The sequence below is a fragment of the Salvelinus namaycush genome, chromosome 9 (genome assembly GCF_016432855.1).
Source record: "Salvelinus namaycush isolate Seneca chromosome 9, SaNama_1.0, whole genome shotgun sequence".
In the NCBI taxonomy this organism is placed as follows: domain Eukaryota; kingdom Metazoa; phylum Chordata; class Actinopteri; order Salmoniformes; family Salmonidae; genus Salvelinus; species Salvelinus namaycush.
In genome coordinates this window covers 14,223,093-14,367,271 of record NC_052315.1, presented here as the reverse complement: position 1 = coordinate 14,367,271, position 144,179 = coordinate 14,223,093, and the positions used below count along the sequence as shown (strand labels likewise).

The window sequence follows — 144,179 nt, the reverse complement described above, 5'->3', positions numbered from 1 at the left end:
CTTTGGTGTTTGTGGGTTCTTATTCTATGTTTAGTTGCCTGTCTGCACTATTTCATATAGCTTCACGTTTCATTCGTTTTGTTGTTTTGTTAGTTTGTTCAGTGTTCTTTCTTTAATAAAGAAGAATGTACGCATACCATGCTGCACCTTGGTCCGATTCATATGACGAACGTGACACCCCCGGGCTTCACGGTTGGGATGGTGTTCTTCGGCTTGCAAGCCTCCCCCTTTTTCCTCCAAACATAATGATGGTCATTATAGCCCAACAGTTCTATTTTTGTTTCATCAGACCAGAGGACATTTCTCCAAAAAGTATGATCTTTGTCCCCATGTGCAGTTGAAAACCGTAGTCTGGCTTTTTTATAGCGGTTTTGGAGCAGTGGTTTCTTCCTTGCTGAGCGACCTTTCAGGTTATGTCGATATAGGACTCGTTTTACTGTGGATATAGATACTTTTGTACCTGTTTCCTCTAGCATCTTCACAAGGGCCTTTGCTGTTGTTCTGGGATTGATTTGCACTTTTCGCACCAAAGTACGTTCATTTCTAGGAGACAGAACGTGTCTCCTTCCTGAGCGGTATGACGGCTGCGTGGTCCCATGGTGTTTATACTTGCGTACTATTGTTTGTACAGATGAACGTTGTACCTTCAGGCATTTGGAAATTGCTCCCAAGGATGAACCAGACTTGTTGAGGTCTACAATTATTTTTCTGAGGTCTTGGCTGATTTATTTTTATTTTCCCAGGATGTCAAGCAAAGAGGCACTGAGTTTGAAGGTAGGCCTTGAAATACATCCACAGGTACACCTCCAATTGACTCAAATTATGTCAATTAGCCTATCAGAAGCTTCTAAAGCCATGACCTTTTCTGGAATTTCATCATTTTCTGGAATTTTCCAAGCTGTTTAAAGGCACAGTCAACTTAGTGTATGTAAACTTCTGACCCACTGGAATTGTGATACAGTGAATTATAAGTGAAATAATCTGTCTGTAAACAATTGTTGGAAAAATTACTTGTGTCGTGCACAAAGTAGATGTCCTAACCAACTTGCCAAAACTATAGTTCTGACTTCAACTGTATACTGAGATCATGTGACAGATCATGTGACACTTACATTGCACACAGGTGGACTTTATTGAACTAATTATGTGACTTCTGAAGGTAATTGGTTGCACCAGATCGTATTTAGCGGCTTCATAGCAAAGGGGTTGAATACATATGCACTCACTATTTTTCAGTTCTTTATTTTTTATAATTTTTTGAAACAAGTACGTTTTTCCATTTCACTATTTTGTGTATGTTCATTACATGGAATCCAAATAAAAAAAAACATTTAAATTACAGATTGTAATGCAACAAAATAGGAAAAACACCAAGGAGGATGAATACTTTTGCAAGGCACTGTATAGGAATTTATCAAAATGCGATTTATTTTCTAAATCTTTGTGGGTGTGTGTAATCTGAAGGAAATATGTGTCTCTACATTTGGCTGGCAGGAGGTTAGGAACTGCAGCTCAGTTTCCACCTAATTTTGTGGGCAATGTGCACATAGCCTGTCTTCTCTTGTGAGCCAGGTCTGCCTATGGCGACCTTTCTCAATAGTAGGGCTATGCTCACAGAGTCTGTACATAGTCAAAGCTTTCCTTAATTTTGGGTCAGTCACAGTGGTCAGGTACTCTGCCACTGTACTCTCTGTTTTGGGACAAATAGCATTCTAGTTTGCTCAGTTTTTTTGTTAATTACTTGACCTATTGGAAATCATTATCTTTTTGTTTTCATGATTTAGTTGGCTCTAATTGTGTTGCATATATCTGTCTGCTTACGATTCACCTGAGCAGTGGCTTTGTGGTTTTATGGTGATGAGCAGTGGTGTAAAGTACTTAAGTAAAAATACTTTAAAGTACTACTTAAGTCGTTTTTTGGGGTATCTGTACTTGACTTTACTATTTATATTTGTGACAACTTTTACTTCACTACATTGCTAAAGAAAATAATGTACTTTTTACTCCTTACATTTTACCTGACACCCAAAAGTACTAGTTACATTTTGAATGCTTAGCAGGACAGGACAATTGTCTAATTCACTCACTTATCAAGAGAACTTTCCTGGTCATCCCTACTGCCTCTGATCTGACAGACACTAAACACAAATGCTTAGTTTGTAAATTATGTCTGCGTGTTGTTGTGTGCCCCTGGCTATCCGTAAATTTAAAAAAACAAGAAAATTGTGCTCTCTGGTTTGCTTAATATAAGGAATTTTAAATTATTTATACTTTTACTTTTGAAACTTAAGTATATTTTAGCGATTCCATTTATTTTTGATACTTAAGTACATTTAAAACCAAATACTTTTAGACTTTTACTTAAGTAGCATTTTACTGGGTGACTTTCAATTTTACTTGAGTAATTTTCTTTTCAGGTATCTTTACTTTTACTCAAGTATGACAATAGGGTAATTTTTCAGTGGTGATGAGTAAATGTAATTGTCTAGTAGTTTGTTGTTTAAAGGGACCTTTGCAGGAGATTTGTAAGGAGTAGAATGCAATGTTGTGGAGGTTGTTTACAAGCGTTTCTCTTTACAATAGACACAGAAAACCCCTGTTGAAAAACCGAACAGTGAATAAGCATTGAGCTTGTTTACCAGTAGTAGTTTCTCTGGCCTTGTGTTGGAAAGTTGTGTATTGGTTATCTGTCCTGGGGGAAACCAGTGCCTTTTACTACTTAACGTTGACACATCATTCCCCTGTGTACCTCTGAGCTCTGCTGACAACATTGAGGTAATTAGGATGATAATACGCTGTCTGAAGAACACACAAAGACACTGATGGATACAGTGTTTAGGACATGGGTGATGACACTTCGCCCATACTCACAGACATGTTAATAGGCACAACACCCACTACCATCAAAAACACACACACACGCACATGCACACATACATACACACGCGCACACACCTTTTGTTTGCAGTGACCCCTGTGTGGCCATCTACCCCTCCCCCTAGACCCATGTGGTGCCCCCCCATCCCCCTGTGTTTGTCACCTTTGGCCCATTCCAGACCGTACCAAATGGCTCGTTAGAGACAGGGCCAGCAGCTCTGGTGTCAGAGATTCAAAAGACCCATCTGTATGACATCACCTCTTCACTGACCATCACTTTCTAGGAACGTTCTCTTGAATGCGTAGAGCAATTGACTATGTGGAATTCTAATATTACTCTATTACACATGATTCAATAACAACACACAGTACTTCAACTGTTTAAGTGATTTACTGCTCAAAACAAAATCGTTAACGAACGAGTCATGTGTTGTACCAAAACAATGCTCCACCACTGTGTTTAAAGTCAACCGCCCACATATTAAACACAGTCCTGTGGTGTGAGATACAGAGAGGAAAGGAGAGATGGGTGTGGTGGTGACATGGCCACTGTAATAGCGAGTTCTGCCAAAACAAACTCACAAGAGAAAGCATCCTGTAGATGACACAGGAGATATCTGGATCTGCAACCGGGTGGGGACACGTTTATTCTGGCTCAACCGGTCTTTCTTTGTCACCTCCGACTGAGTCATGTCACCTTAGTTTTTGTGTGACATGACAGTTTGTCAATTATTGTTCATTATGCCTCATACCAGCCCAGCCAGCTACGCCTGTTTGATACCAATGTTTTGACCAAAACACACACACACACAAACACACACACGTCAATGGATTTTGTCAACATTCTATTTTTTATTTAACCTTTATTTAACTAGGCAAGTCAGTTAAGAACAAATTCTTACTTCCAATGATGGCCTACCAGAAGGCTAAAGGCCTCCTGTGGGGATGGGGGCTGGGATTAAAAATAAAAAATATATAAATAAAGGACAAAACACACATCACGACAGGAGAGACAAACACAACACTACATAAAGAGAGACATAAGACAACAACATAGCAAGGCAGCAACACATGACAACTCAGCATGGTAGCAACACAAGATGACAACAACATGGTAGCAACACAACATGGCAGCAGCCCAACATGGTACAAACATTCTGCCATTTCCTTGTTTAATGACTCTGTGACAAGTTTTGTGCCTCCAGCTAAGTGATAACCATCGCCACCTTAGGTATTGTTCAACAAAGTGCACTTTAAAAATCCAGCCCTGATGACTGCTTAAAGAATGATGTCATACCTATGACAACAGGTTGTGACAAGCCATAACACTGTTATAATGTGTTAGAGGAATACACTTGAACGCTTTAACATGAACATTTTCTACGTTTTCAATATGGTTTCATTGACTAAGTTAACCACTTACACAAGACTGACTATACAGTATGATGGGGACTGTAGTTCACTTCTGAAAAAACAATCCTTAATATTACATCTCCAGGTCATGTGTTATGACTGGTTTTGCCATGGCAGAGATTATATATTTCTTACGACAGTGTTATGACAACAGCTTTACAGGATACTAGAAATAACATTTAGGCGGAATTCCAGCCCACTGATTGGCTATATCATTAGATTGATTGGAGCATGGTGCTGGTTGAAGTTAACAACCCATAACGTTACAAGTTCAATTTCTATATGAGCCAAGTACAGTACATTAGATACATATTTAACGATAAGCTAATAGCTATTTTGGATAGAAGCATCTGCTACCTAACTATTGTTGCTGTGCTGTGGTCAGATCCGTATTGTGTCAGCGCTGGTATTTTAGCTGTTACATAACCGAGCAGCCCAAGCCAGCTCAGAAACATCCACCCACAAGGGATTAAAAGAGCTTTATAAATAGCATTTCTCCATTCCGGCCATTACCAACTTAACAACCCACATCTACAAGAGTAACAGTCAGTGAGGAGTCTCATCACATTATCACTCTCTCTATTGCTCTCTCTTTCTCTCTCTACGCTCTCTCTTTCTCTCTCTCTCTCTACGCTTTCTCTCTCTCTCTACGCTCTCTCTTTCTCTCTCTCTCTACGCTCTCTCTCTCTCTCTACGCTCTCTCGCTCTGCTCTCTCTCTCTCTATTGCTCTCTCTTTCTCTCTCTCTCTACGCTCTCTCTTTCTCTCTATATATGCTCTTTCTGTCTCTCTATACGCTCTCTCTTTCTCTCTCTCTCTCTACGCTCTCTCTTTCTCTCTCTCTATTGCTCTCTCTTTCTCTCTCTCTCTACGATCTCTCTGGACACCCCCCTTGTTGTCCCCATTATATCATTTCAACATTTGCCAATATAGGACAGCGTGTCCTAGCTGTTCATGTCTGACCTACAGCTGAGTGAGGGGAACATAGAGAGAGGCCTGCAAGGGAGAAGGGGGCTGATGTGTCGTGGATGATGAATGAGGAGCAGTGTCCTCAGGAAGCAGGGGATTACACACACCTCACACACACACGCCTCAGTCACACACACACACACACACACACACACACACGCCAGGCGGTCACAGCATGGGAATGGGAGAAAATAATTGCATCTCTTTGCACCTCTCATAACAGTTACAAATAGTAAACCTACTGTATAACACACTGATTGGATGCTCTAACATTGAAGAGATGCTTGACTAATGCACCTGCCAAGGATTGTTGGTTAAGCCAATGTGTGGTGTACCGTGCGGTGTACTGTATATTAAATCCCAGTGGTCTGTGTGAGCTAAAATCTGTTTTTAACTCTGGGTAAAACACAAGTCTTCAGGTGTCAGACGAGGTTGCACGTCTCAGGAGCATAGTTTGGCGAACCACCTCATCTAGCCAATGCCTCCATTTTACTACACTACCAGTCAAAAGTTTTTGAATACCTACTCATTCAAGGGTTTTTCTTTATTTTTACTATTTTCTACATTGTAGAATAATAGTGAACATTTACATTTTACATTTAAGTCATTTAGCAGACGCTCTTATCCAGAGCGACTTACAAATTGGTGCATTCACCTTAAGATATCCAGTGGAACAACCACTTTACAATAGTGCATCTAAATCTTTTAAGGAGGGGGGGGGGGGGGGGGGGTTAGAAGGATTACTTTATCCTATCCTAGGTATTCCTTAAAGAGGTGGGGTTTCAGGTGTCTCCGGAAGGTGGTGATTGACTCCGCTGACCTGGCGTCGTGAGGGAGTTTGTTCCACCATTGGGGTGCCAGAGCAGCGAACAGTTTTGACTGGGCTGAGCGGGAAGACATCACAACTATGAAATAACACATATGGAATCATGTAGTAACCAAAACAGTGTTAAACAAAACAAAATACATCAAGATGGCAAGATGCAGTAGATGGTATAGAGTACAGTATATACATATGAGAAGAGTAATGTAGGGTATGTAAACATATAAAAGTGGCATTGTTTAAAGTGGCTAGTGATACATTACATCAAGATGGCAAGATGCAGTAGATGGTATAGAGTACAGTATATACATATGAGATGAGTAATGTAGTAATGAGTAATGTAGTAATGTAAACATTATATGAAGTGGCATTGTTTAAAGTGGCTAGTGATACATTTATTACATCAATTTTTCCATTATTAAAGTGGCTGGAGTTGAGTCAGTATGTTGGCAGCAGCCACTCAATGTTAGTGATGGCTGTTTAACAGTCTGATGGCCTTGAGATAGAAGCTGTTTTTCAGTCTCTCGGTCCCTGCTTTGATGCACCTGTACTGACCTCGCCTTCTGGATGATAGCGGGGTGAACAGGCAGTGGCTCAGGTGGTTGTTGTCCTTGATGATCTTTTTGGCTTCCTGTGACATCGGGTGGTGTAGGTGTCCTGGAGGGCAGGTAGTTTGCCCCCAGTGATGCGTTGTGCAGACCTCACTACCCTCTGGAGAGCCTTACGGTTATTGGCGGAGCAGTTACCGTACCAGGCAGTGATACAGCCCGACAGGATGCTCTCGATTGTATATCTGTAAAAGTTTGTGAGTGTTTTTGGTGACAAGCCGAATGTCTTCACCCTCCTGAGGTGGAAGAGACGCTGCTGCGCCTTCTTCACCACGCTGTCTGTGTGGTTGGACCATTTCAGTTTGTCCGTGATGTGTACGCCGAGGAAGTTAATACTTTCTACCCTCTCCGCTACTGGCCCGTCGATGTGGATAGGGGGGTGCTCCCTCTGCTGTTTCCTGAAGTCCACGATCATCTCCTTTGTTTTGTTGACTTTGAGTGTGAGGTTATTTCCCTGACACCACAGGGCCCTCACCTCCTCCCTGTAGGCTGTCTCATCGTTGTTGGTAATCAAGCCTACCACTGTAGTGTCGTCTGCAAACTTGATGATTGAGTTGGAGGCGTGCATGGCCACGCAGTCGTGGGTGAACAGGGAGTACAGGAGAGGGCTGAGAACGCACCCTTGTGGGGCCCCAGTGTTGAGGATCAGCGGGGTGGAGATGTTGTTACCTACCATCACCACCTGGGGGCAGCCCGTCAGGAAGTCCAGGACCCAGTTGCACAGGGCGGGGTCGAGACCCAGGATCTCGAGCTTGATGACGAGTTTGGAGGGTACTATGGTGTTAAATGCTGAGCTGTAGTCGATGAACAGCATTCTCACACAGGTATTCCTTTTGTCCAGATGGGTTAGGGCAGTGTGCAGTGTGATTGCGATTGCGTCGTCTGTGGACCTATTGGGGCGGTAAGCAAATTGGAGTGGGTTTAGGATGTCAGGTGATATGGTCCTTGACTAGTCTCTCAAAGCACTTCATGATGACAGAAGTGAGTGCTACGGGGCGGTAGTCATTTAGCTCAGTTACCGTAGCTTTCTTGGGAACAGGAACAATGGTGGCCCTCTTGAAGCATGTGGGGACAGCAGACTGGGATAAGGATTGATTGAATATGTCCGTAAACACACCAGCCAGCTGGTCTGCGCATGCTCTGAGGACACGGCTGGGGATGCCGTCTGGGCCTGCAGCCTTGCGAGGGTTGACACGTTTAAATGTTTTGCTCACGTCGGCTGCAGTGAAGGAGAGCCCGCAGGTTTTGGTAGCGGGCCGTGTCAGTGGCACTGTATTGTCCTCAAAGCGAGCAAAGAAGTTGTTTAGTCTGTCTGGGAGCAAGACATCCTGGTCCGCGACAGGGGCTGGTTTTCCTTTTATAGTCCGTGATTGACTGTAGACCCTGCCACATACTTCTCGTGTCTGAGCAGTTGAATTGCGACTCTACTTTGTCTCTATACTGACGCTTAGCTTGTTTGATTGCCTTGCGGAGGGAATAGCTACACTGTTTGTATTCGGTCATGTTTCCGATCACCTTGCCCTGATTAAAATCAGTGGTTCGCGCTTTCAGTTTTGCGCGAATGCTGCCATCAATCAACGGTTTCTGGTTTGGGAATGTTTTAATAGACGATGTGGGTACGACATCGCCGATGCACTTACTAATAAACCCGCTCACCGAATCAGCGTATTCATCAATGTTGTTGTTCGCCGTAATGTGGAACATATCCCAGTCCACGTGATCGAAGCAATCTTGAAGCGTGGAATCCGATTGGTCGGACCAGCGTTGAACAGACCTGAGCGCGGGAGCTTCCTGTTTTAGTTTGTGTCTATAGGCTGGAAGCAACAAAATGGAGTCGTGGTCAGCTTTTCCGAAAGGAGGGCGGGGGAGGGCCTTATATGCGTCGCGGAAGTTAGAATAACAATGATCTAGGGTTTTGCCAACCCTGGTTGCGCAATCGATATGCTGATAGATTTTAGGGAGCCTTGTTTTCAGATTAGTCTTGTTAAAATCCCCAGCTACAATAAATGCATCCTCAGGATATGTGGTTTCCAGTTTACATAGAGTCAAATGAAGTTCGTTCAGGGCCATCGATGTGTCTGCTTGGGGGGATATATGCGGCTGTGATTATAATTGAAGAGAATTCTCCAGGTTGATAATGCGGTCGGCATTTGATTGTGAGGAATTCTAAGTCAGGTGAACAGAAGGACTTGAGTTCCGGTATGTTGTTATGATCACACCACGTCTCGTTAATCATAAGGCATACACCCCAGCTGTCACGAATCCCGCTTCCTGAGTCTGTTTTTGCCTGTGTTCTGTCCTGGAGTGTTTTTTTCCGGTGTCCTGGAACGCACCCTGTCTGGTTGCCGGGCGACGTAGCTGGTTGGGAGATCTCTGATTTACCGCACCTGTTTCCAATCCGCTATCTGCACACCTGGTCCTGATCATCACCCCTCCACTTCATAAGCACTGACCTGACATCCATTCCCTGCCGGATCGTTAGCCATGAACAGTATGTTGTGCCAGTGTATCAACCTCCAGTTTGATAGAGTTTGTTTTGTTGTTTTGTACGTTTTGCTTGCCTTGAACTCACCTCCGTTTTTTCTGTCTACAGTCATTCACCCGGAACACTCATCTCATCCCTACCTGGTCGTCGGTGACTTCAGTTACTTCATTGGATCTTCCTATTCAATCCCATCAACTCACCTCCGCTGCCCGCTCCATCACTTGGATTTTTCTATCACTACATTCAAACTTGTAAATAAATACTCACCTTCGTCTTACTCTCCTTGTCCTGGTCTGCTTCTGGGTTCAACTTTAGAAAACCGTGACAGAACGATCCGGCCAGGAATGAACCCAGCGGACCTGGAATCCGTTCGCCATGCCATTACCCATCAGGGGAATATATTGGGACAACACAGCACGGCGCTACAGGAGATAGCGAATTCAGTCCGGAACTTCTCTGCTAGCTTGACGAGTATCCAGGATCAGCTCAGTTTGCCGACGGATCCTCCACCACCTGTTTCACCCCTCTCACCTGCCGCTTCTGGAGCGGTTTCCTTCCGTGAGCCCAATGTACCGACGCCTGATAAGTACGAAGGGGATTTGGGAAGATGCCGTTCATTTCTTATGCAGTGTGGTTTAGTGTTTGATCTGCAGCCCCACTCTTACGCCACAGACAAGGCTAGGATAGCTTTTGTTATTGAACTGCTGCGTGGTAGAGCTTTGGAATGGGCTTCAGCTGTTTGGGAACAACAGGACACCTGCATGGCATCATACCAGGAGTTCACGGCAGAGATGAGAAAGCTTTTTGACCATCCAGTCCGAGGTAAGGACGCAGCTAAGCGTTTGTTCTCTCTTCGCCAAGGAGCTCGCTACGTGGCAGATTTTGTTATTGAGTTCCGGACATTGGCTGTGGAGAGTGGGTGGAATGAGGAGGCACTACAAGCGGCTTTTTACCAGGGGTTGTCGGAGCAACTCAAGGATGAGTTGATCTCCTATCCGGAGCCTTGTGACCTGGACAGTTTGGTCGCATTAGCTATTAGGGTGGATAACAGAGTTCGAGAGAGAAGGAGGGAGAAGCAGTGGGTCCCGTCCAATCAATCAGCTACTCGGTTACCATTCGGGTCAGGAGTCCTGCCGCCAGATCCTGAACCTATGCAAGTGGGGCGGCACGGGTTAACTAAGGATGAGCGCCAACGTAGATATGAGACCAACAGCTGCCTCTACTGTGGTAGCTCGGAACATTACATCTCCGTTTGTCCTCAGCGCCCGTTAAACTGCTCGGCTCGTTAAGTTTGGGAGGTTTGTTAGCGAGCCAGTTTCAACCTCTCAAGAGCCCTGTCAGACCTCATTTTCCTGCTACCCTCATAAATAAGAATCAGAGTTTAGCGATTAACGCTTTCATCGATTCAGGTGCCGATGACAGCTTCATTGATGCCGATTTAGTGGAACAGCTGGGGCTTTCCAAGGAGCAATTACCGGAAGCCATTGAAGCAACCACTCTGAACGGCAGTAGTCTGGCACGGATCACTATGAGGACTGAACCGGTTAAGATGTTGTTGTCGGGGAATCATTCAGAGGTTATTTCTTTTTTCATTTTGCCTTCCCCCCCATGTTCCTCTGGTTCTTGGATACCCGTGGCTAAGAGAACACAATCCCTCGTTCGATTGGGTGACTGGAAAGGTAACTAGTTGGAGCATTGAGTGCCATGCTAACTGCCTCAGGACTGCCTGTTCTCCGGCTGTCCCCAGTCGGGTCAGTGAGTCTGCTCCTCCTGATTTGTCCCTGGTTCCTGAAACATATCACGAGTTGGGTGAGGTGTTCAGTAAGCAGAAGGCTCAGTTACTTCCTCCCCACCGACCTTATGATTGTACAATTAATCTGTTCCCTGGAGCTGCCTTTCCCAAGGGACGGTTATACAGTATCTCTCGACCTGAGCGGGAAGCCCTGGAGACCTACATAAAGGAGTCTCTTGCTGCAGGTCTCATTCGTCCCTCGTCATCACCCCTGGGAGCTGGATTTTTTTTTGTGAGTGAGAAGGATGGCTCTCTTCGACCGTGTATTGATTATCGGGGGTTGAATGATATTACGGTCAAGAACAAGTACCCCCTGCCCTTGATGAGCTCCGCTTTCGACTCTTTACAGGGTGCTACTGTGTTTACGAAGCTTGATCTACGCAATGCGTATCATCTGGTTCGGATCAAAGAGGGGGACGAGTGGTTGACTGGGTTCAATACACCTATGGGACATTTCGAGTACCAGGTGATGCCGTTTGGACTTTCCAACGCTCCAGCAGTGTTCCAAAGTTTGGTGAATGACGTGCTGAGGGATATGATCGGTCTGTTTGTGTTCGTTTACCTGGATGACATCCTTATTTTCTCCAAGGAGCTTTCCAGCCACATCCAGCATGTTAAGCAGGTCCTGCAGCGGTTATTGGAGAACCGCCTGTTCGTGAAGGCTGAAAAGTGTGATTTTCACGCCCACACTACGTCCTTCCTCGGGTACATCATCTCCAGGGGAGAGATCAAGATGGACCAAGAGAAGGTTCGGGCGGTTCGGGATTGGGCCCAGCCCGGTACGAGATTGCAGCTCCAGAGATTCCTGGGGTTTGCGAACTTCTATCGGAGGTTTATCCGTGATTACAGCCGGGTGGCCGCCCCTTTAACTGCTCTGACGTCTTGCACTAGAACTTTCTGTTGGACTCCTGAGGCAGACCGAGCATTTCTGAACTTGAAGAGCCGATTCACCAACGCCCCGATTCTCTCTCAACCTGACACTTCCCGTCAGTTTGTTGTTGAGGTGGACGCGTCTGATGTGGGGGTGGGCGCCATCCTGTCCCAGCGTAGCTCTACTGACGGTAAACTCCATCCTTGCGCCTTCTACTCTTGTCGTCTTTCACCAGCTGAGAGAAACTACGATGTGGGTAACCGGGAGCTTCTCGCTGTGAAGCTTGCCTTGGAGGAGTGGCGTCACTGGTTGGAGGGAGCGGAGCAACCGTTTGTGGTCTGGACTGACCACAAGAATCTGGCTTACGTGCAATCGGCTAAACGTCTCAACTCCCGTCAGGCCAGGTGGGCTTTGTTTTTTGGACGTTTCAATTTTTCCCTGACGTTCCGACCTGGGTCGAAGAACGGCAAGGCGGACGCCTTGTCCCGGATGTTCTCCAAGACGGAGGAGTGTGGGGCCAAGACTGAGACGATTCTTCCCCAGAACTTTGTCGTGGGAGCCGTTACATGGAGGATTGAGGAGGATGTGATGGCGGCCCTTCGGACGCAGCCCGGCCCCGGTAACGGTCCACCCGGTCGGTTGTTCGTGCCTGAGTCGGTCCGTTCTGATGTCCTTCAGTGGTCCCACGCCAGCAAGATAGCTTGTCACCCTGGCGTTGCCCGGACTATGGCGCTACTGCGCAGACGTTTTTGGTGGCCTGCCATGGGAGAAGATACCCGGAGGTTTGTTGCCGCTTGTCCTGTTTGTGCGCAGAATAAGAGTACCAATCGGCCCAGCTCTGGGCTTCTTCACCCCCTACCTATTCCCCGGCGACCTTGGTCGCATCTGGCCCTGGACTTTGTCACGGGGTTGCCCTCTTCTGGTGGGAACACGGTCATTCTGACCATTGTGGACAGATTCAGCAAGTTCGCTCACTTTGTCCCCATCTCCAAGCTTCCATCTGCCACTGAGACGTCCGAGATCCTTGTTAGGGAGGTTTTCAGGGTCCACGGATTGCCCAGTGACATTGTTTCTGACCGTGGTCCTCAGTTTACCTCTGCTGTCTGGAGATCCTTCTGTTTGGCCATTGGAGCTACAGTCAGTCTCACATCGGGTTTTCACCCCCAATCTAATGGTCAGGCGGAGAGAGCCAACCAGAAGATGGAGTCCACGCTGCGCTGTCTTGTCTCCTCTGATCCCACCTCTTGGTCCTCTCAGTTACCCTGGGTCGAGTATGCCCATAATACTCTCCCTTCATCTACCACTGGGATGTCTCCCTTCCAGTGCCTGTATGGTTACCAACCTCCCTTGTTTTCTTCTCAGGAGAGGGATCTCTCGGTTCCCTCTGTCCAGGCCCACATTCGTCGTTGCCACCGGACCTGGCATCGGGCCAGGAAGGCCCTCCTTAGAGTTTCTGACCGGTATCAGATCCAGGCGAATCGTCGCCGTATTCCTGCCCCCGCTTATATCGTCAGAGATAAGGTTTGGTTGGCTACACGGGATCTTCCTCTACGGACTGAGTCGAGGAAACTGTCACAGAAGTTCATTGGTCCGTTTGTGGTGGAGAGAATCATTAATCCTGTTGTGGTTCGACTCAAGTTGCCTGCAACGCTTAGAGTACACCCCACCTTTCATGTCTCCTGCCTCAAGCCGGTTCTCCTCAGTCCTCTGTTGCCCCCTCCTCCTCGTCCTCCTCCTCCTCGGATGATCGGAGGTGGTCCTGTCTACACGGTGCGCCGCATCATGGACTCCAGACGGCGGGGTAGAGGGTTCCAGTATCTCGTGGATTGGGAAGGATATGGTCCAGAGGAGAGGAGTTGGATTCCTCGGCGTCAGATCCTTGATGCTGACCTGCTTCGTGACTTCTACCGCCTCCACCCTGGCGCTCCGGGTAGTACGCCTGGTGGCGTTCGTCGGAGGGGGGGTACTGTCACGAATCCCGCTTCCTGAGTCTGTTTTTGCCTGTGTTCTGTCCTGGAGTGTTTTTTCCGGTGTCCTGGAACGCACCCTGTCTGGTTGCCGGGCGACGTAGCTGGTTGGGAGATCTCTGATTTACCGCACCTGTTTCCAATCCGCTATCTGCACACCTGGTCCTGATCATCACCCCTCCACTTCATAAGCACTGACCTGACATCCATTCCCTGCCGGATCGTTAGCCATGAACAGTATGTTGTGCCAGTGTATCAACCTCCAGTTTGATAGAGTTTGTTTTGTTGTTTTGTACGTTTTGCTTGCCTTGAACTCACCTCCGTTTTTTCTGTCTACAGTCATTCACCCGGAACACTCATCTCATCCCTACCTGGTCGTCGGTGACTTCAGTTACTTCATTGGATCTTCCTATTCAATCCCATCAACTCACCTCCGCTGCCCGCTCCATCACTTGGATTTTTCTATCACTACATTCAAACTTGTAAATAAATACTCAACTTCGTCTTACTGTCCTTGTCCTGGTCTGCTTCTGGGTTCAACTTTAGAAAACCGTGACACCAGCCCTTCGTCTTACCAGAAAGATGCTTGTTTCTGTCAGCGCGATGCGTGAAGAAACCAGCTGGCTGTACCGACTCCGATAGCGTGTCTCGAGTGAGCCATGTTTCCGTGAAACAAAGAACGTTACAGTCTCTGATGTCTCTCTGGAAGGCTACCCTTGCACGGATTTCGTCTACCTTGTTGTCAAGAGACTGGACATTGGCGAGTAGTATACTCTGGAGCGGTGCGCGATGTGCCCGTCTACGGAGCCTGACCAGAAGACCGCTCCGTCTGCCCCTTCTACGGCATCGTTGTTTTGGGTCGCCGACTGGGATCCGATCCATTGTCCTGGGTGGTGGGCAAAACAGAGGATCCGCTTCGGGAAAGTCGTATTCCTGGTCGTAACGTTGGTGAGTTGACGTTGCTCTTATATCCAATAGTTCCTCCCGACTGTATGTAATAAAACCTAAGATTACCTGGGGTAACAATGTAAGAAATAACACATAACAAAACAAAATAATGCATAGTTTCCTAGGAATGGAAGCGAGGCGGCCATCTCTGTCGGCGCTGGAAGTGTTATACAGAAGATAGCCCTATTTGGTAAATGACCAAGTCCATATTAAGGCAAGAACAGTTCAAATAAGCAAAGAGAAACGACAGTCCATCATTACTTTAAGACGTGAAGGTCAGTCAATACGGAAACTTTCAAGAACTTTGAACGTTTCTTCAAGTGCAGTCGCAAAAACCATCAACCACTATGATGAAATTGGCTCTCATGTGGACCGTCACAGGAATGGAAGACCCAGAATTACCTCTGCTGCAGAGGATAAGTTCATTAGAGTTACCAGCCTCAGAAATTGCAGCCCAAATAAATGCTTCACAGAGTTCAAGTAACTGATACATCTCAACATCAACTGTTCAAAGGAGACTGTGTGAATCAGGCCTTCATGGTTGAATTGCTGCAAAGAAACCACTACTAAAGGACACCAATAAGAAGAAGAGACTTGCTTGAGCCTAGAAAAACAAGTAATGGACATTAGACCGGTGGAATTTTTTTCTTCGGTCTGGAGTCCAAATGTGAGATTTTTGGTTCCAACCGCCGTGTCTTTGTGAGACACGGTGTGGGTGAATGGATGATCTCTGCATGTGTATTTCCCACCGTAAAGTATGGAGGAGGAGGTGTTATGGTGTGAGGGTGCTTTGCTGGTGACTCTGTCTGTGATTTATTTCGTATTCAAGGCACACTTAACCATTATGGCTACCACAGCATTCTGCAGCGATACGCCATCCCATCTGGTTTGGCCTTAGTGGGACTATCATTTGTTTTTCAACAGGACTATGACCCAACACACCTCCAGGCTGTGGAGGGCTATTTGACCAAGAAGGAGAGTGATGGAGTGCTGCATCAGATGACCTGGCCTCCACAAACAGTTATTTTCATCAAGCCTACCAGCGGTTTTCCCCTTGCGCCTGTCTGTTTCTAGTTCCTGTTTTCTAGTTTTCCCGGTTTTGACCATTCTGCCTGCCCTGAGCCTGCCTGCCTGCCGTCCTGTACCTTGTCCCACCACACTGGATTATTGACCTCTGCCTGCCCTGATCCTGAGACTGCCTGCCGTTCTGCACCTTTTGGACTCTGATCTGGATTACTGACTTCTGCCTGCCCTTGATCTGTCATTTTGCCTGCCCCCTGTTCTAGTAATAAACTTTTGTTACTTTGACACTGTCTGCATCTGTGTCTTCCCTAAAACGTGATAATATGTGTTATTTCATAGTTTTGATGTCTTCACTATTATTGTACAATGTAGTAAATATTAAAAATAAAGAAAAATCATTGAATGAGTAGGTGTTCTAAAACTTTAGACTGGTAGTGTATGTGTTTTGACAATGACAGTTTACAATCTAAGGTAACGCCAAGTAATTTAGTCTCCTCAACTTGTCCAATAGCCACACCATTCATTACCAGATTCCGCTGAGGTCTAGAAGTTAGGGAAGGATTTGTACCAAATTCAGTACAATGCTCTTAGTTTTAGAGATGTTCAGGACCAGTTTATTATTGGCCACCCATTCTAAAACTCACTGCAACTCTTTAAGGGTTTCAGTAACTTCACTAGCTGTGGTTGCTGATGGTGTATGTGGTTGAATCATCAGCATACATGGACACACATGCTTTGTTTAATGCCAGTGGCATTGGTAAAAATATAAAAGAGTAGAGGGCCTAGAGAGCTGTCCTGCGATCCACCACACTTTACATGTTTGACATTAGAAAAGCTTCCATTAAAGAAAACCCTCTAAGTTCTATTAGATAGCTCTGAATCCATGATGTGGTAGAGGATGAAAAGCCACAACAGATAAGTTTTCTCAACAAAAGGTTATGGTCAATAATATCAAAGGCTGCACTGAAATCTAACAGTACAGCTCCCACAATCTTCTTATCAATTTGTTTCAAGCAATCAACAGTAATTTGTGTCAGTCCAGTACAGTGCATTCGGAAAGCATTCAGAACCCTTGACTTTTCCCACATTTTGTTACATTACAGCCTTATTCTGAGGAGTTGCTTCCGTCTGGCCACTCTACCATAAAGGCCTGATTGGTGAAGATTGTTGTCCTTCTGGAAGGTTCTCCCATCTCCACAGAGGAACTCTGGAACTCTGTCGGAGTGACCATCGGGTTCTTGGTCACCTCCCTGACCAAGGACCTTCTCCCCCGATTGCTCAGTTTGGCTGGGCGACCAGCTCTAGGAAGTGTCTTGGTGGTTCCAAACTTCTTCAATTTAAGGATGATGGAGGCCACTGTGTTCTTGGGGCCCTTCAATGCTGCAGAAATTTTTTGGTACCCTTCCCCAGATCTGTGCCTCGACACAATCCTGCCTCGGAACTCTACGGACAATTCCTTTGACCTCACGGCTTGGTTTTTGCTCTGACATGCACTGTCAACTGTGGGACCTTATATAGACAGGTGTGGGCTTTTCCAAATCATGTCCAATCAATTGAATTTACCACCGGTGGACTCCAATCAAGTTGTAGAAACATCTCAAGGATGATCAATGGAAACAGGATCCACCTGAGCTCAATTTCGAGTCTCATAGCTAAGGGTCTGAATACTTATGTAAATAAGGTACTTCTGTTTTTTATTTTTAATAAATGTGAAAAAAATTCTATAAACCAGTTTTTGCTTTGTCATTATGGGGTATTGTGTGTAGATTGATGAGGAAAACCAAATTATTGAATACATTTTAGAATAACGTAACAGAATGTGGAAAAAGTCAAGGGGTCTGAATATTTTCCAAAGGCACTGTACATGTTGAGTGCCTTTCTCTATAAGCATGCTGAAAGCCTGTTGTTAATTTGTTTACAGAGAAATAGCATTGTATTTGGTCAACAAAAAAAATCCAACAGTATACTAAGAGCTGGCAGGTCTGCTGTTAGAACTAGTAAAGGCCGCTCTTAAGTTCAGGCCTAAGGACAAAAACTTTCCCCTAGGCTCAGATGAAAGATTTGACCAATAGGAGTGGCTATAGAGTCAGTTACCATCCTCAGTAACTTTCCATCTAAGTTGTCAATGCCAGGAGATTTGTCATTATTGATTGATATCAATAATCGATTTACATATGAAGTGGTTAAAACAGTATGTAAACATGATTAAATTGACCAGTGTTCCATTATTAAAGCAGCCTCTAAGGCATGGTCACCAACCGGTCGATCTCCAAGCCATTCCTAGCCATTCAGCGGCCCTAGCGCTGTTGACAGTAGGTGCACTTGATTCAGCGGCCCTAGCGCTGTTGACAGTAGGTGCACTTGATTCAGCGGCCCTAGCGCTGTTGACGGTAGGTGCACTTGATTCAGCAGCCATAGCACTGTTGACGGTAGGTGCACTTGATTTAGCAGCCCTAGTGCTGTTGATGGTAGTTGCACTTGATTTAGCGGCCCTAGCACTGTTGATGGTAGGTGCACTTGATTCAGCGGCCCTAGCACTGTTGACAGTAGGTGCACTTGATTCAGCAGCTCTAGCGCTGGAAGGGGTTTATACAGAAATGTTTGGTGATCGTGATCGACTGGTTGGTGACCAATGCCTTATATGAACTGCAACTCAGTAAAATCTTTGAAATTGTTATGTTTATATTTTTGTTCAGTATGTTAATGAACTGAGACTACCTCTACACACACACACACACACACACACACACACACACACACACACACACACACACACACACACACACACACACACACACACACACACACACACACACATCAAAATAAAACAGATTGTCATGTTTTGTCTTTTGATTATCATGTCTTGTCCCTGTGCTTCCCTTCCATTTGTCTCCCTCTGCTGGTCTTAGTAGGTTCTTTCCCTCTCTCTTCCCCTCCCTCTCTTCCTCTCTCGCTCTCTCTCTATCGTTCCGTTCCTGCTCCCAGCTGTTCCTCATTCTCCTAACTACCTCATTTAATCTTTCACACCTGTCCCCTATTTTGCCCTCTGATTAGAGTTCCTATTTCTCCCTCTGTTTTCCGCTTCTGTCCTTGTCGGATCTTTGTTTGATGTTTGCTGTTCCGTGTCCTGGTTCCGCCCTGTCGTGTTTTTGCCTTCATCAGATGCTGCGTGTGAGCAGGCGTCCTGGTTCCGCCCTGTCGTGTTTTTGCCTTCATCAGATGCTGCGTGTGAGCAGGTGTCATCTAAGATATATCCAGGAGTACCGTTTTGTTTAAGTTTGGAATAAAGACTCTGTTTTTGTTAAGTCGCTTTTGGGTCCTCATTCATCTGCATAACAGAAAGATCCGACCAGTATGGACCCAGCGACTACGGATTCTCGCTACACTGCCATCGAGATCCAGGGAGCAATGCTCGGCAGACACGAGCAGGAATTGTCTGCTGCTCGTCATGCCGTTGAGACCCTGGCCGCTCAGGTTTCCAACCTCTCAGGACAGTTTCAGAGTCTTCGTCTCGTGCCACCTGTTACTTCCTGGTCTTCCGAGTCTTCGGAACCTAGGGTTAATAACCCACCATGTTACTCTGGGCAACCCACTGAGTGCCGCTCCTTTCTGACCCAGTGTGATATTGTGTTTTCTCTCCAGCCCAACACATACTCACGAGAGAGAGCTCGGATCGCCTACGTCATATCACTCCTTACTGGTCGGGCTCGGGAGTGGGGCACAGCTATCTGGGAGGCAAGGGCTGAGTGTACTAACGATTATCAGAGCTTTAAAGAGGAGATGATACGGGTTTTTGATCGTTCAGTTTTTGGGAAGGAGGCTTCCAGGGTCCTGGCTTCCCTATGTCAAGGTGATCGATCCATAACGGATTACTCTATAGAGTTTCGCACTCTTGCTGCATCCAGTGACTGGAACGAGCCGGCGTTGCTCGCTCGTTTTCTGGAGGGACTTCACGCTGAGGTTAAGGATGAGATTCTCTCCCGGGAGGTTCCTTCCAGCGTGGACTCTTTGATTGCACTCGCCATCCGCATAGAACGACGGGTAGATCTTCGTCACCGAGCTCGTGGAAGAGAGCTCGCGTTAACGGTGTTTCCCCTCTCCGCATCTCAACCATCTTCTCCCATCAGCTCAGAGACTGAGCCCATGCAGCTGGGAGGTATTCGCATCTCGACTAAGGAGAGGGAACGGAGAATCACCAACCGCCTTTGTCTCTATTGCGGTTCTGCTGGACATTTTGTCATGTCATGTCCAGTAAAAGGCCAGAGCTCATCAGTAAGCGGAGGGCTACTGGTGAGCGCTACTACTCAGGTCTCTCCATCAAGATCCTGTACTACCTTGTCGGTCCATCTACGCTGGACCGGTTCGGCTGCTTCCTGCAGTGCCTTGATAGACTCTGGGGCTGAGGGTTGTTTTATGGACGAAGCATGGGCTCGGAAACATGACATTCCTCTCAGACAGTTAGGGAAGCCCACGCCCATGTTCGCCTTAGATGGTAGTCTTCTCCCCAGTATCAGATGTGAGACACTACCTTTAACCCTCACAGTATCTGGTAACCACAGTGAGACCATTTCCTTTTTGATTTTTCGTTCACCTTTTACACCTGTTGTTTTGGGTCATCCCTGGCTAGTATGTCATAATCCTTCTATTAATTGGTCTAGTAATTCTATCCTATCCTGGAACGTTTCTTGTCATGTGAAGTGTTTAATGTCTGCTATCCCTCCTGTGTCTTCTGTCCCCTCTACTCAGGAGGAACCTGGTGACTTGACAGGAGTGCCGGAGGAATATCATGATCTGCGCACGGTCTTCAGTCGGTCCAGAGCCAGCTCCCTTCCTCCTCACCGGTCGTATGATTGTTGTATTGATCTCCTTCCGGGGACCACTCCCCCTCGGGGTAGACTTTACTCTCTGTCGGCTCCCGAACGTAAGGCTCTCGAGGATTATCTGTCTGTTTCTCTCAACGCCGGTACCGTGGTGCCTTCTTCCTCTCCCGCCGGAGCGGGGTTTTTCTTTGTTAAGAAGAAGGACGGTACTCTGCGCCCCTGTGTGGATTATCGAGGGCTGAATGACATAACGGTTAAGAATCGTTATCCGCTTCCCCTTATGTCGTCAGCCTTCGAGATGCTGCAGGGAGCCAGGTTCTTTACTAAGTTGGACCTTCGTAACGCTTACCATCTCGTACGCATCAGAGAGGGGGACGAGTGGAAAACGGCGTTTAACACTCCGTTAGGGCATTTTGAATACCGGGTTCTGCCGTTCGGTCTCTCTAATGCTCCAGCGGTCTTTCAGGCATTAGTCAATGATGTACTGAGAGACATGCTGAACATCTTTGTTTTCGTTTACCTTGACGATATCCTGATTTTTTCACCGTCACTCGAGATTCATGTTCAGCACGTTCGACGTGTACTCCAGCGCCTTTTAGAGAATTGTCTCTACGTGAAGGCTGAGAAGTGCGCCTTTCATGTCTCCTCTGTCACTTTTCTTGGTTCTGTTATTTCCGCTGAAGGCATTCAGATGGATCCCGCTAAGGTCCAGGCTGTCAGCGATTGGCCCGTCCCTAAGTCACGTGTCGAGTTGCAGCGCTTTCTCGGTTTCGCTAATTTCTATCGGCGTTTCATTCGTAATTTCGGTCAAGTGGCTGCCCCTCTCACAGCTCTGACTTCTGTCAAGACTTGCTTTAAGTGGTCCGGTTCCGCCCAGGGAGCTTTTGATCTCCTCAAGAAGCGTTTTACATCCGCTCCTATCCTTGTTACTCCTGACGTCACTAAACAATTTATTGTCGAGGTTGATGCTTCAGAGGTGGGCGTGGGAGCCATTCTGTCCCAGCGCTTCCAGTCTGACGATAAGGTTCATCCTTGCGCTTACTTTTCTCATCGCCTGTCGCCATCGGAACGCAACTATGATGTGGGTAACCGCGAACTGCTCGCTATCCGCTTAGCCATAGGCGAATGGCGACAGTGGTTGGAGGGGGCGACCGTTCCTTTTGTCGTTTGGACTGACCATAAGAACCTTGAGTACATCCGTTCTGCCAAACGACTTAATGCACGTCAAGCTCGTTGGGCGTTGTTTTTCGCTCGTTTCGAGTTCGTGATTTCCTATCGCCCGGGGAATAAGAACACCAAGCCTGATGCCTTATCCCGTCTCTTTAGTTCTTCTGTGGTTTCTACCGACCCCGAGGGGATTCTCCCTGAAGGGCGTGTTGTCGGGTTGACTGTCTGGGGAATTGAGAGACAGGTAAAGCAAGCGCTCACTCACACTGCGTCGCCGCGCGCTTGTCCTAGTAACCTTCTGTTTGTTCCTGTCCCTACTCGTCTGGCTGTTCTTCAGTGGGCTCATTCTGCCAAGTTAGCTGGCCACCCCGGTGTTCGGGGTACGCTTGCTTCTATTCGCCAGCGGTTTTGGTGGCCTACTCAGGAGCGGGACACGCGCCGTTTCGTGGCTGCTTGTTCGGACTGCGCGCAGACTAAGTCAGGTAACTCTCCTCCTGCCGGTCGTCTCAGACCGCTTCCCATTCCTTCTCGACCATGGTCTCACATCGCCTTAGACTTTATTACCGGTCTGCCTTCGTCTGCGGGGAAGACTGTGATTCTTACGGTTATCGATAGGTTCTCTAAGGCGGCACATTTCATTCCCCTCGCTAAGCTTCCTTCCGCTAAGGAGACGGCACAAATCATCATTGAGAATGTGTTCAGAATTCATGGCCTCCCGTTAGACGCCGTTTCAGACAGAGGTCCGCAATTCACGTCACAGTTTTGGAGGGAGTTCTGTCGTTTGATCGGTGCTTCCGTCAGTCTCTCTTCCGGGTTTCATCCCCAGTCTAACGGTCAAGCAGAAAGGGCCAATCAGTCGATTGGTCGCATTTTACGCAGCCTTTCGTTTCGAAACCCTGCGTCTTGGGCAGAACAGCTCCCCTGGGCTGAGTACGCTCACAACTCGCTTCCTTCGTCTGCTACAGGGCTATCTCCGTTTCAGAGTAGTCTTGGTTACCAGCCTCCTCTGTTCTCGTCCCAGCTCGCCGAGTCCAGCGTTCCCTCCGCTCAGGCTTTTGTCCAACGTTGTGAGCGCACTTGGAGGAGGGTCAGGTCTGCACTTTGCCGTTACAGGGCGCAGACTGTGAGAGCCGCCAATAAACGTAGGATTAAGAGTCCTAGGTATTGTCGCGGTCAGAGAGTGTGGCTTTCCACTCGTAACCTTCCCCTTACGACAGCTTCTCGCAAGTTGACTCCGCGGTTCATTGGTCCGTTCCGTGTCTCTCAGGTCGTCAATCCTGTCGCTGTGCGACTGCTTCTTCCGCGACATCTTCGTCGCGTCCACCCTGTCTTCCATGTCTCTTGTGTCAAGCCTTTTCTTCGCGCTCCCGTTCGTCTTCCCTCCCCCCCTCCCGTCCTTGTCGAGGGCGCACCTATTTACAAGGTACGGAAGATCATGGACATGCGTTCTCGGGGACGTGGTCACCAGTACTTAGTGGATTGGGAGGGTTACGGTCCTGAGGAGAGGAGTTGGGTTCCATCTCGGGACGTGCTGGACCGTTCGTTGATTAATGATTTCCTCCGTTGCCGCCAGGGTTCCTCCTCGAGTGCGCCAGGAGGCGCTCGGTGAGTGGGGGGGTACTGTCATGTTTTGTCTTTTGATTATCATGTCTTGTCCCTGTGCTTCCCTTCCATTTGTCTCCCTCTGCTGGTCTTAGTAGGTTCTTTCCCTCTCTCTTCCCCTCCCTCTCTTCCTCTCTCGCTCTCTCTCTATCGTTCCGTTCCTGCTCCCAGCTGTTCCTCATTCTCCTAACTACCTCATTTAATCTTTCACACCTGTCCCCTATTTTGCCCTCTGATTAGAGTTCCTATTTCTCCCTCTGTTTTCCGCTTCTGTCCTTGTCGGATCTTTGTTTGATGTTTGCTGTTCCGTGTCCTGGTTCCGCCCTGTCGTGTTTTTGCCTTCATCAGATGCTGCGTGTGAGCAGGCGTCCTGGTTCCGCCCTGTCGTGTTTTTGCCTTCATCAGATGCTGCGTGTGAGCAGGTGTCATCTAAGATATATCCAGGAGTACCGTTTTGTTTAAGTTTGGAATAAAGACTCTGTTTTTGTTAAGTCGCTTTTGGGTCCTCATTCATCTGCATAACACAGATAAACACTCCAGAGAGTCTCCAGAGAATTGTTTGTCTCTCACTTGCTGATACTTACACAAACACGTGTGCGCACAAAAACACAGACTGACTGAGCAGGACAAATGCAAGATGACATCTACACCCAAGGAGGAGTGGCCATGCATGTACACTGCTGGAGGTGCTATAGTCACACACATATACGCACACACATACTGCACACAAACACAAAGCCATCAAAACAACATAGATAAACACTCCTCCAGCACGTTCACGTCTGCATTCACTCACGCATGCTCAGACCCACTGGCATGATGCATAAACAACACAATACACACATACATCCAGGAAAGACTCGGCTGTTGATGTCAAATCAAGCCACGGCCCACCCCCCTTCCCCTCATCACCTCCCCTTTCCCTCTGTCTGCCCAGATTCACTGAAGTCATGCTGAGATGACATCTGTCACCCTACACACACAAACACACACACACCATCCCCTTTGTTCTCCCTCATGCTAAGATCCACCTCTTATTGTTCATTGAGAATATCCTCTTCTCACAATATATACCATTTGCTCTGGTCTTCCTATCTATCTATCCAGAATGTCATTTTTTCACAGCTCATATTTAATGACTGGTGTCAAAAAAACAAATGATTTATTCACGTGGACACATTTGTTGTGTTATGTATTAAACCAATATAGGTTCTAGTGTACAGTGCCTAGTGAAAGTCTACACTTCCTTAGCAGTTTTCATGTTTTGATGCCTTAAAATTTGATCTAAAAATGTATTAATTAGAATTTATATTTCTTGCGAGGTAGACAACCTACTCCACATTTCCTAAATTAAAGAAAGATTATAGAACATTTTCAAGATGAGTACTAAATAAAAAAATGAACATGTATTGATTTGAGTATGTCTTCACACCCCAGATTTTAATACTTGGTGGAAGCACCTTTGGAAGCCATTACAGCTCGAAACATTTTGAATAAGTTTCTACCAACTTTGCACAACTCTTTGAGCAACATAGATCTGTTGTTTTTGTCAAAATGCTCAAGCTCAGTAAATTTGGTTGGGGGTCATTGATGGACAGCAATATTCAACCCTTGTCTTTGATTTTCAAGCACATTTAAGTCAGGACTGACACTGGACCTTTCAGGAGCAATCAACACCTACTTTTTACCTGGGATTTGCTCCTTTCATATTTATTTTGATCCTAACAAACTCCCAAGTCCCTGCCGTGACAAGTGTATTTTCAAGTATTGTGGTGGCAGCATCATGTTATGGGTATGCTTGTCTCGGCAGGGGAGTTTGTTAGGATCAAAATAAATATGAAAGGAGCAAAGCCCATTTAAAAAGTAGGAGGAAAACCTGCCTCAGTCTTCTGAAAACCCTGGGATAGAGTTTTATTTTTCAGAGGGACAATTACAAAATGTTTAATACCAAAGGAACGCCAGAATTGCTTTCCAAGAGGTGTTGAGTATTCCTGAGTGGTCCAGCCTCAGTCCTGACTTAAATGTGCTTTAAAATGTGATACTAATATTGCAGTCCATCATTGACTCCCAACCAAATGTACTGAGCTTGAGCAATTATTACAAAAACAATTGATTGATGTTGGCCTAAGAGTTAGTAGAATATATCCTAAATGATTCACAGCTGTAATGGCTGCCAACGTTGCTTCCACCATGCATTAACTCTGGGCTGTGAAGGCAAGCAATCAACACATCTTCTTTTTATTCAGTTGGAAAATGTTCTATCATTTACTTTCACTTTGAAAACTGGAGTAGATTGTGTTGATTGTTAGGACAAATATAAAATGTATTCCCTTTAGTGATATATTTTTAAGGGAGCAAAATGTGAAGACTGTGCAAGGGGTGTGTAGACTTTCACTAGCGACTCTATATCATGGTAATAATGCTAGTGTAGCACAACAGTACACTCCCCGACTTCGCCATGAACCCACAAAACCTAAGCATTTGTAGCTAGGAAGTGAGGTCTCAGGAAAGCAATGTCACTGTGTGATGCTATACTAGGTCGTAGCTTGGTATTGGTGGGGTATCTCAGAGTGTCTGGGATGTTATACTCGTTATGACTAGCTACCATCAGACCACAACACTAGTCCACTGGGTCATGGACGGGATTAGTCAGTTGATTGATCTGTTCTGGATCAGTCAGAGAGTTGCATCTCTGATGTAAAGCCTTCCTATCTGGGCTCACTTAGTGGTCTGTCTGAGATCCTGTCACTATGAACAGCTTCCTGATTTAGCTCCTGCATGGATTTCTCCTCCTTCCTTGTCCCGCCCCCATCCCTCTCTCTCTTCCTTTCTATCTGTCTGTCCCACTTTCTCCCTTTACTCAGTACTTTGTTAAAGCACCTTTGGCAGTGATTACAGCCTTGAGTCTTCTTGGGTATGATGCTACAAGCTTGGCACACATGTATTTGGAGAATTTTTCCCATTCGTCTCTGCAGAGCCTCTCAAGCTCAAATCAAATGAAATTGTATTTAAAAATAAAAAAATATATTTCACCTTTATTTAACCAGGTAGGCTAGTTGAGAACAAGTTCTCATTTACAACTACGACCTGGCCAAGAGAAAGCAAAGCAGTTCGACACATACAACAACACAGAGTTACACATGGAATAAACAAACATACAGTCAATAATACAGTGTTGGTCACATACACATGGTTATCAGATTGTAGTGAGTGTAGAGAAATGCTTGTGCTTCTATCTCTGACAGTGCAGCAATATCTAACATGTGATCTAACAATTCCATAACAAATACCTAATACACACAAATCTAAATAAAGGAATGGAATAAGAATATATACATATAAATATATGGATGAGCAATGACAGAACGGCATAGGCAAGATGCAATAGATGGTATAGAATACAGTGTTTACTGTACATATGAGATGAGTAATGCAAGATATGCAAACATTATTAAAGTGACAGTATTAAAGTCACTAGTGATCCATTTATTAAAGTGGCCAATGATTTCAAGTCTGTATTTAGGCAGCAGCCTCTCTGTGTTAGTGATGGCTGTTTAACTGTCTGATAGCCTTGAGATAGAAGCTGTTTTTTAGTCTCCCGGTCCCAGCTTTGATGCACCTGTACTGACCTCGCCTTCTGGATGGTAGCGGGGTGAACAGGCAGTGGCTCATGTGGTTGTTGTCCTTGATGATATTTTTGGCCTTCCTGTGACATCGGGTGGTGTAGGTGTCCTGGAGGGCAGGTAGTTTGCCCCCGGTGATGCGTTGTGCAGACCGCACCACCCTCTGGTGAGCCTTGCGGTTGCCGTACTGCCAAAATATTATTTCTCGCTTATATAAAAGTTCAGTTGCGAAGATATCCAAAACCGTATCGCAAGTGTGGAGCTTTTGCGTTTCAGAGCATCAGGACTAAACAAGAGCATCGGAATTGTAGTTCACATGGTACAGCCCGACAGGATGCTTTCAATTGTGCATCTGTGAAAGTTTGTGAGGGTTTTAGGTGACAAGCAAAATTTCTGCAGCCTCCTTTGGTTGAAGAGGTGCTGTTGCGCCTTCTTCACCACACTGTCTGTGCTGGTGGACCATTTCAGTTGATGTGTAAGCTCTGTCGGGTTGGATGGGGAGCGTTGCTGCACAGCTATTTTCAGGTCTCTCCGGAGATGTTCGATTGGGTTCAAGTCCGGGCTCTAGCTGGGCAACTCAATGACATTCAGAGACTTGTCCCGAAGCCACTCCTGCGTTGTCTTGGCTGTGTGCTTAGGGTCATTGTCCTGTTCGAAGGTGAACCTTTGCCCCAGTCTGAGGTCCTGAGTGCTCTGGAGCAGGTTTTCATCAAGGATCTCTCTGTGCTTTGCTCCGTTCATCTTTCCTTCGATCCTGACTAGTCTCCCACTCCCTGCCGCTGAAAAACGTCCCCACAGCATGATGCTGCCACCAACATGCTTCACCGTAGGGATGGTGCCAGGTTTCCTCCAGGCGTGACGCTTGGCATTCAGACCAGAGAATCTTGTTTCTCATGGTCTGAGAGTCCTTTAGGTGCCTTTTGGTATACTCCAAGCGGACTGTCATGTGCCTTTCACTGAGGAATGTTTTCCGTCTGGCCACTCTACCACAAAGGCCTGATTGGTGGAGTGCTGCAAAGATGGTTGTCCTTCTGGAAGGTTCTCCCATCTCCACAGAGGAACTCTGGAGCTTTGTCAGAGTGACCAACGGGTTTTTGGTCACCTCCCTGACCAAGGCCCTTCTCCCCCAATTGCTCAGTTTGGCCGGGCGGCCAGCTCTAGGAAGAGTCTTGGTGGTTCCAAATAAGAATGATGGAGGCCACTGTGTTCTTGGGTACCTTCAATGCTGCAGAATTGTTTTGGTACCCTTCCCCAGATCTGTGCCTCGACACAATCCTGTCTCGGAGGTCTATGGACAATTCCTTCGACATCATGGCTTGGTTTTGCTCTGACATGCACTGTCAACTGTGGGACCTTAAATAGACAGGTGTGCCTTTCCAAATCATGTCCAATCAATTGAATCAATTGAATGAAAGTGGACATCTGGATGATCAATGAAAACATGATGCACCTGAGCTCGATTTCGAGTCTCATAGCAAAGGGTCGGAATACTTATGTAAATAAGGTATTTCTGTTTTTTATTTGTAATACATTTGCAATTATTTCTAAAAACCTATTTTCACTTTGTCATTATGGGGTATTGTGTGTAGATTAAGAAGGGAAAACATTGATTTAATCCATTTTAGAATAAGTGTGTGTGTGTGTGTGTGTGTGTGTGTGTGTGTGTGTGTGTGTGTGTGTGTGTGTGTGTGTGTGAGACAGACAGACAGACAGACAGACAGACAGACAGACAGACAGACAGACAGACAGACAGACAGACAGACAGACAGACAGACATGTAATGTAATGTAATGTAATGTAATGTAATACAGTTGGGTGTTTATTGACAGTTTGGACGAGACAGTTAAAAGGGTGGTTCCCCCTGAGATAAGTGTGTGTGTGTGTGTGTGTGTGTGTGTGTGTGTGTGTGTGTGTGTGTGTGTGTGTGTGTGTGTGTGTGTGTGTGTGTGTGTGTGTGTGTGTTGGAACATTGCTGCGGGGACTTGCTTCCATTCAGCCACAAGAGCATTAGTGAGGTCAGGCACGGATGTTGGGCGATTAGGCCTGGCTCGCAGTCAACGTTCCAATTCATCACAAAGGTGTTCGATGGAGTTCAGGTCAGGGCTCTGTGCAAGCCAGCCAAGTTCTTCCACACCGATCTCCACAAACCATTTCTGTATGGACCTCGCTTTGTGCATGTGGGCATTGTCATGCTGAAACAGGAAAGGGCCTTTCCCAAACTGTTGCCACAAAGTTGGAAGCACAGAATCCTCTAGAATGTCATTGTATGCTGTAGTTAAGATTTCCCTTCACTGGAACTAAGGGGCCAGAACCATGAAAAACAGCCCCAGACCATTATACTTCCTCCACCAAACTTGTCAGTTGGCACTATGCATTGGGGCAGGTAGCGTTCCCCTGGCATCCGCCAATCCCAGATTTGTCCGTCGGACTGCCAGATGGTGAAGCATGATTCATCACTCCAGAAAACGCGTTTCCACTGTTCCAGAGTCGTATGAGGGTGAGCTTCACACAACTCCAGCCGACGCTTGGCATTGCATATGGCGATCTTAGGCTTTTGTGTGGCTGCTCGACCATGGAAACCCATTTCATGAAGCTCCAGACGAACAATTCTTGTGCTGACGTTGCTTCCAGGGGTAGTTTGGATTTCGGTACGCGCTTCAGCACTTGGTAGTCCCGTTCTGTGAGCTTGTGTGGCCTTCCACTTCCCGGCTGAGCCGTTGTTGCTCCTATATGTTTCTACTTCATAATAACAGCACTTACAGTTGACCGGGGCAGCTCTAGCAGGGCAGAAATTTGACAAACTGACTTGTTGAATTGGTGGCATCCTATGATGGTGCTGCGTTGAAAGTCACTAAGCTCTTCAGTAAGGCCATTCTACTGCCATTGTTTGTCTATGTTGATTGCATGGCTGTGTGCTCAATTTTACACACCTGTCAGCAACGGGTGTGGTTGAAATAGACGATCCCATCAATTTGAAGGGGCGTCCACATACTTTTGTATATATAGTGTTGGTGTAGTGTTGTTAATTGATATGTGTTAATGCAGGACTCATCTGTGAAAGAGACCTTGGTCTCAGCATGACTCCCTGCTTAAATAAAGGTTCAATCAAAAAAACATACATCATACTGAATGTCATGGTTATCTACCACTCTCTCTCTCTCAGACACACACACACACACACACACACACACACACACACACACACACACACACACACACACACACACACACACACACACACACACACACACACACACACACACACACACACACACACACACACACACACACACACACACACACACACACACACACACTCTCTCTAATGTAATCTGTTTTGACAAATACCGCCATGAATAGGGACAACAACAGCCGTAGTTCAGCAGAGTGAGTTGTTAGGGATTTGGAGGTACAGACAGAGCTGTACTGTATCTTAGAAGGTGTTGCTGTTTAATGATTTAAACGAGGCCAGAACAGTCGTATTCCAGTAATATTCACTAATCTCCATATGGCATGTAGGCACAGGACCAGAACCAGGGCAGGGCTAGCATTACATCACTGTTGCTAAGTGCCATCTCACTGCTTTGTTTTTGTGTTTTGGCAAAGAGAGAGGAGCTAAACTGAAGAACAATGTGGGCTTCTAGAGCAGGCTGGACAATGACTGAAGACGGAATGTTTGATATAGAGTCAATGTGTATATTTTAGCATTATTTAGTAAGACACATTATTTTTACTGCATTGACAATGTGTGTCATACTTCTCTTATATAAATGACACAAATGATGTGTGTGTGTGCGCGCTTGCATATGCACGAGTGTGCATGCATGCGTCAAACTCCTCTCATATAATAAATGACACAAATTATTTTTGCAGACGGAAAAACACTTCTGAATGTGTGAGCGGTAGAGAGGTATGTACAGCATTTGAAAAGTGACCACCTCTGTTGACAGGACAGCTGCTGCCATTCGTTACTAGGCCACTCTGTTCTCCCTTCCTCCCGCTCGCGGCTTGTTATGTCTCCTTAGCAACACTACAGCTCTAAAACACTTAATTCACCACGCTACAAACAGCCGGGCCAACCTTGAATGATCCCCCCTCTGTTTTAACACAGCGACTTGGATCCTCTCGCAGGAAACCGGTTGCTATTGTTCCTCATCATGATAGCAAGACACGAGACAGATAGTAAAACCTTATGTAACCTTTGACCCCAATCGGTAGCTTGGACTTTAGATGCGGGAATAGCGCATGGGAATGACACACCCTCTCTGACCTCTGCCTCTCGCTCCAAAGGTCAACTATGTCATCTCGACAGGGGATCTGTGTTGAGTCACAGAGAATGTACACCAACAATGTGAAGCAATCCAGTACAAGACTGATGCTATAACTAGAGATGATAAGGCTACTGTACAAAGCAGGCTTGTTACGATAATGGATAGTTTGGATAATGCTGCAAGACACGTCATTATTGCTTAATACATCTTCATAAGCAGTACATAAACAGTACATAAGCAATACAGAAGCAGTACACAAGCAGTACAAAAATAAGTTCATAAGCAATACATAAATACTCATATACATTCTTATATCAACAATCACTGTTCTTCCAATGTGAAACTGATAAGGCTTTTTTTTTTTTTGTCATCTCTAATGTGTTCTTTTATGTTTGGGAATATTTTATTTACCAAATAAATAATGACTCGAATAAGTAATAACTATCCAGGGACCAAAAATAAATATTAAGTAAATGAATAAGTAAATAATGAGTATAAATCGATCCAGAAAGGTGGAGATTCACAGAGAGGGATTGTCCCAGTCATAGAAACAGAATATCACTCCAGTTCTGTGGTCTTAGACGGTCCTCCACTAGATGGTCCTCCACTTTCACCACTAGCATCTGGCATCCAAAGCCGGGTCCAAAATGGCCAGAAGGCAAACGTTCTACTACTGTGGCAGCAGGTAGCTTAGCGGTTAGAGCGTATCCTATGTATGTGACAACAAAACTTCAAGTTCTTTTTTTTTACTAACCTTTCAACCACCCAAATATTGCAGGCTTGTGATATCTGTCTGTCTGTTTGAGTGTTTATGTTGCTGATGTATACTGTATCTTATCACGGTTCATAAACTTTAAGTGATGCTGCACTTTCATTAGCTAAATTTATGTTTATGTATGTTAAGTCAGTTAGGGAGCAAATGTGTGTCCAAACAAAGACAAAAAGTTGTTGTTTCTATTTGAGGAGCAATCTCTGTGAACCCAGTCTGGGAATGCCGAGGGCCGGGTCTGTCTGACCTGCCAGTTGTTTCTACACCTCCATGAGGACAGATCTGATTATCCTGACAACCCACATATCCACACTCCCACCCCCCAAAAAAAGAAAATGTAGGGTCTCTCGTTTGTCTCCATCTGTCATGTCCATGCTCTCTCCCTCTTCTCTTTCTCTTTTTCTCTTTATTTTTGTCTGTCTCTGAACATGTCGCTGCTTGTGGAGAAAGCGGGGCCAGACACGGACTTGAGGAGTTCCTCTTTAACAGGAAACCTGAGACGCTAACCTCCTCCCCTGAGACCGCTGTAGACAGAGAACAGAACATGCAGCCAAGACACTGTACTTAGGGCTGGCCATGAATGAGTGCGTTTCATGGGCTTTTCATGGGGGTTAGACAGGTTTGGAATGTGTTTGTGTGTTTTCGTTCAAAAGGAACTCTTCGCCTTGGCTTTCTTCACACCATATGGGTGTTTGTGACATCAATGTCTGTGTGTATATATACTGTATGTATTTATATATCAACAACACACACATATATTTGGTTGTATCTATTCATGAGGACATCCTGCAGCCTGCCAGCCAACCAACACCCCCTCCCACCACCCCTCTCTTCTTTCCCCTCTCCCTCTGACTGCCGCCGATTCAGGAAGCCCAACCCTGACACTGATCCCACACTGGCATTTTTCCCAGGATACCCCTCCCCCGTCACCGATCACATTTTTACCCCACCCTGACACCCCCCTCCCATACCCTCTCCTCCACCAGTTCCCAAGATAAACAAAGACCTCAGTTTGTCTGGCCTCTAATGGGGGTCAGATAGCCGTGAATGGAGGGGCCAAATTGAGGAGGCTCTTTCTCTTCTTTTATAACAAAAGGAGGAACGGCAGAGTTGTCTTTGTGATGGCCCAAAGGGGGGTGGATGCCTGGCTTTATTGTATACCTGCCAGCTTTGTCTGACTTCTACTATTTGACTTTTAATACCTAGTAAAAATCTCAGAGATTATGTTGGTACTAAATGTGAGATCATTAACATGCTATAGGCTGATACAATACAGATCAACTGTAAACAGAGATAAGATTGTGGTTGTATTTGGAGTAACTGGTTTATTGCTGGTATTTCTAGAACTCTTCAGCTTGTGGTAGAGTATTCTCAGAATGCTGTGTTGGTTGTGTTTTGGAAAGCTTTGATAGGGTTTTGCCCATTCCAGCACACACAGCACTGTTTCAATTGGACAATGACACCATTGAGCTTTGATAAGAAGAGGAATTTCTTCTTCTATGTGTGTGTGTGTGTGTGTGTCAATCTCAAGGGTGTGTGTTGGAACAAGATGCATGAAGATAATGGCGCCGGAGGAGATGGCTGCCGTTTTACAATCTCCTAACCAATTGTGCTATTGTGTGTTTTTTTCGCGTTATTTGTAACTTATTTTGTACATAATGTTTCTGCCACCGTGTGTTATGACCGAAAAGAGCTTCTGGATTTCAGGACAGCAATTACTCACCCTGTACTGGAGGAATACTTTTTCTTCAATGAGTCGGATGGGAAGGATTTACTTCAGACGCCTGACAAGGCCCTCATCCTCATCATTCGCAGGAGAAAGAGACAGAGATATCGGGGACCAAGATCGGGGTGCCTTGAAAGGATTAGACGCCGAGCGAGTAATCTCCCTTTACTATTGGTCCTATTAGCCAACGTACAATCAATGGAAAATAAAATAGACAAACAATGATCACATATATCCTACCAATGGGAAATTAAAATGAATTATGTTTCACCGAGTCCTGGCTGAACAACGACATGAATAACATACAGCTGGAGGGTTTTACGCTTTTTCGGCAGGATAGAACAGCAGCCTCTGGTAAGACAAGGGGTGGTGGTCTATGTATATTTGTAAACAACAGCTGGTACAGAAAATCTAAGGAAGTCTCAAGGTTTTGCTCGCCTGAGGTAGAGTATCTCATGATAAGCTGTAGACCACACTATTTACCAAGAGCGTTTTCATCTATATTCTTCGTAGCTGTCTATTTACCACCACAAACCGATGCTGGCACCAAGACCATACTCAACAAGCTGTATATGGCCATAAGCAAACAGGAAAACGCTCATCCAGAGGCGGCGCTCCTAGTGGCCGGGGAGTTTAATGCAGGGAAACTGAAATCCGTTTTACCTCATTTCTATCAGCATGTTAAATGTGCAACCAGAGGGAAAATAAACTCTAGACCACCTTTACTCTACACACAGAGACGAGTACAAAGCTCTCCCTCGCCCTCCATTTGGCAAATCTGACCATAATTATATCCTCCTGATTCCTGCTTACAAGCAAAAACTAAAGCAGGAAGCACCAGTAACTCGGTCAATAAGAAAGAGGTCAGATGAAGCAGATGCTAAGCTACAGGAGTGTTTTGCTAGCACAAACTGGAATATGTTCCGGGATTCTTCCGATGGCATTGAGGAGTACACCACATCAGTCACTGGCTTCATCAATAAGTGCTTCGATGACGTCGACCCCACAGTGACCATAGGTACATACCCCAACCAGAAGCCATGGATTACAGGAAATATCGAAGAACCATCAAACAGGCAAAGCGTCAATACAGAACTAAGATTGAATCTTACTACACCTGCTCCGACGCTCGTCGGATGTTGCAGGGCTTGCAAACTATTACAGACTACAAAGGGAAGCACAGCCACGAGCTGCCCAGTGACACGAGCCTACCAGACGAGCTAAATTACTTCTATGCAAGTAACACTGAAACATGCATGAGAGCATCAGCTGTTCCAGAAGACTGTGTGATCACGCTCTCCGTAGCCGATGTGAGTAAGACCTTTAAACAGGTCAACATCCACAAGGCCGCAGGGCCAGACGGATTACCAGGACGTGTGCTCTGAGTACGCGCTGACCAACTGGCAAGTGTCTTCACTGACATTTTCAACCTGTCCCTGACTGAGTCTGTAATACCAACACATTTCAAGCAGACCACCATAGTCCCTGTGCCCAAGAACACTAAGGTAACCTGCCTAAATGACCATGTATGTAGCCATGAAGTGCTTTGAAAGGCTGGTCATGGCACACATCAACACCATTATCCCAGAAACCCTAGACCCACTCCAATTTGCATATCGCCCCAACAGATCTACAGATGATGTAATCTCTATTGCACTCATCACTGCCCTTTCCCACCTAGACAAAAGGAACACCTATGTGAGAATGCTATTCATTGACTACAGCTCAGCATTCAACACCATAGTGCCCTCAGAGCTCATCACTAAGCTAAGGACCTCCCTCTGCAACTAGATCCTGGATTTCCTGACGGGCCGCCCCCAGGTGGTAAGGGAAGGTAACGACACATCCGCCACGCTGATCCTCAACACGGGGGCCCCTCAGGGGTGCGTGCTCAGTCCCTCCTGTACTCCCTGTTCACTCATGACTGCATGGCCAGGCACGACTCCAACACCATCATCAAGTTCGCCGATGACACAAAAGTGGTAGGCCTGATCACCGATAACGATGAGACAGCCTATAGGGAGGAGGTCAGAGACCTGGCCATGTGGTGCCAGGACAACAACCTCTCCCTCCACGTGATCAAGACAAAGGAGATGATTGTGGACTACAGGAAAAGGATGACCGAGCACGCACCCATTCTCATCACCAGGGCTGTAGTGGAGCAGGTTGAGAGCTTCAAGTTCCTTGGTGTCCACATCACCAACAAACTATCATGGTCCAAACACACTAAGACAGTCGTGAAGAGGGCACGACAAAACCTATTCCCCCTCAGGAGACTGAAAAGATTCAGCATAGGTCCTCAGATCCTCAAAAGGTTCTACAGCTGCACCATCGAGAGCATCCTGACCAGTTGCATCACCGCCTGGTATGGCAACTGCTCGGCCTCCGACCGCAAGGCACTACAGAGGGTAGTGCGTACGGCCCAGTACATCCCTGGGGCCAAGCTTCCTGCCATCCAGGACCTCTTTGCCAGGCGGTGTTAGAGGAAGGGCCTAAAAATTGTCAAAGACTCCAGCCACACTAGTCATAGACTGTTCTCTCTGCTAGCGCATGACAAGCGGTACCAGAGCGCCAAGTCTAAGCCAACAGGCTTCTTAACAGCTTCTACCCCCAAACCATAAGACTCCCGAACAGCTAATCAAAGAGCTACTCAGACCCCTCTTTTACGCTGCTACTACTTTCTGTTTATTATCTATGCATAGTCACTTTAACTCTACCCACATGTACATATTACCTCAATTACCTCGACTAACCGGTGCCCCCGCACATTGACTCTGTACCGGTATCCCCTGTATATTGCCTCGCTATTGATATTTTACTGCTGCTGTTTAATTATTTGTTACTTTTATTTGTTATTTTCTATTACTTAACACTTGTTTTTCTTAAAACTTCTTAAAGCATTTTGTTGTATTCGGCACCTGTTGTATTCGGCGCATGTGACAAATAAAATTTGATTTGATTTGAGTATCAGGTGAGCTTTTAATTTGTCAAACACAGTGAATGCAGCGAACTTAGTAAACAAGGAAATATAGTTATTTGCAAATAACCATTAAGGTTGAAATAAACATGCAGGCAGTTTGATAAATGGATTCTTGGCCATTGTATTTTGACTTTGTTAAGAAGAGATATTCATCTTGCTGAGAGAATCTAGACTCTGGAGTTTGTTGGCTTTCCTCATTTCCTGATGACAAAGGGTTTATTGTAGCAGAACTTGCCTGGACATGTTTCAGGGCAGGTGATTGGCTGTTTGGCTGATGCTCTGAAGAGGTTTCAAATGAACTAGAGAGAAGAAGACACAGAGGGACTGTGACCTCTAACCCAACATGTCAGGGGTCAAAGCCCATCGATCTTCACATGCTATTCCTACTCGACTGTATGTTGTAGCCTGCAGATATTTGGTTACTTTGCAGTCAGGATAAAATGTTTTATTATTTGTGTGTTTGTATTGTGTTTGCGAGACATTCTACTTCACTGTTGGAGCTAGTAAAATGAGCATTTCGCTGCACCTGCTATAACGCCTACAAATCTGTCTTTACGACCAGTAAACTTTGATTTTATATGTGTGTATTTCTGTTACAAAGCCTTTGTAAAAGGAGGTAGCTATTACAGTACCAAATATGTTCCTAAATAATATGTAGGCTATTCTCATTGTAAGAATGTAGAAGGACCAGGGTAAAGTTTGTGGCGTTCTTTTTCACCAGCCCTCTCGTTGGCACTGGGCCTACTGTGGCATTAGCTCAGTATCTCAATAAATGCTTTTAATCAAACCAACATTTCCCTTAAATTCCTCAAGTTTAGCCTGTACATTACAATCTCTCTCTCTCACACACACACACACACACACACACACACACACACACACACACACACACACACACACACACACACACACACACACACACACACACACACACACACACACACACACACACACACACACTCAGCAGGAAAGTGTTTCGCAACTCACTTCTCTCCTCTCTCCCTTTCACTCCCTCTGTCTTTTTCCAGGAATCTGGTATTCTGGAAGTGGGGCCAATGAGTTTAAGAGTGTGATGGGTCGGACAGCTGCATGCGTTTAGCTTGGAAGGAGCCAGGCATGTACTCACATGTATGCAGCCATTCCTCTCTCTGTCCCAATTCAGGGAGTGGAGAGAGGATGAGTGCTTAGTAATCACAACACATGCAGATTAGTCATGAAACATAAACAGAAAAGAAAATCATTCCCACACCTGTAGAGATCCTTCATGCCTACTCGATCGCTCCGTCTCTCTTTCACGCATGCAAACACTTGCACTACTTTTCCTGAGAAAAAGGTGATGCAAATTACAATACTGTACTAACCCTTTTCAAATTTCTACCATCTTATTAAGCCAATGTAATCAAGCCAATGTATGCCCATGGCAAATAAACTACACATTTATGAAATAATCTTCATTCCGGTGTTCTTCAAGTCTTGCCCTGTGGATCCACAGGGTGTGCAAGCTTTTGTTCCAGCCCAGCACTAATAAGACACCTAATTCAACTGATCAAGGGCTTGATGATTTGTTGAGTCCGGTGTGGTACAGTAGCAATGGGCTTGAACAAAACCCCTGCACATCCCAGTACAATGCTCTCCGCCTCCCTTTCTCTCTCTGTTTGTGTTCTGCTGCATGCATGGCCAGCTGACTGGTAAGAGCCCTTGTCCTGGGACCGCCCTGTGTTAGCCTGCCTAGCCGAGATCCTTCTGCTGGATCTCCAGGGAGCGCCAGCTATTAATACCCAGTGTCCGTGTGAAAGAATGTGGACACAGGAGGTTAAATCTCACTTAAGCCCACGCTGCATTGGATCAATTTGGTGTTGGAAATATAACAATAATTATATTATTATTGATAAATGTATTGGATTGTTGAGGGAGCTAGCATATAGGCACTTTGCTGCACCTTTTATACCTGCTGGAAACTGTGTGACAAATAGATTTTTATTTGAAATATGTTTGGTTATCCTTGTAGTATCCAGAACACGCCTGCACCCTGTTCCTTAATAGTACCATGTTTTATTCATTGAGATGTTACAGGGATATAAGGGTTTTATCCTTTAATACCCACCATGTTGCACATTCATTTTAGACTGAGTCTATGGTCACGCCCCCAAGTGTACAGTACTGTCGTGAGTTTATGAAAACAGTTCTCCTGTAGGTTTGTTGAGTTGACATCTGGGCTTCCCTGTGGAAAGAATTTGAGCTAATCACTTTTATTTTATTTAACCTTTATTTAACTAGGCAAGTCAGTTAAGAACAAATTCTTATTTACAATGACAGCCTACCCCGGCCAAACCCTCCCCTAACCTTGACGACGCTGGGCCAATTGTGCACCGCCCTATGGGGCTCTCGAACACGGCCAGTTGTGATACAGTCCGGGATCAAACCACGTGTCTGTAGTGACGTCTCCAGCAGTGCGATGCAGTGCCGTAGAGCACTGCACCACTCGGTCCCACCAAATATTACCTCACTTACATTGAAGTGTAAAATTAAGTGTTCAAGTTGAACAAGCAGTGGTGTGGTTTAGATGGTTCAAGTTGGTAAGAGAATAGTTTAGGTAACGCTACAATTGACTCCTGGCCACATATAATTTAGGTTAAAAGCACAGCTATTAGTTTACCTACACGTTGAACAGCACAAGCCAGGATAAGCTTTAAGAGGCTAGAGTAGAAACTTGACACTGCATAGCAGACATGCCTGTAGACACAATGCAAATGGATTACAGCGTAGAGTAAAAACGTCTTTGATGCCCGACATCATTCTGGAATACTTTTCTGTATCTTGACAAATAGTTTGGCTCTCCCTGCTGAGCTATAAAAGTGATGTTGAGATGTTGCAAAATGATTGGACCAGACTAGAGGAACAGTGCTGGTTATATCACCGACATCAGGTCTTCTGTACACATCCACATGATGCTTAGCAACAGCTGCTCTATCAAGGTCAAAACATTATTTTGTCTCTAGCAACACCACTATAATCATTGTAAGAATGGGCACAATGGAGCCAGAGCATCTAAAAGCTGTAAGCCTAAATTTACTGATGATCAGTAGTTGGGCTTATTTAACCATGTTGAACTTGCTTTGAGAAATACATCAAATCTCTTTAATGGCAATGTATGGTTAAATGACTGGAATTGTTTGGTTAATTTTATATTACTTGAAGGGTCACAATACACCTGCATATGATAATGTATCATAAATAGGGTGAAGTTGTCTACAGTACAAATGGTATCCTACTGCTCACATTTGGCCACCAACCTATACTAGGTGACACGACACTGTCCATGTAGCAACACTTGCTGCATTATGTACAAACCAACCCCCATGAAAAGAGCACAGAAAAGTGAATTGTTAGACAATGTTTTAATACGTGAGCATCACGCAATTATCATAATCCATGGCAGATTATGAAAATACATAGATTGAGTAGGACATTGGAAAACAGTATTTACAGGCACACTATTACAAATGTACAAGTCTTTATAAAACAAAGACACTGTAGTGACCAGCAAATTCACAACAGATTGCGTCAGCATCGAGTCACATTCAGTCCCATATTATCCACGCTAAAAGGGATAACGTATCAATTGATCAAATGTAACATGGCGCTTTTGGTACGTTACAATGTACACGACTTGTGTAGAAGAAGCACGTTGACTATCAAGAGCCCATCGTTAACATAAAGCACCTCTCGAACATTCTTTCAAGAGACGTCCCATGTAAATAGCTACTACAGTAGGCCTACTTTCATTATGATGTTTGGGGAACTCCAATTTTACTAGGTACTCAGTCCACCACGTGTTTGTGGGGGTAGTTGGTGGAACTTTGCTTCATGTTCCAGCTTTATTAATATCCCCAAGAGGTCAAAACCACAGTTTCAACGTTTAAAAAGCGACAATTGCAGTACTCCAAGGGTTGAGGTTTTTTAACATTTGATCACAACAAATTTGTCCTGAGTCACTGTCCTCTGCCTCGGAATCGGGCTGCGCTCCGTCTTCACTACTCAAGAGTCCAGAAAAACTGGAACCGAATATTGTTATCAAACTCGAGACATTGCTGGTGTCCATTTCTTCGGTTTCCGCTTTCTTTTCGTCGTTTTTAGAAATTAGAGTTGGGGACATTACTTTCGTTCTTTTCGGCAGGGAGTCTGTGAGTTCAGAGTCGTCGGCACTCCGTTTCCTGTTAGTGCAAGTATGGGGCACTATGGGCTCGTGCGAATTTTCCTCCACTGATTCACTGTCCGTCTGGCAGTCGTTCGGCGTCTCTGTGGCCTGTTTTGGATTACTCGGAGGGGGACCACTAATACAGTTGGATGAGATAGTAGTAACAACATTGGAGACCTCACATGTAGGACTAGCCTCTGGGCTCTCTGGTGTTTTCAGTTCGCTGCATCCTGAATCCAAAACTCCATTTTCGGCGTGATCTTGCTCACCTCTCGCTTCAGATTCAACGTCCAGTGCCGCGTGGGATTCGACCACAATGCTGGGCTCCTGCTTGTCCACGGCCACTTCACTTTGCCCGTCTGATTCAGGCAGGCTCTCTGTCGAACCGGGGACCAATCTGTCTTGTTCTGAGTCCATGTACTCTCCCTCACACCACTCTCTTGCTTGCTGAGCACTCAGGCATATCCCGCCGTAGTAGTCACGAAGGTATACTTGCCGGGCACTCCGTAGAACCAGGGAGACCAGAAGATTTTTGTGTAGTTTGATCCCACCACGTTGAACTCTGGAGTTGTAAATCTTCCCCAGTGAAATACTCATAATCCGATGCGCCTCAACTTTATACTCCATGATTAAACACTGAGGTTGTTAAGCAAAAGCACCAAGTCTCTCGTGTTTCAGTTCTTGTGGAAACACAAATGGTTAAAAGTAGCCTAATCCTCAAATCCCCAACGGAGTTGTTTGTCCTATAACGTAGCGACTAATTGCTTCCAAATGGTACTGAATTCTCAACAGTGACGTAACTACTTGTTTGTTTTAGAAACATACATTTGATAAACGCAAGATGTGCTTCATCGTTTCTATGTGCAGAAGCCAATGAGTGTATGGGTCTAAGAAATTAAAGGGTAACCCTAATCAACAGCTGAACATTGAGAAGAATGGAACTGTTTCTAGTTGTAACACTACTTTATACCCTAACGTAATAACCACGCCATCCAATGAAAACACATGTCGTCTTTACCATCCCTACGAATTCCGCCCCGCCAAATTCATATGGACCAATGGGCGTGCTCTAAAAAGAGAAATATAATTTGAATACACACGTGGGAGAGTGATTTAAAGACATAAGCACACGTTTAAAACACTGGTGGGAATTGCTATCTAAAAAAAGAAGTGCAGATAAACTATAGCTTATTATACTGTAGGCTACTCATGTACATTTCACAATAAGAATGCGTGTATTGTATAATTACATTAAAAAATATATATGCTATCGATTAATATAGGTTATTTTACCCTAGTCCTAAATGTTTCCAGTTATCATACCATTAACACCAGAAATAAGTTTAGATTTCCCCTCACTGTATTCTCTCCAACCAAAATGTTAGTCGAGTCTTTTAGCGAGAACAAAAACACTAATCCACACAGTTGTTTTCTGTTCTAATGCCCATTTCAGAGTATGTATATTTTATTTTGATGGCTGACTTCCTGGGCTGATGTAATGCTTGGACTTTTTTTCAGCCAGGTCACATGATGCTTTTGTGCTGCGTCTTGGCAATGGCTTAACGCTATAGAATGGAACCGTTAGAAGGGGGAGGGGTAGTGGTGTTTTGTTTCATGAGACTGTTAGGTATGTGGGATGAGGGGCGTAGTGACGCCTCAGGCGCTGAGATGCAGTGCCTTAGACCGCTGCGCCCCTCGGGAGCCCTTCTTGAGCCTATAGCTCAGTAAAAATGTGATGATTTGTCAAGTCATTGTGTGGGTCATAATTTGCATGATGTTTGTGTAAAAAAAAAAAATGCATGCCCCTGGGCTACTTTAAAGAAGGATTTCCCATTTTGGCATGTTGAATAATTATCTAATTGATGAATGATTGTTTATTTGTATTAATGCTTTTTAATCACAAATATTGAACACAAAGGCCCCCTTTCAGACTGTGCTCGAGTTTGAGATCGACTACTGCAGTCAGTAAACTGACTGATCCTCAAATGATAATGAGCCAAATTCCCAACCTGGCCCTTTTCAAGCATGGCCACCTAATCATCCCACTGATTCCCAATTGGCATATATCACTCCTCACCTCTCTATTTTGTGATTTAGGTCACATACACGTGTTCAGCAGATTTTATTGGGAGTGTAGCGAAATGCTTGTGCTTCTAGTTCCGACAGTGCAGCAATATCTAACAAGTAATATCTAACAATTTCACAACAAATACCTAATACACGCAAATCTAAGTAAAGGAATGGAATAAGAATATATACATATATGGAAGAGCAATTTCAGAGCAGCATAGACTAGGATGCAATATATAGTATAAAATAGAATACAGTATATACATATGAGAGGAGTAATGCAAGATATGTAAACATTATTAAAGTGACTAGTGTTCCATTTATAAAAGTGGCCAATGATTTCAAGTCTGTATGTAGGCAGCAGCCTCTCTGTGCTAGTGATGGATATTTTACAGTCTGATAGCCTTGAGATAGAAGCTGTTTTTCAGTCTCTCGGTCTTAGCTTTGATGCACCTGTACTGACCTCGCCTTTTGGATGATGGCGGGGTGAACAGGTTGTTTTCCTTGATGATCTTTTTGGCTTTCCTGTGACATCGGGTGCTGTCGGTGTCCTGGAGGGCAGGTAGTTTGACCCCGGTGATGCGTTGTGCAGACCGCACCATCCTCTGGAGAGCCCTGCGGTTGTGCGTGGTGCAGTTTCCTTACCAGGCGGTGATACAGACCGTCAGGATGCTCTCAATAGTGCACCTGTAAAAGTTTGTGAGGATTTTAGGTTGCGCCTTCTTCACCACACTGTCTGTGTGGGTGGACCATTTCAGTTTGTCAGTGATATGTACGCCGAGGAACTTGTTGACGTTGAGTGAGAGGTTATTTTCCAGACACCACACCCCCAGAGCCCTCACCTCCTCCCTGTAGGCTGTCTCGTCATTGTTGGTAATCAAGCCTATTACTGTTGTGTCATCTGCAAACTTGGTGGTTGAGTTGGAGGTGTGCATGGCCACGCAGTCATGGGTGAACAGGGAGTACAGGAGTGGGCTGAGCACGCACCCTTGTGGGGCCCCACTGTTGAGGATCACCGAAGTGGAGATGATGTTTCCTACCGTCACCACCTGGGGGTGGCCCCTCAGGTAATCCAGGACCCAATTGCACAGGGCGGGGTTCAGACCCAGGGCCTTGAGCTTAATGATGAGCTTGGAAGGTACTATGGTGTTGAATACTGAGCTATAGTCAATGAACAGCATTCTTACATAGGTATTCCTCTTGTCCAGATGGGATAGGGCAGTGTGCAGTGTAATGGCGATTGCATCGGCTGTGGACCTATATGGGCGGTAAGCAAATTGAAATGGGTCTAGGGTGACAGGTAAGGTGGGGGTGATATGATCCTTAACTAGTCTCTCAAAGCACTTCATGATGACAGAAGTGAGTGCTACGGGGCGATAGTCATTTAGTTCACTTACCTTTGCATTCTTGGGTACAGGAACAATGGTGGCCATCTTGAAGCATGTGGGGACGGCAGACTGGAATAGGGAGATATTGAATATGTTTTACTCACGTCCTCCACGGAGAAGGAGAGCCCACAGTCCTTGGAAGCTGGCCGCGTCAGTGGCACTGTGTTATCCTCAAAGCAGTCAAAGAACGTGTTAAGATCAGTTAGTCTGGAGTCGCAAACTGCAGTAGTTGATCTCAAAGACACCGAATGAGCAAAATAATGCTCTCAGTCAAACACTTCCCTTAACATAGTGGATCCAATCAGTAACCACACAGGTGTGGCTGAAGCAGTTGTCGGGGTTTAAGTTCTAAAAACAGTCAGTGACAAACCATTACCTGCGGTCCCCATGGTGTGTTTGGGGGACCACCATACTGGCTTGTAAAGCAGTGACCAACCTCCCCAAATCAACATGTTGAATTTATCTGCAGTGATTCCTTTCCGCCTTGAGCCAATTAGAAAACAAATGTTGTTAGTAAATGAGGGGTGAATCTAAATGTTTCTTGCATCCTCTATCACCTCATTTTCAAATAGTTTTCTTGTAGAAGTTCTGAGAGGAATCTGAGACCTCCTCCAATGCGTTTTAATAAGGAGATGGGGAAAGAGGACAGGAGGAATTAAGAAAATAAAGGAGGTGCACCCATTCCCAAGATGATGACTAAAAACCTGGGTTCCTATAGAGCCCCACAGTGGAGGTGTCATAATACCCATAAAACCTAGCAGTCAAAATGGTTCCAATAGTTTTTCCACCATTCATTTCTCAGAGGGGATTTTAGAAACACTCACAATAATGTCTGTGTTTCGTGTAGGCTTACCATGGTGTGACGTTTTAATAAACATGTAAATCTCTCTCGGACAAGAGGACTTTTGTTTGTTTTTGCTGTTCTCCAAATGACATTTTAGAGTTTTTTAGTTGTGTAGAAGTACAGTAAACTGGTGGGTGTATTTCTACCCAACCCACTTTGCCATACCTTAGGTTTAGCTGAACTGACGCCATTGTTCCCCACCCCACCCGCGAATAAAACGCAGCCCTCCCAGCCCAAACTACTTCCCGCAACTATGGATTGTATGATTTCATGAGTTGAGAAATGGATTGATGTTATATCATAATGTGACCATCAAGGCAAAACCCAAGCCAAAATGTTGGATTGAAACAATCATCTAAATGTCCGTACAGCCTCTTTATGTGCAGGTGAAGCAGTTGTAGCTAGAGAAGTTATATGGGTTCAGTGCCTTGCTCAAGTGCACGTCTGAAGATATACTGAACACAAAACACAACATGCAACAATTTCAAAGATTTTACTGAGTTACAGTTCATATAAAGAAATCCGTCAATTGAAATAAATAAATTAGGCCATAATCTACGGATTTCACATGAATGGGCAAGGGTGCAGCCATGGGTGGGCCTGGGAGGGCATAGGCCCACCCACTGGGGAGCCAGGCCCAGCCAATCAGAATTAGTTTTTCCCCACAAAAGGGTTTTTATCACAGACAGAAATAGTCCTCAGCACTCCCTCAGACGATCCCACAGGTGAAGAAGCCAGATGTGGAGGTCCTAGGCTGGCGTGGTCTTGGGCTGGCAACAGCTCTTTTGGACATTGCTGCAGTCAGCATGCCAATTGCACAATCCCTCAAAACTTGAGACATCTGTGATATTGTGTTGTGTGACAAAACTGCACATTTTGGAGTGGCCTTTTATTGTCCCCAGGAGAAATGCTCACTAACAGGGATGTAAACAAATTTGTGCTCAAAATTTGAGAGAAATAAGCTTTTTGTGTGTATGGAACATTTCTGGCATCTTTTATTTCAGCCCATGAAACATGGGACCAACACTTTACATGTTGCGTTTATATTTTTGTTCAGTATAGCACCTTTTAGTTACCAGTGCCCCGCCAGATAATCCCATTACCTGGGATACGAACCAGTGACCCTCCAGTTGATGGCCTTCTACCTGCTGAAGGTTGTTTCTTATCTAGGCCTACGTGTAACGACTGATGATTAGATAGCTTTAAAGATAAATACTTCTGGTTGTTCACTTTGCATATCTAAATATTTCAGAAACCAGTCACCAAATAATACACTGACCTTCGAACCGGAAGCAAATTTGTGGGGTCATGGACGCTTTGAAACGTTTTCTGTCGCATGCACGCATGTAAACAGAACCTCTTGTTTTGTTGGTGTAAGACAATCAACAGGTCATGCATGCCTCTCAAGGGGGTACGAATTTGAAACATTAGTATTGCAGTAAATTATTGAGCAAAAATGTCTATGGAAGATCCGTTTTTCGTCGTCAAATGGTAAATAGCTAAGCCAGCTTCAACGTTATATTGTATTCCATCAAGCCTGACTTTAGCAGGGATGGCTAACGCTAGCTAACTAGCTTGTAACAAATGGGATTTGTTGATGCTATCCGTCTAGGAAATTGCATTCGTATTTGACAGCCAATTTCACAATGATGAGAGGCATACGATAGCATTTTGTGGCATTTGTCTAAACCGTTTGGATATACAGCTAGCATTATAGCTATAGCTAGCATGTTTAGCTAACTCGCTGTCGCAGTAAACAACGTTTAGCTTGTTAGCTACTGTACAATGTATGATTTGTTAAAGACAGAAATATCAGTAGCTGTATTAATGATGTTGTATGTGTGGTTATGTTAATATGCCACTGTGACTGTAATGTTATGTCTTGCCAGCTACCTTTGATATACACAGTATTGCATTTCTATGTGATTTAACTAGATATATAGATACATGTACTTTATTATTGACTCTCCTAATCTCCAGTGAGGTCCAGAAGGCGGTGAACACTGCCCAAGGTCTGTACCAGAGATGGAGCGAGCTGCTACAGGATCCTAGTGGTACTTCCAAGGAGGAGGTGGACTGGACCACCAATGAGTTGAGAAACAGTCTGCGGTCCATCGAATGGGACCTGGAGGATCTCGATGAGACCATCAATATCCTTCCAACATAAAATGTAAATTAGTATAACTTGCACATATATTGGTTTATCAAAACAAATACAGTACTTCCTCCAATTGTAGTAGAGTTCAGTCTTCATAGAGAATCACATGTAATGGATTGTCATGTCTTTGGTGCATGTTAGTGTTGAATAGGCTATTCCTTAACAGTGAATGCAAGTATTGTTGAATCAAACCCTAAGAAGTTCAATCTGGATGCAGTGGAGCTGACCAAACGGAAAGGCTTCATCACAAGCACTAGACAAACTGTTAAGGTGAGTCAGGCCTGAGGCACACGGGCTAGGAAGGAATCCGGTTGAACTTGAAGTAATCATCACACACAAATATGACTGCAAGCAGCAGTAACACTTAGAATAACAGGGTTCCTGCACCTTCTGTGCTAAAGGTAAAAATAAAAAAACACCCCTAATTAGAGTTGTTGTGTTTTGTAATAGCCATTACGATATGATGGCCGGTGCATGGTGTATGCCTTTATTACATTTGTATTAATTTCTTTGCTGTTTTCTATTTCAGGAAATGAAAGACCACATGTCCAGTCCAACGGCCTTAGCCATGTCAGACAAGAAAAATAGACAGGTGTGTGTAGCTCTGAATAACTATTGGACTAAGATCTTACTGAACTATTTGCATGTAATGGTGCAGTATGATGGAATGCACTTGTCAAACATGTAGCACATTTTAAAGCAGCAGGTTGCTTACGGCTTTGTCAGATCGTGAACACTGCAAACATCCTCCATTAAAATTGGTCAGAGAATAAGTGCCATTTGTATTGGCTGGATCCTTGCACAGAAGACTCCTCCTCACCATTGTAGTTGAGCGACCATACTTCAGCAGATCTCATGTGTAATAATGTCTACTCTACTTCTCCACCAGGCTTTGTTAGGGAACAGTGGGTCTCAAGGCCCAATCTGGCAACCAGGACCCGACAAATACACCCGTCTGGACCAAGAGCTACGTACGGCCAACTCGATGTTCATTGATGAGCAGCAAACCCAGCAGCAGGTATAGTTAATAGAAATGTCTCACTCATTCTTATGATTTTGATATCGACTATTGCTGATTGCTGTACTTACTATGTGCTGGATTTTACATTTTTTTTGTCAAAGGAATCATTTTTCCTGGTGGTAGAAGCTGTTAGGGAGCCTTTTGGACCTAGACTTGGTGCTCCGGTACCGCTTGCCGTGCGGTAGCAGAGAGAACACTCTATGATTTGGGTGTCTGGAGTGTTAGAAACAATTTTTTGGGCCTTCCTCTGCCAACGCCTATTTATATAGGTCCTGGATGGCAGGAAGCTGCACTACCCTTTGTAGCGCCTTACGGTCAGATGCCGAGTACTTGCCATACCAGGCAGTGATGCAACTGGTCAGGATGCTCTCTAAGGTGCAGCTGTAGAACTTTGAGGATCTGGGGACTCATGCCAAATCTTTTCAGTCTCCTGAGGGGGAAAAGGTGTTGTCGTGTTCTCTTCACGACTGTCTTGGTGTGTTTGGACCATAATAGTTTGTTGGTGATGTGAACACCAAGGAACTTGAAACTCTCGACCCGCTCCACTACAGCCCCCTCAATGTTAATGGGGGTCTGTTTCGGACCTCCTTTTCCTGTTGTCCACGATCAGCTCCTTTGTCTTGCTCACATTGAGGGAGAGGTTGTTGTCCTGGCACCTCTGACCTCCTCCCTATAGACTGTTATCTTTGTCGGTGATCAGGTCTACCACTGTTGTCGTCAGCAAACTTAATGATGGTGACATAAGACATCGGCATTGACCTGTGTGTGTTTACATGTGTGTGTGTTCCTGCGTGTGTGTTTGCCTGCGTGCGTGTGTATGTGTGTGTGTCAGCTCATGGCAGAGCAGCAGGATGACCAGCTGGAGCTGGTGTCTGGGACCATCGGGGTGCTGAAGAACATGTCTGAGAGGATTGGTATGGAGCTGGATGAACAGACCGTGTACGTACACAGCCACAGCAACAATAATCAATAACAAGGTTTCAGGTCTGCAAAGATAATCAGGTGCTGTATGTATCAAGCGTGTCTGACTAGGAGTGCTGATTTAAAGATGGAATTCACAGTAGGGGAAACGGAGTCACTGTCCGCCCCTCCGCCGTTGTTTTGATTTTTTTTTATTGACGAATCATGGGTGAGGAGCGTTGCGCAACATGGTAAAAAATGTCAGTCCATTTTCTGCTGTTCTATCGTGGTGCAGTGATGTCTGAGGGAATACACAGTTTGCTTGTTTGCAATAACTTTATTTGTTGTAATATCGCAAATGGACGTGGTAGTTTCACCATTAAGGAGTCCATCTTTAAGATCAGTTTTGACTTTTAGATTATCATGAATAATATTATATGCAGAGGGGGGACCTGATCCTAGATCAGCACTCCTACTCTGAGACGTTTTGTCAATACTGGTATATATCTTTCCTGGTATCTACAATGCAGCATCTCTTCCCTCTTGCAGGATGCTGGATGACTTCTCCAATGAGATGGAAGGTACCCACTCCAGACTAGACAATGTCATGAAGAAGCTGGCCAAGGTCTCCAACATGACCACCGGTGAGTAATACAACAGTCTCTTTATTCACTACTTTCTACCTTGAGGAAGAATACACTTCAAAGTTCAGGAGCCATCTCCACTACCGCAAATGATCAAAGTCTGCAACTTACAGAGGTGACCGAGGTGGCAGTATGGTATTATTGTCGATGTCTTTTGATGTTCTTTAATATGTCCAGGTCACTGATGTATGGATGGTCATTAACGATGATATATGCTTTACTTGAGAGTGGAGGCTTCCTGTTGAAGGGAACGTCTGTGCCAGACGACCTGGAGTCATAAAGGGTCACGGCTGGAGAGGAAGGAAAAGTACCCCCCCACACCCCATCAAATGGTGGCACCTCCTTATAAGGAAACACCCTCAGGAAGCTTTCAACAGGAAGAACTCGGGAGACAGGGAGTCAAATGAAATCTGGCCCTTTTTTTGTCAGGATATCCTGCCGGTACTTTCCCCCCAGCCCCTAGACAATGTGCCTGCCGGTACTTTCCCCCCCGGCCCCTAGACAATGTTCTTAGGGTTTTATATTGTATTATTTCCCTGCTATTTTTTTCCCCCTTTGCAACATGCCACTCCAGTTGCAACTTTAAAGTATGATTGTTTCAGGTTGAAAGACACGATAGCCTTCATAGAACATAAATTCCTCACAATTGTATGTATTTGGACCTTTCATGCGTTAACATGTCTGAAATCATTTTGTAGTATTTTTATTTATTTTTTTACAAAAAAAAACTGCAGATCAATTGCTTCTCCCGTTGTTTGATACAGTTCACCCTCCTCCTCTCTCTTTTTCTCTCTTCCCTTCTCTTGCAGACCGCCGACAGTGGTGTGCTATCGGCATTCTACTGGCCATTCTGTTTGTGGTCGTCATGCTCCTCTTCATCCTATGATGACCGTCCACCACCACAACAACACCCCTGTCTCCTTTTCACCATAGGGATGGACTTTACTTGGGGCTTGGGAAAACATCAAGGTTTCCATTGACATAGTCATTTCCCTATCTACCCCAACCCTCTTTACTACATACTGCTGAATATACAGCGATTCTTCTGTAGCTGGTGCAAGTTTCCTCTCAAGCAACATTCTCAGTCGTCATTTTAGCACTAAACTTAAACCTTCCTTGGCATCTCTATGTAGGATTTGGCCCTATGTGAATACTAGGCCTCAAAATATTTTCCGGAAACCCATTTGAGGTAAACCAGGGTGTAACCAGGGTCGTTGCATACTCCTTGTGACATTTTAGTGTTAATATTCAGAGTATAATGTATGAGATGACTCCACTCCGCTTATCTAATCATTAGTGTTTTTATTGAAAGGGGCTTGTCTATCGTTTCTCGCTGGAAAAACCCCTACGGCTACCTGATGCACTGTTGGCATAAAACGTTTATATGTATATATTAAACTGTATATATAATCTTAATTGAAACAAAACACTGGAGTTCCCTAACAAGGAAAATAATATATATTGCTAAGCGGGTATACATATCACTAACCACACTAAAATGGTTCAACTAAATGTGTTATTATATATATATTTTTCTTAATCTATGTTCTTTCCTTTTGTACTATATGTATTTTGGGGTGTTGGCTTATACACGATCAACAGGTGTTTAACACTCGCCTGCAAGATCAAGTCGCTGCCAGCAATACTGAACGTAGTGGAGCATGTCCATAGACATCTGGAACAGGGCTCAATCCTGAATTTATGTGTCTAATGTGAGTAGTCTTATGTTGTACGTAAAGTGGCATGATCTAGAAGTCCTTCGCCCACATGTCTATATGTTTGGTATCTTTCAGTCCGACAACATTTCACCATGAGGGCCATTCTAAAGACTTCAATACATGCTTATGAACAGTGTGTGACACACCCCCAGGTGTACTTGAAGCTAGCATGTCAACAGACCTAAGGTTGTTTATCTCAGCGACTAAGGGTCATGCATTTGTTTTGGAATGTGGTTTTTACAAGGCCCTAATACCAAAGGCTTGTGTTTTTTTTTTCGCTAATTGAGAAGCCTGACCTGTGTTGTGGTTAATCAGTGTTACAGGAACCCTGTTGTAATAAGGATTAATGGGGGAAATCGTCTGACTGTCATGCCTGGGTCGTATTCATTAGGGCACAACATTTTGCAACAGAAAAGTAATGTTTAATTTCAGTCAGCTTTCTTCTGTTTGGTGCTTAATGAATACAGCCCTGGTAGTTGCGATAAGACAGAGAACAGAGATCTGCATAGCCAGTGCTGTCTGCTGATACTGTAGTAGGCTGATGCTGTATGTTATGCTAGGGCTGGAAACTTCATTTTGATCTTGCTTCCCTGTACCTCGCCCCTACCTTGGGTTCCAGGATAAGTTGTAAATTGAGGGTTGAATGAATCTGCTCTCAGTGTGTTCCTATACAGTTCAAGGAGAATGATACTGTTATGTTAGTTATCGTGGAAACCTGGTAACAGTTTGATTTGAATAGGCCTCAATTCATTTGAGGACTTGATATGAATGTAATACATTAATTGACTGTATTTTAGGTTGTACCACCTCAATCCACAAGTGACAGTAAATCAAGACAGTCAAATAATGCAATACACCAGAATGATAAGGGTCATGTGATGGTACTACTATATGAAATATAATGGACACTAGTGATCAAATCTGAGTTCTGACAACACTCCACTATCTTCTTTCAAAGGTTTTATGAAGTTAGAAAGAAATATTGTATGTCAATTGTTTTTATTTGTTTATTTATTATTTCATGACGGTTAGTTAACACACGTTTACTGTAATAGGAATACAGTATTGCATTTATAGTGTATATGACATCATTAGGTAGAAAACATTTACTAACATTTCTTTGTTTACTTTTTCTTTTTCAAATGGTCTCTTTTAAGCGTCCACACATTTTCAGCGGTGTTATATCTGGTAGAAAGGGTGTAACTTGGTTGAAAATATTGGCATTTATTTCAGATTATGGATATTTTGAAAGCATGACAATGACCCAGGCAGTGATGTACCATCTCAAAATCACTTGTCGGTCACAATTTTGAATTTGTTGAAGTTGCAAGTAATTGTGATGCTGTATTACGATACAAAGTACCCTTAGTATTAAATACTGTACTTAATGCACAACAAAGTCACTGGTGATAGGTGGATGAGACCTATTTGGTATATGTGATAATAAATAGTACTGTTTGTGGAGAATGGGTACAGTCCATGACATTGGAAGTCATGATTAGTGTTTGATTGGGTGAAACAACTGTGTTCCCAGAGAGGAGGAGGCGAAGCGAGAGGTTTCACTCGCCAAAATCTGATTTAAGCTTGTCGCCCGCCTTTGGGACAACGACTGCCATTTTTAGGGCAGAGACATAAGCATGATCTCGTCATCATATACAGATCTTTGGTGTTCCTCTTACTTGTTTGTGTAGTCATGCGTCTGGAGTGTATGAAAATGCTTTTTACCCTTGAACTTTGACCTCATGTCATCGTATCATGGCTGTGCGTCTGTCCTGAAAATAAAACAGCTAGCAGGATGCTGCGAAGATTCACTATGTTTCAGCTCATTTCAATAACATATGAATGATGTGCTCAATTTGCCTGATTCTCTTGTGTTTTCAGAAGGGTCTACAGCTCTTGATGTAAACCAATACTAGCCGCAGATCTAGGATCAGAATACCCTTCTCTGTTCCTATCCATGTAGAGGGAGGATCAGTTATCTGACCCTGTATTATTGGTTATGGGCACCTTGTTCCTACTCAGGGTTGTTATTCTTCCTGATTAGTCAAATCCTCATTTCTAGATGTTCTACGGTGTACTGATCACGAGCCTCGTCCATTTGGCTCCATGGAATTGTCCTAGGATGTACAATGAGTGTACAAAACATTACACATGCTCTTTCCATGACATAGACTGACCAGGTGAAAGCAGTGATCCATTATTGATGTCACCTGTTATATCCATATCAGTGTAGATGAAGGGGAGGAGACTGGTTAAAAATATATTTTTAAGCCCTGAGACATGGATTGTGTATTTGTGCCATTCAGAGGGTGAATGGACAATACAAAAGAGTGCCTTTTGAACAGGATGTTGTAGTAGGGGCCAGGTGCATCGGTTTGAGTGTGTCAAGACCTGCAACGCTGCTGGGTTTTTCACGCTTAACAGGGGGTGTGACTCATTTTTAGGAAGGTATTCCTAATGTTTTGTACACTCATTGGATGTTGGGAAGGTTCTAAGAGGAAAAGGGGAGACCGCGTTAATGTCAGCTGGGCCGGTGGTGGCAGTTTCAGACGTCATCTATTGATCCAGACAACCAGAAGGGAGCAGAGCACTTCTTATTGAACATCACTGAGCAGTGGTTGAACCCAGGCCACTTGACAGGTGGCCCTCTCCTCTCATGTTTCCCCTCCCTCCCGCCCACGTTTTTCCTTTGTCCGGAGAGGAAATTATTAGTCATCCACACCTGGGTACCCCACTCACACACAGCGCTCACCCCTGAATACAGCACTCTGTATCTGTGGAAAGACAATGGTTTACAGGAAGCCAGAGAAGTATAACATAACGCTGACACTAAGTTTGTCCCCCTGACATTGTCTGATAGCAATGACAGTGTTATTTTTACCACTAGATTGCAGCTTGTACCACTAAGGGCAAAGAGCTTCCTAGGATCCAGGAAGAGATGGAGACTGCTATGAGGGGATGTTTGGATGGCACTGATATAATGTGCAAATCTCCATATAAAAGAAGAGAGAAATTACTGTATGCGTGCGTGTGCGTTCATATGTGCCTGGTCCAGAAGGTTGGTGGAATTGGGGAGGATGGACTGGTGGTAATGGCTGGAGCTGAGTAAGTGGAATGGTATCAAACACATGGTTCCAGGTGTTTGATTCCATTTGCTCCGTTCTAGCCAATATTATGAGTTTTCCTCTCCTCAGTAGCCTCCTGTGGTGCCTGGCTGTGTGTACATGTGTTTGTGTGTGTGCAGGAGCACCCGGCTAGGGGGTTGGTGGTGTACTTGGTGGGGCGCAGGTGCATGTGGCAGGTTCCCAGCTCCCCTCTTGTTCCACAAAATATGTATAGAGGGGCCAGCTAAGCACACGCCCCCATAGAGAGGAGAGGAAGGAGGGGGTTCAGCCAGCCCCTCTAGACAGCTGGTGTCAGTAGCTTTGCAATGCATGGTGGGGGTGAAGTGTTTGGGGCTCAGACATTGTGAGTATTGGTATACAAGAGAAGGACAGTGGAAGTGATTCCTTTGCTGAATTCTAAATGGACAGTGAGTCACAAAAGTGTATCCATTCATCTATTTGATCTACTTCGATTGTTCTCCACCAAATCATCTGCCTGAGACAACTCTATAGTTAAAGAGGTCTTGCCATCATGTTACCAGGGGGATATGGGGGGGAAGGATATTGATCACACTCCCCCGTCGGTCTCCCCTCCTCCCTTTCTCCAGACCACCTGAGGCCCTGGCTTGTCAACTCTACACAACGGTCTCTTCTTCCCAAATTCATCCTTCTTTCACCTCTATTGCTGAAAGTCAGAGGCCATTGACTCAAGTGGTGAAAGATGACCCCATACAGCTGGTTGACATCGGTAGATACTGTGTAGATGCTTCTTGTTATTGAAGTGAAGCTGACAATTTGCATTGAGGAGGACACAATCAGTGTGTATAATTTGAATAATGGAGAGGACAATATTGAATGAGAAACAATTCTAATGCAAGGTATGAAAGAACGAGTAGTACACAATCTGTTTTATTTGGACCATAGATATAAATAAAACAAAATACATATTGCGTGACAGTGTATGCTATAGCGTCTGTTCTTTGTCCACTTTTAATACTGGTGAAGCCGTCAAATGACTCTTCACATGTCGATACTTTCAGTGCTTTCCTGTCGTCAGTCACCCATGTAATGACCTCTAGTACCGTGTATTTACCGTTGAAATGTCAAAATAATTGACTATGCATTTCCAATGGGTCTGTCTGACATTGACATCAACTTCTCTGATCTCGTTTCTCATCGTTGTCTCTACAACCCAATGGTTTGACATTATGGTTTTCAAATGCCTTTCTTCAGACAATCAACCAGACACTTAGGCAGTTATTGCTTTGTGTACAGTGCATTATTGTAATAACATTAACAAATCAGCAGCATTGGAAAGGACTTTGTACATTGACAGATTAGCCCAGAATTCAGAACCAAGACCGACAACCAGGAATAACCTAATAAATGAGAGATGATTAGATAGCCTGGTCTCACATCAGATGTGACAATGACCATAAGAGTTGGCAAGACAGCATAAACAGATCTGGGCCAGGCTAAGATAAGAGGGGTTCAGTCACTGTGAGTACCTTTCTGAACAATAGAGGAACTTAATCCTATTTGGGTACAGCACATTTATATGGCAAATGTCAACTAATGATGATTCTTTGTTTGGCAAATAGACAAGCAAAGAAGAAAGTGGAGGATCCTTCAGTACAATCAAGTTGGCATGGATATAGAGTGTTGTTAATCCATGTGGATTGAGGAAGAACGTCAAACAAAATGGAAGAGTTCGAGGCTATGGGTGTGGGTTTTGTAGCGATGTTCGATAAGAACAGTCTAGGATAGAACACACGAGTTCAAAGAATTAGTAACACAATGAAATATTGTCATTTTCAAGTTTGTTATTACTATTGCAATTGACAAAATGTAGTTGAACCTGGGTCTGTAGTGACGCCTCGTGCCTTAGATCCGACAGACCATTTCTGTATGGACCTTGCTTTGTGCATAGGGGCATTGTCATGCTGAAACAGGAAAGGGCCTTCCCCAAACTGCTGCAAAGTTGGAAGCACAGAATCGTCTAGAATGTAATTGTATGCTATAGCGTTAAGATTTCCCTTCACTGGAACTAAGGGGCCTAGCCCAAACCATGAAAAACAGCCCCAGACCATTATTCCTCCTCCACCAAACTTTACATTTGGCACTATACATTGGGGCAGGTAGCATTCTCCTGCCATTGACCAAACCCAGAATCGTCCGTCGGACTGCCAGATGGCGAAGCGTGATTCATCACTCCAGAGAACGCGTTTCCACTGCTTCAGAGTCCAATGGCGGCGAGCTTTACACCACTCCAGCTGACGCTTGGCATTGTGCATGGTGATCTTAGGCACGTGTGCGTGCGGCTGCTTGGCCATGGAAACCCATTTCATGAAGGTCCCGACGAGCAGTTCTTGTCCTGATGTTGCTTCCAGAGGCAGTTTGGAACTCGGTACTGTGTGTTGCAAAGGAGGACAGACGATTTTTACACGCTATGCTCTTCAGCACTCAAGGGTCTCATTCTGTGAGCTTGTGTGGACTACCACTTTGCGGCTGAGCCATTGTTGATCCTAGACGTTTCCACTTCACACAGCACTTACAGTCGACCGGGGCAGCTCTAGCTGGGCAGAAATTTGATGTACTGACTTGTTGGAAAAGTGGCATCCTATGACGGTGCCACGTTGAAAGTCACTGAGCTCTTCAATAAGGCCATTCTACTGCCAATGTTTGTCTATGGCGATTGATTGGCTATGTGCTCGATTTTATACACCTATCAGCGATGGGTGTGGCTGAAATAGCCGAATCCACTAATTTTAAGGGGTATCCACATACTTTTGTATACAGTATATGGTGTACTTCTTTATCCCCTTAGTGCTTCAGTTCATATCCAGTACTATTTTTATGACTAGTCCAAGTCCAAAACTCTTATTTTTCGGTTATGATGCTCTCCTACAGTTCCATTCACTCCATGAGGCTGGCTGAGCAAAATTAGCATCTTGGACTCGGAGACTGCCCAGTGTCTTCTCTAACAACTGTGAGGTTTGCTTCAATCGTATCACTTTTGAGATGCTTCATGTTTCTAACCCATACATTTATTATCTCAATTCCAGGTCTGGTTTCTGACTAAACCAATTACCACAATAAAAATAGGATTTAATTGCATAAAGATGACCTCAGTCAAGATGCATAGAATGGAGGAGATTGGTGTGAGGTATTTAACAGAGAATCTCCTACCATACTGTATTGTTGCTGTGTGAGCAGCTGAAAGCTTTGTGCATTACCTGTAATGATAATGTGTATTTTGGCACTGCTGGTTATGTTTTCAACAGGGAAAGTAAGGAGCATCTAAAGCCAAAGATCTCAAGGAAAAGTATATAACAGGACATGAGGAAATGTGAGACAGCTTCTGCTCTAATAGCAACTCCATCTGAACCATCTAGAAAAATGACCCAATCGTGTCAAACATCTTGACGTGTCTTCAGAAGAATAACGCAACATTTCTGAGAGAAGACACTACGGTCAAAGCAAGCGGCCATAGACATATTCACAGTCATTGAGCCGGTCTCACTCACTGTCCCTCTGTCATACCCCAAACACCCCAGGTTTCCATTGTGTTTGTGGTTGCTGTGGTGTCTGGTTGCCATTACATTGCGGGTTTCCATGGCATTGCATGGTGACCGGCGATCCTCAGGTTGTGTAGCGAGGAGGGGGGAGCCTCCTGTGTCGGAGCACGCGGACAGAGGCTATGTTCTCCTGGGTCATGAGGCGTGTCACCAGGTCCAGACTGAGGCCGGCCACCTTCTCGCCGTTCACCTCCAGCAGCTCGTCTCCCACCCCCAGCACCCCCCCGTACATCTTCACTGTGCTGCTGTCGCCCATCTCTTCAACATACACACCTACAGAACAAACAGAATAACGTACTGGTAGGGTCACACATACACACTTATTTTATAACACACATCTACAGGCAAATGTATGCATGCTACTGATAGCACCGGGTACATACGAGGAGTATTATTACACCTGATAATTACACACCAACACCTACAGGACAGACTGTAGGGGAGGGGAGTATTATTACACCTGATAATTACACACCAACACCTACAGGACAGACTGTAGGGGAGGGGAGTACTATTACACCTGATAATTACACACCAACACCTACAGGACAGACTGTAGGGGAGGGGAGTATTATTACACCTGATAATTACACACCAACACCTACAGGACAGACTGTAGGGGAGGGGAGTATTATTACACCTGATAATTACACACCAACACCTACAGGACAGACTGTAGGGGAGGGGCACACACACACAACTAATATAAAACATACAACCTTAGGTAATATGTTGCTCTCCTGTATCCTAACACACACACACACACCTACAGGACACATATATTACTAAACACACACGGAATACAACACTAAACACACATCCAACTGCAGGACACGAGTGAAGTAAGTTAACAATAAAATATTCACACCTTGAGCACACAGAATTGGAACATTCTAATGAACAGGACATCATTACACAACACTAGATTAGAAAGACAACCAAAACAACAAGTCCCCAATCTGGCCCCAGACGGCTCTGGGTTAGAGCAGGATAGGCCATCTAGGACCAACCCGAGGCTTTTGGCCCCAGTCTAAGTCATGGAAACACTAGACTTTAGGCCCAAGTACCGGTGTAAATGGATGCAGTGTAAAAGGCTGAGTCGGGTCGTCCTTTGCCCCGGGAGATGAGGAAGCCGAAGGGTCCTTTGGGAGGTCTGCTGAGCTCCAGCAGGAGGGTACCGTCAGGGAAGGCCTGGGCCACCCTGCCTACCGAGCGCACCCCACTGGGGCTGCCCACATCCTCCACACTCAGAACCATCTGGAGGCCCTTACTGGAGAGAGACAGAACAGCAGCTTTGAGGTGACATATATGGGGTGCTGTAGCATGCTATATTTAAAAAATATATATATGTATATATATATATATGAATTCCGTGCCACATAATGCAAACATTGAAATCTTTGACACAGGCTCGGATACATCCATGTAGAGTTTACAGGATACACGCTGCAATCTATCCTCCCAGGTGATTTCCTGAACAACGTTTTGACTCCCAGGTCTTCATCAAGTCCCATTACTTTTTGCTGGTTCTTTTTACTGGAACTCTTTGACCTAAGATCACCTGTACGATACTTGTGGACGAGCGTAGGTAATCCTGTTGTATAGAGTATCATATTCAGTACGGCCAATAGGGTTTCAATCAATATATACTGGGCACACCCTTGTGGAATCAATGTTGTTTCAATTAAATTACGTTGAATTGACGTTGTTGCCCAGTGGGGATATTTTGACCCATTTCTACATGACGTTGATGTCGATTAAGGCAGCCCCTCTCACCTCTCTGATTCAGAGGGGCTGGGTTAAATGCCATTAGACACACTTCAGTTGAATGCATTCAGTTGTATAACTGACTAGGTATCCCCCTTTCCCTTTCATACCATAGCAAACATGCAATTTGATTTCAGTAATAAGCCATGAAGGTGATTGGAGAGACAAATGATGGCCTGCTGCCTTGTGCCATTTCCAGTTTTATAATGTAAATAATGAAGTCATTGAATGGAGATGGTCTGCTTCCTATATTAAGGTCTCTATGGCAGAACCCCCCATAGAAAGCCATGTAGCGCGGCCCATATATAGCGCGGCTGTGTCATACTCCTAGCCTATCAGGTTTCTGCCTCTCCACGAAGTTGAGTTAAGTGCAAGGCTGAAATGTCCTCCTCTCTGGTCTCTAGTGTGTCAGCAGCTGGGACACACACACACACACACACACACGTACATGTACAGGCACACACACACATTGCATTGTTGGGTTTTGAATTTGCAAGAAAAGCATTTCACTGTAGTTGTGCATGTGACTTTAAAATTTTAAACACACACTCATGTACAGACACACACACACACGCGCGCGCACTTGACGGACACGCACACTAATAAACAAACACACACTCACTAACACAGGCAGTGTCAACAACATCACCAAACAGTCAATGTTCAATTTCATCACTGCTCCAAGCCACCTTCCCAAATCCAACATAAGATGTTGCAATAGTCTTCGAATTCCATGTCTTTCTTCGGCAGCACCACTGCACTCAATCTATTTTTATCTGTCCACTCCGAACACCCCGTCAGACCCAGTGAATGGAAACTATTCGGATGGACGACACACACGGTAGCCATCCATGCATACCAGAGATTCCCGGGAGCCTTGAACACATGCCATCCGTGTAACATCCTGTCAGGAAGGATCCATGTTGACTTCATTCATAATGTTTTGACATGAGGTGCCACTTTAGAGAAGATCAATGTGCAAGCTTTGCATTGTGACAGATTGGATGTTAGATTAACTGTTATTACTGCAACAGTTGCCTATTTTTATGTTGCTGATGTCATAGTTCTAATGTGTGTGTGTTTGTTATACCCAGTGATGTGTATTCATGGATCCCAAGGGAAGCCAGGCTTCCCCCAAAATTCGACCAATAAATAAATTAACATTGCCATAGCATTTGATTGATTGATGCCAGCAAGCATTTGGCCTCCCTTGATAATTTTTGGGTAAAATAATTAGCTGAGCTCAACTGTGGGTTGTCCAGGTGCAGCAAAACACCCGCCAAGGGAGGCCAGTTTGGATTTGGCTTCAGACAAATCAAATCACTTCCTTTGCAAAATGTAATATTCAGAAAAACGTGTCCGTTTGTCTGCTTGTGTTGATGTCCTGCAGTAGCTAGCTTGCTAAATTGGCCTCAGTCTCAGACGATCCCGCAGGTGAAGAAGCAGGATGTGGAGGACCTGGGCTGGCGTGGTTACACATGGTCTGCAGTTGTGAGTCCAGTTGGAAGTACTGCCAAATTCTCTAAAACGAAGTTGCACCTGTGTAATGATCATGTTGTTTAATCAGCTTCTTGATATGTCACACCTGTCAGGTGGATGGATTATTTGGCAAAGGAGAAATGCTCACAAAACTTTGTGGACAAAATTTGAGATAAATAAGCTTTTTGTGCATATGGAACATTTCTAGGATCTTTTATTTTAGCTCATGAAACATGGGACCAACACTTTACAATTTTGCATTTATATTTTTGTTCAGTATAATTCTCTGTACAGGCCAATGATTATGACGCCGATTCTGATCTAACCATAAATTAATAATTTGTGCCACTGGCCTGAGATGACTGAATTTCAATATGTAGCCTAGCTAACATAACTGGTTCATTGTTGCCCATGCGAGGAAGGCAGGCTAGCACGCATTTTAGCTAGGTAGCCTATGAGAACAAAACTTAAAGTGTACTGTATGACAGGGCCATAGACCGTTTTGCCAACATGAAAGAGAGGAGGATGCCATTGGCGTTCAACTAGTCTACAAGTAGGGTGAGTCAAAAAAAAATGTTTTACTTGCGCGCGCAAGCACACACACATCAGTACCATTGATAGCCACATAATATATAGCAACACTGATTGGACAGAATTTTTTTGGAACAGTACCTTTGAGTTTGCTTACCAGTGTTTTAAACTAAGCATATATAGCCTTGTTAATTTGATGTTTAAAATGTCTAAGTGTAAATTGTGCTGGAATAGTGGAGGCAGTGCTCCTGTTGTCTTTGTGCTGACTTCAAATCAAATAGCTCTGTGGTTCTAAATCAGTAGTTGTTTAGTAAACTGTCGAAAACATTCACTTGCGTGACCATGCTGCATGTGATATGTTTGTCTGCAATATTTGCTTTGTGGACTTCACTGGACAGATGTTTCTTTACGGTTGTGTGATGAAACAAACGTATGTGTAGTTGAATTTCTTCCACCACTGTGTGACTGTTGTCTTTTTGTTGTCACGGCCTTATGTACATCACGGTGGAGTTTGAACAAATGGGTTATAGAGTAAACAATGCAATTATCACAACATAGGTTGTAATTAAGCAATAAGGCCCGAGGAGGTGTGGTATATGGCCAATATACCACAAACCCCTGAGGTGCCTTATTGCTATTATAAACTGGTTACCAACGTAATTAGAACAGTAGAAATAAATGCTTTGTCATACCCATGGTATATCACGGCTGTCAGCCAATCAGATTTCAGGGCTCGAACCCTCAGTGATGTTACTGACGCACTGTACTGGTTATACCTGAGAGCAGGGCTGCTGGGCTGATCTCCAGGTGTGTATGCACTGGAGCCATCTCCCTTCTTCTTGGAGGACTGTACATTCTGGACTGATGACGATTTCCTCAGCTGCTTAAAGGGTGACCCCTGGAGATGAGAAATGAACATGACAGCAGCCCTATGCGACCTTCCATAATATGCATTTGGATTCATTTTAAGATGGTGTTACTTTTTTCAAGGTATCAGCAAATACCTTGACCAAATAGGCACTTTACAGGATAGTTATGAGGAAAAATATTAAAATTTCTAGTACACGGTCACAACAATGTTCAAACTAACTGAGATCTCAGTATCCTTATGGATTAAACAGTTTGACAAACATAAAGCAGAACCTCTCAGACTACAATCAAGGTTAGAATCGCTGTAATTCCCTATAATTCAAAAGATATATCTCCTCTCACCATGCGTAGGGACTGGAGCGACAGGGCTTTCCTCAGTTGGCTGGGTTCTGGGCGTGCAGGACTGGGGTTAGAGCTGGAGCTGGGGCCAGGAAAGGCGAGGTGACACTTGGCATTCAGGCCAAAGAGTTCAATCCTGGATTCATCAGACCAGAGAATCGTGTTTCTCATGGTCTGAGAGTCTTTGCGTGCCTTTTGGAAAACTCCAAGCGGGCTGTCATGAGCCTTTTACTGTGGAGTGACTTCCGTCTGGCCACTCTACCATAAAGGCCTGATTGGTAGAGTGCTGCAAAGATGGTTGTCCTTCTGGAAGGTTCTCCCATTTCCACAGAGGAACTCTGGAGCTCTGTCAGAGTCACCATCGGGTTCTTGGTCACCTCCCTGACCAAGGCCCTTCTCACCCGATTGCTCAGTTTGGCCGGGCGGCCTGCTCTAGGAAGAGTCTTGGTGGTTCCAAACTTCTTCCATTTAATAATGATGGAGGCCACTGTGTTCTTGGGGACCTTCAATGCGGCAGAAATGTGTTGGTACCCTTCCCCAGATCTGTGCCTTGACACAATCCTGTCTCGTAGCTCTACGGACAATTCCTTTGACTTCATGGCTTGGTTTTTGCTCTGACAGGCACTGTCAACTGTGGGACCTTATATAGACAGGTGTGTGCCTTTCGGAATCATGTCCAATCAATCAAATTTACTACAGGTGGACTCTAAATCAAGTTGTGGAAACATCTCAAGGATGATCAATGGAAACAGGATGCACCTGAGCTCAATCTCGAGTCTCATAGCAAAGGTTCTGAATACATATGTAAATAAGGTATTTCTGTTTTTTATTTGCAATAAATTGGCAAAAAAAATCTAAAAACCTGTTTTGGCGTTTTCATTATGGGGTATTGTGTGTAGATTTTTACTGATTTAATCAATTTTAGAATAACTGTAATGTAACAAAATGTGGGAAAAGTCAAGGGGTTTGAATACTTTCCGAAGGCACTGTACACGTAGTTAACCATTTGTTTCCACTTTGTTCAGTCATGTTACCTCATTGACTAGTTAGTTAACTGGTAACTTTGCCATTTTATCCAAATATTTGGGGGCGCAGAAAGAAAGGAAAAGGGATAGCTTCTTCAGGAGATCTATGATCATAGCAATGAATGAATGAATGAATGAATGACAAATCTCTTGCATGTCATCATCACAAACCTGATGTTTTTAAAGAGACAGTGTACAAATGTCAACATAATGTATCCCCACTAGGAAAATAGTGCTTTATACACAATGTAGAGACCTAATAATCCACAAATGACATTGTAATTTCAATGACAGGTATTCATATCAACATGTTAGCTTTTATAATAAACAAATGTGTTACATATTAGTTTCTAGTACACAACATGCTTCTAAAGTAGCTAGACTTCATATAGGCTGTATCTCAATTCATTTTTTTAAAATCGTATTTTCTGGTGCTCCTAAATTTCATGTGGTGCTCCTAACTTTTAACATTTTGTTCACCAGTGCTACCAAATGCTTTTTTTAAAATTTAGAGCCCTGTATGGTCAACTCTGCAAATTGTGCTTTGTTCCAGCCACACCTACCGTAATTCACCTAATCAAGGTACTGTGATGAGCAGGCCTGGAGCGCTTTCATGCCAAATTCTGCCATATACAAACAGTAATATTAGAGACTCAGCGATGAGAATTGCTCTAGCTCCGCTCCTAACCCTCAATTTAACCTTGACCTGAAATAACTAAATATGTAAAAAGATTGCTAAATCCCACCAAGCCTATCAGAGGGCAAGGAAGGTAATCCTTTACAATCAACATAAAGCTTCAGGTCAGTTTAGAATTAAGCATAAGAGTGTGGTGTAGGGAGGGATTTACCAGTACTCACTGAGCTGGACTAGTGCTTTCCTCCCTCTGATGCTCTGCTCTCATTGGCCCCATGACCAGTCCATCACACCCAGAGTGGTATGGGGGAGGGGGTATGATGTTGGCTCCTCCCAGAGAGAGCTCTCCCATCCATGGATGTTGCAGCTCCACTTCTAGAGGGGAGGGAGGGATGTTTACAAGGTGAAGAATCTGTAACTTTCATATTTTTTTTATGAAAAGCAGGAATGAGTAAGAGCCTTGTTAGACTGACATTTGCATGTGGTATGATATATTTTTGTAGAATATTGTTTGTGAGATGTGAATTTCTTGCTACATATTTGCTACATATTTTTCTGGGGGGGATTGTTGAGTATTTATCATGCATAGACACAGCGAGAGACATAAAGAGAGTCAGAGGGGAGAGAGACAGAGAGAAATAGATGGCGAGAGAGAGAAGGCGTCCGCATGCTTCCCAGCAGAACTAGTTCAGAAGAGTTTGTGCATATATTATGATGACATTTCCTTAGTTTTGGTCTTCACTAAGGGGTTTTCCGGCTGTTCGGGTAAACACTTCGTCAACAATGGGGATTCTTCATTCAACGAGAAACAACTCGTTTTCATGTACATTTTTTAATTGAGAAATACTGCACCAAATAGAGAGAGAGAGTGAGAACAATCAGATGCTTCACATATCTAATCAACCAGGCTGTGGAATCGGGTGGAACAGGCCTTGGTAGGACTACAAGGCTGGGGTTGGTGGATGTGCTGACTACAAAATCCCTGCTGGGACCTGGGTGCAGCACACACAAGCACACCCCACACATGCGCATGCATGCAGTCACACGCACGTATGCACAAGCGAACACATGCACACACAGAAGCATATGCACACACGCACAGATGCACTCTCGGATACACACACACACCCCTTCACAGTCACTGAGCTGACACCTCACTGACATCAGCAGCATGGACTTGACCACCCATGAGGCAGTGCATTTACCAATGGCTACTTGGGGACTGAAAACACATTTAATTGTGTCCTTTAAAGTATATATTTTGACTAATGAGACTCCATTGTTAGAATTCAGTTACAGTAATCCACCTAACCCTGTTTGTAACAACCTCTAATCGTTATCTTTAACACATCACCTTTAACAATTATACTTAAAGGTTGTCTGATGGTAGGGATCTTGGACTACATGAAAAGGAGGGCCGAGCACTTCGACAGGGCTGTAGTGGAGCAGGAGTCCACCTGTGGTAAATTCAGTTGATTGGACATGATTCCGAAAGGCACACACCTGTCTATATAAGGCCCCACAGTTGACAGTGCATGTCAGAGCAAAAACCAAGCCATGAAGTCAAAGGAATTGTCCGCAGAGCTCAGAGACAGGATTTGGTCGAGGCACAGATCTGGGGAAAGGTATCAAAAAATGTCTGCCGCATTGAAGGTCCCCAAGAACACAGTGGCCTCCATTCTTAAATGAAAGAAGTTTGATACCACCAAGACTCTTCCTAGAGCTGGCCGCCCGGCCAAACTGAGCAGCCAGGGGAGAAAGGGCGGCAGGTAGCTTAGTGGTTGGAGTGTTGGACTAGTAACCAGAAGGTTGCAAGATCGAATCCCAGAGCTGACAAGGTAAAAATCTGTTGTTCTGCCCCTGAACAAGGCAGTTAACCCACTGTTCCTAGGCCGTTGTTTAAAATAAGAATTTGTTCTTAACTGACTTGCCTAGTTAAACGTTTAAAAAAGGGCCTTGGTCAGAGAGGTGACCAAGAACCCGATGGTCACTCTGACAGAGCTCCAGAGATCCTCTGTGACGATGGGAGAACCTTTCTGAAGGACAACCATCTCTCCAGCACTCCACCAATATGCCTTTATGGTAGAGTGGCCAGAGGGAAGACACTCCTCAGTAAAAGGCACATGACAGCCCACTTGGAGTTTGCCAAAAGGCACCTAAAGGACTCTCAGACCATGAGAAACACGATTCTCTGGTCTGATGAATCCAAGAATGAAGTCTTTGGCCTGGATGCCAAGTGTCACATCTGGAGGAAACCTAGCACCATCCCTACGGTGAAGCGTGGTGGCAGCATCATGCTGTGGGGATGTTTTTCAGTGGCAGGGACTAGGAGACTATTCAGGATCGAGGCAAAGATGAACGGAGAAAAGTACAGAGAGATTCTTGATGAAAACCTGCTTCAGAGCACTCAGGACCTCAGACTGGGGCAAAGGTTTACCTTCCAACAGGACAACGACCCTAAGCACACAGCCAAGTCAACGCAGGAGTGGCTTCGGGACAAGTCTCTGAATGTCCTTGAGTGGCTCAGCCAGAGCCCGGACTTGAACCCAATCGAACATCTCTGGAGAGACCTGAAAATAGCTGTGCAACGCCGCTACCCATCCAACCTGACAGAGCTTGAGAGGATCTGCAGAGAAGAATGGGAGAAACTCCCCAAATACAGGTGTGCCAAGCTTGTAGCGTCATACCCAAGAAGACTCGAGGCTGTAATCGCTGTCAAAGGTGCTTCAACAAAGTACTGAGTAAAGGGCCTGAATACTTATGTAAATGTGATATGTTTTTTTATTTCTAATAAATGTGCCAACATTTCTGTTTTTGCTTTGCTATTATAGGGTATTGTGTGTAGATTTATGCAAAAAAAAAAAAAACCTAGCAATTTTACAGTAAGTCTGTAACCTAAAAGAATTTGGAAAAAGTCAATGGGTCTGAATTCCTTCCGAATGCACTGTATTACCTCAATTATCTCAACTAGCCTGTACCCCTGCACAATGACTCTGTACCGGTTCCTCCTGTATATAGCCTCGTAATTTAAATTTTGTGTTACTTTTTTTATATATCTTTTTTAACTTTAGTTTTTTACTTTTATTTTTTACCTCCTTTTCTCCCCAATTTCGTGGTATCCAATTGTTAGTAATTACTATCTTGTCTCATCGCTACAACTCCCGTACGGGCTCAGGAGAGACGAAGGTCGAAAGCCATGCGTCCTCCGAAACACAACCCAACCAAGCCGCACTGCTTCTTAACACAGCGCGCCTCCAACCCGGAAGCCAGCCGCACCAATGTGTAGGAAACACCGTGCACCTGGCTACCTTGGTTAGCACGCACTGCGCCCGGCCCGCCACAGGAGTCGCTGGTGCGCGATGAGACAAGGATATCCCTACCGGCCAAACCCTCCCTAACCCGGACGACGCTAGGCCAATTGTGCGTCGCCCCACGGACCTCCCGGTCGCGGCCGGCTGCAACAGAGCCTGGGCGCGAACCCAGAGTCTCTGGCGGCACAGCTAGCGCTGCGATGCAGTGCCCTAGACCACTGCGCCACCCGGGAGGCCTTTACTTGAGTTTTTCAAGTAAATATTCTTAACTCTTATTTTTCTTAACAGCATTGTAGGTTAAGGGCTTGTACTGTTGTATTCGGCACATGTGACAAATAAAATGTGACAAAGTAAATTCACTGGATTTGCATTCACCTCCTTTGCTCTCAACAAGGCATTTATCATCACCACCCATTGATATGCAGATGATGCTGTTACCTTTGCCCTCTGCCATTCAGATTTTTACATTTTATTTCACCTTTATTTAACCAGGTAGGCTAGTTGAGAACAAGTTCTCATTTACAACTGCGACCTGGCCAAGATAAAGCAAAGCAGTTTGACACATACAACAACACAGAGTTACACATGGAATAAACAAACATACAGTCAATAATACAGTAGAAAAAGTCTATATACAGTGTGTGCAAATGAGGTAGGATAAGGGAGGTAAGGCAATAAATAGGCCATGGTGGCGAAGTAATTACATTATAGCAATTAAACACTGGAATGGTAGATGTGCAGAAGATGAATGTGCAAGTAGAGATACTGGGGTGCAAAGGAGCAAGATAGATAAATAAATACAGTATGGGGATGAGGTAGTTGGATGGGCTATTTACAGATGGGCTATGTACAGGTGCAGTGATCTGTGAGCTGCTCTGACGGCTGGTGCTTAAAGCTAGTGAGGGAGATATGAGTCTCCAGCTTCAGTGATTTTTGCAGTTCGTTCCAGTCATTGGCAGCAGAGAACTGGAAGGAAAGGCGGCCAAAGGAAGAATTGGCTTTGGGGGTGACCAGTGAGATATACCTGCTGGAGCGCGTGCTACGGGTGGGTGCTGCTATGGTGACCAGTGAGCTGAGATAAGGCAGGGCTTTACCTAGCAGAGACTTGTAGATGACCTGGAGCCAGTGGGTTTGGTGGCAAGTATGAAGCGAGGGCCAGCCAACGAGAGCATACAGCTCGCAGTGGTGGGTAGTATATGGGGCTTTGGTGACAAAACAGATGGCACTGTGATAGACTGCATCCAATTTGTTCAGTAGAGTGTTGGAGGCTATTTTGTAAATGACATCGCCGAAGTCGAGGATCGGTAGGATGGTCAGTTTCACGAGGGTATGTTTGGCAGCATGAGTGAAGGATGCTTTGTTGCAAAATAGGAGGCTGATTCTAGATTTAATTTTGAATTGGAGATGCTTAATGTGAGTCTGGAAGGAGAGTTTACAGTCTAGCCAGACACCTAGGTATTTGTAGTTGTCCACATATTCTAAGTCAGAACCGTCCAGAGTAGTGATGCTGGACGGGCGGGCAGGTGTGGGCAGCGATCGGGTTGAATAGCATGCATTTAGTTTTACTTGCATTTAAGAGCAGTTGGAGGCCACGGAAGGAGAGTTGTATGGCATTGAAGCTTGTCTGGAGGTTAGTTAACACAGTGTCCAAAGAAGGGCCAGAGGTATACAAAATGGTGTCGTCTGCGTAGAGGTGGATCAGAGAATCACCAGCAGCAAGAGCGACATCATTGATATATACAGAGAAGAGAGTCGCCCTGAGAATTGAACCCTCTGGCACCCCCATAGAGACTGCCAGAGGTCCGGACAACAGGCCCCCCGATTTGACACACTGAACTCTATCAGAGAAGTAGTTGGTGAACCAGGCGAGGCAATCATTTGAGAAACCAAGGCCGTTAAGTTTGCCGATAAGAATGTGGTGATTGACAGAGTCGAAAGCCTTGGTCAGGTCAATGAATATGGCTGCACAGTAATGTATCTTATCGATGGCGGTTATGATATCATTTAGGACCTTGAGCATGGCTGAGGTGCACCCATGATCAGCACTGAAACCAGATTGCATGGCGGAGAAGGCACGGTGGGATTCGAAATGGTCGGTAATCTGTTTGCTGTCTGTTTGTTGTTGGCTTTCGAAGACCTTAGAAAGGCAGGGTAGGATAGATATAGGTCTATAGCAGTTTGGGTCTAGAGTGTCTCCCCCTTTGAAGAGGGGGATGACCGCGGCAGCTTTCCAATATTTGGGAATCTCAGACAATAAGAAAGGGAGGTTGAACAGACTGGTAATAGGGCTTGCAACAATTTCGGCAGATCATTTTTAGAAAGAGAGGGTCCAGATTGTCTAGCCCGGCTGATTTGTAGGGGTCCAGATTTTGCAGCTCTTTCAGAACATCAGATATCTGGATTTGGGTCAAGGAGAAATGGGGGAGGCTTGGGCGAGTTGCTGAGGGGGGTGCAGGGCTGTTGATCGGGGTAGGGGTAGCCAGGTGGAAAGCATGGCCAGCCGTAGAAAAATGCTTTATTGAAATTCTCGATTATAGTGGATTTATCGGTGGTGACAGTGTTTCCTAGCCTCAGTGCAGTGGGCAGCTGGGAGAAGGTGCTCTTATTCTCCATGGACTTTACAGTGTCCCAGAACTTTTTTGAGTCTGTGCTACAGGATGAACATTTTGGCTTGAAAAAGCTAGCCTTAGCTTTCCTAACTGCCTGTGTATATTGGTTCCTAACTTCCCTGAAAAGTTGCAGATGAGCTGTGAAGAGCAGCAACACTTATTTTTCTTACCAATCCACTGTCCCACAGCACACAAATTAGTGTGCCATTCTTGTGCCATAAGAAGCTGCCCTCGAGGCAGCGTCCTCGCTCGATCACTATTCCAGTTCCTGGATCAGTGTCCATCCGCCCGTTGACATAGGAAGAGAGGTTGGGCTTGGATATGAGCAGACCCTGGGCCCTCCTCCACTGACGGAGCCTCACCAAGTAGCGCACCTCCGCATCGTTCTCTGATTCGTCCTCGAAGCGGACCCGTGTCGGCGATTGGCTGGGGCGCCGGCGGGGGCCGCAGCCCGAGTCGCCACTGGAGGAGTTACTGAGATTTCCTGACAATGAGGTAACGGCGGCAACTATCGCCGATGACACACCTCCCTTCCCCACCAGAGGAGCCCGGTGAACGGGAGCTCCAGCATTGGACAGCTGCTCCCTGTAGATGGACACACACAGAAAGACAGAAACCCCATAAAGAAACATCCAGCATTTTTCCTCCTAACAGAGATTGGTTACATGGCTGTGGGATTCTTCTCCGTGTTCTGGCACGTGTGTATCCCAGCCTCTACATTCCTAACATGCTCAGCTCTTGCTAAGGGGAATGTCATCCCCAGTACAGCCGTCCTCTCTGTCTGTATCCCATCATCTAGCCTATTTTATGACTTTTCTATTTTACTGATGAAATAAACACATTCATGACTATCTAGAGTGGTGTGAGTGTATTAAATAAGCAATCTATTGTTCCTAATACAACTTGATCTTTAAATGTATTTACATTTTATTTTCATGATCCTTTTTACAATGACTGAACAGAAAACTTCTAGTGGGTGAGAGGCTATATTATTGCACTGTACTGGTAGGGAACAGCAACCTGCATGGCTGGCTAAAATAGCTCCCCAGAGAAGAGGGGAGTGATGTACTGTTCTTGCCTTGCATGTGCTCCTCCTTTTATACCCTTGGGAATGTGTGTGTGTGTGTGTGGGGGGGGGGGGGGGGGGGTTGGGGGGGTAGCTGGCAAATATGACAGGTGCAGTGAAGCAGTACGAAGAATCAGTCTTATCAAGCATCAAATCACAACCAGGAAGCTCCCTCCAAACCCAGATATATTTCCAAATTAAATCAGACCCAACATTGTAAATACAAAATGAATTGTTCTTACATAACACAATCCAATGCATAAACACACTCACATCAATCCAAATGGATTTCATTTAGAAGGATTTTGATAATAGTTGGCTGTCATTGCAGGGGCCATTATTACAATTTTATATCACATCACCTACTGGTTGGTCGGTATCCAAAACTTCCCATGTCACGCCCTGACCTGAGATATCTCTGTTTTCTTTATATTTTGGTTAGGCCAGGGTGTGACTAGGGTGGGTACGTTAGTTGTTTTGTATTGTCTAGGGTTTTTTGTAAGTCTAGAGTTTTGTTGGTTTTGTTGGTCTAGGTATTTGTATGTCTATGGTGGCCTGATATGGTTCCCAATCAGAGGCAGCTGTTTATCGTTGTCTCTGATTGGGGATCATATTTAGGTAGCCATTTTCCTTTTGGTGTTCGTGGGTTCTTGTTCTATGTTTAGTTGCCTGTCTGCACTACTCATATTAGCTTCACGGTTCATTTTGTTTGTTTGTTCAGTGTTCGTTCTTATAAATAAGAAGAATGTACGCTTACCACGCTGCGCCTTGGTCTCCTCCTTACAACGGCCGTGACATCCCATCCAATCAGTCTAATCTGGAGTGGATGTTGACACTGTCTGGTAATTGACAACTGTATGTGTGGGAACATCCCACCTTGATCAGAATGAATATATCCCTCTAGTGGTGTGGGGGCTGTGCTTTGGCAAAGTGGGTGGGGTTATATCCTGCCTGTTTGGCCCTGTCCGGGGGTATCATCGGATGAGGCCACAGTGTCTCCTGACCCCTCCTGTCTCAGCCTCCAGCATTTATGCTGCAGTAGTTTGTGTCGGGGGGCTAGGGTCAGTCTGTTATATCTGGAGTACTTCTCCTGTCTTATCCGGTGTCCTGTGTGAATTTAAGTATGCTCTCTCTAATTTTCTCTTTCTCTCTTTCTTTCTTTCTCTCGGAGGACCTGAGCCCTAGGACCATGCCTCAGGACTACCTGGCATGATGACTCCTTGCTGTCCCTAGTCCACCTGGCCGTGCTGCTGCTCCAGTTTCAACTGTTCTGCCTGCGGCTATGGAACACTGACCTGTTCACCGGACGTGCTACCTGTCCCAGACCTGCTGTTTTCAACTCTCTAGAGACAGCAGGAGTGGTAGAGATCCTCTTAATGATCGGCTATGAAAAGCCAACTGACATTTACTCCTGAGGTGCTGACTTGTTGCATCCTCGACAACTACTGTGATTATTATTATTTGACCATGCTGGTCATTTATGAACATTTGAACATCTTGGCCATGTTCTGTTATAATCTCTACCCGGCACAGCCAGAAGAGGACTGGCCACCCCTTATAGCCTGGTTCCTCTCTAGGTTTCTTCCTAGGTTTTGGCCTTTCTAGGGAGTTTTTCCTGTCCACCGTGCTTCTACACCTGCATTGCTTGCTGTTTGGGGTTTTAGGCTGGGTTTCTGTTCAGCACTTTGAGATGTCAGCTGATGTAAGAAGGGCTATATAAATACATTTGATTTGATATGCTGAGGTAATCAGTAATCTGCTCCAGGACCACAGATGATATTAGGATTAAGATCGGGGAGGTGTTGTAGTTGTATAATTACAGCTGGATTGTGTAACGTGTATGTTGGAAATAGCCGTGAGAGAGAGAGAGAGAGCACCTGACATAGCAACCAAGGTAGCCCAATGGGCCATCATGTATAAGCCAATGCTTTACATTAAGTTACCTAATACTAAACTCAGCAAAGAAATAAATGTCCTTTCACTGTCAACTGTGTTTATTTTCAGCAAACTTAACATGTGTAAATATTTGTATGAACATAACAAGATTCAACAACTGAGACATAAACTGAACAAGTTCCAAAGACATGTGACTAATAGACATGGAATAATGTGTCCCTGAACAAATGGGGGGTCAAAATCAAAAGTAACAGTCAGTATCTGGTGTGGTCACCAGCTGCATTAAGTACTGCAGTGCATCTCCTCCTCATGGACTGCATCAGATTTACCAGTTCTTGCTGTGAGATGTTACCCCACTCTTCCACCAAGACACCTGCAAGTTCCCGGACATTTCTGGGGGGAATGGCCCTAGCCCTCACCCTTGAATCCAACAGGTCCCAGATGTGCTCAATGGGATTGAGATCCGGGCTCTTGGCTGGCCATGGCAGAACACTGACATTCCTGTCCTGCAGGAAATCATGCACAGAACGAGCAGTATAGCTGGTGGCATTGTCATGCTGGAAGGTCATGTCAGGATGAGCCTGCAGGAAGGGTGCCACATGAGGGAGGATGTCTTCCCTGTAACGCACAGAGTTGAGATTGCCTGCAATGACAACAAGCTCAGTCCGATGATGCTGTGACACACCGCCCCAGACCATGACGGACCCCCCACCTCCAAATCGATCTCACTCCAGAGTACAGGCCTCGGGGTAACGCTCATTCCTTCGACGATAAACGCGAATCCGACCATCACCCCTGGTGAGACAAAACCGTGACTCGTCAGGGAAGAGCACTTTTTGCCAGTCCTGTCTGGTCCAGCGACGGTGGGTGTGTGCCCATAGGCGACGTTGTTGCCAGTGATGTCTGGTGAGGACCTGCCTTACAACAGGCCTACAAGCCCTCAGTCCAGCCTCTCTCAGCTTATTGCGGACAGTCTGATCACTGATGGAGGGATTGTGCATTCCTGGTGTAACTTGGGCAGTTGTTGTTGCCATCCTGTACCTGTCCCGCAGGTGTGATGTTCTGATGTACCGATCCTGTGCAGGTGTTGTTACACATGGACTGCCACTGCGAGGACGATCAGCTGTCCGTCCTGTCTCCCTGTAGCGCTGTCTTAAGCATCTCACAGTACAGACATTGCAATTTATTTCCCTGTCCACATCTGCAGTCCTCATGCCTCCTTGCAGCATGCTTAAGGCACATTCACGCAGATGAGCAGGGACCCTGGGCATCTTTCTTTTGGTGTTTTCCAGAGTCAGTAGAAAGGCCTCTTTAGTGTCATAAGTTTTCATGACTGTGACCTTAATTGCCTACCGTCTGTAAGCTGTTAATGTCTTAACGACCGTTCCACAGGTGCATGTTCATTACTTGTTTATGGTTCATTTAACAAGCATGGGAAACAGTGTTTAGACCCTTTACAATGAAGATCTGTGAAGTTATTTGGATTTTTACGAATTATCTTTTTGAAAGACAGGGTCCTGAAAAAGGGACATTTCTTTTTTTTGCTGAGTATAACTATGTACTCAGCTGTACATGGTCACTGCAGATAAGCGACATTAGCGACATATTGTATAGTTAGTGTAGTTACTAGTTAGTTAAATGTAAATATCAGCATGTCACATTACTACATAATGTAGTATCTGTGTAACACACTTTAAAGCGCAGGTGTCAAACTCATTCCACGGAGGGCCGAGTGTCTGCTGGTTTTTGCTCCTCCTTTGTACTTGATTGATGAATTAAGGTCTAATTAGTAAGGAGCTCCTCACGTCTGGTTGTCTAGGGCTTAATTTAAAAGGAAAAAACAAAAACCTGCAGCCCCCCATGGAATGAGTTTAAAGCAGAGGTGTCAAAGTGTGACCCATAATAGATATCTGCGACATACCAGGCATTTAAAAACGACTAAAGTGCACTATAAACAGAACACAGATGAACTATACATTTTAAAGCAGTACATCAAATATATATATATATATATATATACAGTTGAAGTCAGAAGTTTACATACACTTAGGTTGGAGTCACTAGTTTTTCAACAACTCCACAAATTTCTTGTTAACAAACTATAGTTTTGGGAAGTCGGTTTGGACGTCTACTTTTTGCATGACTGTCACGCCCTTACCATAGAGAGCCTTTTATTCTCTATGTTGGTTAGGTCAGGGTGTGACTAGGGTGGGTTATCTAGGTTGTTTTATGTCTATGTTGGCATGGTATGGTTCATATATAGGCAGCCATTTCCCCACTGGTTTTTTGTGGGATCTTGTTTGGAGTTCGTGCATGTTGCACCTCTTATGTTACGGTTCGTTGTTTGTTTATTTTTTTGTTTTGTAAGTTTCACGAAATAAAGATGTGGAACTCAGAGCACGCTGCGCCTTGGTCCGTCTCTACACACAGCCGTGACAGAAGATCCCACCACAACAGGACCAAGCAGCGTGCCCAGGAGGAGAGGGTAACATGGACTTGAGGAGATTCTGGATGGAAAGGGATCCTGGACTTGGGAGGAAATCCTGGCAGGACAGGATCGCCTTCCTTGGCAGGAGTCACAGCAGACGCAAGGAGAGAAGGGAGAACAGTGACGACGCCGGGGTTCGCGGCCACAAGTAAAGCCCAAAAGACAGCCCAAATTTTTTGGGGGGGCACACGGGGTGGTCGGCGGAGCCGAGGAATGAGTCAGAGACCGTCAGGGAGTCGAAGGAGGAACTCAACGAAAGATTCCGGAGAGAGGTGATGGCGATGAGAGTGCTGCAGAGCTGGCGTGCTGAGGAGCATGACACCAGTCCGGTGTCATCTGCACCAGTTTCACACATCTGGCCTCCAGTGCGCCTCCCCAGTCCGGTACGTCCTGTGTCTCCTCCACGCACTCGCCCTGTAGTTTTGTAACTTTTGTTATTGACCAAATACTTATTTTGCACCATAATTTGCAAATAAATTCATTAAAAATCCTACAATGTGATTTTCTGGATTTTTCTTTCTCATTTTGTCTGTCATAGTTGAAGTGTACCTATGATGAAAATTACAGGCCTCTCTCATCTTTTTAAGTGTGAGAACTTGCACAATTGGTGGCTGACTAAATACTTTTTTGCCCCACTGTATATATATATCTTAGTATTACAGTGAAACAAGCACGACAAGAGAGCACTGCCTGTTGCAGTTATCTACACTGGACACTGTCAGTAAACAGAAAAGAGAGAGCTGCAGCACATTTTAACCAGCCTAACACAATACAGCCCTTCCGGTCTGTCCAGCACAAACACCTCTAGAATCAGGAAAGGGTACAGAAAAGGGAGAGAGAAGAGGAGAGAAAAACAGTTTATTGTTTGGTCTTGTTTGGTTGGTCATGGTGCTACAGGTGTCTGCTACAGCTAAGCTCGGTAGGTAAACACACACACACACTGACGACAAGGTCTGTGTATGCAAATGAGATTTGGAGTGTGTGTGTTTCAATTTGCTTTTACTGTGTGTGTGTGTGTGTGTGTGTGTGTGTGTGTGTGTGTGTGTGTGTGTGTGTGTGTGTGTGTGTGTGTGTGTGTGTGTGTGTGTGTGTGTGAATGAGTATACAGTATGTGACTGAAGAAGTCCCTTTGCTTATATACGTCTCTGTGCATGGGCTTTAACAGACGCAAACATTTTACAAACACCAAAAACACAGTTACCCACAGTGCTCAGGGCTTTAACGACTAACCACACATAGCTGCCCATTTAGTTCCACAACGACACCTGCTTAACAGGCACTCAATGGGGGAACAAATCAATGAGTGTGTTTCTTCTTTCTACGATAAGCTGTTGTACCGAGATTCCCTCCTCTTATGTTGAGACTGACTCAGACGAGTGAATGACCTAGACAGAGAAGTGAGCGATATAACCGTAATCCTCTCTGTTGATGACAGTGGAGCTTTTAGTAACAGCTGTTGTAAACACTGTGACCCTGTCACTCTTTGCAGCTTGGGGCTCTAACAGGGAGAGGTACAAGAGCAAAGCAGTAGAGTTATAGGTGTTGGTAGTGTCATTAAAGCTATGTAGATGTATCAGGATGAAAATACTTAGGCTGGGATTTTGCGTAACATCTTAACCAAAAAATAAGCAAAAAGACGTCTCAACAAACATAATTTAGTTGGTAAAGATCAGATTATGTATGTTTTACAGTCAGGAAATGTTAATACTATTTTAAGTGAAGTAATTTCACATGGGTCACAAGTACACACTTTACATCATTAGAAATGAATAAAAGAATGTAGGGAAAGAGGAAGATGGAGCACTGACTGTGTTGATGGCCAGTACTGACAGTTCGTTTCTTAGAGCAACAGAAGACCCAGTTGACTCAAACTGGAAATACGTTTATGATACATCTGTCTGTGGTCAACCCTCCCCTGGCCCCTGGAGAGCTCCTGGGTGCTCAGGTTTTGCTCCAGTCCTACTCGAACACAAATCATGTCTTTTAGAGCAGGGCTAGAGCAAAAGCCTGCATTCCTGGAAGCAATACGTGAGGTTCTACTGTACCTTCGGCTGTGCTCGCTGTCTTGTAGGGAGATGCCTAAGTCCCAGTCACTGTCATGCAGGGTAATGAAATCTGTGGACAGAAATGAAAACTGTAACTAAGCAGGTTGAAGTAGAATTTTTCTCCAATATTGAAATGCGTCCGTCTCTGTTTCTCTAGAAATTACAACACAAAAAGCACAAATCAAATCCAATTTTTCCGGTCGCATACACATGTTTAGCCGATGTTATTACGTGTGTAGCGAAATACTTGTGCAGAGTTGCAAAGAAAAAGCCATATCTCGGGCTGGCCAATGAAAATAAAAGATTAAGATGGGCAAAAGAACACAGACACTGGACAGAGAAACTCTGCCTAGGAGGCCAGCATCCCGGAGTTGCCTCTTCACTGTTGACGTTGAGACTGGTGTTTTTGCGGGTACTATTTGCTGCCAGTTGAGGACTTGTGAGGCATCTGTTTCTCAAACAAGACACCCTAATGTACTTGTCCTCTTGCTCAGTTGTGCACTGGGACCTCCCACTCCTCTTTCTATTCTGGTTAGAGCCCGTTTGTGCTGTTCTGTGAAGGGAGTAGTACACAGCGTTGTACGAGATCTTCAGTTTCTCATAGAATAGCCTTCATTTCTCAGAACAAGAATAGACTGACGAGTTTAAGAAGAAAGTTCTTCGTTTCTGGCCATTTTGAGCCTGTAATCGAACCCATAAATGCTGACGCTCCAGGTACTCAACTAGTCTAAAGAAGGCCAGTTTTATTGCTTCCTTAATCAGAACAACAGTTTTCAGCTGTGCTAACATAATTGCAAAAGGGTTTTCTAATGATGAATTAGCCTTTTAAAATGATAAACTTGGATTAGCTAACACAACATGCCATTGGAACACAGGAGTGATGGTTGCTAATAATGGGACTCTACACCTATGTAGATATTCCATTAGCCGTTAGCAGCTACAATAGTCATTTACAACATTAACAATGTCTACACTGTATTTCTGATCAATTTGTTGTTATTTTAATGGACAATTTTTTTTTTTTCTTTCAAAAACAAGGATATTGCTAAGTGACCCCAAACTTTTGAACGGTAGTGTGTATGTATGTATGTATGTATGTATGTATGTATGTATGTATGTATGTATGTATGTATGTATGTATGTACACATACACACACACACACACACACACACACACACACACACACACACACACACACACACACACACACACACACACACACACACACACACACACACACACACACACACACACACACACAGTACCAGTCAAAAGTTTGGACACCTACTCATTTAAGGGTTTTTTGTATTTTCAAAACTATAAAATAACACATATGGAATCACGTAGTAACCAAAAAAGTGTTAAACAAATCCAAATATATTTTAGATTCTTCAAAGCAGCCACCCTTTGCCTTGACAGCTTAGCACAGTCTTGGCAGAAATGTTTTGGTACCTTTCCCCAGATCTGTGCCTCGATCCTGTCTCGGAGCTTTAAGGACAATTCCTTCAACTCATGGCTTGGTTTTTGCTCTGACATGCACTGTCAACTGTGGGACCTTATATAGACAGGTGTGTGCCTTTCCAAATCATGTCCAATCAATTGAATTTACCACAGGTAAAGTCAAGTTGTAGAAACATCTAACATCTCAAGTATGATCAATGGAAACAGGATGAATACTTTCCGAATGCACTGTATGGAAGAACCGTATTAAGTTTATCCCATTTGTTTACTTATCACTTTGTCTATAAAAAGCATGATTCATTTAGCATGAGAATATTTGAGGCCATGAAAGTGAGGGACAGAGCAACCCACAGGCGGAAGAAAACTTCTGTTTGTGAGACGGTCACAATTAGAGGGGCATTACGATCATTAAACATCTGGTCAACAGTCAGAAATAGACTATTATCGCCCTCCCTCCCACCTTCTCCTTGCTATTTTTTTTTAAATCTCTACATTCCGTTGTAATTTATTACCTTTATCACATTACATTGATTGTTTATAAAGGTCCAATGCAGCCTTTTCATCTCAATATCAAATCATTTCTGGTTAACAATTAAGTACCTTACTGTGATTCTTTTTTATAAAAATTGTCAAAAATAAACAAAAATAGATTCCTAGCAAAGAGCAATTTCTCAAGCCAGAATTTTGCTTGGACTGTCTGGGAGTGGTCTGAGTGGGGAGGGGAAAACTGAAAACTAGCAGTTATTAGCAGAGATATTTGATCTATTAACTAATTTACTGCCTAGTGATGTTACTAGGCAGGCCAAAACTCCATCCCACCAAAACAGGCTGAATTTTCAGGCAGTCTTTTCAAACAGCTCTTACATTACAGGGTTATTATCATCATTTTCACAACTTCACAGTATTATTCCAACCTCATAGTGTGGGAAATCATGTTTTATTCCAGCCTCATCAAAATGGCGGTGTCTGTTGCAAGAATATCACTGTGGTGGAAATATACTCTCCACTTGACTGCAAATAGATCAGGTCTGTCTCAGATAAATTCCTTACATCACTGAGGGTAAAAAAAAATCCTTACTGTCTAGACTCTGTCTCTACTCACTGTAATCTCACTAATGTTATCTGAAGGTATGCTAAACAAGGCTAACGCATTTGCTAACATTCGATAATATAATCCAAGGTTTTGATAATGTTAGTCTGAAAAGATAGTGTGCTGAACTTGAAAATAGCAGTACAGTGTGCTACTGTGTTTTTGGGGGAGAAACTCATTCAACAATATATATTTTTTGTTTATTAGTGGGTGGAATATGGTGGAGAATACAGGCTCAGCATCTTTAGCTCTTTACTGTACCTCTTCCATTGCATGGGGTCACCTCTGCCTTCTGCTCTCTCTCCAGGTTTTCTTTGGACCCTGGCTCCGGTCCCTGGCTCTTATTCAGCATCTGCTTGAGGAGGCCCCGGTTCATCTCCACCCTCTCTGCCAGAGATATGGAGATCCGGTTGCTGCACACACTCTCCAGGCTGTTGGCCCTCCACAGGCCAAACGTTTCCCCCTGGGACCCCAGCTTGCCCATACACCGCCTCAGACCCTCCAGGCTGTCCCTGCGTAGCAGCTCCCTGCCCACCCTGCTGTGCCCCTTGGCCTTCCTCTGCTGGCCCCAGGGTTTAGCCACGTTAGCGGCACTAACGTTATCCTCCAGGGGACTAGCGTTGGCGCTAACGACAGAGAGGTTCTCTCGGCTGGAGCCCTCGCCCAGGCCGCGTGGGAGTGCTAGCAGGCTGAAGTCCAACCCAGCCATCCCTGCCCCCTCTATCAGGCTGTCAGGCACAACTGGTGAGAACGTGTAACCCTGGGACTCTGCATCGTCATCGCTACTGCTGGAGCCCCAGCTCACAAGCGAGGGACTGAATAGGGAGGAAGGCACAGGGGAGGCCTTCTTATCCATGTCAGCCTTGAAGGCTGTCTTGTTGCGCTCAGACAGGGCCTTGACCTTGGATTTCACGGGCGACACGGCTGATCCCGGGGGCCCGGGTTGCTGCTGGAGCAGGAGCTGGCTGAGGGGGTATGGGGAGGACGAGGTGGGTCTGGGGCTGGAGGAGGGTTGGTCGTCTTCTGTACCAGGGTGGAGGGTCTGGGGCTCGGCCCTCTGTGGCACACGAGGCATGGGGAGAAAGGAGTCTGCCGAGGCTACTTTCTCCATGTCCACATCACACAGTCAGGGGAGCATTAGCGCTATGGAGGAAAGAGAAGAGAAAGACACAAGCTTTTTTTTAGGGTAGGTAGCCTAGCGGTTGGAGCGTTGGGCCAGTAACCGAAAGACTGCACGTTCTAATACCCGAGCCGACAAGATTAAAAATCTGTCGATGTGCCCTTGAGCAAGGCACTTAATCCTAATTAGCTCCAGGGGTGCCATAGTACTATGCCTGACCCTGTAAAACAACACATTTCACTTTACCTATCCGGTGTATCTGACAATTAAAGCTTTTTTTATGTGAGATGTTGATTCAAAAGAGAGAACAATGTTTTTAATTTTAAGTTCACCGTTTTTGGAACTACAGCCTTTCAAATCTGTACTTTGATATGATAAATAACTATTAAATCAAACTACAATCCACAAAGGGCTTCAACCTGAGATAAACCTATTTGTCCCTGAATAGAAGAGAGAAACACAAAGGAAGTCTCTTTCCCCTGTCTTTGTATGAAGTTTGTAAAAGGCCATGTGCAGTCAAAAATGTGATTTTGCTGTGTTTTATATACATTTCCAGACAAATTTTGATAATGCCTTTTTTATGTCAGAGCTGTTTAAAAAGCCTGTTTTGGTGGTTTTGGCCTGCCTAGTAACATCACCAGGTGGTCAATTAGTTAATAGACCAATAAGAAAGAGTTTCAAACCTCTCTGCCAGATAGTTTTCAGTTTTCTGCTCCCCACTCAGACCACTCCCAGACAGTCCTAGCAAAATTCTTGCTTGAGAAATAACTCTTCCCTAAGAAGCCATTTCGTTTTCTTTTTGACCATTTTAATTGAAAGTACTAGAAATGATTTTATCTTGAGATTAAAAACTGCTGCATTGGACCTTTAAGAGAGACCTGGCCTTTGTTAAGGAACATGGTGGGCAGAAGTACAACATTGCCTGGCAGCTAATTACTATGGCAACCCTCTCTGATATTCACTCCACTTTGAGGACACCACTTCGTCGCCAAGGGTAACATGACGGCGGCGATAAATGATGTCACAAACAGACCAGCTCAAAAGATAACTAGCAGACCAGTTTTAAGAACACTACATTAACAGTATGAATTGTGACCATTCCAGAGACTGTGGAAACAGGTTTTAGGTTAAAAGGAATCTAATAGACCACTGTATCCTATTATATTGCATTGAAATTAATTGTGTAGCACAAGCTATAGAAAACTATGGAAAAACATTTGTATGTCACCCCTTTCCAAAACATATTGCCACATATTTGTCTTATCTCGAGAAGTATTCAGATCTATTGGCATTCGCAGCTTGCTTTTCTCACTCACTATGCAGCCGCAAATCCACAGAAGACCTCTAATTCTGCTGGCTAAATAGGCTAAATGGCATTAGATATACATCAACAAACCTAAAATATAAATCCTATTATTACTGGTTAGAGGTTAACAGGGTTGCAACCACTACATTTGAATAATTTTCTGCAGTAAATTTAGAGAATATTTTATGAAACACTAGGCAGGCTTTCGCAACTGTATGAAGAAAAGAGCAGAATGGTTGCCAGAGTCATCCTCATGTGTTCTGATTAATATAGTGTTTGTTGCTATGTTACCTTTCAATAACTACTCAGATTTTTACTCTGACCATAATTGACTTGCTACTCATCATACCCATATTCAACTACCTATCTCTATGAACATAGGCCTACTGTGCACATGAGTGTTTCTTAATGTTAGCGAGCGGAATTAATGTAATACCACAGGAGGCTGGTGAGGGGAGGACGGCTGATAATAATGTCTGGAATGGGGTGAATGGAATGGTATCAAATACATGGAACCATGCGTTTAATGTGCTTGATACCATTCCATTGATTCAATTCCTGCCATTACTAGACACCAAATTAAGGTGTCACCAGCTGCACGTGTGAAATACTACATACCATCGTCACCAAACAAACCCCAACACAGTTCTGTGTTTCTGAAGACACATCCCCTGCAAACACTGACAGCTCAGTAGAGTGCATGCTCACATGAGAGAAAAACACAGTCTTGTTCTCTGATAAACGAGTGTACAAAACATTAGGAACACCTTCCTAATATTGAGTTGCACCTCAGAAAAAGCCTAAATTCATCAGGGTATGGACTCTACAAGGCGTTGAAAGCGTTCCACATGGATGCTGACCCATGTTAACTCCAATGCTTACCACAGATGTGTTAAATTAACTGTTGAGCGTGAAAAACCCTCCAGTGTTGCAATTCTTGACACAGTCAAACCGGTGTGCCTGGCACATACTACTATACCCCGTTCAAAGGCAGTGGTGGAAAAAGTACTCAATTGTCATACTTGAGTAAAAGTAAAGATACCTTTACAGAAAATGACTCAAGTGAAAGTCACCCAGAAGAATACTACTTGAGTAAAAGTCTAAAAGTATTTAGTTTTAAATATACTTACAGTTGAAGTTGGAAGTTTACATACACTTAGGTTGAAGTCATTAAAACAAATTTTTCAACCACTCCACAAATTTCTTGTTAACAAACTATAGTTTTGGCAAGTCAGGTAGGACATCTACTTTGTGCACGACACAAGTAATTTTTCCAACAATTGTTTACAGACAGATTATTTCACTTATAATTCACTGTATCACAATTCCAGTGGGTCAGAAGTTTACATACACTAAGTTGACTGTGCCTTTAAACAGCTTGGAAAATTCCATAAAATTATGTCATGGCTTTAGAAGCTTCTAATAGGCTAATTGACATAATTTGAGTCTTTTGTAGGTGTACCTGTGGATGTATTTCAAGGCCTAACTTCAAACCCAGTGCCTCTTTGCTTGACATCATGGGAAAATCAAAAGAAATCAGCCAAGATCTCAGAAAAAAATTGTAGCCCTCCACAAGTCTGGTTCATCCTTGGGAGCAATTTAAAAACATCTGAAGGTACCACGTTCATCTGTACAAACAATAGTACGCAAGTATAAACACCATGGGACCACGCAGCCGTCATACCGCTCATGAAGGAGACGCGTTCTGTCTCCTAGAGATGAATGTACTTTGGTGCAAAAAGTGCAAATCAATCCCAGAACAACAGCAAAGGACCTTGTGAAGATGCTGGAGGAAACAGGAACAATAGTATCTATATCCACTGTAAAACGAGTCCTATATCGACATAACCTGAAAGGCCGCTCAGCAAGGAAGAAGCCACTGCTCCAAAACCGCTATAAAAAAGCCAGACTACGGTTTGAAACTGCACATGGAGAAATGTCCTCTGGTCTGATGAAACAAAAATAGAACAGTTTGGCCATAATGACCATGTTTATGTTTAGAGGAAAAGGGGGAGGCTTGTAAGCCGAAGAAAACCATCCCAACCGTGAAGCACGGGGGTGGCAGCATCATGTTGTGGGCGTGCTTTCCTGCAGGAGGGACTGGTGCACTTCACAAAATAGATGGCTTCATGAGGAAGAAAAATTATGTTTATAAATTGAAGCAACATCTCAAGACATCAGTCAGGAAGTTAAAGCTTGGTTGCAAATGGGTCTTCCAAATGGACAATGACCCCAAGCATACTTCCAAAAGTTGTGGAAAAATGGCTTAAGGACAACAAAGTCAAGGTATTGGAGTGACCATCACAAAGCCCTGACCTCAATCCCATAGAACATTTGTTGGCAGAACTGAAAAAGCATGTGCGAGCAAGGAGACCTGCAAACCTGACTCAGTTACACCAGCTCTGTCAGGAGGAATGGGCCAAAATTCACCCAACTTGTGGAAGCTTGTGGAAGACTACCCGAAACGTTTGACCCAAGTTAACCAATTTAAAGGCAATGCTACCAAATATTAATTGAGTGTATGTAAACTTCCTACCCACTGGGAATGTGATGAAAGAACTGCAAGCTGAAATAAATAATTCTCTCTACTATTATTCTGACATTTCACATTCTTAAAATAAAGTGGTGATCCTAACTGACCTAAGACAGGGAATTTTTACAAGGATTAAATGTCAGGAGTTTTGAAAAACTGAGTTTTAAAGTATTTGGCTAAGGTGTATGTAAACTTCTGACTTCAACTGTAAGTATCAAAGTAAATGTAATTGCAACAATATGCTTAAGTATCAAATGTAAAAGTATGAATAATTTCATATTGCTTATAATAAGCAAATCGGACAGCACATTTTTTTCAATGTACGGATAGCCAGGGGCACACTACAAAACGCAGCCATCATTTACAAACGAAGCATTTGTGTTTCGTGAGTCCTCCAGATCAGAGGCAGTAGGGATTACCAGGGATGTTCTCTTGAATAGTGAGTTAATTGGACCGTTATCCTGTCCTGCTAAGTATTGAAAATATAACGAGTACTTTTGCGTGTCAGGGAAAATGTAAAGAGTAAAAAGTACATCATTTTCTTTCAGAATGTAGTAAAGTAACAGTAAAAGTTGTCCAAAATATAAATAAAGTACAGATAACGAAAAAAAACTACTTAAGTAGTACTTTAAAGTATTTTTACTTAAGTACTTTACACCCCTGTTCAAAGGTACTTCCATACCCCATTCAAAGGCCCATCCACCCTCTGCATTTAACAAGTCAATAAGGGATCATAGCTTTCACCTGGGTTCTAATTTGATATAATTACTGTGTGTGCTTAATATGCAGGGCTCCCTGACAAGTTAACACAACCCACAGGCCTCAACTGTGAGCTGTCAAGTACCCTCAGTACCCTCTACTTAGCCACACAAAGCATTACTGTAGCGTACAGTACAACCCCACCAGGCAAGATGGAACATTGTATTTGCTGTGTCACTTGAACATGACCTACCATCATAAGTCACAGACACAGCTTTGATGGGAATGTGTTAATGTGTCTGCCTCAAGTCAGACCAGGGCCCATATTCATAAAGTGTCTCAGAGTGCTGTTCTAGGATCAGTTTTCCCCTTTAGATCACAGAGAATAATATTACAGGGTGGAACCTAGTGCTAGATCAGCATTCCTACTCAGAGACGCTTTATGTAGTGGCACCGTAGGGTTTTTTAATCATCATAGATTTTGTCAGGAATGCAGCTGCTATCTCCAAATTCCAGGGAGCAACTGTGAGACACAGAGAGCATGTTAGAGGTTATAAGCTGCACTTCCACTGCACTTATGTTGAAATGCAAAGCATTTTTCTTTTTTTTTACATTTGTCATATAGCAGACACTCTTATCCAGAGCAATTTACAGTAGATTTTCTCATACTGGTCCCTCGCCCCGTGGGAATCAAACCCACAACCTTGGCGTTGCAAGCGCCATGCACTACCAACTGACCCACACGGGACGTCAAGGTCTACTTATGAGACCAAGCGAGAGAAGGAAAACAATTACTTCTGCAAGACTGGGTTTCTACTATAAGAAACTGTCTTATTCTACCATAATTTATCATCATTTCCTCTCATGGTCCCATCTCTACTGAATTGCCAGGTTTCTAGTACACATGCAAATACGGTGGCCACAAAGGCTGTGAGAGATTTTGGCCTCTCCTGTCTGTATTTGAACTCAGACCAGAGATGACACCACAGATGCTGTGATCACAGCTACATTGAATGCTAGATCCAATTGTATTACAAATAATGACATATAGTTGATGTCTTCCTTCTTTAAGTAATAGTTTGAGCTTATAGTCTCACTGACAGAATAAAGAGGGAAAAGTTATGAGGTCTTACCTCTCCCACTTCCATTGGGGTTTGGAGACTGAGGTAGCTCTTCCTCTGGTCTCCTCTCTCAAATCCCATCGTAAATTCTGTGAAATCTCAGCCAATGCATTTTCACTGTTATTTAAGCGGCGCCTTCTATTTTGAAACAACCTTCCCCTTTCCCTCCCTCGCTCTCTCTCCCTCCAGCTGTGTTGGGGCAGTTCAAGTGTGGTGCTCATCTTCACTGAGCACTCTGGGATTTTCACCAACCTTCTCCTCCCCTCAACAGCCCCTGCTGCCAACTATCTAGCTCCTCTCTCCTCCTTCCTCTGTGAAACCATCTACAGCAAGCAGTGGGCAGCAACAAACTGTAAAAGGTGATCAACATGTGTGGAAACCTCAGGGTTGCTTGGGAAGACAGTCTTGAGCAGCTGGTAGAGGACTGGCCACAGAAGTTCTTACTGGAACGCCAAGGACAGCTCTATTGGTGGAGGGGCTGAAACACTGCCCACTGTAGGTGGAGTCTCATAACTTCACCCTTGAATTTGAGAGAGAGGTGGAGAAAAAAAAGTATCAAAGGAATCTTAAATGCAGAGAGCAGAGGAAGTGCACAAGTCTCCAGGCTCATATTCCGGTTCCTGCTGCCTCGGAATTTCCTTTGTTGATTCTCAATTTGGACTCGGCTCATTCGTCACTTCATATGTTAATGATTGTCAGATAACAATAATAACCCTTACATTTGAATTAATCTTACATTTACATTTACATTTAAGTCATTTAGCAGACGCTCTTATCCAGAGCGACTTACAAATTGGTGCATTCACCTTATGATATCCAGTGGAACAGCCACTTTACAATAGTGCATCTAAATCTTTTAAGGGGGGGGGGGGGGGGGGTTAGAAGGATTACTTTATCCTATCCTAGGTATTCCTTAAAGAAGGGGGGTTTCAGGTGTCTCCGGAAGGTGGTGATTGACTCCGCTGACCTGGCGTCGTGAGGGAGTTTGTTCCACCATTGGGGTGCCAGAGCAGCGAACAGTTTTGACTGGGCTGAGCGGGAACTGTACTTCCTCAGAGGTAGGGAGGCGAGCTGGCCAGAGGTGGATGAACGCAGTGCCCTTATTTGGGTGTAGGGCCTGATCAGAGCCTGAAGGTACGGAGGTGCCGTTCCCCTCACAGCTCCGTAGGCAAGCACCATGGTCTTGTAGCGGATGCGAGCTTCAACTGGAAGCCAGTGGAGAGAGCGGAGGAGCGGGGTGACGTGAGAGAACTTGGGAAGGTTGAACACCAGACGGGCTGCGGCGTTCTGGATGAGTTGTAGGGGTTTAATGGCACAGGCAGGGAGCCCAGCCAACAGCGAGTTGCAGTAATCCAGACGGGAGATGACAAGTGCCTGGATTAGGACCTGCGCCGCTTCCTGTGTGAGGCAGGGTCGTACTCTGCGAATGTTGTAGAGCATGAACCTACAGGAACGGGCCACCGCCTTGATGTTAGTTGAGAACGACAGGGTGTTGTCCAGGATCACGCCAAGGTTCTTAGCGCTCTGGGAGGAGGACACAATGGAGTTGTCAACCGTGATGGAGAGATCATGGAACGGGCAGTCCTTCCCCGGGAGGAAGAGCAGCTCCGTCTTGCCGAGGTTCAGCTTGAGGTGGTGATCCGTCATCCACACTGACATGTCTGCCAGACATGCAGAGATGCGATTCGCCACCTGGTTATCAGAAGGGGGAAAGGAGAAGATTAATTGTGTGTCGTCTGCATAGCAATGATAGGAGAGACCATGTGAGGTTATGACAGAGCCAAGTGACTTGGTGTATAGCGAGAATAGGAGAGGGCCTAGAACAGAGCCCTGGGGGACACCAGTGGTGAGAGCACGTGGTGCGGAGACAGATTCTCGCCACGCCACCTGGTAGGAGCGACCTGTCAGGTAGGACGCAATCCAAGCGTGGGCCGCGCCGGAGATGCCCAACTCGGAGAGGGTGGAGAGGAGGATCTGATGGTTCACAGTATCAAAGGCAGCCGATAGGTCTAGAAGGATGAGAGCAGAGGAGAGAGAGTTAGCTTTAGCAGTGCGGAGCGCCTCCGTGACACAGAGAAGAGCAGTCTCAGTTGAATGACTAGTCTTGAAACCTGACTGATTTGGATCAAGAAGGTCATTCTGAGAGAGATAGCAGGAGAGCTGGCCAAGGACGGCACGTTCAAGAGTTTTGGAGAGAAAAGAAAGAAGGGATACTGGTCTGTAGTTGTTGACATCGGAGGGATCGAGTGTAGGTTTTTTCAGAAGGGGTGCAACTCTCGCTCTCTTGAAGACGGAAGGGACGTAGCCAGCGGTCAAGGATGAGTTGATGAGCGAGGTGAGGTAAGGGAGAAGGTCTCCGGAAATGGTCTGGAGAAGAGAGGAGGGGATAGGGTCAAGCGGGCAGGTTGTTGGGCGGCCGGCCGTCACAAGACGCGAGATTTCATCTGGGGAGAGAGGGGAGAAAGAGGTCAAAGCACAGGGTAGGGCAGTGTGAGCAGAACCAGCGGTGTCGTTTGACTTAGCAAACGAGGATCGGATGTCGTCGACCTTCTTTTCAAAATGGTTGACGAAGTCATCCGCAGAGAGGGAGGAGGGGGGGGGGGGGGGAGGAGGATTCAGGAGGGAGGAGAAGGTGGCAAAGAGCTTCCTAGGGTTAGAGGCAGATGCTTGGAATTTAGAGTGGTAGAAAGTGGCTTTAGCAGCAGAGACAGAAGAGGAAAATGTAGAGAGGAGGGAGTGAAAGGATGCCAGGTCCGCATGGAGGCGAGTTCTCCTCCATTTCCGCTCGGCTGCCCGGAGCCCTGTTCTGTGAGTTCGCAATGAGTCGTCGAGCCACGGAGCAGGAGGGGAGGACCGAGCCGGCCTGGAGGATAGGGGACATAGAGAGTCAAAGGATGCAGAAAGGGAGGAGAGGAGGGTTGAGGAGGCAGAATCAGGAGATAGGTTGGAGAAGGTTTGAGCAGAGGGAAGAGATGATAGGATGGAAGAGGAGAGAGTAGCGGGGGAGAGAGAGCGAAGGTTGGGACGGCGCGATACCATCCGAGTAGGGGCAGAGTGGGAAGTGTTGGATGAGAGCGAGAGGGAAAAGGATACAAGGTAGTGGTCGGAGACTTGGAGGGGAGTTGCAATGAGATTAGTGGAAGAACAGCATCTAGTAAAGATGAGGTCAAGCGTATTGCCTGCCTTGTGAGTAGGGGGGGGAGGTGAGAGGGTGAGGTCAAAAGAGGAGAGGAGTGGAAAGAAGGAGGCAGAGAGGAATGAGTCAAAGGTAGACGTGGGGAGGTTAAAGTCACCCAGAACTGTGAGAGGTGAGCCATCCTCAGGGAAGGAACTTATCAAGGCGTCAAGCTCATTGATGAACTCTCCAAGGGAACCTGGAGGGCGATAAATGATAAGGATGTTAAGCTTGAAAGGGCTGGTAACTGTGACAGCATGGAATTCAAAGGAGGCGATAGACAGATGGGTCAGGGGAGAAAGAGAGAATGTCCACTTGGGAGAGATGAGGATCCCAGTGCCACCACCCCGCTGACCAGAAGCTCTCTCTTTAAATGTGCAAAAAGTTTCACTAGTTACGAACTGCGTTCTCATATTTATTTATTTTTCAGGGAGAAATTTTGGATCCCCAAAGTCTCCAAGGCCTGTTTTGAAACAGGGCCAAAGTAATAGGGAAAATTGGGTAAAAGATTGAACTTTATGCACTGCCAGATCCAAATACACAGACCTGAGTTAAAAGTAAAGCTTGGGAAACTGAGGAATCTATCACAAACTCACAGCCTTATGAAAAAAATTCTCTCCTTACCCCAAATCAATTCTGCCCCTATTTTCCGAGCTGAAATGTGAGTTGCTCAATTCATCCTTTCCTTCTTCGAACAAGACCTCTATTGTACTCTAACTCCTATTTGTAACATATGACCACCAGGATTCTAGACCAGGACTATGTCACATTAGCATTAGACCAATGCCCATCTCCACTTTGGGATAAAGCCGACATCTGTGTCTGGTGTTTGTTCACATTCTGTCAGTCTGAGTACCAGACTGGTAGTGTAATGGTGACTCTAATTATTTTTTGAAAAGTAGACAGGGTTCTCTGAGTAACGCAGGACTATGACCTAATTTCTGCCAGTGGGCTGCTGAAGCAATAGTCCAATAGTATGTGTAGCCAGAGAGAAAGTAGTCGACAGCATATTAAGCTTTAACGTTGAAACAGTACTCTTCAGATTGTGGGGTTTGCAAAAAAAGCTGAATTCCAGTGCCTTCATGAGAGGATTAAAAAGCCTTGCTGTATGTATCTGACAGCCTTAGAAGGACTATGGGAGAAGACGATCGAGGATGCGGTGAAATCTGCACTTTTCACCAAGCTTGAAGTTGTGCTTTCCCTTGAACACAGATTTAGGAACAGTTTACATTGTCGCAATCCTAACCACCACTATTGAGGGATAAATGCAAACCTGACCTCAAGTCAGTGACTCTTCCATCATAGAGTCTGATGTTCTGGATCCCAATCATCATATACAAGACTCATTGAGCAACCTAGACCAAACGCTGGGCATATACATCGTGTTTCCCCTGGGTTTTTTGCAGTAGAGGTGGCAAAGGTAGCGTGGTGGGGTGCATTGCTACTAGCGTTAGTGCAATGACATGCTAGCTGTTCCAATAGACTTTCAGTCATTGAGCCAACAGCTATCCATTGAAAGTAACGTTTTGCCGTTAAATTACATCATATTTCTTGCTGCGGTGGCAATAATTTAGCAGCGGTGAGACACCTCTGCTAAATTAATATAGGGGAAACACTGTACATAACATCAGATACTTTTGTATAGATAGTGTATGTGGACACCCCTTCAAATTAGCGGATTCGGCTATTTCAGCCACACTCGTTGCTGACAGGTGTATAAAATCGAGCACACAGCCATGCAATCCCCACAGACAGACATTGGCAGTAGAATGGCCTTACTGAAGAGCTCAGGGACTTTCAACGTGATACCATCATAGGATGCCACCTTTCCAACAAGTCAGTTTCTCAAATGTCTGCCCTGCTGGATCTGCTCCTCTCATTGTAAGTGCTGTTATTGTGAAATTGAAAAGTCTAGGAGTAACGAAGGCTCAGCCGCGAAGTGGTAGGCCACACAATCTCACAGAATGGGATGGCAGAGTGTGTCTGTCCTCCCTCTGTCCTTGGTTGCAACACTCACTACCAAGTTCCAAACTGCCTCTGGAAGCAACATCAGCTGTTCGTTGGGAACTTCATGAAATGGGTTTCCATGGCCGAGCAGCCGCACACAAGCCTAAGATCACCTAGCGCAATGCCAAGCGTTGGCTTGAGTGGTGTAAAGCTTTCCGCCATTGGACTCTGGAGCAGTGGAAACGCGTTTTCTGGATTGATGAATCACGCTTCACCATCTGTCAGTCCGACGGACGTATCTGGGTTTGGCAGATGCCAGGAAAACACTGCCTGTCCAAATGCATTGTGCCAACTGTAAAGTTTGGTGGAGGAGGAATAATGGTCTGGGGCGGTTTTTCATGGTTCGGGCTAGGCCCCTTAGTTACAGTGAAGGGAAATCTTAACGCTACAGCATGCAATGACATTCTAGACCCATTGCTGATCCCACCTGATGTTTGGGTGCACAGGGGAGCGGATTACTTACTACCAATACAGTGGTAGGCTAAATTCTGTCAATATTATGTTGCTCTTTTCTGAAATGGCATATCATCATGTTGGAAAAGCCCTTCTATGACTTGTAATATCTAGAAATTAAAAGTAACTTGTGAAAGATTAGGTTTGACATTTTTATTGATGTAGACTTGTGATGTACTTATTATGTTTGCTTAATGTGCTTGCTTCTGTCAATACAGATTATAAACTACGTAATTATGGAAAATGCGAGTATTTATTACTGTATATCTGGTAAAATTGCGCCCCCTTGTGCTATTTGTGATTTACAGTTTTTTCCAATTGCTAACACACTAAAATGACATGCACAGCACAATTATTTAAACTGACACGAAGAGAGCAAAACCTCTTCTCAAGTCTCCAAAAGTCTAAACACATTTTCTGCTTTACACACATTTTGCAATTCAAAATGGCACTTTTTAAATGCACTGCACACGGTTCTCTGCATAATACACAACAATCTGACATAAAGTCACATGTTTGCCATTTCAAAACACTGCCATTCAAAATGACACGACATGAGCTAATTGGCCAATACATGTGCCACCTGGCCAAACACCTCAATGGTTAATTGTTACCACTTCAATCAGGAAGTAAGCACTATGAAAAGACCATAGGTGAGCACCTTTTGTTTTACAACAACAATGGAAGCCGTTGCAGAGAGAGGAAGAGGAAGTGGGAGGGTGAGAATGAGAGGGGGAGGAAGAGTGAGAGATAGAGGTAGAGCTGGTAGAGGAGTTCATGGCCAAAGAAGACAACAACTTTCAAATGAAATCAGAGCAACCTTAGTTGATCATGTCATCAACCATGGGCTGACAATGCGAGAGGCTGGACAGAGAGTGCAGCCCAACTTGAGCCGTTTTACTGTCGCCTGTGTCATCCGGACATTTAGACTGCAGTACAGGTGCGTAACCAAAATTTCTTTCACACTATGTAGTACACCCCATGTCATAGTGTATCAGTTGGGTGACACCTGTTTACTTCATGAATGGCTGATGTCATACCCTAACTGCACAAAGTTCCTGTAGAATTGACTCTACTGTGGGGGAAATATCTTTAGGCTGCATTGTCCAAGCCCTATATTTTGTTTTTTTTGTTTTTCTAAAGGACTGAGAGACGCAACCATGGTGGAGGAAGGGGCCAAATGTTCACCGGGGTACAGGAAGCTGCCATTGTTAACTTGGTTTTGGAAAATAATGAAATCAGATTACGAGAAATTCAAAGCCACATAATCCAAGACAACACCATATTCAACAACATTCAACGAGTCAGTCTGTCCACATTGGCTCGCATTCTCAAGCGAAACCAAATCAGAATGAAACAACTTTATAAGGTGCCGTTTGAGAGAAACTCTCAAAGAAACAGAGGTCAGATGAGCATATGTGGATGTAAGTACAATATTGACTGCAGTACACTACACGCAACATTGTTTCCCAGTGTACTGGATAACACCATATTGACTGCTTTTGTTCTTTGTTTTCAGGGAGTACTGGAAATGGATGCTCATGCAATCCCACATGAGTTCATCTTTATAGATGAGGCTGGGTTCAACCTAGCAAAGACCAGAAGAAGGGGGAGAAACGTCATTGGCCACAGAGCCATTATAGATGTTCCTGGCCAACATGGTGGGAACATCACAATGTGCGCTGCCATCTCCAATACGCATGGTGTCCTCCACCGTCATGCCAACCTTGGACCATACAACACAGCCCATATTTTCACATTTCTGGACAGACTCCACAACATTCTCATACCACCAGAGCGTATGAATGATGCAGACCATCAAAGAACCCGGTACGTTGTAGTATGGGACAACGTGAGCTTTCATCGTGCAGCCCCAGTCCAAAACTGGTTTGCTGACCACCCACCATTTCTCGTGCAATACCTCCCACCATACTCACCCTTTCTGAACCCCATAGAAGAGTTATTTTCGGCATGGCGGTGGAAGGTATACGACCGGCAGGCCTTTGTGCGCATGCCTCTTGTGCAGGCTATGGAAGAGGCATGTGATGAGATTGATGTGGGTGCGATTCAGGGATGGATAAGGCACTCAAGGCGCTTCTTCCCTCGATGTCTGGCAAGGGAAGATATTGCCTGTGATGTGGACGAGGCGTTGTGGCCAGACCCAGCTGTGTGGCAAGATGCTGCCTAATTATTTTTCTTGCCTCTTTTTTTCTACATATTTTTTCTGCAATTTTCTTTTTCAGTTTATTGTTTTTTTGTGAGCATATTTTTGTTCAGTCCAATGTAAATATATCTGCTGTGCATATGTTGCACTGACTTGTTTGGTAAAAAAATAAATGTTTCAACAGCATGTGTGTGTATCTGCAAATATTTCTGTGCATCTGAAGAATTTTCTACAATTTGAACTATTTTAGTATTATGGCAAAGTGTACTAAAGATGAGAGTGCTTTTCATTATGCCCAACAGTGTGTAGTTGGTTAGACAAAAATCTGGTAATATGAATGAAGTGTGTGCCATTTCGTGCAAACGTTTGATTTTGATAATGCTATATGTAGTTTTGGTTGCAGTGCTTAATTTTGCAGCATATGAGGTATTTTGCAGTTTGGGTGTGGTTTTGTGAATTGTGTTAAGTATTTTGATAAAACCAGCCTAGTTTGCAAAATTGTGTTTTAGCAATTGGGAAAAACTGTAATTCAAATGGTTATCAGTATCAAAACGCAGTTTCCCTTTACAATACGTAACATACTAGCGTAGCGTCATAGCCATTTCATATTCTTTGCAACCACAACCTGACTCATATCTACAATGTTGTAAATTGCACAAATTGCAAGAATGTTTGCAAATATGGGTTGAAATAATCTTCGATTGAGCATATGGGGTTGAGCGAGTAATATTTTCAGCTCCTCTGATAGGTCAGCAGCCATGAAACCGAGCCTTCAATTGGCTGTATTTTTTGGCCCGCCATTGGAACATGGAAACAGCGCCACAATTAATTTACATTAGATTTATCACAAGGACTGTTTGTGTTTTGTGTTCAGCAACGTGGAAAGTGATTCATTAAATACGACGTTAGTTTTTTTTGCTATCAATTGAAGTTAAATATTAGCGAAAATAGATTGATACATTGTGGACTTACCGCGAATATGGCCGCTCTGACATTGCGGAGGAAGTCTTGAAACCACTGCTCGAGGACAGTTCTCACAACATTTCAGCCAGCCAACACGACTCCGTGGCACGCAAACCGAAATGATAGCTAACGCGTTAGCTGCCTGGCTTGCTATTTAGCTAGCTAACTAACTAACTATCTGATAAGCTAGCTACGTTTGGTGAAGAAGATTACTGTCTGTGCTATGTGGTCATAACTAGGGCTGACTAATAGGTAAGAATGGGTGTGTGAGCTAACGTTATGTAGGTTTGCTAGCTATGCCATTTCCTAAGCTTTCCAGATGGCCAACGTCTTCTAACTAGTTTATGTTAAGTATCTAACGTCACCTTGCCATCTAGTTTGTCTTTTAGTGTAAGTGAATTACTTGCACATTTGTATCTTGTGGCATGTGTAACAGTATAACTTTATTGATGTGTGCAGAGGGTCCCTGGTTCGCGCCCGTGTCGGGGCGAGGGGTCGGTCTAAAGTTATACTGTTACATTGATGCTGTTGACCCGGATCACTGGTTGCCGTGGCTTTTGTGGAGCGATAGGTAACGACGCTTCGTGGGTGACTGTTGTTGATGTGTGCAGAGGGTCCCTGGTTCGCGCCCGTGGTCGGGGCGAGGGGACGTACTAAAGTTATACTGTTACACATGCACACACATATTTTGACTAATAAGATGTAAAAGTTAGCTAGTTGTTGACAGAGACACTTCACTTTACCCGTCCTCACCACAGAAATGAGTGTTCAAGTGAATTTGAAAGGATAGTCATCTCACGTCCTGGCCAATGTTTACAAACCAGAGAATCTGAAAATGACAACAAGGTATGTACTTGCTTTCATCCTTTATACATATAAGCTCTGGTACATGTGTAATTTGTTTTTTAATAATTCTAATACAATAACTATAACAGTTCCCACGGAAAGTTTGTCTGACACTAGTATTTGATGATGTTAACCATACCACAGGTCATCAGAGAACGCTCTTGCTGCCATCACCTTCCCCAAATCCAAATTGTCCTTATGGGACACCACACCTAATGGGGATGTGATTAGCCTCCACCTATCCTATTACAGGTAGTCTACTGTTTTCTTTTTTGACCGTGACTACTTAGGATGCATCTCAGTAGTCCACGTTGGCTTTCTCATCTCCTTCCCTTGGTCTGTACTGATTTTAAATACTTGGCCAGTGTAAGCAATATGCTGGCTTACTTGCAGCTGCTTAATTCTCTCAAATCAGTTCAGTTGAACGAAAGGAGACAAGGAAGCCACATTCTTTTGAAATACACCCTGTGATTGTAATTAGATCACGTGCTGCCTTGTGCTTAAAAACCTGTTTTCTATTGAACAGAAATCCCAGACTACTTCTGGTGGAGAAAGTTCTTCGTTTGGCCCACCGGCATTCCCGAGAGAATAACAAGCCCCAGTTCAGCTGTTACTTGTTGGGGACTATTGCTGTGGATTCTGGTGAGATTACCATAGGCATTATCACAGAAATATTCATAGTTTAAGAGAACTTGTCACTATATTTTTTAGATGAAAAATAATTATGATAATGATGGATTGAGTACATATGTTACAGCTTGCTTTCAAATGGACAAATCTTAGCTTAAGTGCTTTTATTTTGAAAATTCCCCCTGTCCCTTCCCTTGATTAATGTGAACTCCCTTCTCTCTCTCCTCTCTTCTTTCAAGATGAAGAGGGTGTGACTTTGACTTTGGACCGGTTCGACCTGGGCCGGGAGCAACCCGGCTCCTCTGAAAAGGTCCCCACTGCCCTGATGCCCGGGGACCTCCTGGTGCTGTGCGTGTTTGGAACCCAGGGGGTTGCTGCCACAGACACCATGGTTCACTCTGCAGAAGAGTTCCACATCTCTTTCAAGGTAACATTCATGTGTAAACGTCTGCACTGAAAGTAAATGTCCTTTGTTATATTTGAATACAATTAATGCTTGTCAAGTTCTGTAGGCTTTATGCTTACTGGCAATAACTATACAACATATTCTTACACAATGCTGTTATTCCTACTGGAATTTACATTAATCCGAACTGCACCTTGTCAAACTCAACCCACCCTCTAACTGCCTATCGAAGTAACCCACCTTTTCTGTTGCCCGGGTAACAGAAGGAGCATACTCCCTCCACCCCGGGCTTGGCAGTTACTGCAACCTGTCAGCAACAGGTGCTGCTAATCACTGAACTGCCTATTGTCAAAGTATTTTTTTTGGCTTGCTAATTCTAAACTGGGCTTTTTACCCTGTCTAATTTCCTGATTTGTTTTGCGAGAAAATAAGCAGCCCCCATCCCCTCTTAAATGAAACACTGTTTCATTTACTGAAGTAAAGCAGAATTTTTATTTAAAAAATTTTTTTTTTTAAATTTATTTACATTTTCATCGCAATTGTCATGTTTGCACAACTTCTCACCCCTCTCTCCCTACCTGTTCAGATGCTCCAGCACTGCTGCAGCACCCGGGAGTCCCTGGACCTGTCCAAGCTGCTGGTCCTGCGAGCACACCTTGGCTGCTCCCAGCAAACAGACAGCCTGGGCTTCTGCCTGCGCTGGGCCGCCGTCACCCCTGGTAACACACTGGACGCTGTGCCCATTCGGCCCGTGCTCATCATCCCCACAGCCTTGGCCAGGAACCTGAGTGGACCGACCAGCCTCACCCAGCCGCTACACAGCAGCGCTAGCCACAAATGAGGGTAAGGACATAGGCCAATAACGGGGTGCATTAAGGTTAGAATACTTGACTTTGAGCAGACTTTAAGAGCTTTTCGCAGTATTATCAGAAAATGGATGCCCCCGTTTCACTTCTTCTCTATTCTGTTCAGCTTTCTGACCATGGATCAAAGCAGGAAACTGCTCCTAATACTGGAGTCTGACCCACAGGCCAAAACTCTACCACTGGTGGGACTGTGAGTATGCCCACTATCTACTTTATTGACATATTTTTTGTCCAGCTTGTTATTATTTTGGATGTGTGTAAATCCCCCTCCATTCATTAGAGATAATCTCAACCACAAAGGATTTGTCCTTATTGGGTTCATTTAGTCAAGCTGTTTGTGTGTGTGTGAGCCAACGCAGGAGTGTACAGTTTGATTGATGTGGTTACTGTTTATCTGTGGCAGATGGCTGAGTGGGGTCAACCACATCTCCAACCCCCAGGTGTGGGCATGGTGTTTGAGGTACCTGTTCAGCTCCTCCCTCCAGGACAAGTGAGTGGGGATGCCCATCTGTTCACACTGACTGTCATGTCCCAGTTGGCCTGGCTCTAGTGCTGTATGTGTTGTTGATATTGTCACATGTTCAAAAACACTTTTTTATAAACATAAGATAAGGACAAATCAGTAAGGAAATAATGTGTTAGTATAGAAACTACATATTCTAGGCGTCTTATAAAGGTGGTGGGTTGATGTTTGGGGAAAGCACCAAAATAATTGTAACAGGAGACGCGGTGTGTTTGCTGTTCGGGTAGTCTGGATTTGTGTTTAGGCAGCTCCGTGTCTGACTTTTTGTATCGTTTAGTGTTCCACAACGTTTGCCTTATACTGAACATACCCCTGGTTTGTCGTTACAGGGTGACGTCAGAGGGCGGTGCGTTCCTGGTGGTGCTGTACTCGCTGACCCACAGGGAGCCAGAGTTCTACCAGGTCCAGACCTGCAGTGGTCAGCAGCAGGACATGACCTTCCAACTGCTCACTAGCACCGAGTCACTCACCTTCTACAAGGTAGGCACAGGTATTCCTGAACTGTGCTGGCTTGGACATTTCCCTTTCAGGTTGTCCCCTCCAGCAACTATCTATGGTGGATATGTTTACCATCTCAGTACAGCTTGGTTTGGCTCAGCTCAGTAGTATGAAAAGCCCTCTAGTGCCCTTTACCCACTATTACAACAGATATGGTGGTAAATCCATGTGAATATATGACACTTATCTTTTGATCCTTGTCTGTACAGAATGTGGAGGTGTCTGAGGGCCATACTCTGCAGTTTGAGCTCAGTGCTGAGAGCCAGAACACAGAGGCTGAGTTCTTCAGGGAACTGGTGTCCCGTGCCTCCTTCACAAGGTATACATACACAAGTTCTTCTCTCAAACTTCTGTATTAACATGGTTTTCTTAGTGGTCAAGGTGATTAGGGCCATCTCACTCTGAGTGGTGGCTGTTTGGATCACAAGAAAATCATTAGTCATAAATGTTATTGAATACTAACTAAACTCATGAGAAAGATACTCTTACAGAATTGTATGACTTCATAGGAGTTCAGTGAGGTAGACTGATTACAAAAGGCTTTATCAAGACAGTGTGCTCGACAGTGCCTGTCTGTCTTTTCTCCGTCAGCCCTGCGGTAGTGGCAGCCTCTCCTCAGAACAGACTGTCTATCAACGACTATGACTCTGGAGTAGAGGACGAGGACCTCTCCCCCAGGCCCTCCCCAAACCCCCACCCTCTCACCCAGCAGGTCAGTTCTGTCTCTCTCTTTTGACTCGTATCACCTATTTGTTGATATGAACTCTGTTCTAAAAGACATGCTCCATATTGTTTCAGACCAAGCGGGTCCACCATTCTGTGCCGGAGCTCTCCCTGGTGATGGACGGCAGCTTCCTTGATGGAAAGACCATGGGCCCCCCTCATCCTCCCCCCTCAGCTCTGCTGCCCAGAGGTGGTTGCCCCCCCTCCCACCAGCTCCACCCTGGGGCAACCAGACGCCCAGGCCAGGGACCCACCACACTCAGTGGTCCCCCACCCATCAGAAGGCCCCTGACCCCCGCCATGGACACTCATGGTAAGGGCAGCAGAGGATTCCTATTCACCCCTGGGCAGCAGCCACCACCACTCCGGCCCCCTTCCTCTGGCAGGAAATCAACCCCTCCACAGTTCGGGAAGACGTCCGCCTCTTCCTCCTCCTCATCTTCCTCCTCTTCTCCAAAGACAGGCTTCTCTCCTAATGGATCAGTCCACCAGGCCAGGCAGTTCCACCAAGCACCAGGTCCCCTCTCTCACAAGTGGGCCTCCCCCGTCGGAGCCCCTCCACACCAGAGCCCCGGTCACCCCTCAGCCCCCATGCCCACTCACCAACAGCCCGCTGTCCATCTCAAACACTTCCACAGCACCCACAACATGAACCAGCCTTGTGGGTGCTGCTCCTTCAACCCACATGAGCATGTTACCCCCCTGTACCACCCCAACTACTGGCAGGGAGCTTCAGGCACCCACAACAGCCCAGTTAGGCACCTCTGTTCCAACTCCGATGGTAACCCCCCCACCTCTCACATTTTCCCTTCCCACCAAACACACCCTCACCACAGCCCATTGTGCCACCCCGGGGGCCCACACTTACACCATTTCACCGCCCAGGGACCCTGCTTGGAGCGGCCGGCCCCTGTCTGTCAGAACCAGTGTTGCCAGGCCCAGTCGGCAAAGTCTCTCTCCCCCCTGGATGGGCCCATGGGCCTCCTGCCCTCTGACGCCTACAGAATCCTGGTGGACCAAGACCGGCAGCTCAACTTACTGCAGGCACAGGTCAGGCTCTCTACGGTGTCGTTTGTGGTTGACACTGTACCAATCTTCGGGCTTTAGCGAACAACTTTTCAACCTTTCTTACCATTGGACTTTCCAATCCTGATGTACCAATTATTTCAGATCCAGAAGCTACTGGCGGCTCAGGGGAAAGGGGGGAGCAGCTCCTCTCCATCCACTGAGCAGGCAGCCATGCAGACACAGATCTCCCCAGGACAACACACCAGGAGGAATGCCAGCATTGCTGTAGAAACAGGTACTGGACTCATCACTGGTTTCAGCGATCTCACACGTGGTTCATTTGAGAGTATTTCCCTGACTCCATGGGTAAAGGTTTGCAACATAGAACTATAAACTGCACTCTCTGCAAGTCACTCTGGATTAGAATGGCTGCTAACTGACTAGACATTTAGCTACTCAACTCTTAATGTATCTCTCCTTTATGTGTAGGTGCCAGTTTGTTCTGGGGAAACCCCATCGATGCCCCCGCTTGCGATGAGGACAAGCGCCAACAGCCAGAGTGGCACACGGACAGGGGGCTTGGCGCCCCCGATGGCAGCAGGTCCTCCTCTGGTCGGAGTTCTGGCAGTGCCAGCTTCACCCACAGCAGGCACATGAATTGCACGGAAGAAGAGTGTGGGGGCAGTGAGGGACATGTGAAAGGCACACCCTTCAACCAGTCAATGCACCAGAGGTAAGATAGAATGGTTGGCTGCATTCCAAACGGAATGCTTGTTTCCTGCCATCGGCCCTGGCTGATCCACCCTTATTTAGAATTGACTGGAAGGGTGCATGCAAGAAAGTAATGTCGTAGTTGGCCACCTAGAACTCTGCCCCTTTAACCTTTCAATCTGCTGTTAAAACAATAACAATGTTATTGTGTGTGTAGTGAAATGCTTATGCTTCTAGATCCAACAGTGCAGCAGTATCTAACAGGTAATATCTAACAATTTCACAACAAAACTTAATATCTAACATATTCCACAACAACCTCATACACACAATCTAGTAAAGGAATGGGATAAGAATATATAAGTATAAAATATATGGTTGAGCAGTGACAGCGGCTAAGATGCAATAGATAGTGAAGGATACAGTATACATTATATACGTAATAAGATGATGAATGCAAGATATGTAAACATTCATAAAGTTATTAAAGTGGCCAATGATATCAAGTCTGTAGGTAGGTAGGAAATGTGTCTAGGGTGACAGGTAAGGTGGAGGTGATATGATCCTTGACTAGTCTCTCAAAGCACCATGATGCCAAATGAGTGCTACGGGGTGATAGTCATTTAGTTAAGTTACCTTAGCTTTCTTGGGAACAGGAACAATGGTGGCCATCTTGAAGCATGTATGGACTGCAGACTGGGATAGGGATTGATTGAATATGTCCGTAAACACACCAGCCAACTGGTCTGCGCATGCTCTGAGGACGCTGCTAGGGATGCTATCTGGGCCGGCAGCCTTGCGATGTTTAACACGTTTAAATGTTTTGCTCACTTCGGAGATGGAGAACCCACAGTCTTAGGTAGCGGGCCGCGTCGACGGCACTGTATTGTCCTCAAAGCGCGCAAAGAAGTTGTTTAATTTGTCTGGAAGCAAGACGTCGATGTCCACGACGGGGCTGATTTTCTTTTTGTACTCCGTGATTGTCTGTAGACCCAGCCACATACGTCTCGTGTTTCAGGCGTTGAATTGCGACTCCACTTTGTCTCTACTGATGCTTTGCTTGTTTGATTGCCTTACGGAGGGAATAACTACACTGCTTGTATTCGGACATATTTCCGTTCGCCTTGCCAAGATTTAAATGCGGTTGTACGTGCTTTCAGTTTTGCCTGAATGCTGCCATCAATCCACAGTTTCTGGTTAGGGATGGTTTTCATAGTCACAGTGGGTACAACATCTTCTGTACACTTCCTTATAAACTCGCTCCCCATGTCAGCATATACGTCAATGTTATTATCTGAGGCTACCCGGAACATATCCCAGTCCATGTAATCGAAGCAATCTTGAAGCGTGGAATCCAATTGGTCAGACCAGTGTTGTATAGGCCTATGCACGGGTGCTTCCTGTTTTAGTTTCTGCCTATAGGAGGGAGCAACAAGATGGAGTCATGGTCAGATTTTCCAAAAGGAGGGTGGGGGGAGGGCCTTGTATGCATCACGGAAGTTAGATTAGCAATGGTCGAGCGTGTTGCTCGTGTACGGCAATCGATATGCTGATAGAATTTAGGTTGCCTTGTTCTCAAATTAGCTTTGTTAAAATCCCCAGCTACAATAAATGCAGCCTCAGGATATATGGTTTCCAGTTTGCATAAAGTCCAGTGAAGTTCCTGGATGGCCTTCTTGGTATCCGCTTGCGGGGGGTTATACACTGCTGTGACGATAACCAAGGAGATTTCTATTGGGAGATAATATGGTTGGCATTTGATTGTAAGGAATTCTAGATCAGGTGAACAAAAGGACTTGAGTTCCTGTATGTTGTTACAATTACACCATGAGTTGTTAATTATGAAACGTACACCCCCACCCTTCTTCTTACCGGAGAGATGTTTATTCCTGTCGGCGCGATGCACTGAAAATCCCATTGGCTGTATGGACTCCGACAGCATATCCCCAGCTAGCCATGTTTCCATGAAACTTTGGAAAGAAACTCTTTCCCTGAATTTGTCGACTTTGTTAACTAGGGACTGGACATTAGCGAGTAAAATACTCGGGAGTGGTGGGTGGTGTGTGCGCATCCGAAGCCTCACTAGAAGACCGCTCCTGCACTCTCTCCTCCAGCGGCGTTGTTTTGGGTCGGCCTCTGGAATCAGTTCAAATGCCCTGGGAGGTGCAGACAAAGGATCCGCTTTGAGAAAGTCGAATTCCTGGTCGTTGTGCTGGTAAGTTGACGTCTCTCTGATATCCAATAGTTATTCCCGGTTGTATGTAATAACGCTTAAGGTTTTCTTGGCTAGCAATGTAAGAAATAATACATAAATAATGAAATACTAAACATTTTCCTAAGGACTAGAAGCAAAGCTGCCATCTCTATCGGCACCATCTTGAATTTGGGTTCTGATGGGGTATGACAATTGAACTAAGCTCATGAGGCATTTTTAAGTTATATTGTGCAATAATTTATAGCTATATCATAAATATATATTTTTTTCTCCCCAATTTTCGTGGTATCCAATCGCTAGTAATTACTATCTTGTCTCATCGCTACAACTCCCGTACGGGCTCGGGAGAGACGAAGGTCGAAAGCCACGCGTCCTCCGAAGCACAACCCAACCAAGCCGCACTGCTTCTTAACACAGCGCGCCTCCAACTCGGAAGCCAGCCGCACCAATGTGTCGGAGGAAACACCGTGCACCTGGCCCCCTTGGTTAGCGCGCACTGCGCCCGGCCCGCCACAGGAGTTGCTGGAGCGCGATGAGACAAGGATATCCTTACCGGCCAAACCCTCCCTAACCCGGACGACGCTAGCCCAATTGTGCGTCGCCCCACGGACCTCCCGGTCGCGGCCGGCTGCGACAGAGCCTGGGCGCGAACCCAGAGACACTGCGCCACCCGGGAGGCCCTCTATATCATTAATTTAAGTCAAAAAAATTGATGTAGCAAGCACAGATTTCCCCTTTAAGCAGTTTACATAAATTCTTCCCATTATTCCACAATGGTGAGTCGTCAATGGTTGAACGAAATAGACCAAGTTTTCAATCTAAAATCCAGCCACAAGAACGTGGGCAATATGTGGATGTCAGGGTGAGCCCTCACAATTGGTTTCAGAAGGGAGATCCCACCATCTGAACACTGGTGCCACCAATCGGCCATTTCAGTAAACTCTTTCTGTGTTATGAACAGCATGTGTTTTTGCGCGGTTGCTGCAGGATTCAGTCATCGTTTGGAGACGGTTCCTTCCAGAGCCCTGTGTTGGGGGAGAGTGCAAGCATGTACTACCAGTCCCAGTCTCCACAGAGGGACAGCACCAAGAGTCAGGAGCCCAGAGTAGTGGAGGATGATCAGAGGTTTTATCAAGACCTACTGGTGAGACTCATTTAAAAAAAAATATATATAGGTACTTCATTTGCTCCATGTATGGAGAGAAACTAGGCTAGGAAAGGAAACCAAAAATAGTTATGAGCACGGCCCAGGTGATGTATTTGCCCCAGCTTTTATCCTGGTATACTTATTTCTGGATAGGCTTCAACAGAATATAGTATTGCAGTGAAATGGTTAATATACAACGTGTTATGTGACCAACCTCCCTACTGATCCCTGACTATTTGTCGCTTTTTCCACTAAATGTATGAAAAGTGCTTATCAATTAATTAAGTTCTTCTTTCCTCCACAGGGCCAAGTGAACAGCCGTCTCCAGGGTACAGTGAACGAGGAGGGCGAAGATGAGGAGGAACAGGACAGACGGACCTCATACCCACGGCAGGAGAAACGCACCTTGTCCCTCTGTCAGTCCCAGCAGTCATACCCTAGCCCTGTTCCCCTCTGCTCCCGTAGGCCGGAGCCCAGAGAGCAGCCGCCAGGAGGGAAGGATCAGGTGCTCCACGCCACACTGCGCCAGCTGCGGCAGCTAGGGGTCAATGTGGATCTAGACTCTGCCGTCTCGAGGGGCAAGGTCACACGCAGCTCAATGGAGAGTGCCAGGTGTGAGCATCGAATTGTCATGTTTACTTCAGCTTCTTTGTACCTACAGTATGTAGATCATAGATGCTATTACTGTTGCTAATAGTCTTATTCTCTCTCTCATTTTCATGTAAATCCAAAAAGGACTTAAAAAATAAATGCTTCAATTGGCATACACTACAGCACATCTTAAAGAGTAATTATATAGGTTACATTACTTATGCAGAAGGTTTTCCTGTTAACTTTCCCCAGTACCCTGGCCGGCATCAACCCAGAGGCAGTCATCAGCAGACTGACCCTCCTGGAGTCCACGGGAAGCAGCATGCGGGGCCCCAGTGGCAGCGTGGACCTCAGCCTGGAGGACAACGCCATCGCCCTCCGGTACCTCAGCGACCAGCAGCTCTCTAGACTTTCTGTGGGGGAAGGGCAACAGCCCCCTAGGTTCAGCCCCTACACACCGCTCTCAGAGAAGCCTGGAGCGGCGAAGAGCACTGTGGGACTCAGTTGTATCCTGTCTCCCAACAACATGTCCTTCGCCACCAGCAAGTACATGAGAAGGTACGGGCTTATAGAGGAGGGGAGTAGGAGTGAGGAGGACGACAGGGCCGAGGGGGAGCAGTTGGAGATGGGATATACCATACAGTTCCATGTTCAACAGGAACAAGTAGGGCAGGGAGAGAGGGAGCGCAAAGGTTTGGTTCTGAAAAACATCACCAATGAGTTGCCACATTCCAAATCTGTCCACCCGCAGGGGCCACACGCAGACTCTCAAAGCCAGCTACTCAGGCACTTGCGTCCTAAAATGCAGCTTTTGGCATGCGGCGCCAAACAACATTCGGACAAGGAGAATGGTGCAAAACGGCTGCCATCTTTAGGTGAAATACAAAGGGAGTGTCCTCAACCAGAGGGGTCGATGGGAAATTTCTTGAACCTGAGTAGACTTAGACAGCTGCCGAAACTCTTCTAAAGGACCACGGGAACTAATGCAAAGGAAACTCGAAATGTATTGTCGAATCCATTGCGATTTGTCAGTGTGGTTGTGTTCTTAGTAAGATATTTTTAAATGCTTCCATACATTTGTTTACAGATTGTTTTGAATGCCTCTTTATTGGAATCTTCATGGTGCTCATTGATTGTAATGTGTACATTTGTGTAGGACCACTGAAACAGACCAAGTCTCTTCACCACTGTGCTCTTTGTCTGTGCACAAAATGTACTTGTTGCCTTTCTACTACAACTATGTGGAAGAGGGTGTGGCGTCATGATGTATCTAGCTCTTTGTAAATGTTTATTTATAATAGTTTGGCCTCTTACTGATACCCAATCTCCTGGTAATTGGTGGACACCTACTTATAGTCAATGTTGGGATTTTTAAGTCTGCTTACATGGTGAAACAGACTACCTTCATGCCTATTTTGTTGTACTTTTCAGTTTAATGTTGTAAATATTTTAAGTTTCTTTCATGTTGACTTGTATTTCTTGTGTGTGTTTACATGAAATGCTGGCTCCAGCATTATTTTTAATTTCTGAACTTGAACTTTCTATTTATGATTGCCTTAATAAATATGTACTATAATCATGTTTTTTTTCTTTACTTTTGTATTAATGGTAGTTTGTCTTTAATGAATATTTATTTTTTGTTCTATTTAGTTAGCTCACTACATTTCCCCTGAGGCCCACCCAAACCCAGTGTTCTAACCCTGCAGTAAAGACCCACCCCCTCTGACTGAGACTACCCACTGTCAACCTCGCCTCACTGCTTTGTGAAAAGGCTGCCATATCACACACAACTGGCCTATCTAGAATTAACAGAAGTACTAGTGATTTTAAATTTAATTCAGTTACTACAGATGTGTAAATGAGTGGCGCCGAGGTCTAAGGCACTGGCGTAACTACAGACCCGCGTCATTGTAAATAAAAATCTGTTCTTAACGGACTTGCCTAGTTAAATTTAAAAAATGAGAAGCACTCTTTCAGAGCCAATACGATCTCAAATTTGGAAATGGACTAACCCAAGCTCTGTGTACAATCTGGTGAATGACAGATGTATTCACCCTAACCCCCACGTCACTGATTTCCTTTCTCCATCACCTCTGCATCCCAGAACTCCCACTTCCTGTTTCTCATCCTCTATTTTCTATTCTGTACATTTTGTATGTTAACTCTTTCAAATAGCCACTTCCTTTCAGTAAAACAGGTGCTGTACAGTAGTATTCCAGTACTGGATACAACATTGGAGGAATTAAATAAAAGGAATGCAGGAATACATCTTTATGACGGAATTAAATAACTTTATTTTTACACACACACTTTTGAATCGTGAGGTGAAGATAATTGTTAGCCTAACAGCGTAGTGTCTTGTGTGGTTTCACCAGTTGTCATTTTAGAGACAGGTGGCCTCATCCAGTGCAGTGCTCCCTGGTTATTTCCCACTTGGCCTTGTAGAGCTGGTCCCCTGCGCCCTCCCAGAGGTCCCATAACTCCATAAACGGTGCCTCAGGCGCCACCATGAAGTCACAGGTCATCGGTGTGGGGTGGAGTCCAGGTACTGGTACAGGGCAGGGCTGAGGTGATTGGCTGGTGGTTGGCTAAGGTGTTGCACACTGCTGCCTCAGGCTTGTCAGGTTCTTCATAACTTCCAGACCACCAACCTCTTACCTGCTTTCTTCATTCTCAAAAAGGATCATGGGATTTTCTGTCCAAAATGTTATTATTGGAACAAACAAGGTTTGTGCGGTAACAGTAAACATTCCAAGTCAGGTGACCTTTGTGACATTGATATGATAATGTATTTCTATGGTGACATCAAAGTTAATCAAATAATTAATCTCTGTTTTGATTGCATATTATTCCATTGAATTGACCCCAAAGGTGATACCCCACATCTGATGTGGTGGCATAATAGACATGACATTACTAGGTTAAAATTACTAGGTCATCCCACCTTTAAATCATTGGAATTTAATCATATATTCAATGTAAGTCCCCCTAGTCTGAGTACCAGTCTCTTTAGCTAACATTCCACTCCTTGCCACTCAATGATGTATATATAACCCTGGATAGCTGAAGCAATATTTTGGCCATGGAGAAGCTTTGAAGCCACTGGTCGGCCATATTGACACTCAGAAAAGCAGTCCTCCATAAGAATGAATGGAATTCTATAGTATTTAATTTAAATGTTTCAAGGAATAAATTACATGTTAAGTATTTTTGTTGTTGTAGTGTGGACAGAAACATTAGTGCTCTCCAAAAATTATACTTTCAGGATTTAAAAAAAAAATATTTTAAAAATATGTTTAGCTCACATAATATAATTTAAAAGTATGCATAAAGGTGTCTGTAATAGAATAAACGTGGCAATATCAAATGTAGACGTTAGTAAATTCCTTTCTATAGCTTCCAAAATATATTTTTACAATGGTGGGGGAGTGCCACGATGATGTGGCTTCAAAACAGTGCCCCCTGTCAGACATCTAGTGTGTATATATAGTGTATATATAAATCTCAGCAGATGGAAACCTAGTTGCAGGCAGGTTTTTTTGGGGGTTGCAATCATGCCCCCTACTGCTCACATATAGATAGATACGCGCACATGCATTAGTTAAAGGTTAAATAAAAACAAATTTCAAAAACATGCATGAGTCCTTAGTATATACTTAATTTCAAAATTCAAAAGGCACTCGCACATCTGAGCTATCTTTTTTGCAGGTGCATGGTAACAGTTGAATAAGATGAGAAAAAAGAAGGAACGCACACTGCTCTTGAGAATATCAAATCAAATTGTATTAGTCACATGCGCCAAATACAACAAGTGTAGACCTTACAGTGAAATCCTTACTTACGAGCCCCTAACCAACAATGCAGTTTAAAGAAATACGGATAGGAAAAATAAATAAAAGTAACAAGTAATTAAAGAGCAGCAGTAAAATAACAATAGCGAGACTATATACAGGGGGGTACCGGTACAGAGTCAATGTGCGGGGGCACCAGTTAGTTGAGGTAATATGTACATGTAGGTAGAGTTATTAAAGTGATTATGCATAGATGATAACAACAGAGAGTAGCAGCGGTGTAAAAGGGGGGGAGGGGAGGGGGAAATGCAAATAGTCTGGGTAGCCATTTGGTTAGGTGTTCAGGAGTCTTATGGCTTGGATAGAAGCTGTTTAGAAGCCTTTTGGACCTAGACTTGGCGCTCCGGTACTGCTTTCTTTGCGGTAGCAGAGAGAACAGTCTATGACTTGGGCGGCTGGAGTCTTTGACAATTTTTAGGGCCTTCCTCTGACACCGCCTGGTATAGAGATCCTGGATGGCAGGAAGCTTGGCCCCAGTGATGTACTGGGCCATTCGTACTACCCTCTGTAGTGCCCTGCGGTCGGAGGCCGAGCAGTTGCCATACCAGGCAGTGATGCAACCAGTCAGGATGCTCTCGATGGTGCAGCTGTAGAACCTTTTGAGGATCTGAGGACCCATGCCAAATCTTTTCAGTCTCCTGAGGGGGAATAGGTTTTGTCGTGCCCTCTTCATGACTGTCTTTGTGTTTACTTGGACCATGATAGTTTGTTGGTGATGTGGACACCAAGGAACTTGAAGCTCTCAACCTGCTCCACTGTAGCCCCGTCGATGAGAATGGGAGCGCGCTCGGTCCTCTTTTTCCTATAGTCCACAATCATCTCCTTTGTCTCGATCACACTGAGGGAGAGGTTGTTGTCCTGGCACCACATGGCCAGGTCTCTGACCTCCTCCCTATAGGTTGTCTTGTCGTTGTCGGTGATAAGGCCTACCACTGTTGTGTCATCTGGAAACTTAATGATGATGTTGAAGTCGTGCCTGGACATGCAGTCATGGGTGAACAGGGAGTACAGGAGGGGACTGAGCACGCACCCCTGAGGGGCCCCTGTGTTGAGGATCAGTGTGGCTGATGTGTTGTTACCTACCCTTACCACCTGGGGGTGGCCCGTCAGGAAGTCCAGGATACAGTTGCAGAGAGAGGTGTTAAGTCCCAGGGTCCTTAGCTTATTGATGAGCTTTGAGGGCACTATGGTGTTGAATGCTGAGCTGTAGTCAATGAATAGTGTTGAGTTTATTAGAGATTGCATCAACTGTGGATTTTTTGGGGTGGTATGCAAATTGGAGTGGCTCTAGGGTTTCTGGGATAATTGTGTTGATGTGAGCCATGACCAGCCTTTTGCACTGTCTCTATGCACACTCAAAGGGCCCTATACACTCACACACACTGTCACTCCAACACACACATAAACACTCACTCCATCATTTTCTCACTCACACATAATATGCACATACATTTAGACTGACTCTACACTCCTGCACACCCACTCACATACAAGCTGCTGCTACTCTGTTTTTATATCCTAGTCCCCTTCCCCCTAATAATATCTACCCCATCACCCCAGGATCCCTGCACATGTTAATATAGTATTGGATCTGACTTTTGAAATATTTCCTGTATATAGTATACTTCCTTACTTACTTTATTGTGTATTTTTGTAGTAATACATTGTTAATGATTATTACATTGTTGGGTTTTGAGTTTGCAAGAAAGGCATTTCATTGTACTTGTTTATGTGACATTAAAACTTGAAACTTGAAACACAAGATAGTCACAACCACTACCCAGAAACAATCTGTAAGACGATGACAGCACCAACCAAAATCAATAGTGTAAAACTGTGAGGTATCAGAATGAAAATGGTAAAGGTATGGGTCTCTCTGTGTTCAATACACTAACCCTCAAAACAAAAATAACTTTTCAAACAGTAGGCCTCTAGTTTTGTGTGTGTGTGTGTGTTTCAATGACAGGAGAGTACAGTAACAGATCTTTGCAACTCAACATTAGGAAGGTTGACTAAGTGTGACAACAGTAGCAAACAAGTTCAATAAAAGTATACTTCATCAGATATGCCAGAGTGACTAATGTTGACCATGATCAATAGTAGTGTCAGATATGCTTACACATATTAGTACCAAGCAAAGAAATACCATCAAGCTCCACTGACTACTTGATGGACATTTCAAAGTGTCTCCCACCTCGAACTGCTGAGACCTTTTTAACGGCTACAAATAGTAACCATATAGCCATAAAAAAAAAACACGATTATGTAACTTGGTGGTATTCTAATAATGTATGCTGATTAGTATAATAAGTAACTGCTGCTGCGTTTAGACAGGCAGCCAAATTCTGATATTTTGTTTGACCAATCAGTTCAGCTCTAAAAAAGAGCAGATGTGAAAAGATCTAATGTGATTGGTCAAAATACCAATTCGTGGGAAAAAGTGGGGAGTACATGGCAAAAACAACAAAAGCAACATGATTCAAATTATTTCAATGGTGTTATGTCTCTGGAGACTGGGAGTGGGATGGACTGACTATACATGGCTCTGCTAAGAACCAATTAGCGTACCGCATATTATGTACAATAAAAGTGATATACATGTGCTAATTTAAAAATTATGTAAATTAAAGTAAAGCAAACCAGCAAACCTCTGGAGACTGGGAGTAGGATGGACTGACTATACATGTCTCTGCTAAAAACCAATTAGCGTACCGCATATTATGTACAATAAAAGTGATATGCATGTACTAATTTAAAAATGATGTAAATGAAAGTAAAGCAAACCAGCAAGCCTTTTCTTCTGAGAAATTGTATTATAGTAACCTGCCGATGTGTTGATATTTTTGTATGTCTTGCTTGCAGCTTTGCATAGTGTGCTGCTGTGACATACACAGCCTAGCTAAAAGCTAGCCACCTAGTTAGCTCATTACTGCCACTGCCAGGATCCAGCTACGTGGTCGACATGGCGACCGACAAAATACAACAATATTAGCTATCATAACAGCTGAAGGTTGATGGCATTTAATTGGAAATTGTAAGTATATGGTGGTGGTTCTACAAAAATTATAAATGGCTAGCTAACTAGATAAGGTCGGATTATGTTCCACATGTTTTATTTTTGCGACAAATGTACAGCTAACGTTTTCTAGCTAGCTGTTATGTTAGGTAGCTAACCATGCTAGCCGTCAAGTGTAGCTGGCTAGCTAACTTTATAAAATAAAAATAATGTAGCTAGCTAACTAATTGTTTTTGTTTCTGATAACTAGCTAACGTTAGCTACCTAACTGGTCTATTTTGTTAGTTGTGTCAATTTATGATAGCTTGCTTACGTTGGCTAGCTATTCTAGCTAATGTTAACAATGTCCATTTAATGTGTATTGACTAGCTAAATTAGCACAGTAACTAATAGTTAGGCTAAAGCACACATTACCAGTAGCTAACGTTAGTTAGACAAACCGGTATAACTAGCTAGCTAGGTTCAGGGCATTTGACAAATGTTGCTTTTCGATTTGAGTATGGTTAACGTTTGATTCGTCACGCAACGAGCTGGGCGAAGCAAACTCACGTTAGCTATTAAGCATACTTTGAAGTATTAGCCTAGCAGGTTAGCTACTACTAACTAACTTTAGCATCTAGCTCGCTAGCATTGCTTACGTTGCACTTCGTAGTGATACGTTTGCTTGTTATGTTTATGGATGCTTATACGTTTCAGAGGCCTAATAACAACTTTACAATATTTAATAATTCTGCTGTGAAAGTGGAAAACATAGCTTGTGGAAGCGCCCCATGATATTCAATCAAACTTGGTTTGCAGGTTGACGTTGGATTCATGTACCCAACAGCATGACAAGGGAACATTGAAACAACAAAAACGCAACTGCATATGTTACTTATAGCTAATGCTTTACTGCTCATTACATGTTATGCAAACCTAGGAAGTGGTTTTGATGATACAATGGTAAAATATATCACATATATTCTACATTGAATTGATTGATTAGTGTAGGGAAATCATTAGGCCTGTGACTAGTGGTTGTGTAAGGATGGTACAGTTCCTTCTAGTGTTATGAGTCATCGTTAAAGAGGAAATCTGCAGTTGTTACATCCATTTTTGACTTATACTTTAATGATCAATACCCCTTGATTCTTGAAAACTTTTTATAAATGCCTCATGAGCTTAGTTCAAATGTCAAACCTCACCAGAGCCCAAAATATAAAGTGTTTTGCTCCAATGTTTGTAAACATTGTAAATGTACACAAACACTGTATAGCCTCAACATGTTTCAAACATAATGTTGATATCTTGCATGGTCAGGGCTCTGTTTATGAATTTGAGAGTGGTTACATTTCTTCAGGCCCATCCCTCAGCTTTTTACCAAAACAAGTGGGGTGACCACAATTGTTTACTCATGTTAGCTGTGAGTGTTTTCATCTGCATCCTTATCATGAGTGTATGTCTGCTGTGGCTACAGTTCTCTTTAGGATTTAGGCCTTACTAAACTTTATTTGAGACTGATACGGTCATGGAGTCATTGGATATTAAACAGTCAATCGGATAGCAAATCACAAAGTTCAACAGTTAGTCTTCTGTCTTGGTGAAATGGCTATATAAGGACAAGTATATGGACAGCTAGTCAACATTACTCTGTCAGTGTCACAGCAGCATTATTTGCATGGAATTTTGAATATGGAAGATTGTGTGAGTACAAAGGGAGAGGGTGTAAAATGTAACCACACAGTATGTAGGCCAGGCTATCAAATCAAATGATATTTGTCACATGCGCGGAATACAACAGGTGTAGTAGACCTTACCCGTGAAATGCTTACTTACAGTACTAACCAACAATGCAGTTCAAGAAATGGAGTTAAGAAAATATTTACTAAATAGACTAAAGTAACAATAAAATAACGAGGATAGTCAATCACAGCCAGACTGTCAGGGGAAGTTGGGTATAAATGTATTCATACATTTTTAAATTAAGAATGCCTTTCCTGAACTAACACTTTCTTATTTATTTTTTGCTTACTTGCTATGACTTTGCTGATAGCTACTTTATTGAGGAAAAATGTACTTACTATGACTGTGGTGTAGTTGGCCTACCTAGTTATTTTAAGATGAATGCACTAACTGTTAGTCACTCTGGTTAAGAGACTGGGCCTCTGTCTTATTACATTCATTTACATTTTTGTAATTTAGCAGACACTTATCAGATGAAAACAAAGTCCTCAAAGGTCCACACAATTCAAACTTTTGTACCTGATCTTACATTAACGTCACTGGAATGTTTGTGTGGAAGTTGGCCTCATTTGCCCTATTTTAAGTTAAAATATTTTTATTTTATAGACAAGGCTGCAGTACATTCACTCATCTATTAAGCCCTTTGTTAGATCACATGCAGTGGACATGGTCAATTTTTTGTTTTGTCCAGAAGCATTGGAGGAAATGACAGTCTTCTGCTACCATAGAAATAAGAATTAATTATTATTTCCATGTCTGCTACTGCATTGTGAGTGGTACCATAGCAGTTCCAGGCACAATGACCTCATTGTCTGTCAACCTTCCCAAAAACACGCAGGGATATTTATCGTCATCTCCGTGTAGATTATCATAGTCTGTCAGACTCAATCACTGATTGAGGAAAGGCCCCTGTTGCTCCAGCACACGTATTACAGCCAATTCCCAGCACGTAGGCTCTCCCAGGCTTTATGGGAAACACATTCCCGCTGCCTGGCCCACTCATCTCAGCACCAATGTGGGGGTGTTTCCTTCTTCTGTCTCATAAGTAAACAGTTAGCTTGTTAGCTATTCTACTTCCCTACTCAGATTGGGAACTCAGTCAGTCCACCCCTCCGGGCTATTTTCAGCCTGTGGAATCCCCACCCAGGTCGTCGACGCCTGCTGTTGACATCAGGTGTGGCTTTTTTTATGCTGGCCACAAGCAAATTATGCAGCAGTGACAGGGAAGGCAGAGGTAGTGGTGGCGCACAAACAAAGATATTTGAATATTACACATGTCCATCTTGAACCAGATACAAGGATAAGTGCAGGCAAAAAAAAAGCCAGTAGCATGGCAGGAGAGAAAGTAGCAATACTGGAAGCATAATGTTTCTGGCTCTGCATACTAGCTAACCAGTACCAGCATCAGAGAGTATCTTCTACATTGAAAATCAGCACCGTACTAGTGCGATCTGTTTGTTTACGCATGTCGTACCAGATGCATTTCCTTCATATTGTTCATTTCCTTTTGCTGTGAGTGTTGTTCATTGTCATGAACAAGGTTCATTACCGACTGCTTTGTCACTATTGAGAGCACTACTTTTGTAAGGTAGGCCTACACAGCAGACTTTTTGAACTGGCATCCATAGATGTTCTTGCTATTAATTTCTAGAGGAAAAGGGAGTAGACATGGACTAGTAGGTGACAGCATGTAGCAGCATATGTTTGTTTTTGTCTACTACAGGCTCAGACATGCTTCATAGTTGGTGTGTGATTACACAATGATTTATTGGAGTGACTCGTTTGGTTATTTCATGATAGTCACACTATATTAGGTTTGTGTATATTAGTCATGTGAAACACTATGCTTTGATATGTAGTGCTTGAATTTAAATAGATTTGCATTCACTTTTTGAAAGTATTCCTTTTTGATGTAAACAGAACTTTCCATACATGTTTGGCCACGGAAGTGGTGGTCCGAAAGTGACTTTTTGGATCTGAATGCCACTGGAAAAGACAAATGGTTGAGTTTGATATTATTTAAAAGCTTACAAACAGGGTTGTCAAACTTTGATAATTTCTTGTGAAAAGTTTTTAAATCAAGGTTCTGAAATGTTTAACCTTTTAACGTCTATTTAAAAACACATAAACTCAGATTTTTTTTTTTATCCCTTCCAACCATTTGTAATTTAGCTGGTACACCATTGCAATTTTAAATAGAATTGACATTTTTATTTCTTATTATTACCACAAAGATGGTCATCGGTCCACCCACTGTCAAATGACAACTTGGTAATGTCTATTCTATATTTCTATGACTTCAATAGGTTTCCTATGGAGGATTGTCAGTATAATTTAAAACAACAAATATTCCAATTCAACTCAAGATTCTCTGATGTGTGGATCCCCTTTCTTTGTGGTACCATTTGAAAGTTGAAATGTCAACTTTCAAAGGCACTGGCCTACACACAGTACCCCATAATGTCAAAGTGGAATCATGTTTTTAGACATTTTACAAGTTTAATAAAAAATTAAAAGCTGAAATGTCTTGAGTTAAGTATTCAACCCCTTATGGCAAGCCTAAATAAGTTCAGGATAAAAAAATTGCTTAACTAGTTACATACATACACTACTGGTCAAAAGTTTTAGAACACCTACTCATTCAAGGGTTTTTCTTTTCTTTTTACTATTTTCTACATTGTAGAATAATAGTGAAGACATCAAAACTATGAAATAACATATGGAATCATGTAGCAACCAAAAAAGTGTTAAACAAATGAAAATATATTTTGAGTCTTCAAATAGCCACCCTTTGTCTTGATGACAGCTTTGCACACGCTTGGCATTCTCTCAACCAGCTTCATGAGGTAGTCACCTGGAATGCATTTCAATTAACAGGTGTGCCTTATTAAAAGTTAATGTGTGCAATTTCTTTCCTTCTTAATGCGTTTGAGCCAATCAGTTGTGTTGTGACAAGGTAGGGGTATACAGAAAATAGCCCTATTTGGTAAAAGACCAAGTCCATATTATGGCTAAAACAGCTCAAATAAGCTAAGAAAATGACAGTCCATCATTACTTTATGACACGAAGGTCAGTCAATACGGAACATTTCAAGAACTTTGAACGTTTCTTCAAGTGCAGTCGCAAAAACCAAGCGCTGTGATGAAACTGGCTTTCATAAGGACCACCACAGGAATGGAAGACCCAGAGTTACCTCTGCTGCTGAGGATAAGTTCATTATAGAGTTACCAGCCTCAGAAATTGCAGCCCAAATAAATGCTTCAGAGTTCAAGTAACAGACACATCTCAACATCAACTGTTCAAAGGAGACTTTTTGAATCAGGCCTTCATGGTTGAATTGCTGCAAAGAAACCACTACTAAAGGACACCAATAAGAAGAAGAGACTTGCTTGGGACAAGAAACCCGAGCAATGGACATTAGACCGGTGGAAATTTGTCCTTTGGTCTGGAGTCCAAATTGGAGATTTTTGTTCCAACCGCTGTGTCTTTGTGAGATGTGGTGTGGGTGAATGGAAGATCTCCGCATGTGTATTTCCCACCGTAAAGCATGGAGGAGAAGGTGTTATGGTGTGGGGGTGCTTTGCTGGTGACACTGATTTATTTAGAATTCAAGGCACACTTTACTAGCGTGGCTTCCACAGCATTCTGCAGCGATACGCCATCCCATTTGATTTGCGCTTAGTGGGACTATCATTTGTTTTTCAACATGACAATGACCCAACACCTCCAGGCTGTGTAAAGACTATTTGACCAAGAAGGAGAGTGATGGAGGGCTGCATCAGATGACCTGGCCTCCACAATCCACCGGCCTCAACCAAATTGAGATGGTTTGGGATGAGTTGGACCACAGTGAAGGAAAAGCAGACAACAAGTGCTCAGCATATGTGGGAACTCCTTCAAGACTGTTGGAAAAGCATTCCAGGTGATGCTAGTTGAGAGAATGCCAAGAGTGTGCAAAGCTGTCATCAAGGCAATGGGTGGCTATTTGAGGAATCTCAAATATAAAATATATTTTGATTTGTTTAACAATTTTTTGGGGGGGTTAATACATGATTCCATGTGTTATTTCATAGTTTTGATGTCTTCACTATTATTCTACAATGTAGAAAATAGTTAAAAAAATAAATAAAAACCCTTGAATGAGTATGTGTTCTACAACTTTTGACCGGTAGTATAAATTGCATGGACTCTGCAATAATAGTGTTTAACATGATTTTTGAATGGCGACATCTCTGTACCCCACCCAATTATCTGTAAGGTCCCTCAGTCGAGCAGTGAAATTCAACCACAAAGACCAGGGAGGTTCGTGACCTGAAAATGGTTGTCTAGCAATGATCAACAACCAATTTGACAAAACTTGAAGAATTTTGAAAAGAATAATGGGCAAATGTTGCACAATCCAGGTGTGGAAAGCTCTTGGAGACTTACCCAGAAAGACTCACAGCTGTAATCACAGCCAAAGGGGATTTTTAACATGTATTGACTCAGAGGGTTGAATACTAATCTAATCAAGATATATTAGTGTTTTATTTAGATTTTTTAACAAATGTTAGAATTTTTATGCCACTTTTTCATTAGAGTATTTTGTGTAGATAGTTGACAATTAAACACCACCATGTGGAGAAAGTCAAGGTGTGTGAATACTTTATGAAGGCAATGTAGAAACGTACCGTTTTTACATATTTAGACTGGTGCTAGAGCATAATGAATAGGTGGTTGAAAAGTTGCAGAATTGTCCTTTTAATGTAATTCTCCTAACCTTTTACCTAAATTCTCCTAACCTTTGTCGTTTTAGTTCTCCTAACCACCAACGTAAATTCTCCCTGTTATTCTCCTTTGTTACAACGCAACCAGATTTCAGAGAAATATGTACCGAGTGTACAAAACATTAGGAACACCTTCCTAATATTGATTTGCACCCGCTTTTGCCCTCAGAACAGCCTCAATTCGTCAGGGCCTGCTACAAGGTGTCAAGCGTTCCACAAGAATGCTGGACCATGTTGGCTCCATGATTCCCACAGTTCTGTCACGTTAGCTGGATGTCCTTTGGGTGTTGGATCATTCTTGATACACATGGGGAAACTGTTTTAAAGTGGAAAAACCCAGCAGAGTTGCAGTTCTTGACACACTCAAACCGGTGCGCCTGGCACCTACTACCATACCCTGTTCAAAGACACTTAAATATTTTGTCTTGCACATAAACAATCCATGTCTCATTTGTCTCTATAGGCTTAAAAATTCTTCTTAAACCTGTCTTCTCCCCTTCATCTACACTGATTTTGAAGTGGATGTAACAAGTGACATCAATAAGGGATCATAGCTTTCTCTTGGTTTCACCTGGTCAGTCTCATGGAAAGATGTGTTCCTAATGTTTTGTACACTCGGTGTATAATACTACACGTCCTCCAAGATGTATGACAAGTTATGTCATCCAATCCGTATGCTTTTGTACGACCAGGTAAGACGTATGATATTTTACGACTGCTATTCCATTTGTAATGTATCATACTAAATGAAGGCGAACAGATTTACATACCAAATCTTCCGAATTGCCCTGAGGCCAGGTTGAACATCTATCCTAGGGGTTCACTTGCTGTAGCTGAAATGTGGACATTCAGTTATAGTAACCTGTTCTTATGCAGCAACAAGATGCTGTCACTCCCCATTGAAACCCCAAACTTCCTATTTTCAGATGAGTGCTTGTTATTGGACTAGGGAGGGTCCTAAAATAGCCAGTACAAGTAAATAATCAGCCTTCTGGCATTTAATGAACACTGCTGCTGGGGCAGGGAACACCCCAACACTCCCTGACCCCAGTGTGAAGACAAATCGGGCCGTTTATTGACATCCTGCTGGTTTTGTCCTTTTACTGGAAGGGCAGCCAGGTGAATCAAGTTTAGAACATCGTTGGGTAGTTAAGCAAATTTTGATGTTTTTTCTTCCCACATGTTTAATCTGTTTCCCGTTTGGGGTATGCAGTTGAAATGCTTACTGTTCTGTTTTCACTTTGTCTTTCAGGTCATACCACATACTGAGTGTTCATAATGTCTGAACATTTAGATGAAAATTGATGTTCGGAATAGTTTTATTTTATTACAGTGGAATCTGTCAGATCTTTTGCATCACTCTGTTTTTTCGAAAAGAAAACAAACCCCACGCGACAACACACTTTAAGATCTTTGAAAAAGAAAGCGTCCGTCGAAGCTACAGTGCTTCCCCCAGAGACCTCCGTGGGTGACGATGCCTGTGCAAGCGCCGCAATGGACGGAATTCCTGCTGTGTCCCATCTGCACCCAGCTGTTCGAGGAGAGCCTCCGCAAGCCCATCAGCCTGGGCTGCGGCCACACCGTCTGCAAGATGTGCCTGAACAAGCTGCATCGCAAGGCCTGCCCCTTCGACCAGACGGCTATCGCCACCGACATTGAGTTGCTGCCAGTCAACACAGCCCTGCTGCAGCTGGTGGGAGGACAGGTGAGACAGACGCTAGGTTAAGCTAGGTTGGTACTACTCAGGTGAGACGCTAGGCAAGGCTATACAACGGGTGTATATTTTACTGTGAAATACTTACAAGCACTTTCCCAACAATGCAGTTTAAAAAAGTAAGAAAATTAGCAAATAAGAATAGTAACACAAATAACAATAACAAGGCTATATACACACAAGGGGTACCGAGTCAATGTGCAGGGTTAGGAGGTAGTTGAGATAATACAGTGCATTCAGAAAATATTCAGACCCCTTGACTTTCATCACATTTTATTACGTTACAGCCTTATTCTAAAATTGATTTAGAATGTTTTCCTTCAATCTACACATAATAACCCATAATGACAAAGTGAAAATAGGTTTTTAGAACTTTTAGGAAATGTATTAAACATAAAAAAACTACTTTATTTACATAATTATTCAGACCCTTTGCTATGAGACTTGAAATTGAGCTCAGGTGCATCCTGTTTCCATTTCTCATCCTTGAGATGTTTCTACAACTTGATTGGAGTCCACCTGTTGTAAATTCAATTGATTGGACATGATTTGGAAAGGCACACACCTGTGTATGTAAGGTCCCTCAGTTGACAGTGCATGTCAGAATAAAATCCAAGCCATGAGGTCAAAGGAATTGTCCGTAGAGCTCAGAGACAGGATTGTGTCGAGGCACAGATCTGGGGAAGGGTACCAAAACATTTCTGCAGCATTGAAGGTCCCCAAGAACACAGTTCTTCCATTCTTCAATGGAAGTTTGGAACCACCAAGACTCTTCCTAGAACTGGCCGCCGGTCTAAACTGAGCAATCGGGGAGAAGGGCCTTGGTCAGGGTGGTGACCAAAAACCCGATGGTCACTCTGACAAAGCTCCAGAGTTCCTTTGTGGAGATGGTTGTCCTTCTGGATGGTTCTCCCATCTCTGCAGCACTCCACCAATCAGGCCTTTATGGGGGAGTGGCCAGACGGAAGCCACTCCTCAGTGAAAAGCACCATTTTCCACCGCCATGATAGTGGCTAATGCAACTTCCTGATATTGTGTCCTGCTTTCAGTCAGGGGTAAACAACAGACTGCTGCAACCTGATTGGCAGAACGCGATACGCAACTTCCGGGACTAGCATTTCTAGGCATTAGCCACTTCAGCATGGTTGTGGAAAATTGTGTTTCATAAAGAGAGTATGTATACCCCCCCCCCCCCCCCCCCCCCGCGCTTTCTTGCCATTTTTAAAATCTAGTTAACCGGGAAGTCAATGGCTTTGCAGCCTGAATGGAGAATCTTTTAGGTATGAACCGGTCCACAGGGGATACGAGTGTATTGCCGGCTGCATACAATGCGTTTGTCGGTAAGATGGAAACGACTCAATATTGCCATCTCCCGGCCTTTGGGCTAAGTGGATTTCAGTGTGTTCTAGACCTGTGTCAGTGGTCTTCATCTCTATTGTTTGAAGCAAATATTGAACCTATGCTGTACCCCACCCCGCTTTCACCACTTCCAGGGCTGACCCACACACACTCAATGTTTTTTTTGCATGTGGGCTTGGAATTTTTTTTTTTTTTAAAGGTCCCAAATGCTCTGTGTGACCATCTGCCAATATGGCTGGTAGGCTTAGACATTTCCCAGCCAATGCCAAAATCTACCAGCATTTGGCTGGTGTTATTTTTGCCTCCATAATCCCAAACAAACAGCCTTTGAAAAGGAGCTCACAAAGGTCTGCATTTGATTTCTCTGCGAACTATTGCAGTTTCATCCACAAGCACATGAAAGGGGAAGACTACAACTTGTTCTAGTTCACCACTGACCGTGTGAGACTGCCTGTGTATTTGTTTTAGTGTGTGTACGCACACGTTTCACATCTATTTGTGTGTTCTCACGACACATACAAGAGGGACATTTAGTTCTCTGATATGAGGAAAAGGGAAACTAGATCTGTCCCTATCAAGTGGTTCAAAAGATACTGGATGTAAATGACTTCCTGTTTTGGATGGCTTGTTCTCTACTCTGGCTTTTGGGAAATGATGGCACAGTACGCTGAGTCCTAGATCTGTTTGTACTGTCTGACCAACTCTTATGGTCACGCCCACACATATCTCGGACGAGGCTACAATGCACCCCCATTGGATATGAATGCCAGGCAATCTGGATAGACTCTTGGGGCAATATCTCAATCCTTTGGCGTACAAATCTTCTGTTGATACCAAAGTCTTAGAAGAACCCTGCAGATTAAAAAAATAAGTTTTTTATTTATTTTTAAATTTCACCTTTATTTAACCAGGTAGGCCAGTTGAGAACAAGTTCTCATTTACAACTGTGACCTCACCAAGATAAAGCAAAGCAGTGCAACAAAAACAACACAGAGTTACACACAAACGTACAGTCAATAACACAATTAGGGGGGAAAATGAAAAATCTATGTACAGTGTGTGCGCAAATGTAGGGAGGTAGGCAATAAATAGGCCATAGTGGTGAAATAATTACAATTTTGCATTAACACTGGAGTGATAGATATGCAGATGTGCAAGTAGAGATACTGGGGTGCAAAATAAGGTAAGTAACAATATAGAGATGCGGTAGTTGGGTGTGCTATTTACAGATTGGCTGTGTACAGGTACACTGATCGGTAAGCTGCTCTGACAGCCTATGCTTAAAGTTAGAGAGGGCAATATAAGGCGTCAGTGATTTTTGCAATTCGTTCCAGTCGTTGGCAGCAGAGAACTTGAAGGAAAGGCGGCCAAAGGAAGTGTTGGCTTTGGGGATGACCAGTGAAATATACCTGCTGGAGCGCGTGCTACGGGTGGGTGTTGCTATGGTGAGCTGAGATAAGGTGGGGCTTTACCTATCAAAGACTTATAGATGACATGGAGCCAGTGGGTTTGGCGACGAATATGTAGTGAGGGCCAGCCAACGAGAGCATACAGGTCGCAGTGGTGGGTAGTATATGGGGCTTTGGTGACAAGACGGATGGCACTGTGATAGACTACATCCAGTTTGCTTAGTAGAGTGTTTGGGGGCTATTTTGTAAATGACATCGCCGAAGTCGAGGATCGGTAGGATAGTCAGTTTTACGAGGGTATGTTTGGCAGCATGAGTGAAGGAGAGTTTACAGTCTAACCAGACACCTAGGTATTTATAGTTGTCCACATATTCTAGGTCAGAAACGTCCAGAGTAGTGATGCTAGTCAGGCGAGAGGGTACGGCAGCAATCCGTTGAAGAGCATGCACTTAGTTTTACTAGATACTATCCCATCCCCACACTTCTGTGAGGGGGGGGGGGGGGGGGGGGGGGGGGTCATTTACACTTGTTTGTCAGGTTGCAATAGACAGTTCATTCGATCATGTGTCAGATGTTTGTGGAGACCATTTTCAGGATTGTGCTTCTCTTATGGATTGTTTAAGGAGCGTTCTGAACCATCACACTATATTCCCCATTTGGGATATTTCAGATGTGTTCAGAAGATGGACAGGGACTCTGCTGCCCTAGCTTCAGGGGGAAGCTGGTTTCATCATTGAGGTGCCAGGACAGAGAAGAGCTGGGGCTGAGTGGCAGCTGCCCTCCCGTAGTGGTGGGGGCCAAGAGACCAGAGGTGGCTGAACAGACTACTTGGGTTGAAGTGTAGGGTTTGAGCAGAACCTTAAGGTAGGGAGTGGCAGTTCCTCTTGCTGCTCCGTAGGCATGTACCATGGCCTTGTAGTGGATCCGAGCTTCGACTGGAAGCCTGTGGAGTCTACGGAGGAGGGAATTTGGGAAGGTTGAACACCAGGCGGGCTGCAGCATTTTGGATCATTTTCAGGGGAGCCCAGCCAACAGTGAGTTGCAGTAATCCAGACGGGAGAGGACAAGTGCCTGGATTAGGACCTGCGGCGCTTCCTGTGTGCGTTAGGGCCGTACTCTATGGATGTTGTAGAGCATGAACCTGAAGGAGCGAGTCGTTGCTTTGATGTTTGCAGAGAATGTAGGGCGTTATCCAGGGTCACACCAAGGTTCTTTGCACTCTGTGAGGGAGACACCGTGGAGGTGTCAACTGTGATTGAGAGGTCTTGGAGCGGGCAGGCCTTCCCCGGAAGGAAGAGCTGCTCCGTCGTGTCAACGTTGCGCTTGAGGTGGTGAACCGACATCCAAGCTGAGATATCTGCCAGGCAAGTGGAGATGCATGTCACCACCTGGGTGTCAGAAGGAGAGGGAAGGATAAAAGTAGTTGAGGGCAATCCACATACCAATGATAGAAGAGACCATGTGAGGATATGATGCAACCGAGTGACTTTGTGTAATAGCATGAAAAGGAGAGGGTCTAGAACCGAGCCCTGAGGGACACCAGTAGTGAGCGTATGTGGTGCAGACACAGATCCTCTCCATGTCACCTGGTAGGAGCGGCCTGCCAGGTAGGATGCAATCCAAGAGTGTGTAGTGCTTGAGACGCCCAGCCCTGAGAGGGTGAAGAGGAGGTTCTGATGGTTCACGGTGTCAAAGGCAGCAGATAGATCTAGGAGGATGAGAACAGAGAGAGTCCGTTTTGGCACTGCGGAGAGCCTCCGTGACAAAGAGAAGAACGATCTCGGTTGAGTGACCCATCTTGAAGCCTGACTGGTTAGGGTCAAGAATATCGTTCTGAGAGAGATGGCGAGAGAGCTGGTCAGACGGTGCGCACAAGTGTTTTGGAAAGAAAAGCAAGAAGTGATACCGTCCTGTTTTTGACGTCGGTGATGAGGGAAGTGAAGAATGGGAGAAGGTCTCCAGAGATGGTCTGAAGGAGGTGATGGGGTCGAGCGGGCAGGTTGTCGGGCGGCCAGACCTCACTAGTCGCAGGATTTTTCAAAGCGGTTGACAGTCGTTCGCAGGGAGTGGGAGGGGGTGGATGATTGGGGGCGATGGTGGAAAATGGTTTCCTAGGGTTAGAGGCAGAAGCTTGACATTTTGTGATAAAGTGGCTTCAGTAGCGGATACAGAGGAATATAAGGTAGGGAGGAGGGAGTGAAAGGATGATGAGTCCTCCGGAAGTTTAATTTTCCTCCATTTTCGCTCAGCTACCCGCAGCTCTGTTCTGTAAGCTTGCAGTGAGTCACCATGGAGCAGTAGAGGAGGGCCGAGCTGGCCGGGAGGAAAGGGGAGATTGCGAGTCATAGGATGCTGAAAGGGAAGATGGTAGGGTTGACGAGGCAGAATCAGGAGACATGCGGGAGAAGGATTTAGCAGATGATGGGATAGAAGAGGAGAGGAGTGGAGATGGTGCATGACCATCTGGGTAGGGGCTGAGGGCTAGGGTTGGAGGAGAGGGAGGGGGTTGCCATGAGATTAGTAGGCGAACAGCCTCTAGTAAAGATGAGGTCAAGCGTATTGCCTGCCTTGTGAGTGGGAGGGGACTGGGAAAGGGTGAGATCCAGGGGCAAAGAAAGAGTTGGAGAGAAATTAATCAAAGGCATATGTCAGGAGGTTGGAAGTTGCCAAGTATGAAGAGCAGTGAGCCATCATCAGAAAGTTAGATTATCAAGGTGTCAAGCACATTGAGGAACTCTCAAAAGGGTACCTGGTGGGCGATAGGGTTGGGTGATATCCACATTTTCGTACGGTTTCTGTTCCATACCGGGGTATACAGTATTAACGGATGTGCACATAATTAAAAAAATAAAATAATTTAAGCACAAAACTATTTAGGCAACAAGAATCTTGATCCAGGAGAGGATTGAATGCTGTAACCAAGAGGCTTGATTTTTGACGCCTAGCCACTTAGCTAGCAAACCAAATGCATAGCTGGAGCTCTGAGCTGGATATAATTTGACACATCTTAGATTTCTTATAATTATACCTAACTTATAAGCAGTGGTGTAGCACGCAGCCCCAGAGGGAGCAGCTGTGGAAGCAGTATTCTCTGGGGTGATCCATGTCTTCGTCAGGGCCAAAAAGTCAATGGACTGAAGGGCAGCATAGGGTGAGAAACTTGGCGTTCTTGACCGCAGAATGCTGCCGGAGTGCAGGATTCCACATGGGTTGTGCGCGCAGGGTTATGAGCAGTCAGCAGTTCACACACCAAGTAGGCAACTGGGGAGACATACAGCACTTAAAGTAGATGCCCCTATATAGCAAAAAGACTACTAGACAGCAACAGATTAAGACTAAAATTATACTTATCACTCCTGGAGATATCAGGAGTCCTCTAGCTATAGATTTAAGTATTTGTTTCTCTCTTTTTGCACACACACACACACACACTGTAAACGTAACCTGCATTTCAACGTGTGTGTTGTGACCTTGGTGTCTCTTTTCTCTCCCCAGGTGCCCAAACGGCAGTCTACCACCTTGGTGACAGGGGCAGAGGACATAGCCCACTATGAGGAAGCCAGTGAGTGTGTGGAGGAGCTGGCTCAGTACCTGAAACCCCTGAGCAACAGCAGAGGTCAGTCAGACACCACCTCATCCTGCTGACAGTCACAACCATTGCTCATGAATTGTGGGACAAGCCTCTATTAATTGCTCAACATATCATATTTAATAGCAACAGTTTCAACCACTCCCCCTTTTTTATCCACTCACAATCCTCATTCTAGTCTAGTGCACTCATTGTCTTCTTGCTTTATCAGGCATCATCTTGAATGGTGCTTTCTCTCTCTCCCTCATCTTGAATGGTTCTCTCCCTCATCTTGAATGGTACTCTCCCTCATCTTGAATGGTTCTCTCCCTCATCTTGAATGGTTCTCTCCCTCATCTTGAATGGTTCTCTCCCTCATCTTGAATGGTTCTCTCCCTCATCTTGAATGGTGCTTTTTCTCTCACCCTCATCTTTCCTTTTCCTCTCCTCCTTATCCATTTGCTTTGATACTCGTGTTTTGCTGTTCCACAATTTCCTCCTTAATGTTCACACTGGTTGTAAGTTGCTATGAATAAGCCTCTCTCACACTTCATCCTCTCCTCCAGGTGTGGGGTTGAGCACCAGCAGCGCCCAGAGTTCTCTGAGTCGGCCCATGCAGAGGAAGCTGGTGACCCTGGTGCACTGTCAGCTGGTGGAGGAGGAGGGCCGGGTGAGGGCCACGCGGGCGGCCAGGTCTCTGGGGGAGCGCACCGTCACTGAGCTCATTCTGCAGCACCAGAACCCCCAGCAGCTCTCCTCCAACCTGTGGGCTGCAGTCAGGGCAAGGGGCTGCCAGTTTCTCGGCCCAGGTAACACGTATACAATAGCGAAGTGCCCCTGACGTTCTGTCTCTCAGCCATCTTTTTTTCTGTGTTTTGAGGGGTGCAACATCCATTTGTCACTTAAATCTCACTGGATTGATTTGCTTTCATTTTACTCCTGTGACTCTTTCGTACTCTTGCTTCTGCCTGTTCTTTTTTCCCCGTTAATGTTACGACCACTGAAATGTTTGTAATGACCTGTCATACACACTCCGGTAATGGATGAACAGGGATCAAAGGAATACATTGTCTTTCGGTTTTGTCTTTAACAATGCACAAGCTTGGTTGGGGATTTAAAGCATTGTCTCGACACTTACATCACAAGAAATAGGTTAACTTAATTTTGATGGGTGTTCATTTTTTGTGGAATTGAGAAAAATATATAATTTAATAGTTGAAATGCTTACAAATTAGATGCTCTGAAATGAAAGCAACTTCCGAAAACTTGGATTATAGTGATATTATGTCTTAACTATAATGTGAAGTGTGTGTACACTTTATATATAATCTAGAGCTGAGCATGTTGATTTTTAATCTGAGAGTATCCTGCTATTGACACTTGTTTTATGCAACAGCGCATTTGACTGCAGGTAGGTGTAGACAGAGCAAGTTTTTGGTGGTTGGAGCCCAGTCCCACCCTGTTATGTTAATAGTTTTATATATGCAAATACACCCAATGTATTTATGCAAATTAGGCACATTTTATTTGAACATAAAATATAAAGTCTGGGCCCAAATGACATGTCAATGAATATCATCTGAGGAAAAATGGTAAGCATATGTTGCGCTGTCTGTTGTAGCGATGCAGGAGGAGGCTCTGAAGCTGGTGCTTTTGGCTCTGGAGGACGGCTCCGCTCTATCCAGGAAGGTCCTGGTGCTGTTTGTGGTTCAGAGGTTAGAGCCACGTTTCCCCCAGGCCTCCAAGACCAGCATAGGCCACGTGGTGCAGCTCCTCTACAGGGCCTCCTGCTTCAAGGTAGGTCTGACACGACCTACAAACGGTGGTATAAAAAGTACTCAATTGTCATACTTCAGTAAAGTAAAGATACCTTTACAGAAAATGACTCAAGTGAAAGTCACAGTAAAATACTACTTAGGTAAAAGTCTAAAAGTATTTGGTTTTAAATATACTTAAGTATCAAAAGTAAAAGTGTAAATCATTTCAAATTCCTTATATTAAGCAAACCAGACCACACCATTTTTTAAACTTTTTTTTTTTTTTACAGATAGTCAGGGGCATACTACAACACTCATTTACAAACTAAGCATTTGTGTTTAGTGAGTCTGCCAGGTCAGAGGCAGTAGGGATGACCAGGGATGTTCTCATGATAAGTGCGTGAATTAGACCATTTTCTTGTCAAAATGTAACGAGTACTTAGGAAAAATGTCTGGAGTAAAAAGGACATTTATTTTCTTTAGGAATGTAGTGAAGTAAAAGTTGCCAAAAAAGTTAAGCAACCACAAAAAACAACTTAAGTACTTTACACCACTGCCTACAAACATACAGTACCAGTCAAACGTTTGGACACATCTACTCATTCAAGGGTTTTTCTTTATTTTTACTATTTTCTACATTGTAGAATAATAGTTAAGACATCAAAAGTAGGAAATAACACATGGAATCATGTAGTAACCAAAAAAGTGTTAAACAAATCAAAATATATTTGAGATTCTTAGTAGCCACCCTTGACCTTGACAGCTTTGCACACTCTTGGCATTCTCAACCAGCTTCACCTGGAATGCTTTTCCAACAGTCTTGGAGTTCCCACATATGCTGGGGACTTGTTGGCTGATTTTCCTTCACTCTGCGGTCCAACTCATCCCAAACCATCTCAATTGGGTTGAGGTCAGGTGATTGTGGAGGCCAGGTCATCTGATGCAGCACTCCATTACTCTCCTTGGTCAAATTGCCCTTACACAGCCTGGAGGTGTGTTGGGTCATTGTCCTGTTGAAAAACAAATGATGGGATGGTGTATCGCTGTGGTAGCCATGCTGATTAAGTGTGCCTTGAATTCTAAATAAATCAGTGTCACCAGCAAAGCACCATCACACATCCTCCTTCATGCTTTACGGTGGGAACCACACATGCAGCGATCATCCGTTCACCTACTCTGTGTCTCACAAAGACACGGCGGTTGGAATCAAAAATCTAAAATTTGGACTCATCAGACCAAAGGACAAATTTCCACTGGTCTAATGTCCATTGTTTCTTGACCCAAGCAGGTCTCTTCTTCTTATTGGTGTCCTTTTTAGTAGTGGTTTCTTTGCAGAAATTCGACCATGAAGACCTGATCGACGCAGTCTCCTCTGAACAGTTGATGTTGATGTGTCTGTGAAGCATTTATTTGGGCTGCAATTTCTGAGGCTGGTAACTCTAATGAACTTATCCTCTGCGGCAGAAGTAACTCTGGCTATTCCTTTCCTTTGGCGGTCCTCATGATAGCCAGTTCAAAGTCCTTGACATTTTACGCATTGACTGACCTTTGTGTCTTAAAGTAATGGACTGTCATTTCTCTTTGCTTATTTGAGCTGTTCTTGCCATAATATGGACTTCTGTATACCCCTACCTTGTCACAACACAACTGATTGGCTCAAATACATTAAGAAGGAAAGAAATTCCACACATCAACTTTTACGAAGGCACACCTGTTAATTGAGTTGCATTCCATGTGACTACCTCATGAAGCTGGTTGAGAGAATGCCAAGAGTATGCAAAGCTGTCAAGGCAAAGGGTGGCTACTTTGAAGAATCTGAAATATAAAATATATTTTGTTTAACACTTTTTTGGTTACTACATGATTCCATGTGTTATTTCATAGTTTTGATGGCTTCACTATTATTCTACAATGTAGAAAATAGTAAAAATAAAGAAACCCTGGAATGAGTATGTGTGTCCAAACTTTTGACTTGTACTGTACACCCATGCAAACATACACATGGCCGTGATCTGACTGGCGGTGTCTCGGGGAGAGTTGGGATATGCAACAAAAAAAAACATTTTCAATTCACACATGCGTATTAATGAACAAATATAAGAACCCACCAAATTGTTAATTCTTATTACATGATTGTAAGACCAGCATAGGCCATGCGGTGCAGCTCCTTTAGAGCCTACTGCTTTAGGGCACGCAACTGAAAAGGTAAAAAAAAAAAAATCAACAGAAAATGGGAGGTAGGCCCTCCCAGTCCCTTTCAGTGCATTTTCTTCCTATCCGTGTAGTCAGTCTAATAAGCACAACCCAGATGTATCTGCCCTGATTTTGTCCTGTCTGTCATCCCGTGTATTCAGGTGACCAAGCGTGATGAGGACTCGTCCCTGATGCAGTTGAAGGAGGACTTCTGGACGTACGAGGCGCTGCGGCGCGAACACGACTCCCAGATCGTCCAGATCGCAATGGAGGGGGGCCTCCGCATCGCCCCTGACCAGTGGTCTTCCCTGCTCTACGGGGACCAGTCGCACAAGTCCCACATGCAGTCCATCATTGACAAGGTGTGTAGGAAGTGTGTGTTTTTATGTGATGGACCACATATTTTGCTATAACATGACTGTTGGCCTAGCCGTAGTGGTGTTGCTGTAAATTGAACAGGGATTTTGTGTGTGTGTGTGTCAGTTGCAGACGCCAGCGTCGTTTGCTCAGAGTGTTCAGGAGCTGACCATCGCCCTGCAGAGGACAGGTGACCCGGCCAACCTGAACCGCCTGCGACCACACCTGGAGCTGCTAGCCAACATCGACCCAAGTCCAGGTTGCTCCATTTTACATCACACCACTACCCTTTTTACAGTATCGTGCCGACCCAGACCGAACTGTGCTGGCTCTATTTTATTGTCAGCTCAGTACAGCTTGATTTGGCTCAGCAGTGTGAGAAGCCATCAACACTCACTTTAAAAATGTGGAGTAAGTTGTATACCTTTTCAGATCAGTAAAAGAAACCCAAATTGAAATGCTTTTTTAAATGTAAGCAACACTGTGCCGTACATTCACAGTGCCTGTTAGACCCTGTCCCCAGTGCTCTTCCAGGTATAACGCATCTAACTGAAAAATACCTTGTCTTGTCCTCCATCTTAGACTCCCCTCCCCCCACGTGGGAGCTGCTGGACACGGGCTTGGTGGCAGTGAAGACTGTGGTACACGGCCTGGTGGACTTCATCCAGAACCACAGCAAGAAGGGGAGTGACCCACAACAGGTGTGAATCTAGAAACGCATACCTCAAAATAAGATCTAAATCAATAGAACAGGTCTGAAATTATAGGTAGGGTCATGTTCATTATAGGGTCATGTTCATTAGGGCATGAAACGTCATTTTTCTGGCTGATGAACATGACCCATGTTTGACTCTGGAATGATACTAGTAATGGCAGTCTATGGTTGTCTGTGGGTTTATGACCATAACAGTAACGATAACAACATATTTTGGCTCGTCAATTTTAACGTGGCCTGTGGTGTCCCCCCTCCCCAGCCACCCCAGCACAGTAAATACAAGACGTACATGTGTCGGGACATGAAGCAGAAGGGGGGCTGTCCTCGAGGAACCAGCTGCACCTTCGCTCACTCTCAGGACGAGCTAGAGAAGTGAGTACAATGCTACACCCTGAGACACTCCCAATGGGGGATCATTGGGTAGAATCCAAATTTTACTTAACGGTAAATTATGTATATGTTTGGTGGAAAGTTCAATTCAGCACTGCTAGTGTGACAGCAATCATTAGGCCAGACACAGGTGTTGAAACCTCTTTCACTAACCATGTCTTTCTCCTTCTTTCTGAAGGTACCGTAAGATGAACAAGCGTCTGGCTGCCCGCCGGCCCCTCAGCCTATCCCTGACGCAGCTGAACGAGGTTGGCCTATTGCCCGAGGAGGTGGGGATGCTGGAGGGGCTGGCACATAAGGGCTTGACGAATGGCATGGTGGCGTCGGTCACAGGCTCCGCCCTGCCCCAGCTCATCTCCCGCGGTGCCGACCCCTCCTACGAGCCGATGATGCGGAAGCCCCAGTCCCAGGGAAGCCTCAGTGCCCCCAGCTCTCCTCCAGACTTGTGAGTAGATGGACATACACAGCATCTGTCACACACACACACACACACACACACACTGAAATCATTTGTCTTTCTCAGACTGGACCCTGTGCCCAATCGGGCCATGGCCCACCCCAGGATGGCAGTGGACCACCTGGCCATGCACAAGCAGATGCCCAGGAGGCCCTCCATGTACCCCCCTCAGCAGGGAGAACTCTTCTACCCCCCTGAGCCCAGGGCACCTCCATCAGCCCTGCAGTATGAGGCCTCCCAGAACGCCCCAGGTAAGGCAGCACAAACTATACTTTTTTTCTGTCATTTCCTTTTCTTCTTTTTTGTTGTTGTATATATCTATGTATCTCGAGCTTATGACTCATCAGCTGATTTAAAAACAGTTTCTCTCTGGGAGCAATTGGACTTGTATATCTCCCAGTCGTGTGGTTTCATTGTGCTTATCTAACACAATCATGTTGTCAATTTTCTGTGTCCTGTCAGGTAACCCCCCCTACCCCTACCAGCCCTCTCAGTACCCACCCCAGCCTCGCTACGTCCGGAACCCCCCTCCCACCAACGACCCGGCCTTGCCCCCCTACCCCGGCACCTACCCCCAGGAGCGCCAGTGTCCCCCTCAGCCCTCGAGTTCCCACTTCTCCAATGCCAACCCCCAAGGGTTTGCGCCTCCTCCGCATTATGACGGCCGTCGACACCCCGCCTACCCCCCTCCACCACCACACTCCTATCCCCACCGGGAGGACCCCTCCATGCCTGCGGACGAGGCCTCCAGAGAAAGATACCTTCCTGAGGGTTACCACCCCTCTGGCCCCCACCCCAGCCACATGAGGCCCTACACCCCCAGGGTAAGAACAGGTCTGCAGTACGAGGCTCTGCTAAAGGACAGTATACATTACTATGCCACTTATGCAATTACTTTTTAGTAGTTCAGTCATCAGCCATACTCAGATTGAGTAAATGACCTTATTCAGCTAATCAAAATAACTGTTCAGGATAAATCCATTTCAAAAATGTATTTCCATCACTGCAAAAGTGCGCTACAGTAAAGGTGTTCACATGTCCTGTTGTACAGGAGTCTTACAACCGGCCCCAGCCCACTCCCAGTCTGGACTACTTGCACCGCCGACGCCAGGAGATCATGGCCCAGCTGGAAGACGGGAAGCAGGTCACTCCCCCACCCTTCGCCCCCTCGCCTACTCTGCCACACCACTACGAGTCCAACTACACACAGGAGGTAAGAGGGAACTCTCGGCTGGTGTCTGTGGTTATATTCAGTGGTAGCACCAGGTGCTGTCACCGCAGTTAGTTACTTCAAAGAATAGGTCGATTTTAAAAATACTGTGTTTGTGTCACAGCAACAGCAGTACTTGGAAAACTCACAAGCGTTTTCAAAGTACCGCGAGCCAGACTACGCTAGCCAGTACTCTCCTTGGTCATGTGACACTATCGGCTCCTACATTGGCAGCAAGGAGGGGAAGTCCAGAGACAGTATGGAGAGGATGGTGAGTGTCATTAATCATTATCTAATCCCATTCAATGTCCTGTTTGTTTGTAAAGCTTGACTGCTTTTTAACATACCAAATCTGATATCTAAAGCTCAAAACATGTTCCAAAGCTCATTGTCTTGCAATAGGTCAAACATCTGTTTGTCTTTTTTCTTCTTTGACAGATGTTAACTATTCTATAGCTTTTTTTCCTTTTACACCTTGTTGACTGATTAAAGGTTACTTGCACCTTGTGTACTAATCAAAGGTCACCAGAAGCCAATAGAAGTGCTGAGATTTATTGTGAACACGGTTAAACTCAAAAAATACTCCTTCAACTACAGTTTTCACTGGAGTGGGTCTGGTAGTTTCTCTATGCAACATTATATAACTAATTCCACTGGTTGTGGCCTCTATGGGTGTTGTAGAACGCTGAGGGGAAAGGTGTGGAAGGCAGGCGCAGGGCTGCCGAGGCCAGAGATGACGACCCTATCATCCCCTTCGGCTCTCTGCCCACCGTGTCACGCTTCGGGGTGATCTCCCGCACCCCCAAGACGGGCTACTTGACTGCCGGGCCAGGGCAGGCCATGACCCTCTCACAGGGGACCAATGGCCCCAAACACGGCGCTGCAACAGGTACAGGGAGAACTCGCACACCTTTTGGGTTTTGCTCTGTTCGCTGCATTTCGCAGAGTCTGACTGGCTCTTGTTGTCCCCCTGCAGGGTGGGGTGCTGCCGGGTACAGCCAGCCCCCTCAGGCCCACCTCAGTGAACGGCCAGTCAAGGAGAGGGAGCAGCTGACGATGGAGCTCCAGCAGGTCAATCAGCAGATCAACAAGCAGACTGCCCAGGCGGACCATCCCAGCCCGGAGGAGTGGTCGTCAGGGAGCGTCTCCAGCCAACAGCTGAGCCTGGAGCTCCACCATGTGGAGAGGGAGATCGGCAAGAGGACCCGCCAGATAGCCCTGGTGAGAGAGACAGAGCGGCACAGAGATGGACAAATGGAGAGGGAGAAATATATATATGCGCTCGCGCACACACACACACACACACACACATCCTGCTTTGATCTTTAAAACGGCAATGTGAACAGGGGCAGGGCTGAAGGAGCCCTGGGCTAATGTCACTGCTACTGCTATCCCACTTATAAAATATGAAAGAGTGAAACACAACCGAGCCCAACAAGTGCAGCTTGAAAGCTTTTCTTCTGAGACAATATTGATGTACACTCTCAAACGTACAAGCTTTGTCTCCCAGTCACTATTGTGGTGAACTGACAGTGGTGCCATTGTCCCCTTGCAGGAGCACCTTGTGAGTCATGATGGGAGTGGGGCGTATAAGCTGAAGCCCACTGAGAACGGGCAGAGAGCAGAGCACTCGTTGGTCCTCAGGTAAACGGCACACAGCAAGAGTAGTTTGTTCATCTCAACTGCTGTGCCATAAGGAACCGTTAAGTTTGCTCCAGAATTCTCCCTTAAACAAAATATCTAAGATAAGAAATGTTGTCTTAGAAATTACCCACATTTTCTCACATTGTTTTGAAATGGCTTTTTAAATATAAGAAGTTAAACTACTGCCATTTGATGCTGTAAAATACACTACATTAACAAAAGTAAACTCGGCAAGAAAAGAAACTGCCCTTTTTCAGGACCCTGTCATTCGTAAAAATCCAAATGACTTCAGAGATCATTGTAAATACTGTTTCCAATGCTTGATCAATGAACCATAAGCAATTAATGAACATGCACCTGTGGAACGGTCGTTAAGACACTAACAGCTTACAGACGGTAGGCAATTAAGGTCACAGTTATGAAAACTTAGGACACTAAAGAGGCCTTTCTACTGACTCTGGAAAACACCAAAAGAAAGATGCCCAGGGTCCCTGCTCATCTGCGTGAACGTGCCTTAGGCATGCTGCAAGGAGGCATGAGGACTGCAGATGTGGCCATGGCAATAAATTGCAATATCTGTACTGTGAGATGCCTAAGACAGCGCTACAGGGAGACAGGACAGACAGCTAATCATCCTCGCAGTGGCAGACCACGTGTAACACCTGCACATGATCTGTACATCCGAACATCACACCTGCGGGACAGGTACAGGATGGCAACAACAACTGCCCAAGTTACACCAGGAACGCACAATCCCTCCATCAGTGCTCAGACTGTCCTTAATGGGCTGGACTGAGGGCTTGTAGGCCTGTTGTAAGGCAGGTCTTCACCAGACATCACCGGCAACAACGTCGCCTATGGGCACACACCCACCGTCGCTGGACCAGACAGGACTGGCAAAAAGTGCTCTTCACTGACGAGTCGCGGTTTTGTCTCACCAGAGGTGATGGTCGGATTCGGTTTATCGTCGAAGGAATGAGCATTACACCGAGGCCTGTACTCTGGAGAGGGATCGATTTGGAGGTGGAGGGTTTGTCATGGTCTGGGGCGGTGTGTCACAGCATCATCGGACTGAGCTTGTTGTCATTGCAGGCAATCTCAATGCTGTGCGTTACAGGGAAGACATCCTCCTCCCTCATGTGGTACTAATGCCACAAGAGCATTAGTGAGGTCGGGCACTGATGTTGGGCGATTAGGCCTGGCTTGCAGTCGGTGTTCCAATTCAGCCCAAAGGTGTTCGATGGGGTTGAGGTCAGGGCTCTGTGCAGGCCAGTCCAAGTTCTTCCACGCCGATCTCGACAAACCATTTCAGTATGGACCTCGCTTTGTGCACAGGGGTGTTGTCATGCTGAAGCTGGAAAGGACCTTCCCCAAACTGTTGCCACAAAGTTGGAAGTGCAGAATCTTCCAATGGCGCCGTGATTTACACCACTCCAGCTGACGCTTGGCATTGCGCATGGTGATCTTAGGCTTGTGTGCGGCTGCTCGGTCATGGAAACACATTTCATGAAGCTCCCGCCGAACAGTTCTTGTGCTGACGTTGCTTCTAGAGGCAGTTTGGAACTCGGTAGTGAGTGTTGCAACCGAGGGCAGACCCGTTTTACGCGCTTCAGCACCCGGCGGTCCCATTCTGTGAGCTTGTGTGGCCTTTCACTTCGCGGCTGAGCTGTTGTTGCTCCTAGACTTTTCCACCTCACAATAGCAGCACTTACCGGGGCAGCTCTAGTAGGGCAGAAATTTGACAAAGTGACATCCTATGACGGTGTCATGTTGAAAGTCACTGAGCTCTTCAGTAAGGCCATTCTACTGCCAATGTTTGTCTGTGGAGATTGCATGGCTGTGTGCTCAATTTCATACAACTGCCGGCAATGGGTGTGGCTGAACTAGCCGAATCCACTAACTTGAAGGGGTGTCCACACACTTTTGGGTGTATATGGTTGCACAAAGGACCAGGGAAAAACAATTGAAGGAATGCTTGAAAAGAAGTGCCATATGCGTTTCACCAAAGCTTCTCTTGTGATCAACGAAACAATGTGGTGACAAAATGATGAATTCACTGTCGGTACCACCAGTGAGATGCTACTTGCATTGTTCTCAATGTCAATGGCTTAACTAACAAGTCATTACGTAATTCATGAAGATTAAAAAATATATATATATATATTATGTAGAATAATACAAAATGTTTGATTCATTGTTTCTTCCTATCTCTCTCTGACCTTTCATTCTCTGCAGTGAGGGCTGTAACGGTCCCAGTGGTGTGCTGCAGGACGGCAGTGTGTCCAGCGGTGGTTTGTCCTGCCTTACCAGCAAGACCTCGTCCCTCAGCCTGTCTGCAGACCCCATCGCTGGGGGCACTGACCGAAAGACCAACGGCGTGGTCCACCTGTGCTCCTAGCCACACAACTGGAGTCTGGTATTACCACCACAGCTACAACTAACCGATCAGTCAACCACATAGAGCCTTGGGAAACCCCTCGTCCTCTGAACGTTAGAACCGTTCCACTGTCATTGAGACACACAGGTCTCAATGACAGTGGTCCTCCAAACTGTCTGGTATCCAAACTCTCTCTACACACAGGTCCTCCAAACTGTCTGGTATACCCTACCTACATCCACATTTGCAAAATCTGATTGACGCCACTAAGACAATTTTAACTTGATTACAAAATGTGTAGAGAGAGGCGCCACCTCTCTCCTTGCTTAAAATGGCAAGAGACCGTTCTAGGTTTCTTACAAAGAGGGATTTGTGATAGAAGGGCTAGGAGTATCTAAGTAACTGAAAAAGCCACTGATTTGCAAATGTGGATGTGGTGCCATCATAGACAACGGCGCTTCATTTGAGACAACACAAATTTGCACACTTGCAACTTTAGTCTGTCTACAACTAAGCAGTATCTGCCCTGAATTGAATATTTTTTCATTTTATTTTTTTTTGTTCTGTGAATGAATGTTTTTTTCATAAAATCTCACCCTGCCTTGGAAACCAGATGTTTAGATTTATGCTCCATGAACTCAAACCCATTAATGATTAGAAGAATAATATAACGATGAGACCAGTTCCTTGGTTTCAAATAGATAAGGCCACCATAATCGCATTGACATTAATTACATCTGTTGTTAGCTTCACAATGTGCAATTTTTTTATTTTTTTTGTAGCATCGCTACAGCAATATTTGTGCTTAGCATATATGCATGTCCTGAAATGCGGAATTTGTGTTTGGAATTAATTGTAAGTTCTTGTTTCTAAGCTGCAATGCTATTCGCCGACCATTTTTTTTTTTTTTTTTTTTGCGTTTCGTTAAGTTTGACTCTTGGTTCTCTGAAGGAGGACATTTACATCTTATCAAAATATCTCCATCGCATAGAAACAATACTTGTTGGCAAACGGCTGTGAATAAGTTTGCCCATATCCAAGATAATACAAATTGAAGATGACACTGGCCTCTTGAAGGCAGAGAACACCTTTCAACTGGGCAGTTTTGAGATTTAGATGAAACTATCAGATACATTTTAACAAGAAGCAAAGGCTCCCTTGTGTCCACTTCAGTGGCCTGACCCTCTTTTTGCATCTCCCCTCACCACTACCACCACCTTCAGGATATTTACTTCAGCCTCTACCATCCATGCTTTGGTATGGGGCTGATGAGGAAAAGGATATATACATTTAGGCTTGGCATTCAAGCTGTCGTCTTTTGGGTGTAATTTAAATTCAGTGATGGACTAGGTGGGAGGGAATCAAAACATGGATCAAGCATACGTCTGCCTGTTGATGGGGTGGTCAGAGGTACTGGGTATATGGAGTAAAGGAAACATGAACGAAGCCAGACATGACCCATGGCTGGAATTTGAGACCTTGATCTACCAAACATATTTGCACTTTCATAGCTTTAAGGATGGTTTGTACTGAGTATATGTATTTATTAAATGTACAGTATTTGCATCCTGAGGATGGATATAACATTAAAAGGTCAAACTTAAAACCACATTCTGTTTTAAGAACGTGTAGTTCAAGATGGCCATGGTTGCTCCCTAAGGTCCTAATAGTGTTGGCCATGTTGTACAGAGCAGGGTTCAAACAGCCACTCTGTTTTTATACATCAATCTACTGTAAAATTATTTTATTTTTTTCTGTAGAGTTACGACATGTTCACTTCCACAATTGTGACACCCGGTATGCTGTCAACATACCCGTAACACCGCAAATTACAGGAAAGGTGAAATTCCTTTTTCAGTTCCGTCTCCACTCCTCTGAGCACCTTTTTCACCAATCGCAGCAGACATTTGTCTCGTTTTAATTTATTTTAACTTCCAAGAAGTTGCTCTAGTAAAAGGGGTTGTGATGCGTTCCTGGAGAAGGCTTTAATCATTTGTAGATGGGGGTCGATGCATAGGAGGTGACAGGCCACTGAACTGGGCTAAGGCAGAACTACAGTTAGCAAAGCAGTTAGCATCACTGGAGACAACCACAGCACCACCACACAGGGTGAGAGGAGACTAGGAAAGGCATTTTGACGACACCAAATAAGTGCTTTTTCCCAAATATGAACAAATTAAGTGCTGCAGTTGCATTATCTGCATTACTTTTACATTTTTTACGTGCTTAAATTATCGCCACCCCTCACACAGATGCAATTTGTTATTCTCAGATGCATGCGAACTATGAAATTAAGTACTACAAGCTTACTTTCCTTCTTGGTAAGATTAATTCGCAGAATGTATTCAAAGGTGTCATATTGTGAAATGGTGGCTGGGATATTCCATTTGAATTCAAAATATATCCAACAACTGGATTAGTCAAACTTGTTTTAAATCTAGTCTTTGTCTTTATGGAAATATGTTATACGTGTGTTTTTTAGTTATCTCACTTTTTTGTTTTTCTCACTGATCTCATCTCACTTTTTGAGATTTTATTTCAAATATGAAATGGCTTACACTGTATATGTATGGACTATATACACATTATACTGTACTGTATTTGTACAGTATATGCACATTATACTGTATGTGTATATACACATTATACTGTGTGTATATACACATTATACTGTGTGTATATACACATTATACTGTATGTGTATATACACATTATACTGTATTTTCAAAGCCAGACAATGACACTGACTTAAGTCAATTCGTCTCCTATAGAAGTTCTCTGCCTTCTGTGCACATGACATTGAAATGTCCATTAGTCCTCAAAAGTTGCTGACTTTTTTGGAGTTCTCCCCAGTTTGTCCCAATGCTTTGTCTGCACTCATGTCAGAGCATTGGATAGCAATCTAGCAATATTATGGAAAATGACTGTTAACAAGAGGACAATGTAGGCTAATCAATGCAGTTTGCGTTACTCTTCATGCTAATCATAACCAATGGTCCTTCAACCCTCCTTATTAACCATGACAGAGTTAAGGACATGAGGACACAGTCCCTTAATTGGCATAGCATCATGCATGTTTGTGATTACAGAAGTTATCTCGCTTTAGTCACCTCTGTATCATGTAGTGGGAAATGAATTGCGTTGTAGTGTAGCCATCGTGGTGGCTAAATGATGGTGGTTGTTTGTAGTAGTTTTAGAGCACTTCATAGGAAAATAAAATGTATCATTGTGCAAAAGCACCTGTAGTTCTGGGGCTGAACAGAACTGCAGTCAACTATGCTGTGTGCATACATAGCCCAAAAATATTTTGGTCTGGGGAAGTGACGACCATTGGTGTTATCATAAGGTCACATGACTTGCTTTCCATACGGAAATAACTCCCATATATGATATATTTGTTTGATCTCTGTGGCTTTGACAGCCCTGACTTTCTGCCAGGAACTTCATGTTGGTTATCTGAAGAGCAGTGTTGTTCCAGAGGTCAAATGACTATCAATACATCTGTCAAACCATATGGTAAAATCAACTACAACAATTGCATTTGGGACTGAACTTCAGGTAATGCTTACGGTTCAGTTTCAGATAGCTCTATGTATTTGGACGAATGTTCCTCCATCAGTGTCATCAATACAACATGTCTGAGCCTTTTATAAGGAGACATGTTCCTCCATAAGTGTCATCAATACAACATATCTCCCTATAAAAGGCTCAGTCTGCCTTTCCGAATGTGGGTTAATAATGCACACTTTTGTCTTGAAGGTATGCAGACCTTTTTACAGAGAAAATTGAAGTCCTCAGGACTTGGTTGAGAGTCGTCGGGGTGTTAGCAGCTAGGCCAGGGATGCTAATTTACCAATTTAGTGAGATGGGTCAACATACAGATTTACTGTGACTTGACTCGGTGTTGAGGAATTGGGATGTCTGAGATTAGACCAATGTACACTACCGTTCAAAAGTTTGGGGTCACCTAAATGTCCTTGTTTTTGAAAGATAAACACTTTTTCCCCCCATTAAAATAACTTCAAATTGATCAGAAATACAGTGTAGACATTGTTAAATGTTGAAAATGACTATTGTAGCTTGAAACAGCAGATTTTTTTATGGAATATCTACATAGGTATACAAAGGCCCATTATCAGCAACCATCACTCCTGTGTTCCAATGGCACGTTGTGTTAGCTAATCCAAGTTTATCATTTTAAAAGGCTAATTGATCATTAGAAAACCCTTTTGCAATTTTGTTTAGCCAGTTGAAAACGGTTGTTCTGATTTTAAAGAAGCAATAAAACTGGCCTTTAGACAAGTTGAGTATCTGGAGCATCAGCATTTGTGGGTTCGATTACAGGCTCAAAATGGCCAGAAACAAAAACCTTTCTTCTTAAACTCGTCAGTCTATTTTTGTTCTGAGAAATGAAGGCTATTCCATGTGAGAAATTGCCAAGATATTGAAGATCTCGTACAACACTGTGTACTACTCCCTTCACAGAACAGCACAAACTGGCCCTAACCAGAATAGAGAAGTGGGAGGCCCCGGTGCACAACTGAGCAAGAGGACAAGTACATTAGTGTCTAGTTTGAGAAACAGACGCCTCAAGTCCTCAACTGGCAGCTTCATTAAATTGTACCCGCAAAACACCAGTCTCAATGTCAACAGTGAAGAGGCGACTCCAGGATGCTGGCCTTCTAGGCAGAGTTGCAAAGAAAAAGGCATATCTCAGACTGGCCAATAAAAAGAAAAGATTAAGATGGGTAAAAGGACACTGGACAGAGGAAGATTGGAAAAAAGTGTTATGGACAGACGAATATAAGTTTGAGGTGTTCGGATCACAAAGAACAATATTCGTGAGACGCAGAAAAAAATGAAAGGAGGCTGGAGCACCATCTATCAAGCATGGTGGAGGCAATGTGATGGTCTGGGGGTGCTTTGGTGGTGGTAAAGTGGGAGATTTGTACAGGGTAAAAGGGATCTTGAAGGAAGGCTATCACTCCCTTTTGCAAAGC

The 144,179-nt window shown here is 44.5% G+C and overlaps 4 protein-coding genes and 2 long non-coding RNA genes across 8 annotated transcripts; 4 read left to right on the top strand and 2 right to left on the bottom strand.

The window, feature by feature from the left end:
• Positions 1-40,119: 40,119 nt before the first annotated feature.
• On the bottom strand, positions 40,120-41,877 carry LOC120053713 (immediate early response gene 5 protein-like). The gene has a single exon (XM_039000913.1). It carries the CDS (start codon positions 41,556-41,558, stop codon positions 40,653-40,655), a length of 906 nt encoding a protein of 301 aa, XP_038856841.1. The 5' UTR covers positions 41,559-41,877; the 3' UTR covers positions 40,120-40,652.
• A 4,665-nt stretch (positions 41,878-46,542) lies between these two features.
• On the top strand, positions 46,543-53,485 carry LOC120053712 (syntaxin-6-like). 3 transcript variants are annotated; one of them, XR_005477533.1, is made up of 8 exons: positions 46,543-46,724; positions 47,214-47,383; positions 47,567-47,661; positions 47,921-47,983; positions 48,281-48,409; positions 49,245-49,351; positions 49,862-50,397; positions 50,766-50,852. XR_005477533.1 is itself a non-coding variant. In XM_039000910.1 (8 exons), exons 1-8 carry the CDS (start codon positions 46,690-46,692, stop codon positions 50,840-50,842), a joined length of 771 nt encoding a protein of 256 aa, XP_038856838.1. In that variant the 5' UTR covers positions 46,543-46,689; the 3' UTR covers positions 50,843-53,485. The 3 variants fall into 3 exon arrangements, 2 of the variants coding, with proteins under 2 accessions (XP_038856838.1, XP_038856840.1); XM_039000910.1 differs by having other exon boundaries at positions 49,862-49,956; positions 50,766-53,485; XM_039000912.1 differs by having other exon boundaries at positions 49,862-49,956; positions 50,134-53,485.
• Positions 53,486-94,182: 40,697 nt separating this feature from the next.
• LOC120053385 lies at positions 94,183-95,630 on the top strand. Its single transcript, XR_005477501.1, has 3 exons — positions 94,183-94,322; positions 94,526-94,806; positions 94,902-95,630. It is a non-coding gene; the product is annotated as an uncharacterized LOC120053385 (long non-coding RNA).
• A 1,557-nt stretch (positions 95,631-97,187) lies between these two features.
• LOC120054004 (SCL-interrupting locus protein homolog) lies at positions 97,188-108,241 on the top strand. Its single transcript, XM_039001358.1, is given in 18 exon segments — positions 97,188-97,355; positions 97,500-97,607; positions 97,882-97,997; positions 98,225-98,412; positions 98,978-99,234; positions 99,364-99,447; positions 99,661-99,747; positions 100,110-100,260; positions 100,488-100,597; positions 100,870-100,990; positions 101,077-102,051; positions 102,172-102,304; positions 102,499-102,742; positions 103,994-104,000; positions 104,553-104,935; positions 105,923-106,079; positions 106,387-106,694; positions 106,926-108,241. Coding segments are annotated over 18 exon segments (4,155 nt in total). The 5' UTR covers positions 97,188-97,344; the 3' UTR covers positions 107,641-108,241.
• Positions 108,242-113,468: 5,227 nt separating this feature from the next.
• On the top strand, positions 113,469-143,296 carry LOC120053708 (roquin-1-like). The gene is made up of 18 exons (XM_039000907.1): positions 113,469-113,558; positions 121,282-121,734; positions 128,007-128,127; positions 128,646-128,888; positions 129,701-129,876; positions 132,191-132,391; positions 132,513-132,645; positions 132,969-133,087; positions 133,361-133,473; positions 133,670-133,936; positions 134,015-134,199; positions 134,411-134,772; positions 135,000-135,161; positions 135,283-135,429; positions 135,840-136,047; positions 136,135-136,379; positions 136,714-136,802; positions 139,038-143,296. The coding sequence occupies exons 2-18, from the start codon at positions 121,504-121,506 to the stop codon at positions 139,198-139,200; spliced, it is 3,165 nt and encodes a 1,054-aa protein (XP_038856835.1). The 5' UTR covers positions 113,469-113,558; positions 121,282-121,503; the 3' UTR covers positions 139,201-143,296.
• Positions 129,589-134,391, bottom strand: LOC120053711. The gene is made up of 3 exons (XR_005477532.1): positions 133,645-134,391; positions 132,947-133,095; positions 129,589-129,892 (listed from the first exon to the last, which is right to left on the bottom strand). It is a non-coding gene; the product is annotated as an uncharacterized LOC120053711 (long non-coding RNA).
• Positions 143,297-144,179: the final 883 nt, after the last annotated feature.

Bases quoted from the DNA above. Each gene is read 5' to 3' on its own strand.
- LOC120053713 (XM_039000913.1), bottom strand. From the start codon at position 41,558: ATGGAGTATAAAGTTGAGGCGCATCGGATTATGAGTATTTCACTGGGG.
- LOC120053712 (XM_039000910.1), top strand. From the start codon at position 46,690: ATGTCTATGGAAGATCCGTTTTTCGTCGTCAAATG. The intron at 46,725-47,213 runs GTAAATAGCTAA...CCTAATCTCCAG, and splicing joins CCGTTTTTCGTCGTCAAATG to TGAGGTCCAGAAGGCGGTGA. The intron at 47,384-47,566 runs ATATCCTTCCAA...CAGTGAATGCAA, and splicing joins GGATCTCGATGAGACCATCA to GTATTGTTGAATCAAACCCT.
- LOC120053708 (XM_039000907.1), top strand. From the start codon at position 121,504: ATGCCTGTGCAAGCGCCGCAATGGACGGAATTCCTGCTGTGTCCCATC. The intron at 134,200-134,410 runs GTAAGGCAGCAC...GTGTCCTGTCAG, and splicing joins GGCCTCCCAGAACGCCCCAG to GTAACCCCCCCTACCCCTAC. The intron at 136,803-139,037 runs GTAAACGGCACA...CATTCTCTGCAG, and splicing joins GAGCACTCGTTGGTCCTCAG to TGAGGGCTGTAACGGTCCCA.